This window comes from Delphinus delphis, chromosome 5 (genome assembly GCF_949987515.2).
Source record: "Delphinus delphis chromosome 5, mDelDel1.2, whole genome shotgun sequence".
NCBI classification, from domain to species: domain Eukaryota; kingdom Metazoa; phylum Chordata; class Mammalia; order Artiodactyla; family Delphinidae; genus Delphinus; species Delphinus delphis.
This window is the reverse complement of record NC_082687.1, coordinates 38,385,095-38,505,717: the sequence shown is the minus strand read 5'-3', so window position 1 is coordinate 38,505,717 and position 120,623 is coordinate 38,385,095. Positions and strand designations below refer to the sequence as shown.

The 120,623-nt window shown below is 39.0% G+C and overlaps 1 protein-coding gene across 1 annotated transcript; it reads left to right on the top strand.

Annotated features, from left to right (window-relative positions):
• The first annotated feature begins 40,172 nt into the window (after window positions 1-40,172).
• On the top strand, window positions 40,173-109,287 carry CDS1 (CDP-diacylglycerol synthase 1). Its single transcript, XM_060011662.1, has 13 exons — window positions 40,173-40,737; window positions 64,068-64,195; window positions 69,953-70,049; window positions 74,973-75,070; window positions 77,493-77,632; window positions 87,396-87,454; window positions 89,168-89,250; window positions 91,017-91,104; window positions 93,716-93,784; window positions 96,557-96,709; window positions 98,290-98,409; window positions 100,480-100,583; window positions 106,072-109,287. Exons 1-13 carry the CDS (start codon window positions 40,621-40,623, stop codon window positions 106,199-106,201), a joined length of 1,386 nt encoding a protein of 461 aa, XP_059867645.1. The 5' UTR covers window positions 40,173-40,620; the 3' UTR covers window positions 106,202-109,287.
• The last annotated feature ends 11,336 nt before the right edge of the window (window positions 109,288-120,623 follow it).

Genomic DNA, 120,623 nt, shown 5'->3' with positions numbered 1-120,623 from the left:
GAGCCTAAGAAGGAAGAGATGACTCACTAAGCAGCTTAAGTATCTGTAATGAGTTGGGCAACCACACAGACCAGCTGAGGCACCTCCTGGCTGTGACACATGCTTTATATTCAGAACAAACCACTCACTTACCATACAGCCAGCACACTTTAAGAGGGAGCTCAGGGTGACTCAGCCTGTTTACAACAGAGGTTTGAACCCTCCCATATTGTTCCTGCTTTATTTCTTGCATGTATTCAATTTCAGGGGAGGAAAAATAATTTTCCCTCTACCCTTCTAGGTTCTTGGCTGAGACCCTTCTCTAGTAAAAAGATTAATAGAAGAAAAACTAATGACTATGTATGGCAGCTCCACAAAGGTATGAAATTCAAAGAAGTGACCAGGGCAGGAAGCTTTTACGCCTTTTAGACAAAGAAACAATACATTTGTGAAGAATTAACAAGACAAAGGAGTTTGAGCTGGGGTAGTAAAATGGTGAAGAGGTAACAAAATTTGTTATATAAGCCTTCTTGGCCCTGAATTTCCTATCTGTTTCACCCTCTTGGTACCTTTCATGTGGAAGATTTATTTCTTCTTTTAGGGAGACCAAGAAGACTCAGAGGTCCTTCCTGCACTGGCTGTTTCTCAGCACTTTTTAATTCAAAATAATCAATATATCATAGTGGCATGTTTTGGGGTGACATTCTGAACCCTACACAAGTCAGATCTGGTTCCATCCCTGCCTGTCACTTCATCTCTCATCATCACCAACATCCTTACTACCTGATGATAGAATTGGTTTCTTCAGCTTCACCCTTGGCGATCTTTCATGGATGTGATGTGACATGTCTCCTCTAGCTTTATCCATTTGTGACATTTCTCCAAACAGGTCCCAATCTCTAGCCCCATCCCGATGTTGACCATTTATTAAGGAGAGACTCATACCTGCTTAATCTTAGCAGCAGAGTCTTTCTTCATTTTAGGCTGGTGAGGCCCTCTCAGTCCTGGGCTCTCATTTTTTTTTTTTTTTTAAATAATATGTGTAGAGGGACTTCCCTGGAGGTCCAGTGGTTAAGACTCCGTGTTTCCAATGCAGGGTGTGTGGGTTCAATCCCTGGTCAGGGAACAAAGATCCTCCCACATGCCATGCAGTGTGGCCAAAAGATAAAAATAAATAAATAAAAATATGTGTAGAGACTTTTATAAAGGAAATAAAGATATTACTTGTAGACAGCTAAACCAACAAGAGGATATTAATAAAATACAACTTACTAGATAGTTCACTAAAGTATTTATATGTGTATAAACTAACAGTATAACAGAGATGACTATAGTTTATCCCCATTTTATGGATGATAATACTGAGGCTCAGAGTTTTCTCCAAGAGATTTGCTCACAGCTGGGTCTAATTCTGTACTGGGTATCATATTCCAGAGCTGAGATTCTTAACCACTACTGAAAACTGTTTCCTAAGACTCTATGGAAGGATAGGATACAAAAACAAACAACTCCAGTGAGTTGAAGGGAATTTGACATTCCTATGAATCTTTATGAATGATTCATGGAAGATGTGTTTCATTGTTCAGAATGTATAAGATATTTATGAGTAACTGAGAAGACCAGAAAAGCAAAAGTGAGCACTTCCCTACGAGGAACTGTAATGGTTAAGTCTGATAAATGTGCTCAGAGTCATGTGATGGTTACATGATTTAGTGCAATTACTTCCCAAAGTAGGTTCTCAGGAACAGTAATCCTGAGAGATTCCCCTTTCCAACAGGATTCTCTGGCTAAATACAGTTCGAAAATGTTTAATATTCTTGGATATTCACCATGCACTTCAGCATGCAACTGATTTTAAGAAGTGGTAAGGATAGATATGTCTGTTAGCCCAACATATCCCAAATTTATGTAATCATGGAACACTTTTATAACATTTGTTAACAACCTTTAGGATTCATGTCCTTGAAACACATTTTGGAAAATGTTATTTTATAATAATGAAGGAAACAAAAGTAACACTTATTGAGCACTGTTACTCATGTTATGTAATCCTCATAACAACCCCATGGCTGGTATTACTGGACTTTGGCCACTCATTTCTGTTTGAGATTTCATTAAACAATCCTAAAATTCTCAACTCAGGTAATACCTTCACCACTTGAGTGTTACACATAGCACTATAAATAGCTGTTTATGAAAATATTTAACTACAGTTCTGGTCATTGAATTATCAAAAGGTTTGGAGACTCAAGGCAATTCAAATAAATTTTACAATGTCTTCAAACAAAGCTAAAGAACAACAAGTGGAAGACTCAGCCTTGAGGCTGATGTTGATGACTTTTCTGGGTCATAACAAGTAGATATTTTTTCTTTATTTTATAGAGAACCTTTGGCTCTCTCATTCTAACAACCCCACATTAACATTTTCTCCCCTTGAAGCTTCTGCTTTCTCTCCTTTCCTTCAAAATCAAATTTCTGAAAAAAATAATCTCCACTCCCTGTCCTCATTTGTTATCTTTTCTTCTCAACTCACTGTAGCCTGGCTTCTGCTCTGAAACTCTAATAAATTCACCCTGACGAAAGTCACCCATAATCTCCTAAAGCAATTTTATAGACATTTTAAAACTTTTTAATGTGAGAAATTTCAAACATAAATAAAACAGACCAACTACTACAATATACTATTTGTCCCATGTACCCATCCCCCAGTTTCAACAATTATCAGTTCATGGTCAAGCATGCTTCATCTATACTACCGTTTCCTATCCTCTTATAGTATTTTGAAGCAAATCCCAGAAATTGTCATATCATCCTTTAACTATGTCAGTATCTATTTCTAAACTATTTTAAAAATACTTTCAGAAAGGCATAACCAAACATTAATGGCCCTTTTCTGTTTCTTCTCTCACTCAGCCTCACTGCATCATTTGATAATACTGACATTCGCTTTCTTCTTGAAACTTCCTCCTTTATTTTCCTTGTCAGTTCTTTCTCCTGATGTTGTTTAATTTCTCCTGATGTCCCTCCTCCCTTGCTAGCAACTCCTCCTCTGCCACTGTCACTTCTTTTTCTCTGCCCAACTTTTAACCCTCCCCCCCTCCCATACTTACTGTCCTGGGCTATCTTATCTTTTTTTAACTCTGTACTAGGACTTCTCAAACTTAACGTGCATACAAATCACCAGGGGCTCTGTTAAAATGCATATTCTAGTCCAATAGGTCCTGTGTAGAGACTGAGATCCTGCATTTCAACAAGCTTTCAGGTTACAGCTTTGATGCTGATTGTATTAGTTATCTATTGCTGTATATAAATTATTCCAAAATGTAGGAGCTTAACACAGCAAATGTATTATTTCACATAATTTCTTAAAGGTCAGGAAACCTGGGAGCTGGATTGTTCTGGCTCAGGATCTCTTGTGAGGCTGTAGACAAAATGCCGGCAAGGGCTGTAGTCATCTGAAGTTCAAGTGGGGGATCATCTGATTCAAGTATAGCTCACCCATGTGACTGTTGGAAGGAGTTCCTAATTATTTGGTTATTTCATTGTCCTCAGGACTTGGCAGTTGACTTCCCATAGAGCCAGTGATTCAGGAGAGCAAAAGAAAACCACAGTGTCCTTTATGACGCAGCCTCAGAAGTCGCACTGTCATTTATACGACATCCTGCTAGTTATACAAGTCAGCCTTTTTCAGTGTGGGAGGAGACCACAAAAGGTCATGAATACCTGGAGGTGGGGACCATCTTGGATGCTGGCTTTCACACTGGTCCATGGGCCATGCTCAGAAGAGCAAGACTTTACACAATATCCTTGGAGGATTTTGTTGTTGTTACTCCCATAGCATCAGATTTCACTTATATATGAATAAGCCCTAAATGTTTTTATCACCCTCATTTTTATTCCTGAGTTCCATACCTATATATCTAACTGCCAAATGGAACATATACTGCCATCTGAGAAGTATCTCAAAACTCAGCATGCTACAAAATGAACTAATTTCTGCTGTCACATATGCTCCTCCTTCTAAGTTCTCATCCTCTCAGGATGGGATATAGTATCAGTACCTACACACGTGTTCAAGGAAAGAATGTGAGAATCAACGACTCCTTCTGTGTCACTTTCATATATCTAATCTGTTCCCAAGTCCTGCATTTTTGCCTTCTAAATATCACCCTTCCTCACCAACCTTATTGTTCTTGCCTTAGAAACAGACCAATTGACCTTAAAACAACTTCCCTTAATCTAATTCAACAAATATTCAAATTCTTGACATAGTCACCTAAAATTTATTTGAAGCATTCCATATGTGATAGGCAAACATCAACCCCTTTTAAGTATTTTCCCATACTTTCTGTGGTCTTACTTTCTATTTCACCTACTATTTAACCTTAAGAATTTTTTAAAAATATGTTTGCCTAAGGACATTTCCAATGAATGACATTCTTCTACTATGATTTTATATCATATTAATGCATTTTATATGCAATATGATGTTAATCTCATTCTGAATATGAAACCAAGCCCCCTAAAACTGAGTTACTCTGCAGAGTTTATGATTAACCTCTCTATCCAAAACATTATTCCCTTTCTTGTACGACACCTGTTCCCCTTAAGATTGAGATGCATCAAAGAAAAGGGGGGATTGAATCCACATACAAGCCCCTGTGTACCTGTCTTTTGAAGTAAAAGACTTTTGCTTTAGCCTCCCAGGCCTCTGAATCTCAGAAGTCTGCTGCAAGAGTTAATGATTAGGAAATGTGAAGATGGAAAAAGAAAGAATACTTGTTGGGCCAGGAAACTGGTGCTAATTTAGACTATAAACCAGCCACATAGCAGAGTCACTAAACTCCCAGTTCCCTGAGATATATATATATATATATATATATAATATATATATATATATAATATATATATATTACATATACATAAATATAATATATATAATATATATAAAGGTCTGACTCACATTCCTAAGTCATTTTTACAGGAACCAGACTACTACCAGATTAAAACTGCTGACCATAAACATGTAGACCACAGATAGTTTGAAACCAGAAGACTGGTGGTGCTTGGAACTTCACCTTGATGCCAACCAATCCAAGAATTGGTTGTGTGAGCATGAGCTGCTCACACACCCTGCAGCTCCCCTCCCTCACACTGCCAATCAGGAAATACTGGTATGATAAACAGTTCACAGTTGCTTGCTTCTTAGTTTTTGCTACGGATTAAGCTGTTTTAAGGGTTAAGAATTATAATATACATGTAATTAAAAGCTACTAGAAATAATAAGGGAAATATTTCAATGTTCAAGGAAAGCAGGATGTATGTTTTTAGAAGAATGGAAATGCATTTATTGTGGAAAAAAAGGGTGATTTTATCCTAGAGTTGGTTGTTTCTTCATAGAAAAATAAGGGACAAACTAATATGGATATAGAAATTGATGGTAGGTTTGTGGAAAAGAAACCTTGAGAAAAGGGTTTTGTGCATGATGAAGAGTGACTAAGATTAGATTGAATTTAAGTAAATTTTGTTATTAAAAGTAAACCGGGGGCTTCCCTGGTGGCGCAGTGGTTGAGAGTCCGCCTGCCGATGCAGGGGACACAGGTTCGTGCCCCGGTCCGGGAAGATCCCACATGCCGCGGAGCGGCTGGGCCCGTGAGCCATGGCCGCTGAGCCTGTGCGTCCGGAGCCTGTGCTCCGCAACGGGAGAGGCAACAACAGTGAGAGGCCCACATACCGCAAAAAAAAAAAAAAAAAGTAAACCGGGACTTCCCTGGCAGTCCAATGATTAAGACTCCACCCTTCCACTGCAGGGGGTGTGGGTTCGATCCCTGGTTGGGGAACTCAGATCCTACATGCCACAGGAGGCGCGGCCAAAAAAAAAAAGTAAACTCCTACAAGACTGGGGTTTGGTTTTCTCTCTCTCTGCTGGGAAAACAAAGTATTCTTGGAATGCCCCTTCTGATAACAGAATATGTGAGTTCCTTTACCTTTAAGTGATCTGTATTTGCTTTTGCCATTTTTTTCTGATTGTGCCTATTTGTGCTCACAAAATGGATTTATTTCATAAATTAGCACATGCTCAATGTGCATTCCTAATTATTTCAGCCTAATATTCTGAAAGTAAGAGTAAAAAATTATTATGGATATATCCAATGCAAGTTCACTGTACTCTACTTCATTTTTCATACTATGTAAATCGTAAAGTGATAATGCTAGATTTTAAAATATTTATCAATATAAACAACATCTTTTAACCTAGCTTTTAAACAAAGATCTTTAAAAAATAAAAGTAATAGAGCTCATTTTTTAAAATAAATTTATTTATTTATTTATTTATTTTTGGCTGCGTTGGGTCTTCATTGCTGCACATGGGCTTTTTCTAATTGCAGCAAGTGGGGACCTACTCTTTGTTGCAGTGCGTGGGCTTCTCATTGCAGTGGCTTCTCTTGTTGTGGAGCACGGGCTCTAGGTGCATGGGCTTCAGTAGTTGTGGCATGCAGGCTCAGCAGTTGCAGCTTGCAGGCTCCAGATAGCAGGCTCAGTAGTTGTGGCACACAGGCTTAGGTGCTCCATGGCATGTGGGATCTTCCCAGACCAGGGCTCGAACCCGTGTCCCCTGCATTGGCAGGCAGATTCTTAACCCCTGTGCCACTAGGGAAGTCTACAGCTCATTTTTTAATTTGAAAAATACTTATAAGTTTTTAAAAATCAGCTGTAATTAGAGCCAGATTATGAACATTAGAAGCTCTAATGTCGAAAAAATTGCTTGTCAACTCTCAGCATAATTCTTTTTTAATCACAAAACTCAAAACTTACATATATGTTGGTATTGAATAGGTTATTTCTAGATTTTTCTGAAACTCTAATTTGAAGCTGAACTTTTCTCTCTCCTTCTCTGTCTCTCTGTTTTTGTTTATGTGTTCTCTTTTGCTGCTGTCTTAGTTGCAGTTTTCATTTACGTATTGCAAAATCTATCATTTTCCTGGCCCCACTCTTTCACTTAACAAATACATATTGAGCATGTGATATGAGCCAGGTGTTGTATTAGGTGTTAAGAATACAATGGTGAGCAGAAGAAAAACAGTACCTGTGCTCCTGAAGTTTATAGTCAGGCATGGGGGTTAGTTGTTTAAAAAAATGATCTGTAAATAGAGAATTTCATACTGTGATCAGTGCCTTGAAGAGGCAAGCTAGGGTGGAGTGAGAGTTGATCTCCCTAATTTAACTGGCCAGAAGTCTGTTCTCTCGTGAGAAGGAGACATTTTTGAGCAGAGATCTTAATCCTATGAAGGAGTTAACCAGGCAAAGGGAGGAACTGAGAGCAGTGCAGCCAAAAGGAACCATATTTGGGAAAGCCCGAAGGCATGAAGGAGCTTGCTGTACTAAATGATAAGAAAGGAGGCTGGTGTGGTTGGAGAACAATGAGGAAGGAGAGCTGGAAAGGCAGGTGAGGCAGGATCATGCACAGCTTTTATGTCTCCAGAAGCATCTTGGTCTTTAACTTCAATTAACCATTGAGAAACCACTGAAAGAGTTTAAGTAAGGGAATGACAATATTTGTGTTTTTAAAATATGTATTGGGCTTCAGTGTCATACATGAGTTCGACAGGAGCAAGAAAGAAGCAGAGGGACTGTTGAAGCCAAAGTCGACCAGATGAAGTTAGCACAGGCTAGGATGGTAGCCCTGAAAGGAAGGTGTGGGACACTTGCTGCATTTTCAGGAGGTATAGTAACACTGGAGGGTGACTGACTGCATATAGAGGTAATGAGGAGGAGGGAGGTGTCAAAGCATAGAGTCATAGTGTGGTCAACTGGAGAACAGAATCTGGCAAAGAGTCTATGTATGTAAATATAGCAATTATTTGAGTGTCAAATATTTGTGAAGCATTTTCTCAAATTTTTTACAACTTTGAAATGTAGGTATCTTCTCTATTTCTTAAGAGAAGAAACTAAGGCTTAGGAATTTTTGTGCTATCTAGTATGGTAGCCACTAGCCACATGTGGCTATTTGTTTTTAAATTAAATAGGACTAAAAATCAAGTTCTTCATTCATACTAGTCCCACTGCAAGTGCTCAATAAGCATACGTGATTAGTAGCTACTCTATTTGACAGTGCCAAATTATAGAACATTTCCATTATTGCAGAAGTGCCATTGGACAACCTAATCTAAGTTACCCTACCTGATCCCACTGCTGGTAAGTCATGGAGTGGTGTTTGAGAGCAGATTTGTTTGACTGCAAATCCTGCTCTTTCTACCAGCAGGAGAATGGACAACAAGAATCTGCTTGATTCTGAGCTAAATGTGTCCTAGACAAGGACTCACTGAGGATGGCCTGACCTGGCCAGAATCGACCCAAGAATGCAGATGGATGAGCCTTAAGGGGCCAAGCAGGTTGCTCTGGTTGAAATAGAAACTGATGTTGTAGGAGACAAGCAATGACTAATTCATTGACTTAGTCATCATATAGTTCATAGTCCACTTTTGAGTGTGAAAGGGAGCACTACTAATAATTACACCAGACAACAGGCAAAAAGCAGGATTGTGCTGAGCATACTGGGTCACCCTGCTAATCAAGCCCCATGTGTGGTATAAGTACACAAAATTCATTTTAAATTTACCTTAATGTTTTGCAGTTTTTATGTAATTATTCTTTTAGAATAAAGGCTGTAAGAAAATTGAAAACATATCAGTCCTTCATTGTTCAACAAACAATGTAACTTTATAAGTTAAAGGTATAACAAGTCTTTTTTATACCATTTTTATATCATATACCCCAAAAAAGTTCCTTCATAAAGTGACCAAGAAAATGTGCCCCTGATAAATGATGTTAAAATGAGAAGGAAACACAATTATGAACTTTACTCAGCAATACCACTTGCTGGCTGAGTATTTTTGGATAACACACTCAACTTTTCAGTGCATCAGTTTCCTCATCTGTAAAATTAATTTCCTATTGCTGCATAACAAATTACCCTAAAACTTAGATGCAGTTTAACTGGGCAGACCTGAGGCTCAGGGTCTCTCATGAGGTTGCAGTCAAGGTGTTAGCTGCTGCCGTCATCTCAAGCTTGTCTGGGCTGGAGGATCTCCTTCAACCAGGAGCCTTCAGTTCTTCCCTCCCTGAGCCTCTCAGTACAGTTACTCCTGACATGGCAGCTGGCTTCCCCCAGAACAAATGATCCAAGAGAAAAACAGAGGGAGCCACCAAGATAGAAGCCACTGTGGCTTTTATAATCCAATCTTGGAAGTGATAAATACGACTTCTGCCATCTACCTTTGGTCACACAGACCAACTGGCACAATGTGGAAAGGAACCATATGTGTGTGAATACCAAGAGGCAAGGATGGGGGCCACCTTGGTGGATGGCTACCACAGGTGCAAATTGTTTTGTTTGGGCTTTTGTTTCACCTCAAAAGTATAACAAAAGCAGGGGAATTACCAAATAGTTGACAAGAGGATTCTAGGTAAAGATTTGCATTAAGAACAAAGAGTCCTGGGGACTTCCCTGGTGGCACAGTGGATAAGACTCCATGCTCCCAATGCAGGGGGCCTGGGTTTGATCCCTGGTCAGGGAACTAGATCCCACATGTATGCTGCAACTAAGAGTTTGCAACCGCAACTAAGGAGCAGGTGAGCCGCAGCTAAGGATCCCTGGAGCCAAAAATAAGGAGCCCACGTGCTGCAACTAAGGAGCCCGCAAGCCACAACTAAGACCCGATGCAAACAAATAAATAAATAAATATTAAAAAAAGAAAAAGAGAAAAAGAACAGAGTCCTAATGAATTACATTGAGCTTTTGAAATCCTAGAGAAAGAAGACATTACATGAGAACAAACTGCCCATGCCACTCAATTATGAATCATACTTTGAGGAACCATTTGGGGATGCAAGAATGAAAGAAGAGGTAAAGCAATATGTACTACTTGGACACATTCCATTTAGCTGAAAAGTTGACAAAACTCAATACTCCAGAAGAGATTTATTGAAGGCTGGACATGTCTCCTTTTGAGGTGCCTCCTTTTGTGTGAACACCACACAGAGAATCACAAATCTGAACAGGATCCAGAAGATAATCTAGTGCTAGTCCAACCCCATGCCTACAGACCGAGTTTATGAGGCTATTTCAAGTTACATAACTGGTTTATAGCAGAGGCAGGAGGAGAACATCATCTCCTAATTCCCAGCCCAGAGTTTACACACCTCTTACCAACAGGGCAAACTTGACCCACTTACTTTCTGTTGCATCACTGTCTGTATCTATAAAATGGAGATAATATTAAAACCTATCTTGTTAAGGCTGTTCTGAGGATAAAAATAGTCAAGTCATATAAGTTAACATTTTAAAAAATGATACTTCTTATTATATTATCCACCATTGCAAATGCAAAAAAAGAGCAAACAAGGTCCTTCTTTAACAAGGAAGTATATGACCTGGCTTCTTTCTTTACTTTTTTTTTAAATTTTATAGTTGATTTAGAATGTTGTATTAGTTTCAGATGTACAGCAAAGCGATTCAGTTATACATATACATATGTTAATTCTTTTTCAGATTCTTTACCCATATAGGCTATTGCAGATTATTGAGTAGAGTTCCCTGTGCTATACAGTAGGTCCTTGTTGGTCATCTATTTTATATATAGTGGTGTGTGTATGTTAATCCCAAGCTCCTAATTTATTCCTCCCTGCCCAAGTTTCTCCTTTGGTAACCGTGCATTTGTTTTCGAAATCTGTGAGTTTGTTTCTGTTTTGTAAATAAGTTCATTTGTATTATTTTTTAAAATTAGATTCCACATATGAGTGATATTATATGACATTTGTTTTTCTCTATCTGACTTCTTCCCTTAGTATGATAATCTCTAGGTCCATCCATGTTGCTGCAAATGGCATTATTTCATTCTTTTTTATGGCTGAGTGATATTCCATTGTATATGTGTGTACCACACCTTCTTTATCCATTCCTCTGTCAATGGACATTTAGGTTGCTTCCATGTCTTGGCTATTGTAGTAGAGCTGCAATGAATATTGGAGTTGCATGTATCTTTATGAACTATGGTTTTCTCCCAATATATGCCCAGTAGTGGGATTGCTGGGTAATATGGTAGTTTTATTTTTAGTTTTTTAAGGAACCTCCATACTGTTCTCCATAGTGGTTGTACCAATTTACATTCCCACCAACAGTGTAGGAGGGTTCCCTTTTCTCCACACCCTCTCCAGCATTTATTTTTTGTGGCCTGGCTTATTTCTAAGCCTGGTATTTGCTCCTCTGTAGGGACAGCTGAGCAAGGACCTTACCTGGGTCAATCACGTTGAGTGGAGGCTTAAGAAGAGGGTTAGGTCAAGCCAGAAAAGCAAGTCCAATGCAAGTCTCCAGTTGAAAGGAGACAAAGAGAATATCAGGGGGCATCCTGGGAGATGAAGAGAAGAGAAGCAGATTCAAGTGGGCAAATACAAGATCGATTTTTATTTGTCCCTGAGGTGGGGTATTACTCTCTGGGATGGTTGTTGCATGTTCCTCATTCATGGTTTTGTGGGAAAGCCAGGTTTTAAAATTTTTTTAATGTTTATTCTATTTGAATTCTTTTTATTTTTACATAAATAAATGTTATGTGGCAAGATATTGATTTTAATTTTGAGTCATGATTTGAAAAAGTGATTTCTGATTTTGCCTATATGACTTTCTGGAAACAGCAAAAGTACAAAGATGGTAAAAGTGATTGTCAGAGGTTAGTGGAGAGAGAGGCATGAATTGTCAGAGCACAGAGGATTTTTAGAACAATGAAATTATTCTGTATGTTATAATTGTGGGTATGTGGTGTTATACATTTGTTCAAATTTGTAGAATGTACATCAAGAGTGAACCCTAATCTAAGCTATGAACTTTGGACGATAATGATCTGTCAATGTGGGTTCATTGATTGCAACCACTCTGATGTGGGATGTTGATTGTGGGGGAGGCTGGGGGAGGGGTGGACAAGGGGTATATGAAAACTCTCTGTACTTTCTGCTCAATTTTATTGTGCTTCAAAGATGCTCTAAAAAATTAGGTTTATTTTTAAGTGATTTTTCTCCTTTTAAGGTTTTATAAATTTTTTCAAAAATACAAAAGTAGAAAGAATAGAATGAACGCATCAAGCCAGCTTCAGTAATTACCAACACACAGCCAATCTTGTTTAATCTATACACCCATTCATTTCCCTCCACTCACTCCACTGGGTTATTTTGAAACAAATCCCAGACATCAAACCATCTCATCAAGCCAGGTTAATTACAAGGAGCTGAGAAAGACTTAACCAAACATAGCAGAGACTCACTGTAACATAAAATTTCAAAAGTCCTCACCATTTTCCTCTTTATGCAATAATAGCTAAAAATGGAAATTTCAGAATAACTTCATATTCAGTCATGTAAGCTAATCATGTGAATTAGTTTGACATGAATTATTTTCTTATATTTTGCCTTTTTAAAAATTAAAGTATACAGTTGATTTACAATATTATATTATTTTCAAGTATACAGCATAGTGACTCAATATTTTTATAGATTATACTCCATTATAACTTATTACAAAACAATGGCTATAATTCCCTGTGCTATACAGTGTATTCTTGTTGTTTATCTATGTTAGATAGTAATTTGTATATGTTAATCCCAAAGTCTGAATTTGTCCCTCCTTTCTTCCCTTTCTGCTTTGGTAACCACAAGTTTGTTTTCTGTATCTGTGAGTGTTCTTCTGTTTTGCATATACATTCATTTGTATTATTATTTATTATTATATTTTATTATTATTTTTTAGATTCCACATATAAGTGTTACCATACAGTATTTGACTTATTTCACTAAGCATAATATTCCTTAGGTCCATCGACATCACTGCAAACGGCAGAATTTTACTCTTTTTTTTTTTTTTACAGCTGAGTACTATTCCATTATATATATATATATACACACCACATCTTCTTTATCCATTCACCTGTTGATGGACACTTGGGTTGCTTCCATGTCTTGGCTATTACAAAGAGTGTCACTATGAACATTGGGGTGCATGTATCTTTTTGAATTAGTGTTTTTGTTTTCTTCCAGTATATATCCAGGAGTGGAATTGCTGAATCATATGGTAGTTCTACTCTTAGTTTGAAACCTCCATACTGTTTCCACAGTGGCTGTACCAATTAACATTCCCACCAACAGTGTACAAGGGTTCCCTTTTCTCCACACCATCACCAACATTTGTTATTTTGTAGGCTTTTTGACAATAGCCATTCTGACAGGTATGAGGTGATATCTCATTTTTTTGATTTGCATTTTTCTAATAATTAGTGATGTTGAACTGAGCATCATGTGCCTATTAGCCATCCATATGTCTTCCTCAGAAAAATGTCTATACAGGTCTTCTGCCCATTTTTTGATTGAGTTTGAATTTTTTGGTTTTGGTTGTTTTTTTTTATATTGAGTTGTATGAGCTATTTATAGATTTTGGATATTAATCCCTTATTGGTCATATCATTTGCAAATATTTTCTCTCATCCAGTAGGTTTTTTTTTTTGTCAATCATTTCCTTCGCTGTGCAAAATATTTTAAGTTTAATTAAGTCCTTTTTGTTTATTTTTGCTTTATTTATTTCTTTTGCCTTAGGAGACAGATCCAAAAAAAAATATTGATACAACTTATGTCAAGGAGTGTTCTACCTATATTCTCTTCTAGGAGTTTTATGGTTTCAGGTCTTACATTTAGGTCTTTAAACCATTTTGAGTTTATTTTTGTATATGATGTGAGGGAGTGTTCTAATTTCATTCTTTTACATGTAGCTATCCAGTTTTCCCAGCAGTACTTGTTGAAGAAACTCTTTTCTCCATTGTATATTCTTGCCTTCTTTGTCATAGATTAATTGACCATAAGTGCGTGGGTTTACTTCTGGTCTCTCTATTATGTTTCATTTATCTACTTGACTGTTTTTCTGCCAGTGCTTTATTTATTTATTTAACACCTTTACTGGAGTATAACTGCTTTACAATATTGTGTTAGTTTCTGCTGTATAACAAAGTGAATCAGCTATATGTATACATATATCCCCATATCCCCTCCCTCTTGCATCTCCCTCCAACCCTCCCTATCCCACCCCACTAGGTGGCCACAAAGCACTGAGCTGATCTCCCTGTGCTATGCAGCTGCTTCCCACTAGCTATCTGTTTTACATTTGGTAGTGTATATATGTAATGCTACTCTCTCTCACTTCGTCCCAGCTTACCCTTCCCTCTCCCTATGTCCTCAAGTCCATTCTCTACGTCTGTGTCTTTATTCCCGTCCTGCCCGTAGGTTTATCAGAACCATTTTTTTCTTTTTCTTTTTCTTTTTTAGATTCCATATATATGTGTTAGCATATGGTATTTGTTTTTATCTGTTTTTCTCTTTCTGACTTACTTCACTCTGTATGACAGATTCTGGGTCCATCCACCTCACTACAAATAACTCAATTTCATTTCTTTTTATGGCTGAGTAATATTCCATTGTATATATGTGCCACATCTTCTTTATACATTCATCTAATGATGGACACCTAGGTTGGTTCCATGTCCTAGTTATTGTAAATAGTGTTTCAATGAACATTGTGGGACATGACTCTTTTTGAATTATGGCTTTCTCAGGGTATATGCCCAGTAGTGGAATTTCTGGGTCATATGGTAGTTCTATTTTTAGTTTTTTAAGGAATCTCCGTACTGTTCTCCATAGTGGCTGTATCAATTTACATTCCCACCAACAGTGCAAGAGGGTTCCCTTTTCTCCACACCCTCTCCAGCATTTATTGTTTCTAGATTTTTTAATGATGGCCATTCTGACCGGTGTGAGGTGATACCTCATTGTAGTTTTGATTTGCATTTCTCTAATGATTAGTGATGTTGAGCATCCTTTCATGTGTTTGTTGGCAGTCTATATATCTTCTTTGGAGAAATGTGTATTTGGGTCTTCTGCCCATTTTTGGATTGGGTTGTTTATTTTTTGATATTGAGCTGCATGAGCTGCTTGTATATTTTGGAGATTAGTCTTTGTCAGTTGTTTTGTTTGCAAGTCTTTTCTCCCATTCTGAGGGTTGTCTTTTCATCTTGTTTATGGTTTCCTTTGCTGTGCAAAAGCTTTTAAGTTTCATTAGGTATCATTTGTTTATTTTTTTTATTTCCATTTCTCTAGGAGGTGGGTCAAAAAAGGATCTTTCTGTGATTTATGTCAAAGAGTGTTCTTCCTATGTTTCCCTCTAAGAGTTTTATAGTGTTTGGCCTTACATTTAGGTCTTTAATCCATTTTGAGTTTATTTTTGTATATGATGTGAGGGAGTGTTCTAATTTCATTCTTTTACATGTAGCTATCCGGTTTTCCCAGCAGTACTTGTTGAAGAAACTCTTTTCTCCATTGTATATTCTTGCCTTCTTTGTCATAGATTAGCTGACCATAAGTGCATGGGTTTATTTCTGGGCTCTCTATTATGTTTCATTTATCTACTTGTCTGTTTTTGTTTCAGTACTTTAGATTTCTTTCTTTTATGTCTAAAATTTTTGGATAGTTCTTCCCTAAATCCACAGTATCTCCATCTTTCCCAACCTCCAAATTTAATTTTTTCTATACTCTCAAAACAAAATCTCTCTGTAAAAATTGGGAAATGTCATGACCATAGTAATGACAAAGTGAATAATTTACAAAAATTCTAAAAAAGAAAAAAACTCTATAAAATAGTGTCTTCTTATGACCCTTAAATATGTTTTAAGAAGTAAGTAAAACCCATGCTTTTATTATCATATTTTCTTTGGTACCAGGATGTCTCTTTATGGGCAGGGTTCTCATTTATCACTTAAGTAAGCTATTATGAGGCACAGCTTGGCCAAAAGTCCTAGAATGCTGAAGTCAGTGACCCGAGCTTCCTGAGGGACTAGTTAAGTAACTTCATATGATATGCCTAGAAACGCTAACAACAATATTACTTGATAAATCAGGGCAGGGCTGGAGATCCTCTTTTTGATAAGTATTACTGTAGGTCATATTGCAATAAGGATCTCCATTTAAATATGGTGTATTTAATACCATGTTTATCTCTACTATCTACCAAGACTCACTAAAGCTAGAGTAAGGAAATTTAAAAGATATGAAGCCAGAAGAATAAAGAAAAATGGAGATAAGAAAAAGAAAAGAAAGAGGAAATGAGAAAAAAGCAGGTAAAATGTCAACATTTTGGAAACTAGAAAGTAGACAGATGAATAATAACTGATGTATAAAGCTGAACTTGAATTGTTACCAGGAGAAAAGCCAATAAAAAGTAAGGTATTTCCTACTACAGTGCACCGCCTCCTCTTACTGCTGCCACTGAAAAGTTGTGGAAGCACCAGGCCCACCTGCAGGTGGATGTTAGGAGCAGGGCTAAAAACTGGAGGATTGACTGAAATTTGATATAAGGAACAAATATACTAATTATAAAGAGTTCAAGATACCCATGCGCACCCTATGTAGCCAGGCTAGTTCCTCACTCTGGCAGAAGACAGTTGATTCGCTTGGGACCATGCAGTCCATGGAGCTAGAGACATTGTAACAGAGAAGAGCAAACCTGACTCCATATTGAATCTATTCCTTTAGCTCTAACCTTTGTGCTCTGTTGCCTATGCTTAGTCAGCTATCTCTGCACCTCTGTAAAAGAGTGTTGCCTGTAGCCTGAAATGTACATAATAGCCCTTTCTCAAGGCTCTGCCTCCCATGCTTGACCCTTAAAAGTATAACACTTTAAAGCTAAAAAGTTGCAGAATAGAAAATTTGAGGTTTAGAGGAACACGGTGACCAGACCTACCTGGGCAGCTGCAAGAATAAAGGATTATCACATCTGCTCTGTGCAACAACCAGCCACACCCCCTTACCTTTTAGTATAAAAGGAGGCTGAATTCTAACATGGATAAGATTGTTCTTTGGGACACTAGTCAACCATCTTCGCAGTCTACTCGCTTTTCAAATAAAGTTGCTCTTCCTTGCCCCAACATTTGTGTTTCAATTTATTGACCTGTCATGCAGCGAGCAGTATGAGCTGGGATTCAGTAACAACATTACATACAGCTGAAAGTGGTGGTACGGGACTGAATTGAAGGCAAGTATAGAAATCTACATTCTCAAAAGTGAGACTTCTAAATCTACACCTGTCCACCACTAACCTCCATACGGCTTCCAAAACATGAGTGATAAATCCATAGGCAGAAGACTGGAGAATTTCTCTCTGAGGAAACTGACTAAATCAAGAAAAAAAGAGAAAAATAATATTGATATTCAGGGGCCTCCACTTGATCATGAAGTGATGAAGACCACCAGTTGGCAAGGCCTACAATACACAGGAATTCCTAGCAGCTTTTTAGGGGTCCTGTTGCTGGCTGCAGAGCTCCAGACAATTGCTCTCTGATTGTCCCTGAGATTTCTTAAACTGCTCTCGTCTGTTTAAATCATCCAGAGGAAATTCTGGTGTGCACGACTAAGAATCATGAAAATTACCATACAATGAAAAATAGAATGCTACCCAGACATTAAAATTATGAAGTTCACTGATGTGTCCTCATATACAAAGAGTTCCAAGGTATATTGTTAAACAACAAAAAAGAAAAGATGCAGAACAATGTGCAGTATTCAAAATAAATAAATATAAGAAGGGCCCTTAGGGTCACTGAAATATATTAACTTGATAGAATGCTGAAATATCGCCATATATGGGTAGTCAGATCGTCATTGTGGAAAGAACAAAACCTTAATATAAAGCAGACCTATGTTCAAACCCTAGTTTTGGCAGTGAATGACCATTAGGTCTTTGACAAATCTCTATCCTTACCTTCTCTGAACCTCAGTTTAGAAACATGTAAAATAATGGCAATATCTGGTGCCATCATTGTAAAAATCTAAAAAGATTGTGGTAAAGCTCTGAGTATAGTGCCTGGCCACTTTCAGGCTCTTAATAAGTGGTACCCACTTACCTAGTGATGCTCCCCTCAGCTTACCACGTGGATGGGAAACCCTAAACCCTGCTTTGGTTCACATCGTGGGGTGTCCGAGGGAAGTGGAGGAAAGCTGGAACAGACAACGGACTGGTTGTCTATCCTGCATTAAAGCAGAGTGTGGATCATTGGCAATTACACTTTGGGCTGAGGAATCTTAGCATTATGAGAAAAGAAACTTGGCTGGCATCCCTTTTCTCCCATTTCCCTCATCCCCAAGGTCTGGCTCTAGAAATGGACACCCTAACCAGTGGAGTGGGTAGGCATGTGTGACTGGGAGAATGAGGACTGAATAGCTAAGCCATCAAGGCTTGAGGTTGTGAGAGGCTAGGTGCCACTTAGGATGGCAATGTAGTGGATACACTGGGAAACCAGCAAGGAGTAGGCACCACCAAACCCCTCCCAGCCCCGTCACAGGTGTAGCACTGCCACATCAAGCCAACTGTTTGAGGCTCTACTTCACAGAGAGGTAGAATTAGGAGGAAAAATTCCTGTGAAATCCAGGCCTTAAAAGTTGTGCTTGGGAAAATGCTTTATACTATTAAGCGAAGGGGAAAAAAAAAAAAAGACTAAAATGCAGCGTGTGCAGATGCTTGTGTGTGTGTATGTGTGTATATGGCCATCCCTCAGTATCCCTGGGGGATGGATTCCAAGACCCTCTGTGGATACCAAAGTCCACAGAAGCTCAAATTCCTTCTATAGGATGATGTAGTATTTGCGTATAACCTATGCACATCCTCCTGTATACTTTAAATCATCTCTAGATTTCTTATAATATGTAGTATGATGTAAATGCTATATAAATAGTTGTCAGGCATGCAGCAAATTCAAGTTTTGCTTTTTGGAACTTTCTGGAATTTTAAAAAATATTTTCAATCGACCGTTGTTGGAATCTGTGTATATAAAACCTGCAGATAAGGAGAACTGACTGTGTGTGTGTGTTTGTGTCTGTAACTAAAGAAGACTAGAAGGGACTATACCAAAACGTCAGCAATAATTTACAGTTTAAAGGAAGATTTCAGAGAAATCCAAATCCTGGAAAAACAATATAACCATTTTAAAGGGTAAGAGTTAATAAACAAACCAACCCAAACCTCATATAATTCACTTCAGTTTTGGCCAGAAAAAAAAAAAAATCAAAGTGAGCATCCTATCAACATGAAATAAATAATCCTTAGGCTGTTAGTGTTCTTTTCATCTCCTTGCTCTAGAGGCATGCTGATTTGTGGGCTTTGGTTCTTTGTTTAGATAATGATCTTTAAGATTGTTTCTGGGTGTGGCCGAAGAAGCCAGCAGGGTAGTGAAAGCTGGAACTCCACAGCCCTGCAATTCTTATTTTAGTTTCTCCTTTGCACAGAAACCTGATATTCTGGGTTCAGTCTTTTCCTTTGAGTTGCAGGGCTCAAGTAGAAGAAAACAAAGAAATCTTTTCCTGATTAACATATTGAAATACACTTGGAGAAGTTAGGCTGTCATTATCTGCTTTTAACTTCCTCCTGGAAAGAGATACTGTTTGTGCTTAAGGATATTTCAGAGCAGCAAATAATTTTCAGTGTTATAAGCAGCATGTGGAAACAGGAATAACATCTTTAAGCGGTAACATCCTACTAGCTATAATTAAAATAACACTCCTTGAGCAAAATATAAAATAAAACGACACTCTTTTTGTGGGAGTTCCCTGGTGGTCCAGTGGTTAGGACTCAGTGCTTTCACTGCTGTGGTTCCGGGTTCAATCCCTGGTAGGGGAACTAAAATCCCACAAGTTATGCTGCATGGCCAAACAAAAACAAAAACAACCTCTTTTTTCCTTGCCCAGCTGAGCCAATGGTTTTCAATAACTGGAATGCCTGAATAAAACTGCTAATTAGAATGATAACAAGTCTTAAAAACTAATGTAAGTAGAAAGTATTTCTTGTTTTATAAATTTCACGTCAACCCTATGAGGTTTATAGTATCATTTGTTCAGTTTTACAGATGAGGAAACAGGCTTATGGAGATTAAATAGCTTGCCTAAAGCTATTCACATGTCAGGAAGTAAAAGAGCCAGAATGACAAATTAGGGCAGCCTGCCTGGGAAGCCCAGGCTCTTACCCAATGGATGACATGGCCTTGCTACAGCCAACCACACAAAACGGCTTAAAGTGTCAGGTCACCTCTCCTTCCCAACTCTCAGTCTCCCAATCCCCTCCCTCCACTGTCTCCACTACTGCCTACTACACACTGACACTGATTTGCCAGGGCAAATCTAGAACTATTGAAAAGTTTGACTCTCCTGAGGTCAGAAGGACTGAGGTCAGAAAGAATGTGTACTTTAGAACAAGATTTTAAACAAGCCAGGAAGAACTTGCTCTTTAAAGTAATACCGTAAATAAATCATTTCCAAGGCAATAGTTGTGTTTGTGTGTTTTTTTGTGTGTGTGCATGCATGCATATGCATGTTTATTTGGGCAAATTTGGATTTCTTTTTTTTTAAATTAATTATTTTTCTCTGTGTTGGGTCTTCTTTGCTGCCCGTGGGCTTTGTCTAGTTGCAATAAGTGGGGGCTACTCTTTGTTGAAGTGCGCAGGCTCTAGAGCATAGGCTCAGTAGTTGTGGCACCTGGACTTAGCTGCTCTGTGGTATGGGGGATCTTCGTGGACCAGGGATCAAACCCATGTCCCCTGCATTGGCAGGTGGATTCTTAACCACTGCGCCACCAGGGAAGTCCCAAATTTGGATTTCTTTTTTTTTTTTTTTTTGTGCTGTACGCAGGCCTCTCACTGTTGTGGCCTCTCCCGTTGCGGAGCACAGGCTCCGGACGCGCAGGCTCAGCGGCCATGGCTCATGGGCCCAGCCGCTCCGTGGCATGTGGGATCCTCCCGGACCGGGGCACGAACCCGTGTCCCCTGTGGACTCTCAACCACTGCGCCACCAGGGAAACCCCAAATTTGGATTTCTTGATATTCAGTTCGGATGTGTAGGTAGAACACACTCCTACAAAATACATTTCAGAATTGAGCAGTCAGGAAACATAGAATGAAAACAAGATTAAAGAACCATATTGGATTTATTATGAAATAGAGGTCATTTTATTTAAAAAGAGTAAGTAGATACTGAGGAACCCAACTGCGTATATGGAGGGTCAACTATAAATTATGCTTGGATTTTGACTCTGTGGAGGGTGGGCGTCCCTAACTCCTGTGTTGTTCAAGGAGCAACTACATTTGCCTTTTATTAATCAGTGTTGGGGTTTGCACATATTTTATATATTAAAGGAAATAGCATCTGAGAGTATTTTCAGCTCCATCAGGGCAGACATCAATGCAGGTCTGTTTCACAGACAAAACTATAATTCAAAACATTCATTCACCCCTATGATGATGAGCATCTTTTCATGTGCCTATTGGCCATCTGTATGTCTTCTTTGGGGAAATGTCTATTTAGATCATCTGCCCATTTTTTGATTGGGTTGTTTGTTTTTTTTTTCTATTGAGTTGAATGAGCTGTATTTTGGAAATTAAGTCCTGTCCGTTGCATCATTTGCAAATATTTTCTCCCAGTCTGTAGGTTGTCTTTTCATTTTGTTTATGGTTTCCTTTGCTATACAGAAGCTTGTAAGTGTGATTAGGTCCCCTTTGTTTGTTTTTGCTTTTATTTGTATTTCCTTGGGAGACTGACCTAATAAAACATTCGTTCAATTTATGTCAGAGAATGTTTTGCCTATGTTCTCTTCTAGGAGCTTTATGGTGTTATGTCTTATATTTAAGTCTTTAAGCCATTTTGAGTTTATTTTTGTGTATGGTGTGAGGGTGTGCTCTAACTTCATTGGTTTACATGTGGCTGTTCAACTTTTCCAACACCACTTGTTGAAGAGACTGTCTTTTCCCTTTTGTTGAAGATTAATTGTCCATAGGTGTGTGGGTTTAATTCTGGGCTCTCTATTCTGTTCCATTGATCCATATGTCTGTTTTTGTGCTGATATATGCTGTTTTGATTACTGTAGCTTTGTAGTATTATCTGAAGTCTGGGAGGGTTATTCCTCCTGCTTTCTTCCTTCTTTTTCCTAAGGATTGCTTTGGCAATTCTGAGTCTTTTATGGTTCCATATAAATTTTAGGATTATTTGTTCTAGTTCTGTGAAAAATGCCATGGGTAATTTGATAAGGATCACATTAAATCTGTAGATTGCTTTGGGTAGTATGGCCATTCTAACAATATTAATTCTTCCAATCCAAGAGCATGGGAATATATCTTTTTACATTAATGTTTTTATTTTCTTCAGATATATACCCAGGAGTGGAATTGCTGGATCTTATGGTAGTTCTATTTTTAGTTTTTTGAGGACACTCCATACTGTTTCCACAGTGCCTACACCAATTTATATTCCTACCAACAGTTACAAGGGTTCCCTCTTCTCCACATCCTTGTCAACATTTGTTATTTGAGGTCTTTTTGATGATAGCCATCTGACAGGTGTGAAGTGATATATCACTGTGGTTTTGATTTGCATTTCTGTGATAATTACTGATGTTGAGCACATTTTCATGTGTCTGCTGGCCATTTATATGTCTTCTTTGGAAAAATGTCTACTCAGGTCTTCTGCCCATTTTTAAATCAGGTTTTCTTTTATATATATTGAGCTGTATGAGCTGTTTATATATTTTGGGTATGAATCCCTTATTGGTCATAACATTTGCAAATATTTTCTCCCATTCAGTAAGTTGTCTTTTCATTTTGTCAGTGGTTTCCATTGCTGTGCAAAAGCTTTTAAGTTTAATTAGGTCCCATTTGTTTATTTTTGCTTTTGTTTCTTTTGCCTTAGGAAACAGATCGAAAAAATATCGCTATGGTTTATGGCAAAGAGTGCTCTGCCAATGTTTTCTTCTAGGATTATGATTTCCAGTCTCACATTTAGATTTTTAATCCATCTTGAGTTTATTTTTGTGTATAGTGTGAGAAAATGTTCTAACATTACATGTAGCTGTCCAGTTTTCCCAGCACCACTTATTGAAGAGACTGTCTTTTCTCCATTGTATATTCTTGCCTCCTTTGTCATAGATTAATTGACCATGAGTGTATGGGTGTATTTCTGGGCTCTCTATTATGTTCCATTAATCTATGTGCCTATTTCTGTGCTAGTACCATACTGTTTTGATGACTGTAGTGTTGTAGTATAGTCTGAAGTCTGGGAGCATTACACCTCCGGCTCTGTTCTTTTTCTCAAGGTTGTTTTGGCTATTTGGGTTTTTTTTTTTTTTTTCAGTTTCCATAAAAAATTTTAAATTATTTGTTCTAGTTCTGTGAAAAATGCTATTGGTATTTTAATAGAGATTGCATTGACTGTAGATTGCCTTGGATAGTATGACCACTTTAACAATATTAATCAATATTAATTCTTCCAATCAATGAACATGGTATATTTTTCCATTTGCTTATGTCATCTTCAATTTCTTTCATCAGTGCCTTATAGTTTCTCAGGTACAGGTCTTTTACCTCCTTAGGAAAGTTTATTCCTAGGTATTTTATTCTATTTGATGCAGTTGTAAATGGGATAATTTTCTTAATTTCTCTTTCTGGTAGTTCATTGCAAATGTGTAGACATGCAACGGATTCCTCTTTATTAATTTTGTATCCTGCAACTTTACCGAATTCATTGATAAGCTCAAGTAGCTTTTATTAGCATCTTCAGAATTGTCTATGTAAAATATCAGGTCATCTGCAAACAGTGACAGTTTTACTTCTGCCTTTCCAATTTGGATTCCTTTTATTTATTTATTTCTTTTCTGATGTCTATGGCTAGGACTTCCAATACTGTGTTGAATAAAAGTGGCAAGGAAGGACATCTTGTCTTATTCCTGATCTTAGATGAAATGCTTTCAGCTTTTCACTGTTGAGTATGTTGTTAGCTGCAGCTTATCATATATGGCCTGTATTGTGTTGAGATATATTCTCTCTATACTCACTTTGTGGAGAATTTTTATCATATATGGATGTTGAATGTTGTCAGAAGCTTTTTCTGCATCTATTGAGATGATCATATGATTGTTATTCTTTAATTTGTTAATGTGATGTATCACATTGATTGATTTGTGGATGTTTAATCATCCTTGAATCCCTGGGATAAATCCCACTTGATCATGGTGTATGATCCTTTTAATGTATGGTTGAATTCAGTTTGCTGATACTTTATTGAGGATTTTTGCATCTATGTTCATCACTGATATTGGCCTATGATTTTCTTTTTTGTGTGATATCTTTGTCTGATTTTGGTATCCCAGTGATGCTGGCCTTGTGAAATGAGTTTGGAAGTGTTCCTTCCTCTGCAATTTTTTGGAATAGTTTGGGAAGGATAAGTGTTAATTCTTCTCCAATTGTTTGGTAGAAATCACCTGTGACACCATCTGGTCCTGGAATTTGGTTCATCAGGAGTTTTTTAAAACTACTGATTCAATTTCATTACTGGTAACTGGGCTGTTCATATTTTATATTTCTTCCTGGTTCAGTCTTGGGAGTTTGTACACTTTTAGGAATTTGTCCATTTCTAAGTTGTCCACTTTATTGGCATAGAGTAGTTCATAGTAGTCTCTTATGATCTTTTGTATTTCTGTGGTATCGGTGTAACTTCTTTTTCATGTCTGATTTTATTGACTTGGATCCTCTCTCTTTTGTTTCTTGATGAGTCTGGCTAAAGGTTTATCAATTTTGTTTATCTTTTCAAAGAACCAGCTCTTAGTTTCATTGATCTTTTCTGTTGATTTTTTTAGTCTCTATTTCATTTGTTTCTGCTCTGACCTTTATGATTTCTTTCCTTCTACTAACTTTGGGCTTTGTTCTCCTTTTTCTAGTTCCTTTAGGTGTAAAGTTAGGTTGTTTATTTGAGATTTTTCTTGTTTCCTGAAGTCAGCTTGTACTGCTCTAAACTTCCCTCTTAGAATTGCTTTTTCTGTGTCACGTAGCTTTTGCATCATTGTGTTTTCAGTTTCATTTGTCTCCAGGTATTTATTTACTTCCTTTTTGATTTTTTCAGTGATCCATTGGTTGTTTAGTGGCATATTGTTTAGCTTTCATGTGTTTGTATTTTCTGAATTTTTTCTTCTAATTGATTTCTGGTTTCATAGTGTTGTGGTTGGAAAAAATGCTTGATATGATTTCAAGTTTCTTAAATTTACTGAGGTTTGTTTTGTGGCATAGCATGTATAGCATGTGATCTATCCTGGTGAATGATCCATGTGCACTTGAGAAGAATGTATATTCTGCTGCTTTTGGATGGAATGTTTTATATATATATATCTATCTGTTAATCCATTTGGCCTAATGTGTCATTTAAGACCAGTGTATTCTTATTGATTTTCTGTCTGGGTGATCTGTCCATTGATGTAAGTTGGGTTATTATTATTAACACACTACTATTATTGTGTTACTGTCAGTTTCTCCCTTTATGTCTGTTAATATTTGCTTTGTGTATTTAGGTGTTTCTATGTTGGGTGCATATGTATTTACAATTGTTATATCTTCTTCTTGGATTGATCCCTTGATTATATCATTATGTAATGTCACACTTTTTCTCTTGTAATGGTCTTAAAGTCTATTTTGTCTGATTCAAGTATTGCTACCCTGGCTTTCTTTTGATTTCCATTTGCATTGAATACCTTTTTCCATCCCTTCACTTTCAGTCTGTGTGTGTCTTTAGATTTAAAGTGAGTCTCTTATAAGCAGCATATATACAGGCCTTGTTTTTGTATCCATTCAGTCACTCTATGTCTTTTGGTTGGAACATTTAGTCTATTTACACTGAAAGTACCTATTGATACATATGTTCTTATTGCTATTTTGTTAATTGTTTGGGGGTTGTTTTTGTAGTTCGTTTTTGTTCTCTTTTTCTTCTGTTCTTGTATGATTTGATGACTATCTTTAGTGTTATGCCTGGATTCTTTTCTTGTTTTTGTGTGTGTATCTATTATTGATTTTTGGCTTGTGTTTACCATGAGATTTATACACAGATATAAAAAAATCACAGATATTTATATCTATCTGTCTATCTATCCATCTAGCTATCTATCTACATATGTATGATTGTTATAACAATCATATCTATATATAGCTCTGTGATTTTTTTAAGTTGATAAACTTTTAATTTCAAACGCATTTTATGAAAACTGTGTTTATACTCTCCTCTCCTCACAATTACTGTTTTTGACAATATATTTTACATCTAATTGTTTTGTGTATCCCTTATCTGCTTATCCTGGATATAGATGATTTTACTACTTTTGTCTGCTAACCTTCCTACTACCTTTGTATGTGGTTGATTTTCTAACTTTACTGTATATTTGCCTTTACTGATGAGCTTTTTCATTTGTAATTTTCATGTTTCTCATGGCCTTTACTTTTTGCTTAGAGAAATCCCTTTAACATTGCTCATAAACTCATTTGGTGGTGCCAAACTCTTTTAGATTTCATTTGTTTGTTGCTCTCTCCATGAAATCTGAACAAGAGACTTGCTGTGTAGAATATTCTTTGTTGTAGGTTTTTCTCTTCCATCACTTTATGTATATTGTGACACTCCCTTCTGGACTTCAGAGTTTCTGCTGAAAAGTCAGCTAATAGCCTTGTGGGAATTCCTTTTTATACAACTTACTGCTTCTCCTTGTTGTTTTTAATAATCTCTCTTCATCTTTAATTTTTGCCATTTTAGTTGCAATGTATCTTGGCATGTTCCTCTTTGGGTTGATCCTGTATGGGACTCTGTACTTTCTGAACTTGGAAATCTGTTTCCTTTCCCAGGTTTGGGAAGTTTTCAGCCCTTATGTCTAATATGTTCTCTGCCCCTTTCTCTCTTTCTTCTGGGACTCTTATAATGTGAATGTTAGTATGCTTGATGTTGTCGCAGAGTTCTCTTAAACTGTCCTCATTTGTTTTTATTCTTTTTTCGTTTTTCTGTTCACCTTCAGTGATTTCCACTGTCTTCCAGCTTGCGGATCCATTCCTCTGTATCATTTAATCTACTGTTGATTGCTTCTAGTGTATTTTTCATTTCAATTACTGTATTCTTCATCTCTGTTTGGTTCTTCTTTATATTTTCCAACTATTTGTTTAAAACTTCTAACTTCTTGCTCTGTGTATCCTCTGGAGTTCTTTGATCATCTTTACCCTGAACTCTTTCTTGGGTAGATTGTCTATCTCCACTTCACTTAGTTCCCTTCATTTGGAATATTCCTTTGTTGACTCATTTTGCCTAACTTACTGTTATTTTCTTTTCTATATATGCGGTAGGTTGGTTATATTGTCCTGCCTTGGAGAAGTGGCCTTTTGTAGGAGATGTCCTGTGCATCTCAGCAGTGCACTGCCCTCTGGTCATCAGAGTTATATGTTATAGGTGCCCCCTCTTTGGGCTGTGTGGATCCTTCTGTTGTGGTGGACTGACAATTGTGTTTGGTTTGGTAGGCTTGGTTGGCCCCTGGTCTGGTTGGTTGCCAGGGCATGCCTCATGTGGAGCCTTCCAGCTGCTGGCTGATGTGCCAATTTGGGGTCCAGGAGATCCCAGGGCTGGTGTCTGCCCACCAGAATGTAAAATCAGACCTGCGTCTAGTGCCAGCCCACTGGCAGAGCCAGGTCCTGGGGTCTGGTTGCAGGGCCCAGGGGTCCTAGAGCTGGTGTTGGACCACTGATGGGGGGGTGTCAGCTCCTGATGCAGCTGGCTGTAGGGTCCAGGGTATCCTGAAACTTGTTTTGGCCTTCTTGTAGGTGGGGTCAGGGCCCAGCCAGTCCCGGGGCAGGTGTTGGCCTGCTGACTGGTGGGCTGGGTCTGTGGGCTGTGGAGCTGTTGTTGTCCTGGAGCTGGTGTCTGCCTGCTGGTGGGTTAGGCTGGTCCCAAGTCTAGGCATGCTTCATGGTGGTTGGGGCTTGGTATTTTGGGGTTGATACCTGCCCACTGGTGGATGGAGCTGGGTCATAGGGTTTCTGGCTGCAGGGCCCTAGGGGTCCGGAGTCTAGTGCCTGCACACTAGTGTGTGGGACCAGGTCCTGGACTCTCTGGTGGGCAGGGCTGTGCCCAGGGGAAGCTGTGGGCTGAGGGAGTTTTAAGGCAGGCTCTCTTCTGGTGGATGGGGCTGTGTGCCTGCCCAGTTAGTTGCTTGGCCTGAGGTGCCCCAGTACTGGTGCCTACAGGTGGTAGGCAGGGGAGTGGGGCTGGGTCCCAAGGTCAGTACGCTAAAGGGAGGATTCCAGAATGGTGCTTGCCAGCCCCAGTGTCCATGTGGTAGAACAAACTCCCAATAATGGCTTCTACCAGTGTCTGTGTCCCCAGGTTAAGCTCCAGTTGCCTCCTGCTGCTCTTAGAGACTCACCAAGATTAGCATGTAGGTCTGACCCAGGCTGTTATCAAATTACTGCTTCTGCCCTGGGTCCCAGAGCATGAGATTTTGTGCGTGCCCTTAAGAGTGGAGTTTCTATGTCCCACAGCCCTCTGGGTCTTTCAAAAGTAAGCCCCGCTGGCCTTCAAAGCCAAGCGTTCTGAGGTTCATCTACTTGGCACAGGACCCTTGGGCTCGGTAACCTGATGTGGAGTTAGACCCATCACTCCTTAGAAGGAACCTCTGCAGTTGTAGTCATTCTCCTGTTTGTGGGTCACCCACCTGGCAGTATGGGACTTGACTATACCTCAACTCTGCCCATCCCACTTGTCTTGGGGTTCCTTCTTTTTTTTTTTTTTGCAGTACGCGGGCCTCTCACTGCTGTGGCCTCTCCCGTTGCGGAGCACAGGCTCCGGATGCGCAGGCTCAGCGGCCATGGCTCACGGGCCCAGCCACTCCGCGGCATGTGGGATCTTCCCGGACCGGGGCACGAACCCGTGTCCCCTGCATCGGCAGGCGGACTCTCAACCACTGCGCCACCAGGGAAGCCCTGGGGTTCCTTCTTTATATCTTTAGTTGTAGACAGTCTTTTCTGGCAGGTTCCAATCTTCTTCACTGATGATTGTTCTGTGAATAGTTGTAATTTTGCTGTGCCCATGAGAAGAGGTGCACTTAGGGTCTTTCTATGCTGCCATCTTGGCTGATCCTCTGCAATCACATTTCTTTCTGATTAGATTTTTAAAATAGTTTTATAGATAAGGAAAAGGGTCTGAAATTAGTATAGTATATAGAGAGTGAGAAAGTGGGTAACCCAGTAGACAATTAGGTTACCTCAAGACTTAAACCGGATGCTTAAAACTAAAAATGAAAGGCTCTGGAGGGACTTCAAATAGTTATTTACTTGATTTAAATAAATTCGAAAATGTCAGAAATGACCGTAATTTTCAATTAGATAGATTTAGCCAGTGAATACTCAAATTCACTATGAAACCAGACAGCTGCAAGTCACCCAGATTCAAATTACAGCACAAATAAAATTTCATTCTATGTTAGCTGCATCTCCATGCTCCTTTGCCTGGGGAATGTGGGCGTCCTTGCACATAGCATCAGAGTACTCAGGAAATGTGGTTTATAAATATCTCCAGGTGAGTTCAAATGGAACAGCCTTTCAGATGCACCATTTTGCACCATTTCTCATTTTGTACCATGAATTACTGGGTTGTATTAATTTGAATTGCCAACTCCAAAAAAAATGACCTGAATTCATAGTCTGGTATAGTTGCCAGATAAAATACAGGATGCCTAGTTAAATTTCAATTTCAGATAAACAGTGAATATTTATTTTTAGTATAAGTATGTTCCAAATACTGCATGGGACATACTTATACTAAAAAAAATTATTTTTTAACTGAAATTCAAATGGGCATCCTTTATTTTTATTTGCTAAATCTGGCCACCCTACCTTCTGCTCATAATAAAAACATAAAATTTCCCTTTAACCACTGCTCCCGTATCCATTCATGGATGAGGGGAGGAGAGAATACTAGTTTAAGAGGTGATGGAAAATATTTACTATTTGTCCTGGCTTTGAGCAGACAGAAAAGAAATAGAGAAGGAAAAAAGTAAAGAATACCTACATGACTGACAGTTTTGCCACATTAGGACAGTCAGCTATTTTCTAGTATTAACTAAAATCTGCTCAACGAAGACTATTGGGCCCTTCAGAAACTTTAACTTCCCTGCAATGGTTGAGAAGAACAAAAATGAGAAAAGGCAGCAGGAGACCATGGAATGGATAAGATGTTAGGATTTTCTGAGAGGCTGAGCCTGCAAGGTGGACACAGTGTAAGGAGACAGCTGACACAGGTTAAGACGTTGGCTTTCAAAGTTTCATCCCGTGGAATATATTGCAGAGTGAGAAAGGGCTCGATGTTTCTTAACTGCTGAAATGGAATAATGGCTTCCCTCCACCCCCTTAACCTTTTTTTATATAAACTCTGGAACAGACTGACAGAGTTCAAATCTCAGCTCCATTACTTAACCATGTAGTTTTGGGTGAGTTACATAACACTTCTCTATATTTTATTTGGGGATAGTAGACCTTCAGAGTGTGGAAAATTCAGTAAGTATATAAAAGACACGTAACAGAGCCTGGTATGCAATGAGGATTAAATAATTGCACAGAAACTCTGGATTCTCAAATGCATCCTGTAGAGTAGTGTGAAGGAACTTGGATTTTTAGGGTCCTAGTAGTCTTGATTTGACTACCAGCTCTATGACTTCAGACAAAATTCTGTAAGCTTCCTAAGTCAGTTTCCTCATTAGTGAGAAGAGGTATAATAACAGTACTTCAATCATATAGTTATTGAGAATTTCAACTGAAATAATGCATGCTATTATTAAAAGCTCATAAATGTTAGCTACTGTTTTTGTTGAATGTTTTTCTTGTTTGGCTTCCATATTGCTGTAACATTCTGATTCTCTTCTTACCTCTCCGTCCTTTCTTTGCTTGTTGTTGTCTTGGATTCTTTCTCTTTGCCCTGCCTCACTCAATCAACATTTTGCATGTATTCTCTGAGGGAGTCTTTCCAGTCTCTCTGCTCCAGCCCACACCTATATGCTGTCAATTCCTAAGTCTTTTATCTTCAATCTTTTTCCCTCCACTTATACCACACTCATATACAATTTCTACTACCCTAATGTTTTACTTCAGAGTATTACTATCATCTCAAAATGTGCATGTCCAAAATAAAATTCTCAGTTCCCACCCACCACTAATTTCCATTGGGATTAGGGAGGAAGTAGCAGCTTTTTCCAATTTCCCTGTTTTTGGTGAACATGACCATTCTCTTGTCGTCCCCAATGTCAAGACCTTGTAGTCATCCTTGACACATCCATTCCTATCATCCTTCATATCCAGTCAATCACCAAAGCACTAAGCAACCTCCCAAATACCAGGAAAAGAGAAGTAAAAATCCTTGAAAAACAAAAACAAAACTAACTTACAAAGACACATCTTATAGGAAAACAAAATTAGTTATTATTTAAAATTACCCTCCTGCTCCATACACACACTTCCAACCACCCTTCCCAGGAGGATGAATATTGGTTGGTAATTGAAATATCTTTTGCTTGTCATCTTCAGGATAAATGTTTTTGCATATTTGAAATAGTAGGAGTAGGAAGGACAACTGAGACAGCTGGGACAGAGCTAAGTTGTACTGTATGAAAAGGAGGAGAGATGAGGGGGTCAAGAAGGTGATGATGGGGAGGTAGAGACGCTGCAAGGGAAGGCTAAGGAGACCACTTCAGCAGCACGTAGCTGAAGATGAACTGCAGGAGAAAACAGAAGTAGTGCTGACAAACTCTTCCATTAAGCGTGGGACCTGGTTTGGTCCCGGCTGTACCACTGTGATGGTTAATTTTATGTGTCAGCTTGACTGGGATAAGGAATGCCCAGACAACTGGTAAAACATTATTTCTTGGTGTGTTTGTGAGGGTGTTTCCAGAAGAGATTAGCATTTGAATCTGTAGACTGAGTAAAGGTTGCCCTCACCAATGTGGGTAGCATCATTCAATCCTTTGAAGGCCTAATAGAAAGAAGTAGTGGAGGACGAGTGAATTTGTTCTCTTGCTTGAGCTAGGGCATCCATCTTCTCCTACTCTTGGACATCCACACTCCTGGTTCTTGGGCCTACAGACTCAGATGGGGATTTACACCATTGGCTTCCCTGGTTCTCAGGCCTTTGGGTTTGTACTGGAACTACATCACCCAGCTTCCCTAAGCTTCCAGCTTGCAGACAGCAAATAGACAGTAGGACTTCTCTATCAGACAAAATTCACTTACATTGCCATGAACAAGAACCATATGCATGGTTATCAGTTTTCCACAGATTAACTTTCATCCCTACAGAGTTGTAAAATAGCCTAATTAGATCAAAGGCAATTGCTATAGACTGAATGTTTGTGTCCCCCCCCACCACCCAACAAATTCAAATACTGAACCCCTACCTCCCATGTGATGGTATTAGGCAGTGGGGCCTTTGGGAGGTAATTAGGATGAGATGAGGGTGGAGTCTTTATGAATTGGATTAGTGACATTACAAGAGTCATGTGAGAGCTGGTTTTCTCTCTCTGCTCTCTATTATGTGAGAATACAAGGAGAAGTCAGCAGTCTACAACATGAAAGAGGGCCCTCACAAGAACTCAACCATGCTGGCACCCTGATCTTGGATGTCCAGCCTCCAAAACTACAAGAAGTAAACTTCTGTTTATAAGTCACCTGGTCTATGGTATTTTTGTCATGGCGGCCTGATCTAAGACAACAAAGGTGCATCCCTCTTTAGTATCAGATAATCCTCAGCAGGACTGCTAGGTAATGCCTAATGCCTACTGCAAGGACAGCCAGGGACCCTTTGCTCATTACTGAAGCTTTGTCAATTTTTCCTGACATTGCTATATTAACAATTTTCTTGGTGTTTTGAAGCACTTATAAACCTCTTTTCTAGTATATGTCAATGATTGCATAGTTTTGAGTAATTTCTTTAATCTGTATTTATGCAGAGTGATACTATTCATGCATTCTCTTGACTGGATTGCCAAATGACAAGGTTGTCTAAATTTGCTCCGCAAGTAAGCTAATTGAAAGTCTTGCCTTATAAAAAACTCAGTGTCCTTGCACTGGATTTTTAAATCAATAAAATGTTTTCATTGCACCACTAATTCCTCCTCAAACATACTGGAAATAACTTGGCAGAACCAGTTAGTAAGTCATTTTGGCATTTGTTCCCTGAACACAGCAGTACAGTATTTACCGTCTGAGTGGTATGTTGCTGAAGCCAGGTTTGTTGAGAAAAAAACACACACTGCAGTATTAGGTCCTTCTTAAGCATATTAGGTTAACAACCTCTTCTGGTCCACCCAAAGATACTCTAATCGATTTCCTGCTTTAGGCTCTTCCCAACTTCCTGGGGGGCACAGTGAAGGCCACAGCCCCTTCCCACTCCCATACATCAACCCATACCAGTTAAATGCAGAAAATGCATCAGATACTAAATGATCAAGGCACAAATTATTGTTATTAAGAAGATGGATGAGATTGATTTATGTCCATGATAATTTAGGATATTAATATTAATTCGGGGAGCAAATCAATTAAATCTCTTAATATATGATAAATATATTTTTTCTAAATCAAACTGTGAGAAAAGAGGAGCAACAGACAATAGGCATTACTAGAAATACATCTAATTTTAAAAGCCTTTTGTAATATGCGGGAATAAAATAGATTCACTACTGAAATAATCTTTTTTTTTTTTTTTTTTTGGGGTGGGGTACGCGGGCCTCTCACTGTTGTGGCCTCTCCCGTCGCAGAACACAGGCTCTGGACGCGCAGGCTCAGCAGCCATGGCTCACAGGCCTAGCCGCTCTGAGGCATGTGGGATCTTCCCGGACCGGGGCACGAACCTGTGTCCTCTGCATCGGCAGGCGGACTCTCAACCCCTGCGCCACCAGGGAAGCCCTGAAATAATCTTTTAAGCATGCTTGCTGACGATATTTTCCAAACCAAAAATTAGGCTTCATAAAGTCTAGCAAAATGTATCTTTTGTTTTTGTTTTTTGCTATGAGAATATAAAGACATGGGAAAGTTTTGTAGATTTTTTAAAACCATTGTCATACATGGTTATATATTTAATAAATACACTTACTGAAAAAAATACATATAATTGGGACGATCTGGAAAAATCCAAGATGTGTAATCTTCCTGACCAACAATAGTCAATCTTTAAAGTGCTGTATTTCATTGACTCAATTAAACCATCATCTAAAAATCTCACCATTATTTTATGTACTGCTAAGAAAAATAAAATGGCCAATTAAAATATAAAACAATGTTTTCTTATTACTTATTATTCTTATCAACTGTAAGACACACTATGATTTCAGAGAGGTTAAAATGTAAATTAAAAAGGGTGTCTTAGAAGAGATATGGTATTTGATATGGCTTCAACAGACATGAATCGTTTAGCTTTTATTTCTCTGATCAGTAAGGCTTTTTTCACAAAGAGATCTTATGGCTATTATTGCGTCTTATAAGGAAATGATTCCATTGTAAAAGTATAAGTATACAAGAGTTTGTAAAATAAAACATAAGTGGGAAAGGTGAGCTATGGCAACGGTGGCACCCAGTGGCTGGCGCCCTCACAGTGATGGTGCAAGCTGTGGTGGTCTGTGCCAGTGGGTCTAGCAATGTGGGCCCTAGTTGGCTGGTATGGGTATGGCTTTGACTATGGTCCTTGCTGCTGCTGGGCATCCTTTGTTTCTGCCAGTTTTCTATGCTGGGTCCTCCAGCTTTCCAAAGAGTTCTGTGAGCTTCTTATTAACCTTTCAATAAATTCTTTGCCTAAGTCAGCCAGACTTGCATCTAAGGACCTTGACTGATACTTCTGGATTTCAGTCATTTGTTGAACAGAGATAATTGATATAATTTGAAGCAAATCAGTGATTTACTCTTCTAAGGACAGTTACCAATCTCTTCCACTTCTCTAAATGACCATCTCCAAAAAAGATATAAATCCAGCTATATTCAACATTTAAAAAATAGTTGAATCATGCAGTATCAAAAGCACACATACACCCATTCTTTTAGAATATAACTTACAAAGTCCTAGAAGGAATAGGGACTTCCCTGGTGGTGCAGTGGTTAAGAAACCACCTGCCAATGCAGGGGACACGGGTTCAAGCCCTGGTCTGGGAAGATCCCACATGCCGCAGAGCAGCTAAGCCCAACTAAGTCCACAACTACTGAGCCTGTGCTCTAGAGCCCAGAAGCCACAACTACTGAGTCTGCATGCCTAGAGACTGTGCTCTGCAACAAGAGAAGCCACCGCAATGAGAAGCCCACACACCGCAACGAAGAGTAGCCCCCGCTCACCGCAACTAGAGAAAGCCCGCACGCAGCAACAGAGACCCAATGCAGCCAAAAATAAATAAATAAGGAATATACTACCTGTTTTACAAAGGAATTAAATCACCAAAATATAATTTGCTCAGATTTACTATGATTCAGTGGAGAAGCTAGAAATGGAAGGAATTCTGCAGTCATCATAAATATGCAAACTACATGGTAGTAAATTGATTCTAGTTCTTACTACTGCTGAAGGATAAAGCAAAAATTAATTAATTTGATAGGCTGATGATTTCTTTGCAATTATTTGCAAAGTTTCCCTACCTCATTTCATAATTTCTATGCACTTTACCAAAGCAATGTCAGCATGTCCCTTTTTCTTCAAAGTCTTCTGGGGTGTTGCAGCTTTAGTGAGTTTAGAAGCTGAATATTGCTCTCCTTGAGACATGCAGCTTTTAATAATATATTGATAAATGGTAATAATAGGTAACACCTGTATAGTGCTTCATTAGGCCCAAGCATTGTTCTAAGTACTTTACGTATATTAACCAATTCAATCTTCATAAGAATTCTGGGAGGAAAATAGTATCTCCCTTATCCTCATTTTTTTTTTTTTTTTTGCGGTACGCGGGCCTCCCACTGCCACGGCCCCTCCTGCCGCTCCGCGGCATGCGGGACCCTCCCGTACCGGGGCACGAACCCACATCCCTCCCCCGCCTCGGCAGGCAGACCCGCAACCACTGCGCCACCAGGGAAGCCCACCTTTATCCTCATTTTATGCATGAGGACACTGAGGCACAGAGGGGTTAAGTTACCTGACTGGTGACACGGGCCAGTAGGTGGCAGAGCTGGGACTTGAATTCAGGCAGGTTTGCTGATGAATTCCTGTGCTTAATTGTTATAACAAGTTGTCTTCTCTTAGAATTTACTTGTTTTTGCTACTACTTACTTGCAGTACATAGTGAACCTGACAGAATTTAAAATACAAAAAACCTGGGTTTCAATTCCAAATTTCCTTGGCAAACCTGGGTAGTTTACAGGCTGAACCTCATATTTTTTTCCATGTAAAATAAGAATAGGGCTTCCCTGGTGGCGCAGTGGTTGAGAGTCCGCCTTCCGATGCAGGGGACACGGGTTCGTGCCCCGGTCCGGGAGGATCCCACATGCCGCGGAGCGGCTGGGCCCGTGAGCCATGGCCGCTGAGCCTGTGCGTCTGGAGCCTGTGCTCTGCAATGGGAGAGGCCACAGCAGTGAGAGGCCCACGTACCGCAAAAAAAAAAAAAAAAAAAAAAAAGAATAATAATATTTGTCTTGCCTACTTCATAGGTTGTTGACTAGAATAAATAAAATCATGTGAAAATGCTTTTTAAAGTGTTACATAAAGAGTTATTACTTAAACTTTGGGCACGTCAGTTAGGATGTACCTTCAGCTGTGTGTGATCAAATGTTCTATAAATTTAATTGGGTCACACCTAGAAGATGGCGGAGCTATGACTTGAAACCAGGGTCGCCCGTATATAAAACCGTGCTTCTTACTATATCACTGTACTTGCTCCTCTGATAGTCAGATGTAATTGATGGTACACTGTTGTTTTCCTGTGCAGTTTCATTGAAAATAAGAATGTAAACATAAATTGTCCTTCAATAATTTACCACAAAATGTTTCTCTGGTTGGCCTAAATCATAAATTTCTATCTCTGACTTACAGATGGAACTGGACGGAGGGCAACAGAGGAAGATAGGTCAAGCGACAAAAACTATAATGCGGGTGTCCAAGCAACCAGAAACGCTTGGCTGAGGAAGATTTCTTCTTTCCCTGGCAGGCTGGGGACATTCCAGTTGAGCGCCTTTGAGCCTCTGATGTGGAAAGCAGCTCAAATCCCCACACAAGAGGGGAATGTTTATCACTCTGGGAACATTTTGAGGGTACTCAGGGAAGAGGGTGATAAGGGGTCTCTCCATCTCATAAGCTTACTACTTCGGGCAAGGTCCCTCCATCTTTGGGCAAAAGCGGAGGTAAAAAAAAAATCTAATAAAAATCATATAAATAGTTAGGACTTTCTCTTTCCTCTTTAGCAAATGCCTTGCTAAGAGTTACAAATCATTTCAATATCACTAAAGTAGAAAATCTATAAATCAACCAAGAAATGTTGGCCGAGTGTCTCCTGTGATTAGCCTATGCATGTGCTTTGAGTTTACATGGTGCCCTTTAGCAGATTAAATTCTTTTTTTTTTAAAATTATTTATTTATTTATGGCTGTGTTGGCTCTTCATTTCTGTGCGAGGCTTTCTCCAGTTGCGGCAAGTGGGGGCCACTTCTCATCGCGGTGCGCGGGCCTCTCACTATCGCGGCCTCTCTTGTTGCGGAGCACAGGCTCCAGATGCGCAGGCTCAGTAATTATGGCTCACGGGGCTAGTTGCTGCACGGTATGTGGGATCTTCCCAGACCAGGGCTCGAACCCGTGTTCCCTGCATTGGCAGGCAGATTCTCAACCACTGCGCCACCAGGGAAGCCCTAGCAGATTAAATTCTTATAAACCTAACAGGTGAGGCCTTAGAAACCATTACGTGCCAGATTTTGTGTCATCGAACATAAATGTAATAAACTTTGAGAACGTAAGCTCTCTGAATGAAGAAAAATGAAAGATAAAAATGAAAAAGAAAAGAAGACGTTAAAAAAGTTTGAGACTATAGGGCTCAGTAAGGCCAGTTCTGGTTGACTATATCATAATATACCTTAAGTAAACTGCACCAGTCATTACTGTAACCCCGTTTTAATACATCTTAAAATCAATCTTTCTCCTTTTCACATAAAGTGAAAACAAAGACACGTGAGTACCTTTCTAAGACTAATATAGACCTTTCTAGTTAAAAAAAATACAAATACTATATATCTTTCCCTGGTTATGCTATACCTCTGCCATTCATTCATTCCTTCGTTCATTTTTTTCAACAAAAGTGTTGACTGTATGAGAGTGGGGACCAGCCCTGTGGCAAGGGATTGGGCTGTGAAGATGAATAAACAGTGGTTCCATCTGTCTGGGTTCAGTGTAATCACTCAACGAGTGGCAATAACTATAATGAAGGCAGAAAGAAATGACCATTTCCACTGAAATACAGAGCTTAAAGAAGGGTGAGATAAAGTAGTAAACCACTCTAGTCTGGCAGTCTCTGCCCTGGTCCCACATTTCCTGGGTCAGGGAATACTATTTCGCGTGGCGTGCATTCCTGTCCTCTGTTGTTCCCTCCTGCCACTTTTCTCATTACCACTTTTTCTCCTGCAGCAAAGGGCGGAGAAAGTCAATGGAGCTATTGGGTTTACTAGGGGAAGGGGAAGGAGGAAATCATTCAGGTGCAATGCTAGGTCCCCTTTTCTTGAGGCATGGGAGAAAGGAAGGTCTGGGTTCTGATAGAGAGAGGCTTTAGTTGCAGAATCGTGTGTAAGCTGGAAGGGACCACAGAGGCCATCCTCCTTACTATCCACTTCATAGTTGGTGACATTGAGGCTTAATGACTTATCCAAGGCCACACCCAGTTAGTGGCATTGGTGGAACTAGGACTCAGGTGGGAAACTCCACCACTGCCTTCAGCAGTCTCTTCAACCTTATGTTCCTGACCATCAGGCAGTGTTTCATCTCTGGTCCTCCAAAGAAATGAAGAACAATTGATTAAACTAGTCACCCCATAGTCTTCTGTTCCTTAAGGAAAACCGCACCATGACTGTGACTCAAAGGACTTATTTGCATATCTTTTGTCATTTTTGTTACTCTTCCCATAAGACTGACTGATTCTTCTCTCTATCCCTTTGATAATATGGTGACCTAATCTGAGCTCAGAGCTTTAAAGATTTGTTTGATGAAGTAAAATAATGTCTTTGTGCTCTGCTTTTCAATGCCTCCTACTTTGACTTTCTGTTTTTGCTTGTTATTCAATTTTCGGAACAACCTTACTTATTTTCAGGGTGTCAGTAATGACCTGAAGAAATTTCTATTGTTGATTTATTTCTATAAGGGTGCTTTCCTGAACGTTGTCCTGTTTGTATGACGGCCTGTCTCCTCCCCCCGCCTCCCATTTGTCAGCTTGTCAGTAATGACCAGGTGGTACATACATGTCAAGAAAACTAATCACCTTCTAACAGGATTTGGAACGGAATTAATGCGGATCTTGTGCCCTTCCTGTTCCAACTTTAGCAGCCCAAGGTCTATGACTGCTTAGAGATTAGCTGGTTGGCAACTGCATCCCCTGGCACCTCAGGGTCTTGGTTCTCTCTTCAGGCCCTAGGCAGTGAATTTTGAGAGATTCAATACTCGAGTTCCTTGGAGACAGAGTTTGGGTATGTGGTTGAAACTGGCCAACCCGGGACGCCCAGTGAGGCAAAGGCATCTCCTATTTTGCAAGCGATGCCACTGGGTCACAATGCCGCGAAGTCATCGAGTTCCTCCTGCCAGACAAGTTTCTGCTTCTGGTCGCCTCTGAACCTCCGACACTCCGCGGTGTATCAAGCTGCGGCGGCCGCGGAGCCGTTCGAAGGGGTAGTGCTGAGTGCTGTCAGTATTGACCAGGCGTCTTCGAGTAGTTCTTTCAGCCCAGTTGCTCCGTGACGAGTCCACAAGTTCTCACGCCTCACTTCTAAGCAAGCTGCTCATCCCTCCTCCACCTCCCTGCTCCTCACCTTTGTTCCAGCCCGCACATTTTCTCAGCGCCGCCACCTGTGTGCTCGCAGAGACCCGGGCGGAGCCTCGGTCCGGACCCATGACGTCACCCCTCCGCGATGGAGGCGGGGCTGTGGGAACCGCAGTGCAGCGCAGAGGGGCGGGGTGGGGCGGGGCTTGCGGCGCGTGACCTGGCTGCGGGAGGCAGCAACCCAGAGAAAGGTGTAGGGGGGCCGGGACCTGCCGACTCCTGAGTCTGGGGGCGGGGCGGGGAGTGGCAGGGCCCGGGCGGCCGGAGCCCGGTGAAGCGCTAAAACGGGTCACGCTTCCTCCTTCCCTCCCCGTCCTTTCTTCTCCTCCCACCTGGGCCTCTGCGTGGGGACGCGCACCTGGCAACCAGCGGCCGTGCTCCGCCGCGCCCCCACCTTCTCCGCTCGGGCCGGGCGCCCCGAGCCTGCCCCGCACTCCGAGCTCGCCCCCGGCTCCCGCCCCTCTTCTCTCTACCGGCCCCGCGCTCGCAGGGGGCGGCCTCGAGCGCTCGCTCGTTGATGCCGTTTTGGGGGTGACCCGGCGCGGCAGGAGGCGGCGGCGGCGCCTCCACGGTGGGGGCGTGTTAGTGGCCGTGGCTTTGCGGGACGTCGGGTGTGTAGCTGCGGGGTGGCAGGGCGGCCAGCCGGCGAGTCCGCGCGTGCAGCTCGGGTTTCGGGACGCTGGAGGAGAGCGCCACGGCCGCGCGGGAGCGGGACATGTGGGAGCTCAGGCACCGGGGAGGCTGCCCCGGCCCCGTGGGAGCGGTGGCGCCGCCACCCCGCGAGGGAGAGGCGGCCGGCGGCGACCACGAAACCGAGAGCACCAGTGACAAAGTAAGTAGAGCCGCGAGAGGCGCACACCCGCGCCCCGGCTGGGTCCTGGCTGGGGCCGAGACACCTGGGAGGGAGGGTGGGGCCCCACTGAATGTCAGGTGAAGTTGCGGGCTGCGCCGCCCTCCCGGCCTGGCTTTGTTTCCTTCTCCCTCAAGTGGGACCCGGACCCTAGCGATGGTGCGTTTCCCAGTATGACCTCGACCGCTGCCAGGGTAGCTGGATAATTCAACTTGACTCTAATTTAGTTTCTGCCCATTCCAGTCGCCCTTCCCGGGATCTGGGGCCGACGCTAGAATCGGGATGGAGCCTGCCACCCTGAGAGCTGCAGCTTTCTAGTAGCTGCCACTTCACACCTCTTCTCGGGAGAGGAACACAGTTAGTAAGAACTAAACTTAAGTCATGCACCTTCGCTTCTAACATGTCATTGGATCCTGACGCTGGAGGCTTGGCTTCTCGCGCTCCCCCATCAGCACTTTCGTTTCCTCTATCCTTTTTCAGTATAATAGATTTTGGACGTTTGAGAGGCTCCTACACGTGACCCAGTTGTGACCCTCCACGGCCGACAGTGCAGCAGTAGATTTCATTTTACCTGACACGTTAATTCATGAGGACTTTTAAAATTCCCATTTCTGTAGATTGCCTTTGTAAGCAGATGTAATGCCACTATTCTTTTTAAAGGTAGAAGAAAGTCAAAGTGCAGCTTATTTGGTAATAAGTTTAGGAAATTGGGCCAGGCAATAGATTGTTTTATGAAATCTTCTGTTTATAAAATTCCATTTTATCTTAGAAACTCAAAGCACTTAAGCTATTCCTAGAAGCATTCTTTTTTGGAAGCAGGTATTGCAGTTTGAATTACAGAAGTGAAGTAGATTGCTCAAGGTCAAGTCGGTGGCCTTTTGGAACTAGAAACTGTTTCCTGATTCCCTTTTTTCTGGTTTGCACTGTTGCTGAGACTCACTCACTCATCAGAACTCAGAAGTTCTAATTTGGGGGAGGTTCCACCTGAAACTTGCTGTTGATGAACTTGAGGTCACCCCTTATAAAGCTCTGGCAGGAACATATCCCACAATATCATGAAATAATAAATTTAACAGTGATTTTAGGCATGAAACTTTAGAATCAATGGGAAGACAGATCCTATTTTTCCCCCTACCCTTGATAGGCAGGTGGAATACAATGAGTCTGTGATAGAACATATGTATCAAGGAATTATACAAAGTGTAACAGTTTCTAGCTTCTGAAGGTTGATGTTACAAAGCTAAAAAGAGTGGGCAAAGAATAGTTTTTGTGAAAACTGCCTTGGAAACTAGAACAAAAATAGAATTAATTAGGTTGGGGTTTGTTTTGTTTTAGCACTGATACAGTTTAGAATCAAGGAAATACCAGCTTCCCCATGTTCACTTCCTTAACTGGAACAAGCTTTTAATAAGAAAAAACATGTTCAAGGAAGCCATCCATAAAATAACTTTTGAATTAATTAGTTTCTTAACACCCTAATATATTTAAAATGGAAACTACTTCTCTGGTTTGATTTGACTCATTAGAACTGTTGTCTCTAGCTATCTGTGAGTGGGTTACCTCACTGCATATTTATTTATTTATTTATAGATGCCACACTATTGGTTTTCATTAATACATACCCAGCGGGATTTTTTTCCTGAGAGTAGGTGTTGCCATGTGTAACCTGTTCTGTTAAGATTTCTTAGACAAGGATGAGCATTTTCTAAACCATATCTAAAATATTGCATACTTTTAGAGTTTATTGCAAGGAACTTTTGACTTGGCAAGCTTTGTGTCACTGAACTCTATCCTCTGTATGTCCTTTCTTATCAGGGTGTATATTTGAATGCACCTGTATTTCCAGGTCAAGGACCATTATAAAATCAGTTTGCACATCGGAGGCTGGTTAATATTTGGTCCATTGAAATTCTTTTAAGTGCCTTCTCCATTCAAGTTGCAGTAAAGGCAAAACTCTTATGGAATTAATGAAAGAAGTGCAGGAAGTGTGTTATATTCTGCTGTTATGGTATACTCCTGTGCCATTTTGTAGTCTTTTCTTATAACGGCATTATTAACATGACCTTCTCATTGTTTAGGACCTGGAGACATACTGAGAGAAAGTTCTGTGGTCCAGAGAATTGCTTAGAGGATATTCTCACTAGTATTTAGAAATGAGGAAGGGGCAGAGAACATGGAATTTAGCAAAAGATCTTTTATATTTTTATAATACTCATTCATTTAATTTCCCTCTCAATTTCTTTCTTTATTTTTATTTATGGCTGCATTGGGTCTTCGTTGCTGTGCACAGGCTTTCTCTAGTTGCGGCAAGTGGGGGCTACTCTTCGTTGTGGTGCACGAGGTTCTCATTGCAGTGGCTTCTTTTGTTGCGGAGCACGGGCTCTAGGCGCGTGGGCTTCAGTAGTTGCAGCACACGGGCTCAGTAGTTGTGGTACACGGGCTTGGTTGCTCTGTGGCATGTGGGGTCTTCCCGGACCAGGGCTCGAACCCGTGTCCCCTGCATTGGCAGACGGATTCTTAACCACTGTGCCATCAGGGAAGTCCCAGCAAAAGATCTTAAGAGAAGCCACGTTTTAGGCCGAGGAATGTGAGATGTATTGGTAGTAATTGTAGGAAGTGCCGGTGGAAGGGAGTACAGGATAGCAGCTAGAGAGGACTTGGAGGATCAAGTGAAAATATCCTTTTTCAAAGAAGGGAAGATAGGTATTCATATAAAGAAGTCAGTGGACTTCTGGTGGTGCAGTGGTTAAGAATCCGCCTGCCGATGCAGGGGATACGGGTTCAAGCCCTGGTCCGGGAAGAACCCACATGCCCCAGAGCATCTAAGCCCGCGCGCCACAACTACTGAGCCTGCGCTCTAGAGCCTGCAAGCCACAACTACTGAAGCCTGCGTGCTGCAACTACTGAAGCCCACGTGTCTAGAGCCTGTGCCCCACAACATAGGCAAGCCACCGCAATGAGAAGCTCGTGCACCTCAACTAGAGAAGGCCCGTGTGCAGCAAAGAAGACCCAACGCAGCCAAAGATAAAGAAAGAAAGAGAGAGAGAGAGGGAGGGAGGGAGAAAGAAAGAGAGGAAGGGAGGGAGAGAGGGAGGAAGAAAGGAGGAAGGAAGGAAGGAAGGAAGGAGGAAAGAAGTGGGAGTGCAGATGCTGATATGAGGGTGGGCAGTCCCTAGGAAAAAGAAAGTAGACATGGTGTGGAGAGTACAGGTGGTTGGAGTATTCAAGGAAAGGAAAGAAGGAATCGAGGTTAGATACAGAAACATTTTGAAAAGCAGAAGAGGAGAGATCAGTGTTTGATGCTTTAAATTTTCCCAGTAAAGTAGGGTCTGAGAAACACAGAGCTTCAAGAGATCTTAGAAACAATTTAGTTCAACCATACATATATACATATATATGTGTGTGAGTGTGTATATATATGTGTGTGTGTGTGTGTATTTTTAAATAATAAACTTGCCCTAGACTGTGTTTGTTATTGCCCGAAATGACCTTAAATGGGTAGCAGAGCTGGAACTAGAGCTCATCTCTGACTGGGACACCTTTGGAATGTCATTTTAGAGAGTGTGATGTAAGATGACCAAGAGGCAACTGGCAGAATTATCAAACTCAGTGAAGCTTCAGTTGAACTAAAATAACACAAATTTGTTACGTATTGAATTAGCATGGTTCTTAACTCAGTAGCAGTAGTAGTCATAATAGTTGATGCTTGTAGAGTGATTTAGAGAAAACAGTAATTTCACATCTTTCTTTTTTTGTTCCTCAGCTATATGGGTTAGGAATATTTCCCATTTAATAACTGAGAATAAGAAAGGCACTGGGAGTGATTGTGGTTGGGAATGCCAGGACAAGGATGCCAGAGAGGAGTGAGTGAGCCAGGGGGGCCAGGATTGAACACAGTTAGGGTAGGCAAGAAAGTGGACGGAAGCTCAAAGAGGGCTGTTGAAGCCCTGGATGGATTGAGAGAGATTGAGCAATTGAAGTGAAGCTAAGACCTAACTGACTGGACCGGAAGTGGGAGAGAAGGGGGTGCACAGGGAATCCGTGGCCAGTACAGGGAGCACAGGTGGAATAGTGCACTGGTCAGACGAGGACCCCATGTACTCATATGTGGGGATGCTACTCTGATACAGATTTGGGTTTGCGAAGTTGAGGGTGAAACAGTCTGGAGGTCAATTAACTTCTGTCCTTCCTCATTTGAGATGGGTGTAGTTTCTTTCAAAAATATTCTAATATTTAAAAAATAAATTTTTAATTTTGGAACTTGTATTTCCATAAATTCTTCACTTTGGTACACTTCACTGTGAGTTGTCTTGGTGTCACTTGAAGGTGTACTAAACATTTTCTATATTTTTTCCATCTAAATATAGGCCATTAATAAAATATGAATATGTAGATCTAGATGTCCAGAATAAAATGTAAGTTGGTATTCCCCAATTGTTCATCAATTGTTAGTCACTGTTATCACCCAAATAAGTTTCCATGTTGTCATTTGCAGCATATTCATTTTATTTAACAACAGTTTTTGAATGCTGGCTCCCCAGATATCACCAACCCACCAGCTGATAAGACAAAGTTGAGTTTATTGCTTCCTGTGGTGAGGAAAAACACCACCTCAATACTAAGCTTTGGCAGAGCTTGGAGGGGGAAACGCAAGGTTGGATTTTATTGAGAATTGGAAGTTTGGTTTAAGGCAGGTCTTTCAATGCAGGGTCTTGATCAGGACTGGGTAAGGATCACAATGTAACAGTTTGGGATTGGTGGCAATTGCCAGGCAAGGATTTTGAGGCAAGGGATCAAAGAGTTTTAGGAGGAAACTTGTTCGTTGGTGCTTCCTATTAAAGGATTGATGTTTTTCAGAAGTTCTTGTGATGAACAGTTAGCTCCAGAGCAAGCATCTGGGAATAGTAAAGCTATGGTAATGAAGATGATTGGATTCTAAAGTCATGTTCATGGAGGCAGTAAGCTTTGTGGGGTGAAGGCATGTAGTTTCTTTCTCACATCTTTAAAATACATGGAAACAATGAAGAGACTGAGAGAAAATGCTGAAATGAGTAGTATAACCTACCATTCTTTCAAGTAAGACCTGTTTAGCTTCAAGATTTTTAAAAGGCCCCCTCCTTTTAGGCACAGAGCTCTGTGTCATTTGAGGGTTTCCTTTTGCTTGTTTGCAATTTTAATGCTGTACTAGGTACAGCATGGGATCAGTGTGAACCTCAAGGGACCTAGAGTGGAGAAGCTGACCCTGATTGACTCACTTTTTATGGGACCAGGTGTAAAAGGGGTGGAAATTGTGATTGATTTAGTACGTTATCCTTTGTTTCATTCTAAACTGCTGCTTACCTTCATTAGTTTAGAGACTTTGGAGCCATCATCTTGAATGGTCTGGAATCCCATGCCCTTGTTCTTCCTGCTTTCCATTCTCCAGTATTGAGAAGCACCTCAGTCCTCTTTCCTTGTCCGCTGGCTCCTGCGCACTCTTCAGGAGTCACCATAGCTACAAGTGACAAACACTAAAGTGACCATACTTACACTGTGCAGTTGGACATGTGCAACACTGATGAGTTCATCACTGCAGTAAAGATGAACAAACCCTGTCACCACTAAAAGTCTGCTCCTGCCCTTCTGTAATTCCCCTTCTACACCTTGATAACCACTGATCTGCTTTTTGGCACTATAGATGAGTATGTATTTTCTAGAATGTTATATAAGTGGAATTCTAAACATACGTGTATGCATATACGCATATGTATATGTATGTTTACATATACGTACTATATGTACATTTTGTCTGGCTTCTTTTATTTGTTTATTTTTAATTTATTTTTTGGCTGCATTGGGTCTTCATTGCTGTGCGCAGGCTTTCTCTAGTTGCAGTGAGCAGGGGCTACTCTTCATTGCAGTGTGGGGGCTTCTCATTGCGGTGGCTTCTCTTGTTGCGGAGCACGAGCTCTAGGCGCATGGGCTTCAGTAGTTGTGGCTTGTGGGCTCAGTAGTTGTGACTCGTGAGCTCTAGAGCACAGGCTCAGTAGTTGTGGTGCACGGGCTTTGCTGCTCCGTGGCATGTGGGATCTTCCTGGACCAGGGCTCGAACCTGTGTCCCCCGCGTTGGCAGGCGGATTCTTAACCACTGCCCCACCAGGTAAGTCCATGTCTGGCTTCTTTTTACTGAGCATAATTTTGAAATTCATCCATATTGTTGCATACTTCAATAGTTCATTTTTGTTGCCGAGTAGTATTCCACTGTATGGATGTAGCCCAATTCGTTTTTTTCAACATTTGAGTTGTTTCCAGTTTGGAGCTATTACAAATATAGCTGCCATGAACATTGTGTACAGTCTTTGTGTGGATATATACTTTCATTTATTTGGGGCAGATACCTAGGAATGAAATGACTATGTCATAGGGTGGATGTATTACTTAACTTTTTAAGAAACTGCCAAACTGCTTTCCAAAGTGGTTGTACCATTTCACACTTCCACCAGCAGTGTGTGAGAGGTCCAGTTTCAACACATCTTCTCTGAGACTTGGTATGTTCAGTTTTAAATTTTAGCTATGCTAGAAGATGTGTCATAGTATCTTACTGCGGTTTTGATTTGCATTTCCCTAGTAACTAAGATGTTGAACATTTCTTCATATGCTAATTTGCCATCTGTGTATTGCCTTTGGTGAGATGTCTGTTCAAATATTTTGCCCATGTATTTTAATTGAGTTGATTGTTTCCTTATTGAATTTTGAGAATTCTTTATGTGTTCTGGACACAAGACCTTTATTTGACATGTGATTTGCAAATATCTTTTCCCAGTCTATAGCTGTTTTTTCATTCTCTTAACACTGTCTTTTTTTTTTTAATAATGATTTTGGAAATCTTCTAGGATTTACTATTTATTTATTTTTAAAATTTTATTTACTTATTTTTGGCTGTGTTGGGTCTTCATTGCTGCATGCGGGCTTTCTCTAGTTGCAGAGAGCGGGGGGCTACTCTTCGTTGCAGTGCACGGGCTTCTCATTGCGGTGGCTTCCCTTGTTGTGGAGCACGGGCTCTAGGCGTGCAGGCTTCAATAGTTGTGGCTCGCGGGCTCTAGAGCACAGGCTCAGTAGTTGTGGCACACGGGCCTAGTTGGTCTGCAGCATGTGGGATCTTCCCGGACCAGGGCTTGAACCCGTGTCCCCCGTGTTGGCAGGTGGATTCTTAACCACTGTGCCACCAGGGAAGCCCAACACTTTCTTTTGAAAAGCAGAAAATTTTAATTTTGAAGTACTTTTATTTATCAGTTTTTCTTATATAAATCATACTTGTTGTCATATTTAAGAAATCTTTGCCTAACCCTAGGTCCCAAAGATTTTATGGAATTTTTATATCTTTATGTAAATGTCTATGATTTGTTTTGAATTAATTTTTGTAAATGGTGTGAAGTACAGATCAAGGTTTTTTCTTCTTCCTTCCTTCCTTTCACATATGGATATTTAATTATTCCAGCATCATGTATTGAATTTACCTTTCAACTTTGTTGAAATCAGTTGGCCATAGAAATGTGGATTTATTTCTGGACTCTGTCTTCTGTTCCATTGACATTTTTTTTTCTTTTATGCCAGTACCGCAGTAACAACTTTATAATAACTTTTGAAAACAGGTAGTGTAAGTCCTTCAGTTTTAGTTCTTTTCCCCAGGTGGTTTTCGCTCTTCTAGGTCCTTTGCATTTTCATATAAATTTTAGAATCAGTCTGTACATTTCCACACACAAAAAAAGCCTAATGAGATGATTGCGGTTGCATTGAATTTGTAGATCACTTTGGAGGAAAATTGTCATTTTAATTTCCTTTCTGCATCCTGGCTACATTGCTTAGAGCTGTGTAAACTTGGGCACTTTACTTAACCTTTCTGAGCCTAAATTTTTTCAGTTACAAAAAGGATGTGATTACTTATCTGTAAGGTAATGTGAGGTATAAATAAATCAATATTTGTAAAGTACTTTTGCTCTTATTTTCTAAGTACATTTCACTGTAGGAATTAGATTTACAGGGTAATAAAGAAAATTTAATTTTTTCAACTTTCATCCACCATTTACCAGAAATACTTTCATTATCATTTTACATTTGGAAAAGAGTAGTCTTTCATAGTCAGAAGCCCTCATTTTATGTAAGTGCTACTGAGCTCCCAAGCAAGGTGACTTGGCCAAAATTACTCACCTAGCAAGAACAGTTGAGAACTATTTTAATCTTAAATGTTAGCATGAGCTGACAGACTCAGTTCATTCAACACATATTTACATAGTGCCTAATAAATGCCAGCCACTGCGCAAGATCGTCTGCCAGCCTCTTGTGAGTCAAAAGTGAGGCCAATAGTATTTCTTCTTCTCACAAAGCTTATGAACTACTGGGGAGGGTTGTGGCACATCACCATTATTGCCAAGTGGACTTTGAGGTGGTGTGCTGAAAGTCCAATGGCTTTATTTTTTAAGGAAACCAAGGGCTGAGTTTCTTTAGGGTTAAGTGTTTTGCCTTTTGTCATAGTGCTAGTTAGAGGTGGAATCAGTACTGTCAGCCCTCATATCCGTGGGTTGCAAATCTGTGGATTCAACCAACTGTGGATCAAGATATTTGGAAAAAAAAAAAAATCCTAGACGGTTCCAACAAGCAAAACTTGAATTTTCTGCATACTCACAACTGTTTACATTGTACTTACAACTATTTACATTGTATTGGGTTTTATAAGTAATCTAGAGATGATTTAAAGTGTATGAGAGGATTGTGTAGGTTATATTCTCTGATTTTTGTATCTGAGGGTGTCCAGGAACTATTCCCCACCCCCCTTCCCCTACTCCCACCAGGTACTGAGTGATCACTGTACTTGCAACTCCTGACTCCTAGTCTGGTGCTCTTTCTGCAACCTGGTCATGTGCCCTTATGGAGCCATTTCCATTAGTCACTGTCTCGACTACCACTCACACTAAGTCTGCAACGCTCTGGGTTACTGAAGGTGAAAAAAAAGAGAGCAAAGCAAAGAAAAAAATGTGATGTGTTCCATCATTCTAGATGTCAAAAACCTGCTAGCACATCCGACTAACAGCAGGTTCCCTGATGTTTTCAGGAGATGTCCTGTCTGGTGGTTTACTAGTCAACATCTCTCTTTGTTTAAGTTGCTGTGGGGCCAACTGACTCAGTGTCACAGTGGAAATGTGACATTTGTTTCATTTGTCATTTTTGGTATAATGTCACATTTAATTTTATAATTGTTTAGTAAGAAAGTTGTAGTTAGTAAACAAAAGTTTATTATTGCTTTATGAAAACTGATAATACAGCCTCAAGGCTAACATTTTATTTGTTAAGCCACTTAATGAGGAATTGGATTCGATAGTAATAATAGCTTACTATTTCATTGACTTAACTGAGTCCTTGGCATTATATTAAATGTTTCCATTTTATGGATAAAGGATCAGTTAGAAGGGGTGATGAAATTTGCCAAAACCTTGGTGCTAATAAAGCCTGAGTTCGGTTTGAGATTCCTAAACGTTTTGAATCCCTAGGCGCTTTCATTCCTAGTATCACTTCTGGCCCAAGATTCTGCTCAATGCTCCTTCTGCCTGTATTCACCTCCTGTGAATATTCTCTTCCCTCTGACCCAGTTCAGTCCCCTCCCCCCAATTCCCCCCTCAGTAAACCACTCTCCCAAAGCATTTGTGTGTGTAGCACTCTTTAATGAAGGTTGCTGCTAGGGGTGGGTATAGGAGACGGGAGGACATAGGAGTGGAGGCTGTTCCTTACAGCAGAATGAACAACTTCAAAACTGAGCATGAGGCAACTCTTTTCTTAAAATTCCTTAGCCACTCTATCCCTGGAGGTTCTACAGTGACCATCTGTGTGTAACGGCCCCAGCATACACACATAGTTCTTGTCCATGCACTCTTAGAAGTCAGTTTGGGTTTTAAATAACTTTATAAAAAATCACACCACCAGAGCAAATGCTTTTGATCACAGTTTACCTATAAGTAAAACAGCAATGATAGTGTCTGTTTGACCTGTTTCATTAGGATTGTCTCCTTTTTTGAAAAAACATATTTTTTTTCTGTACCTTATATCCTTGTAGTTATTTACTTTATACACAGTAATTGGTACCTTTTATCCCCTACCCCTATCACGCCTGTCTCCCCTTCCCTCTCCCCCCTGGTAACCAGTAGTCTGTTCTCTATATCTGTGAGTCTGTTTCTGTTTTGTTCGCTTCGTGTTTTTTGTTTTGTTTTGTTTTTGTTTGTTTGTTTTAGAGTCCGCAGGTAATTGATAAGATGCACTGTTTGTCTTTCTCTGTTTGACTTATTTCACTAAGCATAATACACTCCAGGTCCATCCACGTTGTTACAAATGGCAAAATTTATTCTTTTTATGGTTGAGTAGCATTCCATTGTATATATATATATATACACCACATCTTCTTTATCCATTCATTGGTTGATGACACCTAGCTTGCTTCCATATGTTGGCTATTGTAAATAATGCTGCTTTGAACATTGGGGTGCATGTATCTTTTTTAATTAGTGTTTTTGATTTTTTCAGATATATACCCAGAAGTGGAATTGCTGGATCATATGGTAGTTCTATTTTTAGTTTTTTCAGAAACCTCTGTACTGTTTCCACAGTGCCTACACCGATTTACAATCCCACCAACAGTGCACAGAGTTCCTTTTTCTCCATATCCTTGACAACATTTGTTATTTGTGGTCTTTTTGACGATAGTCATTCTGACAGGTGTGAGATGATATATCATTGTGGTTTTGATTTGCATTTCTATGATAATTAGTAATGTTGAGCACCTTTTCATGTGCCTTTTGGCCATTCCTATCTCTTCTTTGGAAAAATGTCTATACAGGTCTTCTGCCTATTTTTTGATTGAGTTGTTTAGATTTTTTGATATTGAGTTGTATGAGCTGTTTATATATTTTGGATATTAATCCCTTATCAGTCACAACATTTGCATATATTTTCTCTCATTCAGTAGGTTGTCTTTTTGTTTTGTTGATGGTTTTCACTGCTGTGCAAAAGTCTTTAAGTTTAATTAGGTCTCATTTATTTATTTTTGCTTTTATTTCCTTGCTTTAGGAAACTGATCCAAAGAAATACTGCTACAATTTATGTCAAAGAGTGTTCTGCCAGTGTTTTCTTATAGGATTTTTATGATTTCCAGTCTTACATTTAGGTCTTTAATCCATTTTGAGTTTATTTTTGTATATGGTATGAGAAAACGTTATAATTGCACTCTTTCACATGTAGCTGCCCAGTTTCCAGCACCAGTTATTGAAGAGACTGTTTTTTCTCCATTGTATATTCTTGCCTCCTTTGTCATAGATTAATTGACCATAAGTGCCTGGGTTTACTTCTAGGCTCTCTATTCTGTTCCATTGATCTATGTGTCTGTTCTTGTGCCAGTACTATACTGTTTTGATGACTGTGGCTTTGTAGTATAGTATGAAGTCAGGGAATGTGATGCTTCCAGCTCCATTCTTCTTTCTCAAGATTGTTTTGACTATTTGGGGTCTTTTGTGATTCCATACAAATTTTAAAATTATTTGTTCTACTTTTGTGAAAAATGCCATTGGTATTTTGTTAGGGATTGCATTGAATCTGTAGATTGCCTTGGGTAGTATGGTCATTTTAACAATATTAGTCTTCCAAATTCATGAACATGGTATATCTTTCCATCTGTTTGTGTCGTCTTCAATTTCTTTCATCAGTGTCTTATGGTTTCCTGAGTACAGGTCTTTTATTTCCTTAGGAAAGTTTATTCCTAGGTATTTTATTCTTTTTGATGTGATTGTAAATGGGATAGTTTCCTCAATTTCTCTTTCTGGTAGTTCACTGTTAGTGTACAGAAATGCAATAGGTTTTTGTATATTAATTTTGTATTCTCCAACTTTATCATCATTGATGAGCCCTAGTAGTTTTTTAGTGGCATCCTTAGGGTTTTCTGTGTATAATATGTCAACTGCAAACAGTAACAGTTTTACTTCTTCCTTTCCAGTTTGGATTCCTTTTATTTCTTTTTCTTGTTTGATTGCTATGGCTAGGACTTCCAATACTGTGTTGAATAAAAGTGGCAAGAGTGGGCATCCTCACCCTGTTCCTGATCTTAGAGGAAACGCTTTCAGCTTTTCACTGTTAGGTATGATGTTAGCTGTGGGCTTATCATATATGGCCTATATTATGTTGAGGTATGCTCCCTGTATACTTACTTTGTTGACAGTTTTTGTCATAAATGGGTGTTTTACATAAAAATTTTTGTCAAAAACTTTTTCTGCATCTATTGAGACAATCATATGATTTTTATTATTCAGTCTATTAATTTGTTGTTGTATCATGTTGATTGATTTGTGGATATTGAAAAATCCTTGCATCTGAGACAGATCCCACTTGATCATGGTGTATGATCTTTTAAATATATTGTTGGATTCAGTTTGCTAATATTTTGTTGAGGATTTCTGCATCTATGTTTATCAGTGATATTGACCTGTAATTTTCATTTTTTGTGATATCTTTCTCTGGATTTGGTATCAGGGTGATGCTGGTACCATAGAATGAGTTTGGAAGCATTCCTTCTTCTGCAAATTTTTGGAATAGTTTGAGAAAAATAGATGGTAACTCTTCCCTAAATGTTTGGTTAGAATTCACTTGTGAAGCCATCTGGTCCTGGACATTTTTGTTGGAGTTTTTTTCAAATAAATTTATTTATTTATTTATTTATTTTTGGCTGCATTGATTTCTTCAGTGAGCCATTGGTTGTTTAGTAGCATATTGTTTAGCCTTTTGTGTTTAGCCACGTGTTTGTGGTTTTTTGCATTTTTTTCTTGTAATTGAAATAGTGTTGTAGTCAGAAATGATGCTTGATATGATTTCAGTTTCCTTAAATTTATCAAGGCTTGTTTTGTGCCCTAACACGTGCAGCTTGTGATCTATCCTGGAGAATGTATTCTACGTGCACTTGAAAAGAATGTGTATTCTGCTGCTTTTGGATGGTATGTTCTATATATATCTATTAAATTCATTTGGCTTAATGTGTCATTTAAGGCCAGTGTTTCCTTATTGACTTTCTGTCTGAATGATCTGTCCATTAATATAAGTGGGGTGTTAAGGTCCCCTACTATTTTTGTGTTACTGTCAATTTCTCCCTTTATGTCTGTTAATATTTGCCTTATTTATTTAGGTGTTCCTATGTTGGGTGCATATGTATTTGCAATTGTTATATCTTCTTGAATTGATCACTTGATAATATCATTATGTAATATTCTTTGTCTCTTATAACAGTCTTTGTCTTAAAGTCTATTTTTGTCTGATATAATTATTACTTCCCTGGCTTTCTTTTGATTTCCATTTGCATGGAATACCTTTTTCCCTCTCCTCACTTTTAGTCTTGTGTGTGTCTTTAGATCTGAAGTGAGTCTCTTATAGGCAGCATATATACAGGCCTTGTTTTTATATGCATTCTGTCACTTTGTGACTTTTGATTGGAGCATTTGGTCCATTTACATTGAAAGTAGTTATTGATATGTATGTTCTTGGTGCCATTTTTTAAATTGTTTTTGCAGTTCTTTTTTGTTCCTTTCTTCTTTTGTTGTCTCTTATGATTTGATGATTATCTTTAGTGTTATGTTTGGATTATTTCCTCTTTTTTTTGTGTGTGTCTATTTTTGATTTTTGGTTTCTAGTTATCATCAGGTTTATACATAGCAATCTGTATACATACATGATTGTCTTAAGTTGCGGATTTCTTAATTTCAAATACATTTTAACAACAGTGCATTTGTTCTCACCAACCCTTACAATGACTGTTTTCAACATTATATTTTACATCTTTTTGTTTTGTGTATTCCTTGACTCCTTATTACAGACATAGATGATTTTACTAGTTTTGTCTTTTAGCCTTCCTACTAGCTTTGTATGTAGTTGATTTACTACCTTTACTATATATTTGCCTTTACCAATGAGCTTTTTCCTTTGTAGTTTTCATGTTTCTAGTTGTGGCCTTTTCTTTTTCTCTTAGAGAAGTCCTTGTGACTTTTCTTGTAAAGATGATTTGGTGGTGTTGAACTCTTCTAGCTTTTGCTTGTCTGCAAAACTTTTCATCTCTTCATCAAATCTGAATGAAAGCCTTCCCAGGTAGAGTATTCCTGGTGCTAGGTTTTCCCCTTTCAACACTTTAAGTATATCGTGCCACTCCCTTCTGGCCTGCAGAGTTTGTGCTGAAAAGTCAGTTGATAAACTTATGGGAGTTCCTTTTTATATAACTTGTTGATTTTTACCTTGCTGCTTTTAATATTCTCTCTTTATCTTTAATTTTTGCCATTTTAATTATGATGTGTCTTGGTGTGTTCCTCTTTGGGTTGATCCTGTATGGGATGCCCTGTGCTTCCTGGACCTGTATGTTTGCTTCCTATTCCAGGTTAGGGAACTTTTCAGCTATTATGTCTGCCAATATGTTCTCTGCCCCTTTCTATTTCTCTTCTCCTTCTGGGACCTCTGTGATGCAAATATTAGTATGCCTGATGTTGAAGTGGAGCTCTCTTAAACTGTTCTCATTTCTTTTTGTTTGTTTTTCTTTTTTCTGTTCAGCTTCAGTGGTATCCACTATTCTGTCTTCCAGTTCACTGATCTGTTCCCTTGTATCATTTAATCTACTGTTGATTCCTTCTAGTGTATTTTTCATTACAGTTATTGTGTTCTTCATCTCTTTTTGGTTCTCCTTTATATCTTCTAACTCTTTGTTATGAACTTCTAACTTCTCACTCATCCATTCTTCTTCCAAGTTCTTTGATAGTCTTATGATCATTACCCTGAACTCTTTCTTGGGTAGATTGCCTATCTCCACTTCACTTAGCCTTCTTCCAGGGTTTTATCTTGTTTCTTCATTTGGAACATGTTCCTCTGTTGCCTCATTTTGCCTAATTTGCTGTTATTATTTCTGTGTATCTGGTAGACACATTTGACCTTGGAGAAGTGGCTCTTTGTAGGAGATGTCCTATCAGCACATTCCCCTCTGATCATCAGAGCTATATACTATAAGCATGCCCCCTATGTGGACTGCATGGCACCTTCTCTCATGGAGGGCTGTCTAATGGGGGTGGTCTGGTTGGCATGGCTGGCCCCTCGTCCAGTTGGTTGCTGGACCCTGCCATGTGCACAGGCTGCCAGCTGCTGTTTGGCAGGGCTGGGTCACAAGGTCACTGGGTGCAGAACCCCAGGGGGTCCCAGGGCTAGTGCTGGCTCACTGATGAGCAGAGCGAGATTCTGGGGTGGGAGGTTGTGGGGCCTAGGCATCAGAACTGGTGTCAGACTGCTATTGGGTGGGACTGGTTCCTGACATAGCTGGTGTGGAACCCAGGGTGTCCAGAAGCTTGTGTCAGCCCCCTGGTTAGTGGGGCCAGATCCAGGAGTGACTGGCTGAGGGGTGTCTCAGAGCTGGTGTTGTCCTGCTGGTGGGTGTGGCTGGCTTGTCCTGAGGCTAGAGGTGGCTCACTGGTGGGCAGGGCCTAAACCCATAGCATTTGGGGGCCAGTGCCTGCTCACTGGTGTGTGGAGCTGGGTTCCAGGGTCTCTGGCTGTAGGGCCATGGGGGTTCTGAGTCTAGTGCCTGGGCACCGGTGTATGGCGCCAGGTCCTGGGCCCTCTGGTGGACAGGGATGTGTCCAGGGGTGGCTGTGGGCTCAGAGGGGCTGCAAGTAACATGCTCAGCTACTTACTAGGCTTGACGTATCCCAGTACTGGTGCCTGTAGCCTGGTGGGTGGGGGTGGGGTGGGGTGGCAGACGGGGTCCCAAGGCTAGTAAGCTAGAAGGAGAATTCCAGATGGACATTTGCCAGCATCCAGCATCACTCGACAGCATCAGAATTCTAGATGGACACTTCTACATGGTAGAAGGAGCTCCCTAAGATGGCTGCCACCAGTGTCTGTTTCCCTGGGGCAAACTCCAGTTGTCTCCTGCCTCTACTTGAGACTTGCCAACATTAGCAGATGGATCTGATCCAGGCTCCCTTCAAATTACTGCCTCTGTCCTGGGTCCCAGAGTGTGAGAAGTTTTCTGTGCACTCTTTAAGAATGGAGTTTCTATTTCCCACAGCCTCTGGGTCTCCCAAAAGTAAGTCCACCGGCCTTCAAAGCCAAGTGTTCTGAGGGCTCGTTTTCCCCGTGTAAAACCCCCAGGCTGGGGAGCCTAATGTGTGGGGCTCAGACCCTTCACTCCTAGGGGAGAACCTCTGCAATTGTAATTATTCTTCTGTTTGTGGGTTGCCCACCTAGTGGTATGGCTCTTGACTATACCACAACACTGCCCCTCCTACCCATCTCCTGTGGTTCCTTCTTTGGATCTTTAGTTGTAGAAGATCTTTTCTGGTAGATTCTATCACTCTCATCAGTAGTTGTTCTGTTAATAGTTGTAAAGTTGGTGTGCCCATGAAAGGAGGTGAGCTCAAGGTTTTTGTACTCCACCGTCTTGGCCGTGATTGTCTCTTGAGGGTCTAATAAAATGATGGAAGTTTAAACACTTAAAAAAACTATATATGTGTGTGTGTGTATATATATATATATATTCATACATATATATATGTGTGTATATCTATATATCTACATATCTATACCTATCTATCGATTGATACAGAGCAGGGCCCTGTGGGGCTCTTGGGCACAAAGACTTTCTGAGTCCCCCATTTCTTTGATTACAGGAAATAGCCTTCATTCAGCCTCCATGACTTTCCCTGAGTTCCAGTGAGCAGATTCAAGCAGTTGTTAATTAGGGAAGGGAAGGGATGTGAGACAAGAGAGAAACAGTCAAGAGACACAATAGTGCAGGCTTGGGGCAAGGTCCTGGTTCCCCATCAATGGATACACACAACCATACCTTTGAGCTGTTTTGCAGATACTGAAATCCCCTCCAGGTGGGAAGTGCTAACAAGTAATGATGGTATGCTTCCCACAAGCATGTAGACCCCAGACCAGTTGGAACCTGAAGGTTGATGATGCTGACTCCTACTTAGCTCACTGCCAACCAACCAATCAGAAGAATGTCCACAAGCTGATCACACCCCATTACTGTAAAACTTCTCACTACCCTCTCCAAGTTGGGACACACGGTTTTGAGGGCATTAGCCTGCTGTGGCCCCCTTTGCCTGGCAAAGCAATAAAGCTATTCTTTTCTACTTCACCCAAAACTCTGTCTCCAAGATTTAACTTGGTGTCGGGGTACAGAGGCCGGATTTGGCTTCAATTTTGGTGTGCAGCGTGGGACTGACTTAGGGACAGTCCCAGGTCGGGGTGGGGGGTCCCTTGGCTTGATTGGACGCTCCGAGGTTTTCTCCATGCCAGCCTCTTTAAAGAGAGCAGAAGGTTGGAGAATTCCTTTAGAGGCCAGATCGCCTGGGACTCTTGCCTGGAAAGGCGAAGCCCCAGTTTATCCTGTCCGCCATCCTGGCAGCTGGAACTCCAAGGCTGGAGTAGGGCAGAAGAGGGACCACCCTAGCAGCTGCCAAGGCCATCTCTGCCTTGAGGACATTCCTCTCTTCCTCCCCCCTCACTGCCCTGGACTTCCTACTCCAAGGAATTGTTTTGGGGAAGCAGAAAAGTAGCGTTTGGGATGTTACGACACCTCTGCCAGTGTTTTGGTAAGCCCCCTCAGCTTGCATGCTGAGGCCACTTGGTTTGGTCTGTTTGGCGAACCTCTGGTTCCCGTTTGGGGATTTTTCCATTAGGAAGATCCAAGGCCACCGGGTTAGTGGGAGTTGGAAGCCAGTTTGAGCCTTGGGCTGTTTGTTTCTTTTTGTGTGTGTGTGGCTTCTGTTTGGCGCGAGGATTCTGGTTTTGCTTTCCATTTTGTGTGCGAGGCTGTTTAATTTGACTCAACATGGGAAGCGCTTCTTCTTGTATTCCATCTGATAGCCCCCCGGGAAAATGTTGGCAGATTGGTCGACCTATAACTATGAATCTATGACTAAAAAGAATAAGGTTCTATTGTAATTCTGTTTGGCCAAAGTATATTCTTAAAAGTGAGGAGAGGTGGCCTTTGCATGGTGGCCTAAATTATTATACTATTCTTCAGGTAGAATTGTTTTGTCACAGGAATGGAAAGGCTGGGAATTCTCTCCACTCCATCTGGGCTAGCCACTCTGGGCTCCCTGAGAGCCACCTCCGGGTTTGTTCTCTTTCAAGAACTGACCCAATCTATTTGCAAGCCTTTCTCTGGGAATGGAAGTGGAATTTTTAAACTATACCTCCTCTGATATTCTGTCTGTGTGGCCGTAGTTTATCTGTTGTTTGTGTTTTTGTGGATATTGTTTTGGGGTAAGCCACTCAGGCTTGCACAGGATGGGAAAATTCTACCCAATCATTGCAAGCCATTTTGAGTTCTCAGTCTGGGAGTGGAAATGGAATCTTTGGGCTACACCTTGTCTGATCTTTTGTTTGTGGGACCGTGTTTGTTGTTTGTATGTATGTGTGTCAGTACTTATATTGACTGGTCGAGATGTCTTTGCTAAATAACAGGGCTCACATGAGACAATACCAGGGAATCCTTCCCTGTAGTGTCAGGCTTTGCCTGTGGCAGAATGCTGGTTGGGATTTTCCCTTTGGGACAAGCCTTGTTATGGGTAACCAGAGTTCTGTTCCATCTTGTAACCGCCCCCCGCCCCCCAGGGTATTGTTACAAAACTTTGAGAGACCACTGTGCCCAGACCCTCAGGAATACTTATCTTATCTAGACTATCTGTAGAAAAAAAAAAAAAAAGATGGGGGGCAGAGGGGGGAAGCCTTTTTAAAATCAAGTGGAAAAACTGAGATTCTGGTTGTCTTTATGTAAAAGTTAACTTGTAAATGAGCTCTATTTAATTCACTTAAAATTGAGCACTTACAAATTAAATCTAAATGTGTAGAAAATGGCCAAGATAAATTTTGGGACCACATGATCTGGGGATTATTCAGTACTGAACTGATATTTGCTATTGAAGGTGGTTTAAGCTTGTTGGTTTGATTAATATAGACATTTCTTTAGAGTTATCAATGTTAAGTAATGCAAGTGAGATAAGAGCTTTTGGGTAAAACTCTTTAGAAATAATTGTTTTAGGAATGTGTACTTAAGAATAATCTTTTCAGCTGCTTGGTAGCTTAATAATTTAGAGTTAAGTTAAATGATGGAAGTTTATTGAATAGGTAGATCATTTCCAAATAAAATATTAAGATACTGAAACATTAATTAGTGAATGTTGGCTTCCCTTGGCAGAGAGGAGACTAAAGGTATTTAGGAATCTAAAGGTATTTGGTGCCACCCTGGGATATTCTCCATAAGAAAGCACATGTTTTGAGAATTGTGCGCCGTCAGGATTTTCTAAGATTGGATTATTAAATCTAGTTAGGTAGATGGATTTTGTTGGGAGTGGGCTAGAGCAAGACCAGATTCAGATTCGGTTTCTCCCTTCAAAGTTTTCTTAGAATACTGCTTTTGACGACAGCTCGTGAGTTTCTTTGCCTTTAAGCGATCTATATTTGCTTTTGAAGTCTCTTCACTTTGGTTAAATGAAATAAGTATTGTGTGACAGATTCTAAAAGTTCTTTCAACCTCCAACTAACGTTAAGATGCTTTAGAAGGCCGAGGCATCTCAGAGAGAAATATTTAATTAGTATGTTAAATTACATGGCATTCCTAAAAATCTAGTATGTCCTTGTAAAATGTTATCAGTCGTAATTCTAGTTATTTAAAAATGTTGCACGTTACAGCAATAACTAAGTTTCTTTTTGTCAATCCCATTGTGATCAAATGTTTAACCATGACTTTTTAAGTCTATGATTTGTAGACAGTTATTATTTTGTATTTTGATAAATCTCAGGTTGTACTGGGAAACTGGGTAAGAAATTAAAAAAAAAAATCCTAAGGGAAAGCTTGATGGTTTCATAAAAAGTTAACAAGAGGATTGGTTACTAAATGAACTGGTGAATATGGTTATAATTTTTATGGGTTTTGTCTGAAATGTTACTGGCTTTGATCTGTGTTTTCCAGATATAGGAAAAAAACTTCCCCTCAAGTTGGTTATGATTTGCAACAATTTGGTAAATTACACCTCTGTGAGTAAAATTGAGATATTTTTCTTTTCCCTCTGCCTGTTCCCTTCAAAAATTGGAGACTCTTGGGTTCTGAGCAGCCTTATCAGGCGAATGAGAAAAACTGTCTCCTGGCATGTGCAGAAATCTTGATATTTTGGGGACCTCTAAAAGAGAGAAATCAACCTAGGCAAAATCTGATGGCAGGCCTTTGATATGGCTTTCTTGGCCTTGAGAGGCCTTTTGGAAATTTAGTCTGAGACTTCTTCTGAGGAATTACACCAGAGTCAATGTGGAAGAACCTATGTGGTCAATGGACCAATCTTATTTTAGAAACAAATTAGTCTTGGCTATACTTGATGAACATGGGGGCAATTTTAGAAAAAAATTATGTTTCACTGAATATTAAATTCTAGTTTTGTTAATTAATGTCTGTGCTTACCAAGACTTACTTCCCAGATAGTTCCTTGTGGTTATGTTATATTGTTCCAAAATTTAATTAAATTGTCAGAAGAACACTCTAAGTTTGTTTCTGAAGCCTAACTTTGTAATCAGTCTTTGGATAAAGATCAGATGCTCCATGATCTAGGAGATTAACACCAGGAGATTAACACCAGGTTATGTTCATTCAAATTTAAAGGGTCACTTATGTTGGGGACAATTAAACCCATACTAGGGATAACCAGACTAGTAACACTAGGAAACTGGGCTGGGTGCCTTATGGATAATGCCAATATATAATTTCCCTTAAAGATGAGGATTGGTACAGAACAGACTAAGTCAGAAGACCTGGGATATACTGGGCTGCACCTAATGGAAGTTCTTAACTTATATTCTGAATTATGACCTTACTAATCTGCTAGCTATATTGTTTTTTATATTGCCTGTTTTGCAAAATTGTTGTTTCTTGCATTACCAAATGTGTGACTGAGCCTCTGATAAAATGATGATGTATAGTTCCATATGAGATCAATGATTGTAATAGTGTAACTAGATGTGGGAAGAAGCAACAAGAGGGAATAGTTTCCTGGACCATAAGAGACTAGTAAGACAGGTGGCCCAGAGACTTTTGGTTACTAGTAAGGCCTAGTCCAGTAAGTAAGAGCACATTGAGTGGCCTATCAGCAAAATCTTTGCCAGACCTGGGAATGAGCATTCCTAGCACTGTGGGACAAAATGGTCATGAAATGCCCCCCAAACCATGGTCAAGTTTATGATCCTGAAGGGGCTCTGCCAACTGCAAATTGCCATCTGCCTCTGCAAGGATTAGACCAATGGCCACTGTGGCCACTGACCTTCAACACCCCCTGAAAGGAATTCAGGGTGGAGATCAGGAATGAGTCACTCTGCTCTGAGAAAAACTGGCAGAACAGGGCTTTAGATAGTTAGATATTTTCAGAAGATTTTATGAGCCCAAATTCTTGCATCTTCTCATATCTAGAAAAGCACTGAAATCATTAACGGTGACATCTGCTTTGGCCATTAAGAAGAGAAATGCAATTGGAAGTCAAAATGGAGGAGCTGTTGGTTCAGACATATGGATGTGATTTCAGACATGTTCCTGTATTGCTGAGAGCTTGAATTTTCTGAGCTGTGTCAGACCTAGGGGATGGCACCAGCCAATCTCAAAACAGTGTCCACTGGTACCTGCAACCTTATGGTTTCAAGGTATCCCCTTGTAACTATTAAACTTTTTAGACAATAAAATTGCTTTAGATCAGATATTAACAACAAAAGAGGAGACATATTTAATGGCCAATGGCTCCTGTTATATATATCTGAATACCATATCAGAAGTTAAAACCTAGTTAGATAAAATTAGACAACTGGCTACCTGGCTACAAGTCTCCCTTAAAGAGCCAGGTCCAGACTGGGTTTCAGGCTTAAATTCCCAGGGGATTGAGACCTTAATCATACTAAACTCAGATCCAGGACTTGGAACTCAGTAATATTTCCAACTCGGTGTCCCAAATTGAGGCAGGACTATGCCCCATTTCAGCTGGAAGTAGTCAGAGCGGTTGTCACCCTATTCCCTAAAAGATTCAGGGAAAGTTAAAAAAGGGAGACTAAAACCAAGTCCCCTGAAACCAAGTTCCTCTGCTGAGTTTATGATTAATGTCTCTATCCAAAACAGTTATTCCCTTCCTTGTCCAACATCTGTTCTCAAGATTGAGGAATATCAAAGAAAAGGGGGGATTGATACTGAGTAGGGCCCTGTGGGGCTCTTGGGCACAAAGACTTTCTGTGTCCCCCCATTTCTCTGATTGCAGAAAATAGCCTTCATTCAGCCTCCATGACCTTCTCTGAGTTCCAATGGGCAGATTCAAGCAGTTGTTAATTAGGGAATGGAGGGGATGTGAGACAAGGGAGAAACAGTCAAGAGAAACAATAGTGCAGCCTTGGGGCAGGGTCCTGGTTCCCCATCAATGGATACACACAACAGTATCTTGAGCTGTTTTGCAGATACTGAAACCCCCTCCAAGTGGGAAGAGTTAACAATTAATGACAGTATGCTTCCCACAAGCACGTAGACCCCAGACCAGTTGGAACCTTAAGGTTGATGATGCTGACTTCTACTTACCACATCAACCAACCAATCAGAAGAATGTCCACAAGCTGATCACACCCCATTACTGTAAAACTTCTCTCTACCCTCTCCAAGTTGGGACACATGGGTTTTGAGGGCATTAGCCCACTGTGGCCCCCTTTGCCTGGCAAAGCAATAAAGCTATTCTTTTCTACTTCACCCAGAACTGTCTGAGATTTAACTCAGGGTCGGGGTACAGAGGCTGGATTCGGCTTCTCTATCTATCTATCTATCTAAAATGCTATGCCAGTGTAAGACATTTCTCTTGTTGTTGATGCTTTGATTGTAATCAAATAAAAAAAGAGACTATGTACAGTTGATCAGAATCTATGTGGCGTTAACACCATATTCTTTGTTAAGTAGAAAAACAATGAATGTTTGATTCTGTGGAAAATTTCTGATTTAGATAATATAAGAGTTTCTTTTTGTGTCTTTTGTTTAAATTAATCCTTTATATTGATAGACTTTAGCAAAGATAATCAAACTTTCCTAACTAGGATGTACAACAGTGCTTGGATATTCAAGGTAAGTTAATAGTTATTTTTTTGTTTTAAGTTATGTAAATGAGAGTTGGCACACTGAGCAATAAATAAATGCATTGGCAAGCATGTGCTTTTTCTTCCTTTTATTTTGCAAAGTGATTTTCTTTTTTCTTTAATTTCAGGAAACAGATATTGATGACAGATATGGAGATTTGGATTCCAGAACAGATTCTGATATTCCAGAAATTCCACCATCCTCAGATAGAACCCCTGAGATCCTCAAGAAAGCTCTATCTGGTTTGTCTTCAAGGTATGGTTGGTTGAAGATGAATCTAATGGGTACACAGGATAAACTGTGAGGTTATCCTGGACCATGTCCAATGTAATAAATTTCACTTTTGGTGAGTTTTAGAGCCATGAGAGGAGGCTTTACACTTTTTCACCATATATGAGCATAGTATTAGAGGCTTGATGTACATCCTTTCGTTCATCCTTAAAATCTTGTTAAGTGTGAGAAAACCAAGTCTGAGAGGTTAACTGGTGAAGGTTACAGAGCTAGCAAGTTGTGGACCTGGCATTTCTGCCCTTGTCTGACAGGTTTCTGAAGCCAGTGACCCATTTACCAAATCAGGTTGCCTTTTCTGGTATTGGAACATCTAAAAAAGAAAATTCTATATTCTCTGTTCCCTGTTTTTCAAATGCCAGATGGAAATAGGTATTTTTTTTCCTTTTAACAGAGTTTAAAATCATTGTCCAAAACTCTACAACCCTTTACCACTTTATATTTGTGCTATACTTTTAAATGTTTAATAACCACCCAATTTCAGCTAATTTTATATTGCCCTTCATTGTAGTCTTTGTAATATGAATTATAAAATTTATAAAAGCAAAATAAATACAATATCCAGATTAACATATGAAACCTGAAATATTGGTACAGAACACTCTTTTTTCAAGTTTTTAATACTGTTACACACGGTAAGAGGTCCATTTTACACCATGCCCCAAGAGACACACAAATGTATATTTTAACTGCTGTAAAAATGTTATAAAGCAATTCTTGCCATTGCTATGTGTGATGCGCTCTGATTTCTTTTATTTTTGATAGCTGTTCTATGTTATTGAACAAAAATACGCTGGATTACTAAATTGATTTTACTACCCATGGGTCATAAATTGGAGTTTGAAAAATACTGATTTAGTCATATCTAGTGAATATAATGTGAGCTTTTCTGATTTTTAATTTCCTAGAGGATGATCATAGTAGAATAAATTGGTTCAAAACAAAGTTTTCATATTTTTTAGCCAATAGATATATAGTTTTTTGCTGTCCATTATTAAAAGCATGGTTATCATTTTAGTAGTTCTTGTTCCCAGTTGTTTTCATGACCTAGTTCACAGATGTACCTTTTTTTAAAAATCTCACCTGGTCTTTCTCAGATCTGGATTTTTTTTCATATTGATGTTATATAAGAATAATGCTGGATTCCTTTGTGTCACTCATAACAAGATTTTCCTTAATAATTTTTTTTTCCTGGCATAAAGCAACAATGGCAAGTAGTAGTAGCTGGTATTTATTGAGCATGTATATTTGCTAGGTGCTGCTCCAAGCACTTTATATGTGTTGACTAATTTATTCTCACAACAACCCTGTAACTGTATAAATGGAGAAACTGAAGCACAGAAATGTTTTATATCAAGGGTCGTGTAGCTAGCAAGTGATAGAGCCACATTCTGAACCTAGGCATTGTGCTCTATTTATGAAAGAATTGGTTTTAACAGCAGATAATATATGACTAGTTTCAATCTTTTCGAGAAACTTCTCTGTAAAGATTAAATAAATGTTTTAAAATCTACATTTTACACATTTTAGCCTCTTTTTAATACCCCAAATAGTCTGCCTTACAAAGATTTAGAAATTGTAGATGCATAGGATTAAAAATACTAATTATATAAGGAATGTACATGGTTTGTCGAAGAAAACCCTATAATCCTCCTACCAAGACATTAATATTTAAAATACTGTGATGTTTATCTTTGAAACTTTTTTGTTTTTTACATTGTGTGCATGTGTGTGCCTGTGTGTGTAATGTAAAAATAGCACTGTACTGTTTTCTGCCTTGTTATTTTCATTTTCATTCCATGGTATTAGGAACAACATCCTGAAATATGTGTAAATATTTTAATGACTGTATGATATATTTCTTTGTAGAGCTATAGTTCAACTTACTTAACTTAAACAGCAACTGCTAGACATTTAGCCAATTTCTAAATTTTCACAAAACCAACTCTGCTTTAAATATATTTCTTTATAGCTAACTTTTATTTAGAATCAATAATTATTTTCTTAGTATAAAACTTTAAAAGTGAAATTCCTTGGTCAAAATTTATGTTCATTTTTTAAGGCTCTAATATATAATGCCAGAAAGAGCATAAGCCATTGAAATTGGAAAGAGCGTGAAAGGTCTTCAGTCACTTGGCAGTTGTCCCAGTCTGTTTCTTGACCCGTGTATGGGTCTGTGGAAATGAATATTCATTAGCTAGTGAAGTCTGGCTGTCTCCTTTAGTAAAGAGCTTCTTCAGCAATGAGTCTAACTTAGTAGTTCTCTCTGGAAGGGGCAATGCCTTGGATTTTGTACCTTCCCCCAACCAGTGAACATTTGGCAGTGTCTGGAGACATTTTAGGTTGTCACAATAAGAGATGGTGCTGCTGGGGCTTCCCTGGTAGCGCAGTGGTTGAGAGTCCGCCTGCTGATGCAGGGGACACGGGTTCGTGCCCCAGTCCGGGAAGATCCCACATGCCGTGGAGCGGCTGGGCCCATGAGCCATGGCCGCTGAGCCTGTGCGTCCGGAGCCTGTGCTCCACAACGGGAGAGGCCACAGCCGTGAGAGGCCCGCATACTGCAAAAAAAAAAAAAAAAGAGATGGTGCTGCTGGCACTTAGTAGGTAGAGGCCAGGGAAGATCCTACAGTACACAGAACAACTCTTCACAACAAAGAATGATCTGGCTCAAATGTTACTAGTGAAGGTTGAGAAACCGTGGAAATACCCAGGCATAGTCTTGCTGGTGCTCTTGTACTCTATAATGCCATCTTCTTTGTCCCTGGGAACCTGCACACATCTCGTTAACTTCCTTCTAAGGCTGGTAGATAAACTTTCTCAAAACCCCTGCTCTTTGCTAGATGGCCCACCAAGTTCTTGTTTGTTCTTGAAGAGTGCTTCTGTGCCCTAATTCTTGGCTCAGGTGAACTGCCTTGCCAACCTAGGTCTTTCTCATTATGCTTGTACCACTAGGAAAATTTTTAAAAAAATTTTATTACTTTTGGGACTTCCCCAGCGGTCCAGTGGTTAAAACTCCGCATTTCCACTGCAAGGGGCATGGGTTCGATCCCTGGTCGAGGAACTAGGATCCCACATGCTGTGTGGCATGGCCAAAAAAAAAAAGCCAATAAATTTTTATTACTTTTTTTGTTTTTGCGGTACGCAGGCCTCTCACTGTTGTGGCCTCTCCTGTCGCGGAGCACAGGCTCCGGACGCGCAGGCTCAGCGGCCATGGCTTATGGGCCCGCCGCTCCGCGGTATGTGGGATCTTCCCGGACCAGGGCATGAACCCGTGTCCCCTGCATCGGCAGGCGGACTATCAACCACTGCGCCACCAGGGAAGCCCAAATTTTTATTACTTTTGAAATAAAAACCCCTTAAGAGTTGTAGTAACAGTAAGACATTGTGCATCACATAACTGATTTGAGCAATAAATGTGTAACCACTTTAGATAATCACTTAAAAGGACGCTGCTTAATTATATACTTTTTAGAAATTTCATTTCTAGCTCATATAGGTCCTGGAAACATGAGACTTGAATGGATTTCTCTACTGATTCTGAGTTCCTTTACCTAAAACAATCTGTGAGGTGATGACTTGGACTCAAAATTAAGGCTTACTCTAATGTGATCATGGTGGCATGGTAAAGGAAATCAAGAATTTTGAATTCGGAACCAGACTTTCCTCTGGATTTTAGTTACAATGGTACATATTCTTTTACATATCAGTGCTCTGTTTTGAACTCAGTGCTTCTCCCCTGAGAGATAACTTTGGGTTACTGTATCAATGGATATATATATTAAGTTTAAGTGTGTGCTTTTATGTGCTTAACTTTGTGTTAGGTATTCTTGGGAGATTTGGGGAGTCATTTAAATTAAAATAAGGCAATTAAGTCTTGTTGGGGAGGGGAATTTTTCTGCCTGGAGTAACATCTGTATAATAAAAGAGAGTAGGTCTTTGTTTAAATCTCTGGTTCTCAGAAGCTACCGTTCTCTGCTGGTCAGAGCCACCCCTTTAACATTAGAGGTACACTTGGCCCTTTCAACTCCCACCAGAGTCTGATTTCTGACACTTGGGTAGTATCCTCTTTTCTAGAAGAGGTTCTCAGTAATTCTGAGTCTGAGAATCAGTTATGAAGGAGGGCTAAGTACATTTCTGAGGTTCGTGCAAGGAAGACAGGATTATTATCAGGAGACTGGCTTATGGTCTTTTATTTACCTCTGACTAGCTGTGCGACCTAGCCCAGTTTCCTAATCCATTCATTCATCCTCAAAGAGTTCGTTCTATTAAGTCAAATAGAACCTTTCAGCTGTAGCATTTTTGATTCTGCATTCATTTCAGTTCAGCCCCAAAGCTTACAGTCTCATGAAAAATGTATGAGTCTACATACTTATAACAGTAGAGGGAAATAAAGTTGGGTAAGTACAATTTGACCACCATGTGAAAAACCTTGGAAACTATATAAAAGAGTTTGGACTTACTGTTGGCATTTTAGGTCTTGTGTGGACATGATCAAAGGGATATTTGAGGAAGAGTAGTTAGGGGTATCTAGGCTATATAGGAGAGTGATTGAAAGCAGGGAGTGTAATCAGTATTCGATAAATGGATGAAATCAGCTAATATTTCTGTTACAGAGAGGAGAACGAGGGCTTGTGCTTAGAATACAGTGCATATATGCTACTATACGTTGGGTCAAAATCTCTTGTGATATAATTTAAATGTTAGCATTTGAATTAGTAGAAATCAGAAAATTATTTAAAAACTTTACTGTGAGTATAATGTAAAATGAGTGTAGAATGAATAAACTCAGAGGGCAGCAGTTTTAGATTCAGAAAGCATCATGCTTCTATAGGTGTTGTTAGAACGATCTGAGGTGTTTCATACAGTGGCTGCTGACATTTCTTATGACGTAGCCACATAAAGAGTGAAAATATTTGTAAGGTACACTGGGGGTGAAGTGTGAGGCTCCTGCGATGATGGAGGGCAGGCAGATGGGCTCCCCAGGCTCTTACTGACAGCAGAGGGTCGAGGAGGTCAATTCTCAGTCTACCGGGGACCAGCCAGGTGTGCCTCAGGGAAGCTGTGCTCTAAGCACCAGCAGAGGCCCAAGGAGAAGAGAATACCTTTCTACGAAAGGCTCTGTCCTCGCAGGAAAGCAGGCAGCACACGCTGAGCAACAGAAAGAACTGACCTTCAGTCTGGCCTTGCCCTCAATGACGGACCTCCCCACACCTTCCTCATTTCCTTGAAATCATGGTGCTTTCCAGTTTCAGTTCCGCATTTTCCTTTCTTTACTTTTTCTCACTGCAAGGCCGTGCTCTCTGTTCTACACCACCTTAAAATCCGTACTCTTTTTATCCACCACACAGAAGGACAGACACCCTTTGGGAGGGCTGTGCACCTGGCCCCTCCTTCCCACCTGAGTGGCCCCGGGCAGACACGTGCGCACACCTGCGTTGGCCACCTCACCTCCCAGCCTCGCGATTCATCCTGTTCACATGGAGCAAAAACTAGTTCTTTTCTTCGGCTAACAGGATTTTTACATTTCCTTTAGCTCTCAGTGAGTGAGCGAATGCTATTGGTTTGTTTGGTTGGTTTGCGTTGTTGTTATTGTATAAGGTAAAGTATAGGGGATTCCTAAAATATAGTTAAGGGAAACCTGTAAGTCTGGCAACTCATTACTATAACAACACACAGAAATTTAAGAACACGTTAATGCTAACTCTACAAATATTTCCTTTTTAGGTGGAAAAACTGGTGGATTCGTGGAATCCTTACTCTAACTATGATTTCATTGTTTTTCCTGATCATCTATATGGGATCCTTTATGCTGATGCTTCTTGTAAGTGTTTGCCCAAGTGTCTCTTGCTTTGTTTTTCAGCACTGATATTGAAGTAAATTTGAGCATGTCATGAAAAAGAAGGTGGTCCAAGACTTGACAGCAACAAATTTAGTTCCTTTAAGCATCTTCTAGTTCATGAAATGACCTGGACTAATCTTTTCCATTTGCAAATTGGCCATTCAGTGTGTATCAAGTATACGTGATATTCAGTAGATACACAACTTTGTGTCAGACATTGCACCAAGCATTAGGTAGAACAGAAACACACGACTTCAACGTATATGACTGTTAGCTAGATCCCTGACTTCAGGGGACTCATTCTAATGGCAGAGACATGTAAGTAACCATATGAATAAATGGTGTAGTAAATGAGTGGAATAAACCCCATGATAGATCTTGTTGGAAGAGCACAGCAAAAAAATGACCTCATCCAGTGTGAGAGAGAGATGAGGGAAGACTTCCAGAGGAGGTGATGTGAAAGCTGAGTCATAAAGAAGCACTGGATGGGGGAGGGCATTCCAAGTTGGGGATATCAGGGGCAGGGGTGTAGTAAGGAGAGATTGTGGTCCGTTGGGGGGTTTGTGAGTTATACATGTGGAGAGTGTCTAGGGATGAGACTAGAGAGGCAAGCAAAAGCCATTCTGGGAGTTGGATTTTGTTGTATATGGGAAGCCCAACAAGTTATGAAGTCAGACACATTTTTTCAGCTTTTTAATTCATTCATTTAACACATGCTTCAGGATGCCTGCTACATGCCAGGCAGTTCTGGGGAATGATGCAGTCATGCTGAGAAAAATGCACCTGTGTCTGCCCTCATGGAGCTTACTGTCTACATATTAAAGAACTGATCAGATATGTAATCATAAACTGCAGTAAGCATTTGAAAACAAGAATTGGATGCTATGAGAGCAAAGGGGGGGAGCCAGGAGACTTTCCAGACTTTATCCAGTGCCCAGCATCTGCACTGCGGTCTTGAAAGTTGAGTAGGATTCACTGGGGTGAAGGGAGACCTTGGAGGAAGGATTTTGCTTTTTGCGGTACGCGGGCCTCTCACTGTTGTGGCCTCTCCCGTTGCGGAGCACAGGCTCCGGATGCGCAGGCTCAGCGGCCATGGCTCATGGGCCCAGCCACTCCGCGGCATGTGGGATCTTCCCGGACCAGGGCACGAACCCATGTCCCCTGCATTGGCAGGCAGACTCTCAACCACTGCGCCACCAGGGAAGCCCCTGGAGGAAGGATTTTCACAGCAAACGATTCCCTGTGTATAAAAGCCTTTATATCTAAAGAAGTATGAAACACTTGAAGCCCAAAGTGATAGAAGTAAGAAGGAGAAATACATTCATGACAAACATCACGCATTTCCTGGGTGCTGAACATGGTTTAGCAGTGAACAGCGAGGGCCTGCTCTCGGGGATATGTACAGTGTCCCTCCTTTTTATTACTTGTCTTCATCCATCGCAATTGTATTTATGATGTTTATGTTAAGGGAATATGAATGGATATACACACACTTGGTGCTCAATTGATACTACCTTTATGTGTTTTAAGGTATTATTTACATTCACAACCCTGACTAGGTCATTTATATTTTGAGAAGTACATTTTGTACCTAGCTTGCATTTGCCTTATAATATCAGCACTCAAAAATGACGAATTCAAGAGAGTTTTATTAAAAACTTACTTCTAGCAAATGATAGTTACTATTTTAAGATGGAACTCATACTCATATTCCTTAAAATAAAAGGAGTTTTTTCCCTCCAACCTTCTATTTATAGTGCTTTAATTGTTGCAGTCACAGCTTGGAATCACACTTTCTAAGTGATGGAGTTGCTAAAGCGTATTTTGATTTAAAGGTAGATGTGAACATATAAAAGATATGAGGTTCCCCCACCCCTTCCTGGAACTCCTATAATAACTGTTTTAATTCACATTATTTAACTTATTTTTAAATAGTGCATTAGTTTTTTTCCCATTGTGAGAGTTATAAAAGTATATTGAAATTACTTTGGAGAAGAGATAATTAAAAAAAAAATCACCCCAACCCTATCATCAGCCACCACAACTCAATTAATACTGCCATTTGATTTATTTCCTTTCATCTTTTTTTTCTTTTAAAAACCATGATTGTAATTATAGTGTGACTAAAATTTTGTATCCTTTTTAAACTAAATATTGAATGTTTTGTGTTGCTCCACGGTCTTTATAGCCATCAACTTTAATACCTTCATCTACTCAATGAAATGTAGTACATCATAAGTTATTTAGAGCAGCGTGTTATTTTTAGACATTCAGGTTATAGTCTGGTTTTTATTTATTGTGAATGACATTATCCTAAACATATTAGAATATAAAGCTTTTTCATATGCAGGATTATTTTCTTCAAATAGATTCCTAGAGTGAAAATAGGCACTTTTATTTGGATAACACATAGTTCCAGCTCAACATATCTAAATCTGAACTTCTGTTCTATCGCCAGCCATTCTGCATAACTCTATCTACTTTTCCAAGCCTTCCCTGGTGTTGTCCTGCATTTCCCTCTCTCCCTTAGCTCCCCAGTTTCCTCAAGCACCAAATCCAGTCAGTTCTACCTCCTTGATGTCTCTCATTCCTTATACTCCACCCTCTTCTGGCACTTATCCATACTCACCTGGATGGTGGTATCTTGCCTGCCTTACTGTCTCTTCTCTTGCTGCTTCTCCAGTCAGTTCTTTCTACCTCTGTTATCCCCAGAAATTCACGTCTGATCACGTCCTTTCATGATCGGCACCAACTCCTTTGTGCAGCCTTTCATGCTGTTTCCTGTGGTGCTGTGACCAGACTCATCTCTCTCTACTTCTCACCCCAGCTTTGTGTTCCAGCAGCTCTGGACTACTTGTAGTTCCCTTAACATCCTCCTCCTCTCCTATGTACATGACTCTGTACATCCTTCTCCTTCACCCCAACTGGGCCCATCCCCACCCTTACCACAGGTTTTTTGTCTGCCTGTGCTTATATCCATGTGGCTGTTTCCATGTAGCTGGTAAGCTATAAGTGACAACCATATACATGGATGTGTGTGATATTAAAAATTCTTTTTTTCTTCTTTCAGTGAAACACCATATATAGTGCTAATGGTTGCTCTTGAACAAGTGTATTCATAGAAGTAGCATCAGTTCATTTGATATTCTAAAAGCCCTTGGTTCTATAAATAACATGACTTTGCCATTTTATCTTAACATCTAGCATTGTCCCCATTCTCGGATTATTATTGTTAAAAAAATGACTTGATGTTATACACAAAGGCTATTTGAAGGACAGTATTTAAATTTCCTCTTGTGTTTATAATATAACACATCTATGAGTTTTTCTTAAAAGAACTATTTGTAATAGTTAGGCATAATATTTTCTTACTGTATGGCTGAGGGGACACAACTACTTCTTTTAAGTATGTCATTGGACATGTACTAGGTATAGTGGGAAAAAATAGCTTAAGAATATCCTGGGTAGTAGGATTGGGAAAGCTGGTTTGTGGCGATGTCAAAAAGAAATCCCAAAGTATATTCTTTGGCAGACTTTGGTTAGCTCTTTCTGTAAAGGACCAGATTGTTGTATTTTAGGCTTTAAGGAGCCACATATGTGTCTGTCATATAATCTTTGTTTTTTATTTTTAACTCTTTAAAAATATAAAATCCAGGGTCTTCCTTGGTGGCGCAGTGGTTGAGAGTCCGCCTGCCGATGCAGGGGACACGGGTTCGTGCCCCGGTCCGGGAAGATCCCACATGCCGCAGAGTGGCTGGGCCCATGAGCCATGGCCGTTGAGCCTGTGCGTCCGGAGCCTGTGCTCCGCAACGGAAGAGGTCACAACAGTGAGAGGCCCGCGTACCGCAAAAAAAAAAAAAAAAAAAAAAAAAAAAAAAAAAAAAAAATATATATATATATATATATATATATATATATATATATATATAAAATCCATTCTTAACTCCAGGGTTGTACAAAAACAAGCCCTTGGGTATATTCTCTAGAGGTTGAAAAAGTCTGCTATATTCACAAAGCTGTTAGTTTATGGTGATGAGTGTTCAGCTTGCCATTTGCTCTTTGAGTCTTGGAATTGTCTTAAGCCAAACACTGGATATGATGCTACAGTCTCAGAAATTACCTTTACCCAGATTGGTGGATTTAGCAGTTTGAAGGACAGCTACATAGACCATCAAAAAGGGATTCTTGAATATAAACCCATTTACTAGGCATGTGTATTGGACACTATTCAGAGAGAACCGCATGGACTCACTTGACTGGCCAGTGGGGCTGCAGATGTAGAAGGCTGCTTATAATTTGTCAAGGAAGCACTGCTTGGGTTGATCAGAGATGTGTGTAGCTGGCTATGGGAGAGTTGGCATGGAGGGAAGAATGAAAAGCTCATGCCCAAACCCCTGGGTGACTGGGTAAAGATATTTTAGCCATTTGTCCTGATAGTATCTTTATCCTTGGCAAGAATACCAGGTTGAACGGTTAAAAATATATACAAGCAAACTTTCACTTATGATCATTTTCCTAGGATAACTCAAGAAACAAATGGACAGAAAGACCATCCATCTTGAGATGGACAACCACAAGAAATGAAGCAGTAATTAGGGATAAAGCCTAGTCAGCTGTGATCCCAATCAGACTACACCCCTCAAACTCTAAACTACAATGCCACCTCCTACCCCGGGAAGGATCTCTCAAACTTTTTGAATAAAACATTGTTTTGCTTGCCTCTTTGGGATATCACTTGATTATAGAGAAGTTGAATATTGAATTTTTGCTGCTGATATTTAGACTAACTAAAAGTGGGTAGGCTGAAGATTTTTAAAATACATGTGACAACAAGCTACTTATTAAATAACTAACCATAAATGTAAATATTGAGAAATGTATGTTAATGTTTTCTCTTGGTTTCAGGTTCTAGGCATCCAAGTGAAATGCTTCCATGAAATTATCACTATAGGTTACAGAGTCTATCGTTCTTATGACCTACCTTGGTTTAGAACACTAAGCTGGTAAGTGACTTAAAACTGTTTCAGATATGAAAATCTGATTCTTTTCTGAAGTTTGTAAGGAAGCATCCTGATCAATCAGTATCTACATGGTTGACCTTATAGATTGATTTTAAATAAATATAAAAAAGAATGAAATTGAATTTTGAAAGAAGGAAATTACCTTTAACTCTCCCATTTCAACACAACTATTTTCATATCTCATCTTTCACTCTTTGTAGAGATACCTGATTTAAATTGAATATAAACATTATTCTTGTGCCCTTTTTAAAAACCTCAGCATTATATTCGACACATTTTTATATCCTTTATAATTACAATTTTAACAGAAAGTTTCATTTTGTAAAATGTTATGAATATGTGTAATCTTTTGCCTTATTTCCCCTCAGTTGATATGAGACCACACACAAAATTTGATATTTCTACAAAGACTTGAAGATGAGATATGAAAATAGTTTGGGGTTTTTTTGTTTTGTTTTGTCTTTTTTTTTTTTTTTTTTGAGTGATCAGTGGTTTATTCAGAATGGGAAAGCCCAAGCTGAATGTCTGTCTCCCTCCTCCCCTCCCATCCACCCCTGCAGGCTGGCCCACCTTCTCCAAAGCCCCCATAGGCCCCAGGATGCCGTTGGGGGGTGGGGGGCAGGGCAGTGAGAGGAGGGATGACCTCACCTTTGCTGCTTCTGGTTTGGTCTCCTCCAGGCCCTGGGCCCTGTGACATGCAACAAGGAGGGTAGTCAGAGGGATGAGGAAGACTCTGGGGTCAGTGCGTAAGGCACCCTGCTAAATATTTCAGGGCAGTTACCAGCCTCTGAAATATTGTATATGTACAGATGCATGTAAAATTAGTAAATAAAAATCACCAAATAATTTTAATATTTAAAGCTTTATATATTTTTAAAACTTTCTAGGTTTCTTAGTTATCAGGACCTTGACCATGAAACATGATAATATGATAGTTCATAATTAACCTAACAGGCCATGTCTTTGAATATAGTTGTTTGATTAGTATCAGCCAGAGGGGCCAGTGTCTTATTATAACAAACGTATCACTTTTTGGGTTTACAGTAGTCAAAAACAGTTTCTTGGTTTTGTTAACACTTAATTTTTCCTTCTGGAAAGTTTCTTCATGAGTGGCAGTGTGTACAGGGAGTGTTAGGTAGATTAAGTAGTCGGAGAGTAATTAAAAGCTAAACTGTGCAGGATTGATTTTAAGTGTAGGGGGAAGAAAAAGGTAGGTCAAGATGGGCTCCAGTGATTGTAGAGGCTTCTTGGAGAAGGTGAGAGAGAAACTGTTACTTGAAATAAAGACAGGCTTTGGCTAGAGAAGAGTGTTCTGGGTTGGGGAAGCAGCATCCATCAGGTTTCAGATGCGGGACAGAGGAGGCATGTGCCACAGATGGTGAGATCTTCCTGGCCCTCCTGAGCAGAAGGTGTATATTTATTAGGAAGTAGTGGCCAAAAAGTTGGATTGGTGGCTGGAGTAGGCTTTGACAGCCTTACAGAGGCGACACAGACAGTTTCCATTGTAGGAGAGAGAAAAATGGTAATACAGCTGATAAAAATTAAAATACTTCCCTTTGGGAACAGTAGGGTATAATTCCATTCATGAGAACCAGAGGGAAACCACCCCTTTCGTCTTCTACTGCCCTCCTGGCTGCCTAGGACTCTGCCCTTCTAAGGAGGATTCCGGGAGGAACCCTAAGGCAGTGTTTCTCAGCCTTTTTTTCTGGCTCACACATGCTCCCATCAGCAAAATCTCATGGGTTCAACTTCTCCCCGGGGACAAAGATATACCAGAACTGGGAGAAGGGATAGGCCATTTATCAAGTTTTTAAAGTTTTTCCAGAGATTTTTACCCGCTGCTAGCTCCGTTCCCCACAGCTACCCTTTTTGAGTCACTGCTCAACTAGAGTGCATCTGGAGCATTGAGAAGAGGGGGCAAGACCCCAGTATGTGCAGGGCAGGAGGGTGAGGTTAGAGGTCAAATTACCTCTACCTTCTTTTCCTGTTGATCTTCCCTAGGGCAGGTGGGAATTTGGCTTAGGATCTTTACAAAGCATTAGACCTGTGAGTAGCTGGGAGTGAATTTTCATTATAAACTTAATGCTGTGTGTGTGTGTGTCTGAGAGTGTATGAGAGTGAGTGTATGTCTAGTATTTTCTACAGTGTTTCCTAATTATCTGTTTCTGGCATTTAGATATTGAGCTAAATAAAGGCATGAACTATTCAGTAAGTTTTTATTGACTGATAAGTTTGAAATTAAGTTTAAAACAGGAAAAAAAGCATTTGGTGGAATATATCATGAACTGGTCTTCTCGACTTGGTTCTGAACTTTTTGTCATCATCAAACTGTAGAAAATAGTTTTGTTGAGTTTGAGGGGGAAAAAATTCAAATCTAAAGAAGCTAATTGTTTTAAAATTATAGGTACTTTCTACTGTGTGTAAACTACTTTTTCTATGGAGAGACTGTAGCTGATTATTTTGCTACATTTGTTCAAAGAGAAGAGCAACTTCAGTTCCTCATTCGCTACCACAGATTTATATCATTTGCCCTCTATCTGGCAGGTAAGTTAAGGAAAAGTCTTTATTGATATGTAGCCAATATATGTTACATGCTTATTTTTATTTAAATTTATAACATCCTTTATTTGTTACATTTTAATCCAGCTTCTCTTTGTAAAAAGTCTCATATATAAAGCTATTTCTTTCATCACAGTCTTAAGCAGTAGTCACTCCCTAATGGTGGTTTAAAAAAAAGTACTTGCTTAATAGTCACTCCATATATTTGAAAATTTTCTTCACAAATTATAGTAAAGGCACTTTTAAATATATGGGTTATTTACCAAGTATAATTTACAAAGAAACTTTCACATATGTATTGCTTTATTTGTTCCTAGGAAATAGAGTTTTCATATAGAATTATTCGGGGTACTTAGTTTTCCTGACATGGTTTATTATATGTTCATTTATATATATATATATATATAAAATATACATATTTGTTTATAGTAGGCTATGCCACATGTTTTTATGATTTTAGATTAAGAATCAGATAGTTAGGATAACATTAGAATTAATAGATTTGTTTTCCATTAAAGTTTACCAATCATAAAAGAAATTTCTGAGAAATTGATTTAGATATGTACCGTTTAAAAATCAGATTGCCAGTATGAATCCTGGTTCCACCCTTTACTAGCTGAATAAACCTTGGGAAATTTAATTAATTTACCTGTGCCTCAGTTTCTTTGTCAAGCACTTAGAACAGTACCTGGTACTATTTAAGTATTTATCATTATCATTATTTCCACTTTTAAAGGAGGAAATGAAATTTATTTGTGAGTTTTCACTTTAGCTTTTAATAGTTACTGTTTTAGCTCTTAGGAGTTTCTCATAAATAAATTCTTCTCCAGTTAATACAATTCTGGAAACTGAATACAATATGGATGACTTCCATTTCTCATTAAACAAAAAATATACAGAATATGTGGGGAAGAATGTCCAGTCCTTTAAAAGTATGTCATTTATATTCAGTAATTATGATCTTTTTCATGGTGTTCAATTTTAATAAACATCCCTGCAGATCTTGGTCTCTATTTTATTTCTGATTCTAGGAAGCCAGAGCATGAAATACAATCTGAAATGATAATGGTAATTTTCAGAGAATCATTTTTGGGGCAGGGGAACCTACATTTTCCAAAGAAATTGCCTGTTTTACATTCAGGTTTTTTGTTAAGTCCAGTTTTCTCAGTCCATTACTTAATTTTTTAAAATTATAAATGATATGTCTAACATACATTCTTGGAAATAGATATTGAATGTAGGTATCTTCATTCTTGGAAATAGATATTGAAAAGTATTTTTGTTCTTTCAAGGGCAAAAGAAGTTATTCATTCTAAGGTAGCTATTTCATTTTAAATTCTAATCAGTTTAGAAGAATCATGATTATTAGAGAGATTAATTATGACTGCTAACAGCTAAAATTTTGGAGAATAATATGCTTGACTCTGATTTTATGTTCATTAAACATCATCTGTGACATTTTTTTTCATGGTAGAAAGAAATTTTGCATAGTTTCTCTTATCAAACAAACACGTTTGATTCATTTTGTTAAATGTAAGGTAAATTCTGGGATGGATTCTTTACTATTACAGGAGAGAAGCATACTGTACCTTCTTAGTCTATATTTTTACAGGCAAGACTTCTTATTAGCAAGAAAAGTGTCTGTAATAACAATAACTTTATTTCATATATAATTCTTATAATTAATAGTAAAATTGTGATTAATTAAAATATAAATCATTAACATATGTGCATTAGTTAAAAAATCTGATATGTCAAAAGAATCTGATAATGTTATTGTTAATGTAAACAATAACCCTGCACCCCAACACTTGCAGATTGTTTTCATTTTTCTAAGTAATATGCCTATTTCTTAATTTATTTAGGCATTATCTATTGACTTCCTGTAATAACCTCTGTCTCTTCTCCATACTCAGTTTTTTATTGTCATTATTTATATTATTAAATAGGTACCTAAAATATCACTTTCTATAGAGCCAGATAGTATCTTTGATTACATTTCCATTCTTTTACGATTTTTTGCTTTTCCTGCCCTTAATAGCTGCTCTTTACCTTTTCTTTTCCACCTTCATAAATTTCTGTGTAGGAATCCTTAATTTTCCTTTTGAGTCTGTCCCACGTCTGTTGGTCATTTTTTCAGATGTTCACAGAAATCAGAGAGTTCATTAGTTCCCGTTTTTCCTGGTGACCTTTATCCCAGGGACGTCTGGGCTCCTGTTCCTGTTTGGACTGGCTGCTTGTAGGCCTGCTGTCAGCTGTCCCCTCATGATTTGGCTTTTCCTGTGTCTTCCAATTTCTAGGATAACACCCTCATTCTGCTGCAGCATAGCCTCTAATAGTTTCCTATGAAATGTGCTTAGAAGGTAAATATTTTATGTTCATACATTTCTAATAATATCTTTGTTCTGTTCTCACAATTGACTGCTTTGGCTAGGGTTCCACTTACTAGTAGTAGACTTGTACTTAGTCCTCTAGTTTAGAAGCCCAAGCCTTAACCTTGCCTTCCAGTGAGCCTTTCCTGTTCAGTTTACTCTAGAAAATACTTCTACTTGTCCCTGATTTCTCAGATCTGCTGAAAGTCATCCAGTTGGTTTTCCAGCTTCCAAACTTTGTAGCCATTTTTCTTCTTTTTTCCTTGACATTTCTTCAATTCTCTTTGCTCTGTAGGTTTTTGCCTTAATTTCTTTTAACATGATTTAGTGGGCTACCAGGACGGAAGAGAAAGAAATGTAATACATGAACAATCAACCATTTAAAAACAGAAATCCTTGATTAGTATTTTATTTTTCCCTTGGCTTAAAACAACAACTAATTTTTTTCTCCTGGTCCTGTGGATTGACTGGGCTTCACTGGGCAGTTCTAACTTAAGACCTCCCCTACAGTTGCAGTCAGATGGCGGTAGTGCTGGTCATGTGTGTCCTAAGTGGGCTAGACGTCCAAGGTGGCTCACTCTCACGGGCACGGTTAGTTCTGGCTGGTGACCCGTAGTGCTGGCTGGTGACCCGTAGTGCTGGCTGGTGACCCGGGCACCCGAGTGTGGGCTCTCCATGGGGCTTGGCTCTCTCAGCACCACGCCTGAGTTCTGAATAGGGAGGGCACCAAAAGCCAAGCATCTCAAGAGTCCTTACCTAGGATGTTTTGTTTTGTTTTGTTTTGTTTTTGCGGTACACGGGCCTCTCACTGTTGTGGCCTCTCCCATTGCGGAGCACAGGCTCCGGACGCGCAGGCTCAGCGGCCATGGCTTATGGGCCCGCCGCTCCACGGTATGTGGGATCTTCCCGGACCGGGGCACGAATCCGTGTCCCCTGCATCGGCAGGCGGACTCTCAACCACTGCGCCACCAGGGAAGCCCCCTAGGATGGTTTTTTAACACTAGTTTTTAAAAATGAAAACATAATACGTTCCCACAGTAAAAATTCGGGCTGAAAAGGAGTATTCCATGATATCTCCCTCCCCGCTCAGAGCCTTACTTACTCTTTCCAGGGGCTTCCTACCACTATTCAGACATTATCTGAGTATTCAAGCTTATATGTTTATATCCTCCTTCCCTCATTTTTGTACACAAATGAGAGCAGACCATCCTGTACCTGTTTTTTCCCACTTAATGTAGCTTATTTTTGGTTTTATATTGGCACATCTAAACTTATCTCACTTTTTCCGTATCTGCAGTTACATCTGATGTGCATACAGCAAAATTTGATGGGTAGCATGTCAGAAAATAAGGCAACTACTATTTCCTTGCTTTGCATTTGCTCTAACTTATACTTGAAAATAACTTCTCAATTGAGAGGGTAAAGACAATATAATTTATTTTCTTTCTTGTTTCTTTTTATAACATTGTATACATGATAGCCTCCCAACCAACCCTTTTCAGTCATTGTTTCTTCATTCCCTGAAATTTCTGACTCTACTTTTATAAAACAAAATCAGTATTTCTTCTTTTTTCTAACTGATTTCCACCATGGACATAGCTTACCACTTGCTCTTTTATAGAATCATGGAAGCTTATTGAAAATCATCAGTGTTGTTCCTTCAACAAACATTTGAGTGCCTTCCAAGTGCCAGTACTGTACATGGTGTTGAGGATACCAAGGGAAATAGGCTGGTAGCGTGCCTTCCAGGGTATTGCAACTGCTGAGACACATGTCCCCTAGTTCATTGCTGGAATGTGAACAAGGACCTCTAAGAGCATAAAGAAGGGGAAGGAGGGCCTTGCTTTGCAGGGGTGGGAAGGCCATAGAACACCTTGAAGAAGAGATGACAGGTGTCGTGAGAAGCAAAGAACAATCAGGTGTTTGCCAGGTGGACAGAAGGAAAGGGCATTCCAGGAGGAGGGAACAGCTGTACAGTCTTGAGAACGAGAGAGGGTGGCGTGTTCAGGACCAGTGAGAGGCAGTGCAGGTTGCAGAGGTAAGCAGGAGCCCCGTCTTGAGAAGCTTTGTGTATTCTGGGAAGAGTTTGGGCTTTATCCCAGGAAAACTACTGGAGGATTTTAAGCTAAGAGATGATATAACCAGATCTGTAATTAAATGAAGGATGAGTTGGATAACGTTAATAGAGTGACAAGATAGGAACCTGTTGCTCTAATTCATACTAAATATAATGTAGGCTTGGCCTGAGGTTTATATTTAATAGTAAGAGGGTTATAAATTTTAAAAAATTATGGGACTTCCCTGGCGGTCCAGTGGTTAAGACTCCGAGCTCCCACTGCAGGGTGCGGGTGTTCATTCCCTGGTTGGGGAACTAAGATCCCACATGCTGCGTGGCACAGCCAAAAAATTTAAAAAAAAAAAACCTAAAATACTGTGGGCTGATCTTAGAAACCAACTGCTATTTATGATAGTCTATGAAAAATTGCTTTTGTATCCCAAATTATTGGCTTGAAATGTACTTTTTGTTGAGATAATTATGTATTTCCATGTAGTTTTAAGAAATAATAGAGAGTCCTTTATGCACTTTGCCTAGTTTCCACTAATGGTAATATTTTGAAAAATTACAGTGTAAGATAACACCAGGATATTGACATTATTACAGTCTTACAGAAGTATTTTTAAAGCAAAACTTTTTTTTGTTTTAAAGTGTAGTTGATTTACAATGTTGTGTTAGTTTCTGGTGTAGATCAAAGTGATTCATATATAAATTCTTTTTCATGTTCTTTTCCATTTTGGTTTGTTATAGGGTATTGAATATAGTTCCCTGTGTTATACAGTTGGCCCTTGTTGTTTATCTATTTTATATATATTTTATAGATTGCATCTGCTAACCCCCAAATCCTAATTTATCCCTTCCCCACCCCTTTTCCTCTTTGGTAACTGTAAGTTTGTTTTTTATGTCTGTGAGTCTGTTTCTGTAAAACACAACTTTGTAGTAAGCTAGGAGCTACTGGGATAAGAGATGAAACTTCCAATATAAATTATTCATAGTATTCTATATCTGTTATCATTTTACACGTGTCCTAAATATGGTCCTATTAAATGACCATAAGCACTCACTTTATGTTTCTCTTGTTTTTTTAATTTCCAGTGCCTAGCACAGGGTCTGGCATTTAGGTTCCCAATACACATTTACTAGATGAATGATCAGAGGCTGAGAACATGCACATCCACACACAGTGCTTTTTAGAGAGATTTTTTTTCAGCATCAGTGTTTTGGTTGCTGGGTCTTGAGGCCTTACTGGTGATTCTTGAAGTGATTAGCAACATTCATGAGCTTAGTCTAGCAAATGAAGGTAGACTTTAAAACAGGAGTAAGGAAATAGAAAGTGTGCTCTGTTGAGAGATTTGTACCTTTCTCTCAAATTATGCTGATAAAAATCTCTGGAATTCTTCTCGTTAAACAGCATTCCAAGGGTCCTGCCCAAATTTTAGTTCTGCAGTGGTCAAATGACTTTTATAGGTCTTAGCAGATTTAAAAACCAGAGACAACACAAGCTCTTTCATTGACGTTGAATTTTATTAAAATAAAATGTATGTATATCCAGGTCTGACCCACTCACCAAGGCCCACCACATTAAATGACGTGTTTAATATTATACCAGATGACTCACTGACTAGGACCTGGAAATCATCCTGACACTTAGATAATTTTGTTGTAAAATGAATTTGAGTGATAGCAAAAAGAAAATTATAGGAACAACATTTTCTCTAGAGTCTGGATATATTTTAAAAAGATCTTGGGGCCTTGGATTTGGGGCTCTTTAGAAACCAGAGCAACTATGTGATTACATGTCTAGTAATGATGGGTGAATAAGCTTAAGATGTTGGACCCTTAATATCATCACCTTAAGATCTCTTTATCCAACCAGTGATAGGCATATTAAAGGCGTATTAAGTTCAGTGGTTTGGTTGTTTTGTTTTGTTTTGTTTTTGCTTGTATTTGTGCATGGCTAACTGTTTTGACTTCTTTTTAAAAACCCTTAAGGGTAAGTTATAACTTGAATATAATACTTTGAATTCAAGAAAAATCAATGGACTTATAAGATTAAATTATAGCTAAAATTAATGCATGATTAAGAATGTTTTTCCAAATATCCTGAATATGTTTTATCTCAAAGGATGGTGATGAAATCTTTGAAAGATGTCACAAACAACTGTTCATAAAGGACTGTATCTTCAAAACCACTTACAGTTTTTAAATTCAGATGATTAGAATCTATACACATATCAGTCTTGTTCTATACCTTAAACTCACCGTGCAGATTAAGAGAAAACTTTTCTCTATCTTAGCCAATATAATGGTTGGTTTGTGTGAATTTCTACAGTGCACGTTCAAACTTTTTTAAAACAACTCAGTTGTATTCTAGTGGCTGAATATGGGCACACATAATGCAGTGTGCTTCTGAATTTGTTGAACATGATGTTTGAAATGTTTTGGAGTTAGATTAGCTAGGGAAGTGTAATGAAAAATACAGCCATGTGAAAGTAAAGGATGAGTCAGTAAGCTCCAGTATTTAATCCTGGGTCCATCTTTGTTTTTTGAGTTAAGGACTGCATGTGTTTACTGAATTGGTTAATCACCAATAAGAAATTTTAAAAATAACTTGATTATTTCTTTATATTTTCCTGTCTCTTCAACTAGATTATGAGCTCCTTGAGTGGAATGCCTATCTTATCCATTTTTTTGTATCTTGTGTCTAGTGCTCCATAAATATTTTTTGATTGTCCATTTTTTCGGAAATTTCCTCTATCCCATCTTTTGGACTTTTCAGTGTCTTTTTTTTTCCCTTCACTTCTCCTGACTGCTTTAGAAATCTCATTCTTTTTTGTTCTTTTTGAATATAATTGTCTGTAATCTGTTGGGTAACTGGCTCTCCCTAACCACCTGGGAACTCCTTGATACTGGGCAACAGGATATACACATCTTTGCATGGACAGCACAGTGCTGTTTATATAAATGGTGATCAGTAAGTGTAACTAAACATAATTATATATCAAGAACTGTATGTTAGGAAACTTTTTCAATGAATACTTTTGTTTACAATACTGTAACAAATCCTATGATATTAATTGGAAATATAACCGTACAAATGTTCTTTGTTAATTGGGGAAAAAGTAAAACTATGGATCTAAATGTATAAAGTTATGCTTTCCATAGATTTATTGAAATATAGCATGTATGTATTTTTACACGGTTAAACATAAAATATACACATAGCTAGATGGTTGTGAATGAAAAAGTAAACTTATGTTTCTTTTTTGGATTCTTTTTCTTTGAAAATAATATTTAACCTTAGTTATGCTAGGAAAACACTTTACATCCTCCTCTTCCACATTCAGAGAACTGTATTATTTTAATGTATCTAGGAGTCAGATAATTATATCCTTTATTAGAGTACCCTAAACAGCTGCATTGCTACTGGTTGATTTAACAGTGAAATTGGATCAGGTAAAAGTGAGTTGCCAAGACTGTCCTGGATAAAAATCATCATTAGGAAAGTACTGAATAAGTCTGCTGGTAATTTTATTTGAAGAAGTGCTTAAGGGTGAACGGTATTATATAATTTCAAGAAAGAGACCAACCAAACGTGTTGTACTAGTATTTGTGAAGAGGTAATTCATAGTTAATGATGTTGAGAGGTTCCCGAGGCTGTGCAGGGAGAGCCAGAGAGGTCCGTTTGGACAGAAGGGGAGGGTCCAGAGGCATCTGTCTTGCCTCTGCTTTGCTTTTACCCTATTAGCCTCTGAACCAAGTCCAATCTACCTTTAACCATGGACCAATGGCATAAAGCAGCATAGAAATTTCATTATTCCTTAAGCAAAAAAATAAATCTACCTGCTATTGAAGAGAAATTTAAAAGCAATGATTTTTAAAGAGGTCTTTTATGCTACTGGTGATTTCAGTGCCATGAATTCCATGTTTTAATCTCCCCCTGCCCCACCTTGCTTTCTTTTTCTCAAGAAAGTGACATATGGCTGTCAGTTTGCCTCTACTCAGAGAATGTTTCCATATTTCTTTTGCAGTTCAATCAGTTAGATTCTATAGGTGACAAATAGGAGGTGAGGTAGGATCTGGGAGCCAGTGTGCATTCTCTTCCTTTATCATTATCCTTTACACTGACATTACAAATCGGTCATCAAAAAATAGCTGCCGGCAGCTGCTGTTTGATTCTTTGCTCTGGTCAGAGTAGTATCAACCTTGCTTACTCCAGTGGGTAGAATTGCCTTGGTAAGTATAACTTAGATATACAAAGTCTAGTACTTTATTTCATATGGGATAGATTAGGTGACAGTTCGTTTTCTATCTTAGAGAACTCTCTAAAGATATTGCAGAATAGAATGCATGAGTAGCTGTTTAGCTGAAATTAAACTTGGCTTATGCATTTCCAGTATCTACTTCTGTAAAAAAATAATTATCTTTAAAACTTCACAGATATATTGGGCAAAAAGTGCTTCATATTGCCTCCCATTACTTAGTATATAACTATTAGATTTCATTTCATTAGGTAGAATTTTTATTTAGTAAAATTTTATGGTAATAAATTTGTAGGATATAAACAGAAACACAAATACTGTTTGTACATCATGAAATTATTAAGAGTATTATGTTTTACTGTAATTATTATAACATGGGTCTGAGAAATTTCAAATCACTCTTAACTGATGAATCTTGCTGATGATAGTTTATGGAACCACAAGACTCTTGAGAGTCATTAGGATCTAAGGGTTTAACTCTTTTCTAGCGCTGTGATCCCCAGTAAATTAATGAAGTCCTTTGTGTATTTTTCTTCATCTGTAAATTGGAGATGATAATGGGTACTTACATCATAGGAAGGTTGGAAGGGTTAAATGAGTTAATGCTTCTCAAATGCTTATACAAGAGCCTGGAACATAGTAAGTGTTCAGTAGATGTCAGCTGCCATAATAATTATTATTAATTTTTATATTATATAGAGATTGAAACATTCTACACAGACATTTGATGGATTGACTAGCAAATAAATTTTAGTGAACTGAAATTCAGGATCTGTTTTTCCATGTCCACACATTAGCAAGGGACTAATTCACTTAATTAATGTAGAAGATGTTTATTGAATTTATGCCATGGACTATATTAGGCATTTTGAAGAATACAGGGTCATTTCCCTCTAGAAGCTTTTACTTAAAATGCTTAATAGAAGAGCAGGAGAGCGTATGAGTGAGTAGCTAAAGCATAGCTAGATGTGGTATAGAAATTTGGCTTATATGAGCTCAGTGAATCTTAAACTTTGTAACAAATTATACAATAAGCCATGTTTTTTGTTCTTGAACAGGTTTCTGCATGTTTGTGCTGAGCTTGGTGAAGAAACATTATCGTCTGCAGTTTTATATGGTGTGTATTAACCATTATTCTGTAGTCACTGTATGTAATAAAAACCTTTACCTTTATTTTTTTCTGTGGTGAGAAGATATAATCTAATCTTCTAGTTGCCTAAATGTGAGGAATATTTGAATTTTGGATTACTATTATATATAAAAAGTTGAAGTTGAAAATTTTTTGAGGATTTAAAAATTTTAACTGTTTCCAAAGTTTTCCTAAAAACTTTTTCTTTGAATATTTTCAAAGGCTATAAAATTAAATTCAAGTATTTGGGTTCCCTAAATTTGTAGAAATTTGAGGTGTTTCCACAGTCTCCTGGACAGTTAGTAAGTCTTGGAAACATCTACCATCTTTTTGTATGGAAAGTAGCTATGTTTACTTGCCCTTAGCCTGGGCATAAGGGGAACAGAGCTTACATTTTCTTGGCAGCTATAGTTAGTTATACAGTCACATGATTCTTCGTGGCCAAAGATACTTCATTCAGTGTATCATTGAACAGTGTTCAGTGTTTTATGAAGTTTATCATTGTACATGATGACCTTCTCTTATTTCCTTAAAAGGTAGCTAATTATAAGACTGTAAAACGCAAAATGTAGTATTTAGATCTGTGAATTCATGTATTAGTAAGGCTTGTTTTGGATTTGGGGTATATTTCCTATTTTTCATGCTGTGCTTTTTCCCATTAAGACATCCTGCTGAGCACCATAGCTGGGAAATTGTAGTATTTCTTACATTTCTAATTTCTGGGGGTCTTGAGAGGAAAGAGTAGAATTCTCAGTGAAAATCTAGAAACCATCAAGACAATTAGAAATACTAGAATCTGCTATGAAAATATAAATGGTTCCTACTGGAAAAAATCATTTATGCATTTGGAAGCAATCAGGGTAGAAGAGAATTGGATTGTATAAGCAGATGAAAATTAAAAAAAAAAACCCAACCAATATAATATATTTTTTGCTGAAATGGAAAATAGGTTTATTTTGAATAAATCAAAATCCTAAGAATTTTGAAAAGTCATAACTTCCAATAAAAATTATGAGACTAGTACATAGAAATGTTAGCGCTTTTTGTTCACAATTTGCTTATACTAATGATGCTAAAAGTGGTTAAAGTGGCCATCTCTCAGGCTAGATGGAATTGATGAAACACAGAGGACTTTGAAATTTGAAATGGAGTACTGTCATTGCACAGAGCTGTGAAGATCAACTTTCAAGTATGAAAAGATTGAGTTTAAGGGCAATTGATTCCTGCTGGTTTGAATCATTTGAAGTTAGAAATAACTCTTTATTGGAAAATGGTACCATAGTGAACTCAGAGAAAAATCGTTTTTAGCACTTCTAATAACTAGAGAATGCAGCCAGAGTAGAGTTTTAGCTCCTATCTAAATGCCATAGCAACAGCATAAACTTATCATTATCATTTTAATCTCATGATTCAAGATTATGTTTTTTTTAATATGTCTTTTTTAAACTTAGTAGTGTATCTCAATATTATTAGCATTCGATTTGTGTATAAATTAAGGTTACTTTGTTAAATGTGTTCATGGTTTTCAGATCTCAGTAGGCACTAAAATTAATATAATTTACTAACGGCATTTATTTTGTATGACCTTATCTTATGAAATGTGACCAACAGTCATGCTAGAAATTTGTGTTTCAGAATTGCTTCGTGGGCTGCACTGATCCGTTGTGTTCACTAATTGTTGTATTGTTGTGCTATTAACAGTTCGCATGGACTCATGTCACTTTACTGATAACAGTTACTCAGTCACATCTTGTCATCCAAAATCTGTTTGAAGGCATGATATGGTAAGGGGACAGTATTATGCTGCTTTATATTTAAGTCATAGCACTTTTAAAGCTCTTTTACATTCGACAATGTCTTACAGATTTCTACTAAAATGTACTATTTGTTGTTGCTCTATTCCATTAAAATAGCTTACTGAGTTTTGCTTACTGTTTGACAACTGAAGACAAATGCTTTGTTAACAACTGGAAAGCTTCCTTATTCAGGTTTCAAATAAAATGCAGGAAGTCCTCATAAAAGCACCGAACAATTAATTACATTTTCAGGTGTTACTACACCTTAATATGACTTTTTTTAAAAAAACAAAGAATTGTGTTTAAAAAGAGTGTATTGTTTATGTGGGATGCAAAAAAAAAAAAAAAAAGAAAAAAGGGAAAGTTTGCTTTTCGGCAAACAATGTGAAAGTTGGGTAAGTTCTACTCTGCCTTTATAATAGGAGTTGGTGTCCAGATTTCGGGTATTTGGAGTTACTTGCTATATAAGCAGTGGGTTGCAGATTCAGAAAGCATTTTTATCAGTTAAAAATTAACTTAAATTATAACAATTATTATAAATTAAAAATAAGAGTGGAGAAAAACTTAAGATTTTAAGAAATCTGGCTATATTTTCTCCACATTCTTTTAAAATACAGTAATTAAAATCTTCTATAATTGATGGGTTTATTCAAGATAAATTTGTTCCCTTGACAGGTTTGTGTTTTTTTAACCAAGATATGTATGTGTGTGTAAACAATTGGAATCATTTTAAGATTGTCTTCCATATACAAACTTTTAGTTGATGGGAGGCAGTTACTGAAATTAGTAGGTTCTGTACAGTTAGTAGGGTTTTAATGCAACTACAGGCTAAGATAGTATTAAAATAATTTTTCCTGAAGGAGTTTGTATTAAGAGCTTGGTGTAAGTTTATCAGATTATACTGTCTGAACAATTGACTCATTTCTCTTTTGAAAGGCTGTTTTTAAAAAATTATACCATTGTAACTTGTTCCTGTCAGCTGAAAAAAATGCACAACGTGAACGTTGTGAGTTAAGTTTTATTTGGAGCCAAATGAGGACTATAGCCTGGGAGAACAGCCTCTCAGATAGCTCTGAGGACCTGCTGCGAAGAGGTCGGAGGGGAGGTCAGTAATACTTGGTTTTAGTGAAGGGGGCACGTGCCAGCAAGCACACATTTTGGCAGAAGGTTGCTGCTGGTCATGGGGAGCAGACGCTTCCGTTAATGATTTTAGTGCTTTTCTAGATATGAGAAGATGTAAGAAATGGGGCTTATAAAATCTTCTCCTAAAAAATATCTAACTCTCTGAAGGACTGTTCTGCCAGTGTTTCCCAGAGCACACAAGTGCCTCATTCCTGATCTCAGTGCTGAACTCCTTTCAGGGTGTGTTGGAGGTCAGCGACTGCAGTGGCTAGTGACCTAATCCTTGTAGAGCCAGATGGCGAGTGACAGTTTTTAGTTGGCATTCCTCATAAAACTGAAATTTGAAAGTCCATAGCTATAGAAATTGATTGTTTAATTTTAAAGTTAAGTTGATTATTTAATATTTTCATTAGCAATATTCTTCTCGTATGTTTATAGATTTTGCTCTGCTTAATTGCTAAATGGGCAAATTTGGTTGGTATTTATTGTGTCTGTTAATTAATCTTTTAGTACGTGCTGTGTTCTGGGCTAGGCTGCAATGTAATCCAAAGGATTATTGCATTGGTTCATTATGAGTCATAAGCTGTAGAAATAGTTGCCACTTAATCATACGGACTTTTTTTTTTTTTAAGGTTCCTTGTTCCAATATCAAGTGTTATTTGCAATGACATAACTGCTTACCTTTTTGGATTTTTTTTTGGAAGAACTCCATTAATTAAGGTAATGGAAAAATACCACAAGCAAACCCTGACCATAACTTAAAAGATTAGCCACTGGAGAAATTCCCAGCCATTTGGTGCTGTTGCACATTTTTGATTTCTGAGGTGCTTTGATTTTCCTTAGTTGCCCTCAGCAGCCACAGTGCAGAGGCAGTGATCTGTATTTCCCAATGATTCCGTCTGGTTCTTCATCAGATACTCTCTTGGCTCCTTGGTCATTTCCCCTCTCTCGTGAAGGCTCATGTCATCTTTTTGCTGGTTTCTTTCCCTTGGCTGTTGTGCGGTTCTTTATTCTGCTTCCCAACAACCCTCTAAACAGGCCTGTCCTTGACTCTGCTTTCCTCTCAAGCCATCTCATTTGTCTCCTCCTTCACCAGATTGTTTGAAAGTGTATATTATACCATTGTCACATACTCATGTCCATTTGAAAGACTTTTATACCCAAATTTGTTTTAAGAAAAAATTTGAGGTCCTACAATAAAACACTGATGAATGATGCAAGTGATAAGGAAAAGTGAAGATAAGGGACAGGAAAGTACACATGAGGAGACCATGTAGTTTTGCCTTAGATTTGGTTCTGTTTACAGTCAGTGGAGGCAAAGAAGAAAATGAAGTAATTTATACAGTTCCCATCTTGGGAAAGAAAGAAAGAAACCAACTCCTCATGGAAAAACAGACCTTTTTCTAGAACTGATTTCTTTTAAAAATAAAAATAAAAAAGCTTTTCACGCTGGGGCTACATAGAGGATTCACTCAGTTCAGATATTGGGCAAAGTCTTTTATAACATTCTGACAAATGCATTAATTGGCTATTTTGATGTAATCACATGAAGGCATTTATGGAGGGACTGAGACAATTGTTGAGATAGAAAACCTGTTTTGTTCAGAGTGATGTAAGGATAGTTTATCATTCCTAGAGGAGTGCGTGGACGGCCTGTCCTTCAAAAACACCTTCCTTAAATTCTTCCCCTCATAGGAGTCCAGCACACAGCATTAAGCTGAGCTGTGGGGATACTGGCCAGTAAGCTATATACATTTTTAAAGTCTCTAAATCTTATTTCAGTACAAGAGCAAGTGGTGAAGTAGTCAAGGATTTTATACCAGCTGAGAAGTTGTTGGCTTAGGAGCCCTCAGAGGCTGTAGAAGAATCTCACTGTCTGATTTTGAACATCAATTTCTAGTGAATTACCAGGCTGGATTAGTTGTATAATATACGCAGATGTAATTAAGCAAGTTAACCCCTAAATCAGTATGATATGGGGGGCTTCCCTGGTGGCGCAGTGGTTGAGAGTCCGCCTGCCGATGCAGGGGACACGGGTTCGTGCCCTGGTCCGGGAAGATCCCACATGCCGTGGAGTGGCTAGGCCCATGAGCCATGGCCGCTGAGCCTGTGCATCCAGAGCCTGTGCTCCGCAACGGGAGAGGCCACAACAGTGAGAGGCCCACGTACCACAAAAAGAAAAAAATTAAAAAAAAAAAAAATATATATATATGATATGGATCAATTTAATTCGATGAGCTATCTTTAAAATAATCAGCAGGCACTTCTGAATTTGAGTCAACTCCTACTTCATGACAATAATATTGAATTATCCTAGGAGACATTGTATATCAGTCACTTCTCTATGGCGGAATTGTTGTCAGATTGGTCAAGAAAGCCTTGGTACTTTATAAACTTCAGGACAAGCGCTCATGTAGTTTAGCATATCACCCATTTCTATCTCAGAAACTTCCCTCCGATATTTATTTGGCTTCTGTTCCCATTGATCCACTGAAAGGAACATCACAGAGGCCGTCACTGATCTCCTGACAATCATAGCCCTGTACTGAGTCCTTATCTTACAGAGCACCTCAGCCAGTTAGCACTGTCTACTCCTAAATCTTTTTCTCCTGCCCCTGCTTCACCAAGTTCTAGACTTTCCTCCAGATTTCTCTCCCTGAATGCTCCATGGACTAATAAACAATAGCCGGAATTTGAAACAAACAGTATTCTCAGAAGCCCAATATGTTTCTTCATGGAGAAAGACATATATAGTGACTAAAGGAGGGAGGATATGTGCATACTTGTGAGGCAAATACTGTACCTAGGGCTGTGGAGCTTTTTGCCATTTCAGAAAGAGGACTGTTGTAAGCTTGGCATTTGGGAATATATGAAAATCTGGGGTGCTGCAGAATCCATGTTTTGTTATACTCATTCTATTTTTGATCAGTAGTAGGTCAACACAGACCATGTATACTTAGAATGAATGAATATGTCTCATCCTTATTACATTATTCTGGGGGTTTATATAAGCATGAACATTATGGGACAATTATTTCAGCATAGAGTTTATAGTCCTTTGAGTGAAAAAAGCAAATTGAGGCTATTTACAGAAACAAACATATTCACAGTATGTAGGATGTCTGAAGGCCTAATATGTGTTCGACTCTACTAGAGAGATTTGCACAAATAAATCACCATCATGGACTGAAGGAAAAAGGGTTGCAAAGCCTTTCCAATATGAAAAAAAGAAGGAGAGAGGTACAAGGTATTATGGGAATTTATTGAACATATGTATCTGTGTGTTTTGTGAGTGCAGTAACTCTTTCTAATTCTATTTGGCCTTTTTCAGTTGTCTCCTAAAAAGACTTGGGAAGGATTCATTGGCGGTTTCTTTTCCACAGTCATCTTTGGATTCATTGTGAGTTTCACTAAGATTTTTATTTTATTTATATTTTGAAAAGTGGTAGCAAGTTTATTAGTCTATTCTGAACCTAAAAGAATTAAATCAGAAAATGCTAATAATGTATTAACTGAAGCCCACTAGACGGAATCCACAGGCATACCTCAGAGATATTGCAGCTTCAGTTCCAGGCCACCACAATAAAGCAAGTATTGCTATAACGCAAGTCACGTGAATGTTTTGGTTTCCCAATGCATATAAAAGTTACAGTTACATTATACTGTAGTCTATTAAGTGTGTACTAGATTAAGTCTAAAAAAAACAGTGTATATGCCTTAATTTTAAATACTTTATGGCTAAAAAATGCTAAGCATCATCTGTGCCTTCGTTGAGTCATAATCTTTTTGCTGGCGGGGGGTCTTGCCCGGATGTTGATGCTGCTGACTGATCAGGGTGGTGGTTGCTGAAGGTGGGTGGCTGAGGCAGTCTCTTGAATAAGACAGCAAGGAGGTCTGCCACATCGATCGTCTCTTCTTTCATGAAGGATTTCTCTGTAGCATGCAAGGCTGTTTGATAGCACTTTACCCTGCTCAGTAGAACTTCTTTCAGAATTGGAGTCAAGCCTCTCAAACTCTGCAACTGCTTTACCAACTACATTTATGTAATATTCTAAATCCTTTGTTGTCATTTCAACAGTCTTCACAGCATCTTCACCAGGAATAGAGTTCATCTCAAGAAACCACTTTGTTTACTCATTCATAAGTAATTCCTCATCCGTGAACGTTTTATAATGAGATTGCAGCAATTCATTCCCCTCTTCAGGCTCCACTTCTAATTCTCTTGCTATTTTACCACATCTGTAGTTACTTCCTCCACTGAAGTCTTGCAGTTGGAAGAATGGTGCCATTAGACTTGTTTGAGGCAGGGTTGCCATAGACCTTCAATTTGTGAAAAACACAGTACCTGTGAAGCACAATAAAGTGAGTGCAATAAAATGAGGTATGCCTGCATTCTATAGCTCAGTAACTCTCATCGTGGCCTCATAACAGAACCACCTGGGGAGCTTACACAACACCTATGTCCCAGCCCTCTTCCAGGTCAATTAACTCCCTCAGCTGATTCTCATATAAAGCTAGGCTTGAGACCTGCCATTGTGTTTTGGTAGTTTCTAACAGCTGTTCTGCCTTGTGGGTGCACAGGTGCTGGGACGGGTGGTGGCTTTGAATAAAAGCAGAGAATGCAAATGATATTGAAGAGTTCTGTCTCTTTAACACGTACCAGCTGCTTGGCCTAGTGGGTGCTTACTGCTGTGAGTCCAGTTTACAGAAAAAGCTTGTTAAAAATAATTGATGTTTACTTTTAGCTATGAATAATGGATATTGTTAATGTTTTAAAAATTAGTGTACAGTTATGGAATTTATGCTTTTATTCAAAGGTGTCTTGTGAGAAATCAAAAAAGGTACAGAAAAATGGCTGGATATAAGATAAATATACCAAAAAAAATTACTGTCAGGAAGTTTAATTTTTTAAGAGTCTTGTCCCTAACAGTTCTAGAATATATTCTATAGCCAAATATAGAGTGACTAATAACAACATGGAGCTTTGAGAGGGAGCAAATATACGAATAAATGGAAATGGGCCAGGCTGGAGGGGAAAACCACCATAATTCCTGTTTATCAGTGTAGTTCATTCTCAATGAAAATTGCAATAGAATTAAAAAAATTATTCCAGTGTTTATTTGTTAGAATATCAATGAGGTAATAACTGATGAACAGAATAATGAAAAGGGATCTGGTCCTGTCCAATGATTATACATTACGAAGAAGGGATTATTAAGTTAAATACTACTACAAGAATCTAGTATCATTAAAGACAATTTAGAAATACTACAAGAACAGCCATATCATTGGAAGAAAATAAAGAGCTATCCTATAAGAATGTAATGCATGATGAAATAAGGAGGAGGGAGCTTATATATTTTTTAATAAGTAATTTTGAGGAAACTGGTTGTTTGGAAGCAAAATCAACTTATATCCATTTCTAGTGTCATATTTGCACTTCTATCAACCATTTTTGAGCAGTATAATGGTGTGAATGTCTGTAAAAGAAAGAAAATGAACTATTGTATAGCAATTTAAATTTGTAATAAGATATTTTGTTTTTATGTATCTTCTTCCATGGCTGAGGACAGCTAGTTTTAAAAATTGCAGTGATGTGTCCAGGGAAAGAATAATTTAGTCAACATTGTCTGGGTTGGTTAAGAACAATGGTGTTTTTCACCTGTGCTGTTTTCTTAGTAATTTTGAATCACTGTTTATTTTTTTAATTGATGAAATTAATATAACCTTTATGCAAGAAACTTTAGTCCTGTACTCTCCCATACCTTTATAATTGTTAGCTTCTGCTGACATTAAATGTGTTCTTAAAAAAAGTAAAACCTTGCTATAATTCTTGTCTAAATGTTCAAATCGGCTTCTTTTTCTAACTTTCCCCTTCCCTCTTTTCCTATACTGAGATTATAATCATACGGATTTTCAAAAAGTTTTGTTTTCTAATGGCTTTTTAAAGTTTTTTATTCCATCAGTTATGGTCAGTTAACTTTGAAAATACATGGCAAGATGTGAATGCGAGGAAAATTTGGCATTCTGTTTCTGGCCTTTCTGACACATAACATATATACGTTTAAAAAATTTTATATATATACACACACGCGCACACACACACACACACACACATACACATACATATATTTTCATGCAATGTTTTACAAACGCTTGCTTTGTTATTTAGGCCGCTTACGTGTTATCCAAATACCAGTACTTTGTCTGCCCAGTGGAATACCGAAGTGATGTAAACTCCTTCGTTACAGAATGTGAACCCTCAGAACTTTTCCAGCTTCAGAGTTATTCACTTCCTCCCTTTTTGAAGGCATTGTTGAGACGGGTAAGATAAACATGGTGGGGATCCTCCCTCCCAAAAATTAAGCTTCATTTATTGCAAGAGATCGATTTCTGCAGAATTTTTAACTCTGTAATACAGATCACTGTCTGCTTGACATCAATCATATATTCTATCCCCTTGTGATTTCCCTTTTTTATATATAAAGTGAATATTACTGTCACAAACCAGTTGTCTGTTAGAAACTTACTTGCCTAATGGTTTGAATACTGGTGGTAATTTATCTTGAAAACATTTTTAAATGTCTCTTAGATTTCTACAAATCAAACGAGTTATAATGAGTTTCACGTGTAACTGGTATAAATTGACTCAATTTAAAACTTAATTAAAATTCACCAGCTCAAAAATTACTTGATTTTTAGGGGACTTTTACTAGTACAGAAAGCTGCTGTTTCTAAAAATCACTTTCCCTTCCAAAAACACTGCTGCCATTTAAAGGTAACCTTGAAGGATGTTGACATGCTGTCCAGTAGATCCCTGCTGATCTATGCTACCAGGACTAGTGGGTGGTTGGTTAAAGTGGGGAATCAAATAATTGTGTGTGTGTACACATGAATGCATCTGAAACATTTATTATTTATTTATTTATTTGGCCGTGCTACACAGCTTGCGGGATCTTAGTTCCCTGACCAGGAATTGAACCCTGGGCTCTGGCAGTGAAAGCACCAAGTCCTAATCACTGGACCTCCAGGGAATTCCCTGAAATATTTAACTTTTAACTAAAGTTACTTTTTAAGAAGAAGGTTAACCAACAAATTATTTCTCTACTTGAGGGCTCAATACATTGATTCCAAGAATTTTTTCAGTGTCCAAGCCATCTATTATCTGCTGTAAAACTCTTTGATACTGCTAATCTTTGATTGGGGCAAGGCCGTTCCTTTGCGAACAGGTCCAAAGATTGGAGTTCTTAGTGATCTTTCTTAAACCACACCCATTATGCACTCTCTACAATTTGTAGTTTCAGTTTATTTAAAGTGGAATAAGAACTAAGAATTTACAAAATAATTTGGCTGCAGAATTCTTCTCAACTTTTCATAATTGTCTTGCTGATGTTAATTTTGGTAGAAAATAAAGCATTTTATTTTCAGGTGTTTCCACAGCATTTAACTTAATTTTAAGAGAAAGACCAACTTTCCCATCATTTGTCATATAAAATTAAAGTGAAATAAAATACAAGTACAAAATACATTATATAATTACAAAAACAAAGTGCTACTGGTAAAAAACAATGTCAGAAATTAACTGATTCTTGGTAAGCCTATGACCCAAGTGATGTAGAAGTTTCTAGACAAATTAGAAAAGTAGCCTATCAGATTTTAGCACACCAGGCGCTTTCAGTACGCTTACACAGGGAATAGGGAGTGCTGGCTGAATAAGCAGAGTGGTAACGAGAGCTTACACATTTATTTTTTCCTATGATCTTGAAAGTTTGTGAAATTAACAAAAATATGGCATGTGCTTTGACTTAGTGTTTATATATAATGGCTCTGAGTTTAGGTGGCGTGCTCGAATACATTTTTCATGCAGTTAGCCCCAACCCCTCTCCTTTTTTCTTCCCTCTTTAGGAAACAATAAGCTTGTATCCTTTCCAGATACACAGCATTGCTCTTTCCACATTTGCATCTTTGATTGGCCCATTCGGAGGATTCTTTGCCAGCGGATTCAAAAGAGCTTTCAAAATCAAGGTGTGTGTTTTAGATTCTTTGTTACAGTGTTACAGAATATAATTAGAGAATGTAATATAGTTGGAATTTGGTTCTCTTTTGGTCTCCCGCATTAAGCCCCTGGGCAAAAACTTTTCCACCCTATTTGTGTCAGCCTCACAGAGTATATATTCTTTCTTGTTAGGTTTTGGTCATGCCGTGTTAATACATTTTAAAGTGGTATATCACCCTTTTTTCTAGAAATGGCATGTGTCACTTGATGCTGGGACAGACACAGAATCTTGGTCCTTCAAGTGTTCATCCAAGAATCCAGCTATGAATTGTCTAAGTTTAGTGTCCTGTCACAGTCTCAAGTGAAGGGAAGTGCAAGAGTGCCTTTGGATATGTAACTCTCCATTCTGCTGGACCAGGGGTCAGCAAACTCTTTCTGTAAAGGGCCAAATCATACGCTAATAGCAGCAATATCGCAAACTACTCAGTTCTGAAGTCTTCCACCATAGTGTGAGAGCCCCATGGACAATACATCAATGAGTGAGTGTGGCTGGGTTCTAATAAAACTTTACTTACAAGAAACAGGCAGCGGGCTGGAATTGGTCTGTGGGACATAGTTTGCTGATCCCTGTTCCAGATACTTAAAATTAGCCCTATGTTTTGTTTACCTTAAATTCTCGTAAAGTGAGATATATTTGGCCTATTATCTCAACTCTCCTCACATGGCTTCACTAAGTTAAGACTGAATGTGTGCCATTGGGAGTTAGAGAGTGTCTACTGAAGGTGGGGTGCTCAGGGCAAGCTTCTCTGAGGAGGTGGCGTTTAAGCAGGGATACCAGGAAAGGAAGAGAATGAGTCCTGCAGAGAAATTGAAGGAAGGGAGTTCCAGCAAGTGCAAAGGAGTAGAGGAGATCAGCTGCTGGAAGGGGAAGAGGAACACTGTGGCCATGGTAGGGAGTAGGTGGTCAGACTACAGAGAGTGGTGGCCAGATCCCAGAGGCCAGGGAAATAAATACGCGAACTCAGCGAGCACTTGCAATGGGGAAGATACTACCTTAGGTGGAATGCAATATGCAAAAGTGTACAAGATGTTGTCCCTGTTCTCATGATGCTCACCACCGACTAGGGGAGATAATACACATCCACAAAGAATCGTAGCAATAGCTATGCAAGACGAGAAGCCTGTAAAGGCTGCAAACAGCCAAGTGGGATGGAGTTACCACGGCTCTATTGTGCTTGGGTTAGTAGGGAAGAGAAGGAAGGAAATGTGTTGGCAAAAATTAACCAAAGAGTTTTTCAATAGTTGTTTTAAACAGAGAAATGTTATGTTTAGAATGGTCTTTAATGGTCTCCAATCCAAGGTTTCTTGGTGAATGGTGAGGTTTCTTTTCATGTCTGAAATGAAGGTAGAATCGCTGTTGCATTTTAGAGGTTTTTAGGCTGCTTGAGTAAACGAGAAGGACAATTAGTCATTTACATTTCCTGGGCCCTGACACGTGTAGATGGATCTATACAGGGTCAATCTGCAGAGGCTTACTAACCATTCCCTTAATTTGGCCATTTAATGGACTAACGTGTCCCAAATGAACTATCTATTTTGATTTCCTTTTTACCCCAACACATAAAAAAAAGAAATATTTATCACAGTAGTAAAATATTTATTTCAGAGTAAGAACCATTAGGATAAACATGAGCTAGAACCAGTTGTATATCTGTCAACAACACTAAAATAGCTCCCCAAATAGTTTCTGATTAAACAGAAGAGCCAGCTATAAGATTAGATTAGTAATAGCTGATAGCATTTTTGATTTAGAAAATGTTTTATTAACTAAAAAAAGTTAGTGCTAGATTTAATTAATATTTAATTAGTGTTATTTGAAAGCTGTGTGTCAATTCAATAGTCATTCTAACATAGGCACATATTCCAACATGCAGTTTTAATCTGTTGGACATGTTCTAATAAGTTTGTATTTAGTGGGAAAATCCAATAGTAAAGTATTTTCCTTCAAGTCCATGATGTCAAGGAGACATTTACAGGTAGGAATTTTAGAGCAGGTGATTTTTTTGAAAAGTTACTAATATGTTTGTTTTTTTCTGAAGGATTTTGCAAACACCATTCCTGGACATGGAGGGATAATGGACAGATTTGATTGTCAGTATTTGATGGCAACTTTTGTGCATGTGTACATCACAAGTTTTATAAGGTACTTCTAGATTTTTAAAAAATGTTTTATTAGATGATTTCTTGGAGTTCTCATTTCGATAGGCATTAGTTTGAATTCGTTACTTTTTTTGTCATTGGTAATCTATAATAGCGAAGGGAACGGTGGCTCCTGGAACCGTGTCACACTGTAGCCTTGGGCAGTATGATTAAATTATAATTATTTCCCTTACATTTGAACAAGTTAAAAAAATAGTATATGTCATAGTCTAATAGGGCTGAGTTAAGATTCAGTTAGAGTGGGTGAATGGTACTAGATTTGGAACAGCAGGAGATTTAATTTCTCAACTGTGGACATTGTGGTGACAGTGAACCCTAAGAGTTACTTAAAAAGGAGGAGGACATAATGATTCATCCAGTCCACCAGTTATTGCTTGAGTGCCTGTTATGTGTTGGGGCATGTTCTGGGCATGGATATAGCAGAGAACAAAACAAACCAAGTTCCTGTCCTCAGGGCTTATTTTCTTCCTGGGGAGTTGGAGGGAGAAGGGGCAGAAGTGGAGAACAAACAAATGTAGCTTGTCTGGTGGTTATAAGAGCCATGGAGAAAAACAGAGCAGTCCGCAGGATTATGGGTGTGTATGTGGTGGGGGTGGGGGGTGGAGAGGCGGGGAGGGGTAGGTGGAGGGTGTTGCTGTTTTATATGGGGTGCTTTATTCTCATTACTAAACTTTAATGTTTTGGATCTGCCCTGAAATGCCAGTTTGAGGTGTGAAAGCTAACCACATCAACCACATGTTTACTTTATATGCCATGGCCTCTACTGGTGTCTGAGCCTAGAAAACCTGTATTTCCTTTAGAGTTATGTGGATTGAAACTCATATTTATAGGTCTCTAAATATGCATTTTAAATATATACTCATAGTAGTGTGAGCATTTTTGTATTAACTTTTATTTTCCTTGAGCCGTCTTGTTAGGAGTTTATCTATTTCATTAATCTTTTCAAAGAATCAAATTCTGACTTCACCTTTCTCTGTTGTGTATTTGTTTTCTATTTCATGGATGTCTACTCTCATCTTTCATTCCTTTATTTTTTTTAAAAACTGTATTGCCGTATAGCTGATTTACAATGCTGTGCTAGTTTCAGGTGTAGAGCAAAGTGATTCAGTTTTACAAATATTCATTCTTTTTCAGACTATTTACCCATATAGGTTATTATAGAATATTGAGTAGAGTTCCCTGTGCTATACAGTAGGTCCTTGTTGGTTATCTATTTTATATATAGTAGTGTGTGTATGTTAATCACAAGCTCCTAATTTATCGGCCCCCCACACCATGTTTCGCCTTTGGTAACCATAAGTTTGTTTTCGAAATCTGTGAGTCTGTTTCTGTTTTGTAAATAAGTTCATTTGTAAAAATTAGATTCCATATATGAGTGATATCATATGGTATTTGTCCTTGTCTGACTTACTTCACTTACTTTACTTAGTATGATAATCTCTAGGTCCATCCGTGTTGCTGCAAATGGCATTATTTTGTTCTTTTTTATGGCTGAGTAATATTCCATTGTATATATGTACATCTTCTTTATCTACTCCTCTGTCAATGAACATGTAGGTTACTTCCATGTCTTGGCTATTGTACCATAGTGCTGCAGTGAATATTGGGGTTGCATGTATCTTTTTGAATTATGGTTTTCTCTGAATATATGCCCAGGAGTTGGATTGCTGGATCATATGGTAGTTCTATTTTTAATTTTTTAAGGAACCTCTGTAGTGTTCTCCACAGTGGGTTTACCAATTTACATTCCCACCAACAGTGTAGGAGGGTTCCCTTTTCTCCACACCCTCTTTAGCATTTATTGTTTGTGGACTTCTTGATGATGGGCATTCTGACTGGTGTGAGGTGATACTTCATTGTAGTTTTTTAATTTTTTAATTTTATTTTTTTATACAGTAGGTTCTTATTAGTTATCCATTTTATACATATTAGTGTATACATGTCAATCCCAATCTCTCCATTCATCGCACCACCACCACCACCACCCCACCAGTTTCCCCCCTTGGTGTCCATACGTTTGTTCTCTACATCTGTGTCTCTGTTTCTGCCCTGCAAACCGGTTCATCTGTACCATTTTTCTAGGTTCCACATATATGCATTAATATACGGTATTTGCTTTTCTCTTTCTGACTTACTTCACTCTGTATGACAGTCTCTAGATCCATCCACGTCTCTACAAATGACCCAGTTTTGTTCCTTTTTCTGGCTGTACCTCACTGTAGTTTTGATTTGCATTTCTCTGATAATTAATGATGTTGAGCATCTTTCCATGTGCTTCTTGGCCATCTGTATGTCTTCTTTGGAGAAATGTCTATTTAGATCTTCTGCCCATTTTTTGACTGGGTTGTGTTTTTTTGACATAGAGCTGCATGAGTTGTTTGTATATTTTGGAGATTAATCCCTTGTTAGTCTCTTCATTTGCAAATATTTTCTCCCATTCTGTGGGATGTCTTTTCGTTTTGTTTGTGGTTTCCTTTTTCTGTGGAAACGCTTTTAAGTTTAATTAGGTCTCATTTGTTTATTTATTTTTGTTTTTATTTTCAGTACTCTAGGAGGTGGATCCCAAAAGATATTGCTGCAATTTATGTCAAAGAGTGTTCTCCCTATGTTTTCCGCTCAGAGTTTTATAGTGTTCGGCCTTATATTTAGGTCTTTGATCCATTTTGAGTTTATTTTTGTGTATGTATAGTGTTAGAGAATGTTCTAATTTCATTCTTTTACATGTAGCTGTCCAGTTTTCCCAGCACCACTTATTGAAGAGACTGTCTTTTCTCCATTGTATATTCTTGCCTCCTTTGTCACAGATTAATTGACCATAGGTGTGTGGGTTTACTTCTGGGCTTTCTATCCTGTTCCATTGATCTATATTTCTGGTTTTGCATCCTTTATCTTTCTTTAGGTTCAATTTTCTGTTCCTTCTCAAGCTTCTTGAGATAAAGCTTAGATTACTGATTTTCAGCTTTCTTGTGTAATATATTTATCTAACATTATATATTTCCTCTTAACTACTGCTTTTTGAGTGCTCTTTTTAAGTACTTTCAAGTATTCTCATCCCACATGTTATATGTGTAGTTTCATTTTTCAGATACAAATATTTTCTGATTTCCAGTTCTATATCTTCTTTGACATGGGATTATTTAGAAGTATATTAGAAGTATATTGATTTGCTTCCAAACAAATGGAGATTTTCTCATTCTCCTTCCTTTTTTGATTTTTGCTTTAATTCCACTGTGGTCAGAAAACATACTCTTTATTACTTCAGTATTAATATTTGTCATGACTTCCTTTGTGCCCAGGCACATTGTCTACTCAGATATACATTGTATGTACACATGAATCAAATATGCATTGTGCAGTTTCAGGATTAGTGTTGTAAGTCAACTGGGTGAAGTTTAGCTAAATCTTCTGTACTGAATTTTTTGGTTTGTTTTTCCATCTGCTTGTTCTGTATCAGTTACGAAGAGAGCTTTGTCAGAATCTCCCAGTTTTTGCTTTATATACGTTGAGGTTGTATTAGGTGTCCACACATTTAGAACTCGTGTCTCACTGTTGAATCACTCTTAGTATCATTCTATAATGCCCATCTTTATATACTACTTGTTTAAAGCTTATTTTGTTGAATATAAGTATAGCTACATCAGCCTTCTTCTTAATTGTGTTTGCATAATATTTCTTTGTCTATCCTTTTATTTTTTGTGTGCCTTTTTCCTTATATTTAAAGTGTGTTTCACTCTTTTCTTCTCACAAGGATTTTCTTTTTTTTATAACCCAGCTGACAATCTTTGTCTTTTTAATTGGAGTATTTAATCCATTTGCATATGATTTATTTACTGATATATTTGAGTATTAGTAATTAGTGGCTTTAAATCCTTAGAACTCTTTATCTGCAGAAGATGGCAGCTTTTAGAGCATTAACTCATACTTTTTTTTTTTTTGATCTGCTGTTCTCTCAGTAGGGAAAAGTTGTGCTGAGCCATGTTGTCCTCCATTTGAAAGTACACATTTAGACGATTAGAAATACAGTGCTAGAGCCAGAGTGCAACTAGCTGGAAGCCCCTGCTGACAATTTTGCATTTAGCTGAAGTTGCTAGAATAGCATTCCTTTTCTCTGTGGGCCCTACTCTGGGTTTATGTTAGGAAGTTGCTGAATCTTTTGAAGAAACGTAAGGCAAGTTGTGTCCTGACTTGAGTAGACTGTAGCTGCGAGAGACATATGGCTTCAGTTTCTGGCAAATGAGTTGAGCCACGTGTACAAAGGTGACCCATGGGACAGCTAATCCGTGCTATTGTGCAATAAGTCATAAATTTAATTACCCATGTAGATGTCTTTCTCAGAATTCTGTGCCATTCTCCATCTTGCTTTTTCTCATTGGATTTCCCTAATCCCTCTCCACAAAATGTAAGCCCACTCTGCTTTTCCTATTCAAGTGGATTGTAGAAATTGCAAAGAACAATACATCTACATCACAGTTTGAATTAGGTTCATTCTGAATTTAACAAAATAGCACTTTAGCAGTGTAAGTGCAGAAACCCAAGTGATCTCCAGCTTATAAATGGGTTGAGTTCTAGTGTGCAAAGATAGGAAATTGCAATCCCCTTACTGTCATGGTGTCTCTGGAGGGTGGGAATCCTGGTTGGGGTCTTTTCTGACCCAGAGTGCACCATCAGAAGGTGCAGAGAGAAGGGCTGGCATGGGGATGTTGGAGGAGCTTCCCCAGAAGGAGCCGCCCAGGGAGAGGCCCCTGCACAGGCTGGTATGATACCTGTTGGAGAGCAGTGTCACTGCCCAGTGGATACTTTACTTAACACTGCCTGGGCTTATTTCCTCCCCAGTGGGGATGCTGGGCAAGATGGGCAGGGCTCTCCACCTGCTAAAGGAGATCCGCTTTTATTTTGTTTCCTATATTGGGGTTTACCTAAGACCTTCTTTGAAAAAAGGCTGTTGTTCCCATTGTAGATCCCAGGTGGGGGCTTCAGGGCTGGGCTCGGGAAGTGTTCCCCGGTGGTATTTCTTCAACAGGGTACCTTCCCTGTCTGACGTTTCTTTGAAGCTAAAGACTTAAATTATGTCTTCATGTTCTCTTTTAGTTTATCCTCATCAGGAATGGTCCTTTTTTTTACAGAATGGTTTCCGTGTCTTGTCCAATCTCAGGATTTGCCTTTTTGCAGATTTTTGTGGAACTTAGATCTGCACTCCCTAAATTGCCTCGTGTTCCTGTCTTCTGTGTTTGCACATTCTTCCCACATCTAGACTGTATGCCTCTCAATGCAGATAGTTCTAGGGTTTTTTTTTTCTCCCTTTGACACTAACGTTGGGCATTAAAGTGGGCTCTGATCAAGAGCTGTTCCGATTCTGTAAAGATTGATCCTCTGCACTTAAATGCATGGTTTATTTTAAATTACAAGTATATGCTTCCTTTAGCTCTCTTAAAATAATAGTGTGAACTTTGTCTTTTCTGCTCTGTTATCAGGGGTCCAAATCCCAGCAAAGTGCTACAGCAGTTGTTGGTGCTTCAACCAGAACAGCAGTTAAATATATACAAAACGCTGAAGACTCATCTCATTGAGAAGGGAATCCTACAGCCCACCTTGAAGGTATAACTGGATCTGGAGAGGGAAGGACTGACAGTAAAGAATTCTACAGGAAAGCACCGACAGATGACATTTTGTAATTGTACAGAAAAGTGTCGAAAATGCAATAGATTGAAGTTTTACAGACATGAATGTTTCTTCTCTGAAATTACTGTGAATATTTAACACTTACTTGATCTAAGTTATGAAATAAGTAGCAAATGCCAGGCAAAATATCCTGTACTTTTTCTAAGTGTATTTTCTGATGTTAACTTCCTTCCCATTACTTGCTAGGTTTCATCACTTAAAAGACTTGTGTTTTAAAGAGTCACAACACTATGAGTAAATTGAGGATGTCTTGAGATTGCACCTGGCAAAGTGCCCTTTGCACAAATATTTACTTTTGTAGTCGGAGTGGCTCTTCATTTCAGCAAAATGTTTTATGTAAGGCACGATAGGAAGTTAGTTCTCCTCTACTTCCTCCTCTTTCAGTCTGAAGTATTTTCTGAAGGGCTGAGTTGGATCCAAAAAAGAAAGACTGTCCACTTTTCAAAGAAGTAAGTAATCATTTGCCAGCGAAAAACATTCCACTTTTAGGTGAGTTTGAAATTCAAGAGAGAGGCTGAAATTTCTACCATTATTGGTTTGCCAGAAAGAGCAGACATCAGACTCTACTTTGATTGAATTGTCTGGAAAAACATAACCTTCTCAAAAACTTTCAAGAGAAACACAGGAGAATTCTGCTATGAAGAACATATGTTCCCATCCTCCACCCATGATCACAACAGACAGTAGCTCAGGAGGCAGCACTGGATGATGACACATGCATAGCCCACCTCTTGGTTGAGTTCTCCACTTTTGTTTCCCTGTGAACTGGTTTCCATAAGTTCTGTAGCCACGAGCATCAGTACATAGGGTAGTGAGTAGGGGTGGTGAATGAGGCAGAGAAGGGGGTGCTCAGCTGAGCCAGAGTGACCCGTCCCTGGATGCGGCTCAGCACACCTGGGTCCTAGGCACCTACCTCTTGGTTCCCGTGAAGCCCACTGGACCCTCACCTGGGAAGAAGCGAGATCTGCCTGGAAACCCATTCCCAGACTAACTCCATGGTAGCAGCTAATTTTTATCACATTCTTCTTTCACATCATGTCAGAAAATCTGAGGCCATCAGCTGATTTTTTTTTTTTCTTTCAACAATGAAAATCAAGCAGAAGTGATTTCCACCAAGAACAAAAAGCACACGAATGCCAAACCTTTCCTTTGGGGGACTGGACACTGTAACCAGATGAGAATAAATTTCTTCTCAGTGGATGTAAATAAGCTATTGTTGCTGTGTGCTCTCTACAGCTGTATTTATTGTATTGTACAGTCAGCACTGAAACCTTCAAAAATTGCCTAGTGCTCCTTGGCTAAATGTTCAGAGGAAAAATAGATATATTTTAAAGAATGTTTTGCTAATGAAAAGAGTAAATATTTTTGTTTAAATCAGAAACAAATTTTAATTCTTTTATATTTCTGTTCTATTACTCAAAAAAAAAAATTGCAGATATGCCTGGGTTCCACAGATGTCATCTATAACTAGCAGCCTCATCATGTGTACTACAGGATTATGGTGGATATAGTTAAAGTCAGTCCCAAGAGTCTCATTTCTTGGCGTGGCATGCACTCAGTCAATTCATCGCCACTGGATGTGTGCAGTCAGCATTATTTCACACTATTCCATAAAAATTTAGAATTGGCATTGGAGGTATTATTACAGAAGGAAGTGATTATTTTTAAAATCAGGCTACCTTTAAGTTAATTTTCAACATTGCTCATTTTTACTTGCTGCATTAAAAGCTCCAAATGTAGATCATAAAAGAATTGACTTACCAAAATTTAAAAAATAAAATTAAAATTTTGTAATAGGAACTTATGTTGAAAACATGGTGAATTGCACCGTAAGAACTTGGAGATATGCAGTTCCCTCTGCATTTTTCTTTAAAGTGATGAGTGAGGCACTGCAAAACAGAATTATGAGCACATTACTGAATACGTATTATAAAATCAATATTATGGTAAACAAAATATGAAGCTAGAAATATTTGGGGTCACAGTAATAGCTATCCTCAAATACATTTAGAGTTGGATGTATATTATTCTATATGTAAAAAAGTAAATTCTTAATTTTAACAACACTCTAAAGGTTGACGTTTTTAGTGTACTTTTATAGCATGTATATTAAAATAGAATATATTTTATCAAGAATATACTTTAGGGCTTCCCTGGTGGCGCAGTGGTTGAGAGTCCGCCTGCCGATGCAGGGGACACGGGTTCGTGCCCCGGTCCGGGAAGATCCCACATGCCGCGGAGCGGCTGGGCCCGTGAGCCATGGCCGCTGAGCCTGCGCGTCTGGAGCCTGTGCTCCGCAACGGAAGAGGCCACAACAGTGAGAGGCCCGTGTACCGCAAAAAAAAAAAGAAAAAAAGGAAATAAAAAAATATACTTTAGCTAAGATTGCCATAAAACCCTGACTTTGATCATTTTTATATTTGCACTCTGAAGAGGGTTTATATTCCAGTGTAGCAATGTGATGGCAGAAAAATGAAAGACTAGGAACTTCCTTTACAGTAATGGCTAATTGTTCCAAATTTGCTGTTTGGAGAGGTACTCTAATGGTACTAACTGCTTAGTACAAATGTTTCCTCAGTGCTTTTCCCCTTGTGGTGGTGGGTATACATTTTACTGTCTGAGAATAAAAAGACCACACCCACACACACGCACACACCACCGTTTTATTCTCTTTTATAGTATCTCTTCATTTGTAATTTGGTTTGAACAAAGATAGTACCACCTTGTTCAGGGGAAAAGAAAAAGTAGAAACAGTGTATACTGTATATGGGTGGGAGATAGCTTTTGATATGTGTCAATCAGTTCGCTGAACCTTTTACTGAAACTGAGATAGGAAAATAAAACTGAAACAAATCACATTTTGACTCTGTTGTGCCATTTTCTCTTTGGAGAGGAAACATTCATTCAACTAGTGTTTACAAAATGACAAATACAGAAATACTGTATGCTGTGTATATTTCATCACCGATACCTACAGTGACATCTTCAGGGCTGGGAATAAATAAGTTCTGGTGATCACTGAACATGTGTGTTTGTCTAGAGGTGATGTCCTCTTAATTGAAAGAGCACCGAATTTCTAGGGTACTTTTTAGTTTATAATTACGTATTTATTTTTGTGAATCTTTGATCCAGTCACCACTAGAGCTTTAAGCTACTTGGACAGTGAGAGGCGTCTGTTTTGATGGCCACTGTGTTCTGGCTCAATGCCGGCAACTCCCTAGGCCCTCAAGCTTCTGAACAAATGAAAGGTTTGGGGTCTGAAGACCCAACTGTGTACATTCCCATTTGTGTCTCTTGGACAGCCCCTCCACACTCATCCCAGTTTTCAATTTTGTGTGGTTCTAAGACAGGCTTCATTATTCTTAGTTCCTAGGGTTGTTTTAAGGGTTAAGTGAAAACTCATATGAATGTGCCTTTGTGTTCAACATAGAGGAGTTGATCCTGAGTTCCTTCCTTCTTCCTATCTGCTCCTTTCCTGTTGTCCGTCTCCACTGGGAAGAGACAGTTTGATAGGACCGAACAGAAAGGTAAGCACGTCTCTGGTCACATCTGATTTAGGTAGTGTTAATGTAAGTGTTCCTTGAATGGACACCATCATTCTGACCTCCATGGAGGAGCTGTCTGTCCTGCAGAAAGTCCACAGCCAGATCTTGCCACTGGCTCCTGAAACTTAAGAGCTTACAATTCACTCCTTGGGCGGAGGGGGGCTCTATTTGGGAATCTGCGTGTAGTGGCTGCAAATAAAAGCAGATCTAGACAATTTAACCAAAATCAAAAGCCTGTCCTACCTTAATTCCATTGTCTTCCTGCACAGAAGGGGAGAAGGTTTTAGAATCATCAGATAACAAGGAGAGTCATTTAGTAAGGGCCAATAAACGGAATGTTATCTGTTGATGGCAAATTGAGTTTCCAAAATGACCTGAGAGAATACAGTCTGGTCCTCTAATGTGTACAACGGACATGGGCGGTAAAGCAGCCTTGTTTCCCAGAGAGAGAAAATCATTGAGGGACAGCCTGCCCAAAGATGTCCTCTTGGGGAGAGAATGAAATGTCAAACTGCTCTGTCAAACTTACAGGACGACAGGTTATGGATTTGGGGTTTAAGCTCTTAGACTCTCCTTTTCCACTGTGTGTCCAGCTTGAGTTTAATGGATCCAGGTGGTTTTCAAGAAGGTTCATTGTCAAACTTTAGACAGGACTTAGAAAAGTGATAAGTTTGGAGAACATTCTTGAGTAATAAGTATATTTTTGATCAGTTTTAATAAATCTCAAAACTTTGTGAAGGAACCAGAAGCTTCAGCTAGTACAGGTAAGATAGACACATTTGAATCATTAGCAATTCTGTTTTTTTTCAATAGCTTTATTGAGATATAGTTTATGTACCATAACACTGTGCAACTATTACCACCTCTAATTTGAGAATATTTCCATCACTCCAAAAAATTCCCTGATGCCCATTTGCAGTTAATCGTCACTCCAACCCCCAGCTTTAGGCAACCACTGATTTGCTTTCTGTCTCTATAAATTTGCCTTTTCTGGACATTGCGTGTAAATAGAATCATACACTATGTAGTGTTCTGTGTCTGGCATAATATTTTTGCATGTATCAGTACTTTGTTCTGTTTTATTAATACCGTATTTTGATGACCCATTTTCCTGTTGATTATTTGGGTTATTTCCAATTTTTGGTTCTTATGAGAAATGCTGCTGTAAATACTTGTGGACATGTCGTGTGGGCATGTCTGCATTTCTGTCAGATTTCTAGGGTGGAATTCCTGGGTCGTATAGTAAGTTTATGTTTAACTTTTAAAGAAATGGCCAAACTGTCCAAAGTGGCTATACAATCTTACATTCCTACTGCAGTGTACAAGGTTCCAGTTTCCTTACATCCTCACCAAAACTCAGCTTTGTCTTTTTAAAGATAGCCTTTCTAGCTGGTGTCCAAGGTGGTTTTAGTTTGCATTTCCCCAATGGCTATTGGTATTGAGCATCTTTTCATGTGCCACTTGTATACCTTCTTTGATAAAATGTTCATATCTTTGCACATTTTTACATTTGATGTTTTTTCTTAAGTTGTAAGACATCGTTATATATCCTGGAATATAAATCCCTTATCAGATATATGACAACAAATATTTTCTCCAAGGCTGTGGCTTTTTTCTTTTTTCCTTCATTCTTAAGACAATTTAGAGCAGTTTAAGGTTCATGGGGAAACTGGGGGGAAGGTACAGAGATTGCCCATATACCCTCTGCTCTGCCCCACCCTCCAGCCCTGCCTACCACATGCAGAGCCTCTCCCACTGTCAGTATCCCCAACCAGAATGGTACGTTTGTTACAACTGATAAACCTACAGTGACACATCAAAGTCACCCAAAGTGCATAGTTCACATTATGGCTCATTCTTGGTAGTGTACATTCTTTGGATTTGGAGAAATGTATGACATGTACCCATCACTATCGTTCCATACAGAGGATTTTCACTGCCCTAAAAATCCTCTGTGCTTCCCCTATTCATTCCTCCTACACACCCCCAACCCCTGATCTTTTTACCGTCTCCATTGTTTTGCCTTTTCCAGAATGTCATACAGTTAGAATCATACAGTATGCAGCCTTTTCAGATTGGCTTCTTTCACTTAGTAATATGCATTTAAGATTCTTCCATGTCTTTTCATGGCTTTAACTCATTTCTTTTTAGTGCTAAATGATATTCCATTGTCTGGATGTACCATAGTTATTTACCCATTCACCTACTGAAGGAATCTTGCTTGCTTCCAAGTTTTGGCAAAAATGAATAACGCTGCTGTCAACATCAGTGTGCAGGTTTTATTTATTTATTTATTTATTTTTGCGGTACGCGTGTTTCTCACTGTTTTGGCCTCTCCCGTTGCGGAGCACAGGCTCCGGACGCGCAGGCTCAGCGGCCATGGCTCACGGCCCAGCCGCTCCGCGGCATGTGGGATCTTCCCGGACCAGGGCACAAACCCGTGTCCCCTGCATCGGCAGGCAGACTCTTGACCACTGCGCCACCAGGGAAGACCAGTGTGCAGGTTTTTTGACGGACATAATTTTTCAACTCCTTTGGGTAAATACCAAGAATTGTGGTTGCTTGATCACATGGTAAGAATATGTTCAGTTTTGTCAGAAACCACCAAACTGTCTTCCAAAGTGGCTGTACCATTTTGCATTCTCACCATCAATGAATGAGGGTTCCTATTGTTCCACACCCTTGTCAGCATTTGGTTCTGTCAGTGTTCTGGATTTTGGTCATTTTATACATAATGTAATGTTTTAACTTGCATTTCCCTGATGACATATGGTGTGGAGCATCTTTTCATATGCTTATTTGCTATCCGTATATCTTCTTTGGTGAGGTGTCTGTTAATGTCTTCAGCCCATTTTAAAATCAGGTTATTTTCTTACTGTTGAGTTTTAAGTGTTCATGGTATATTTTAGATAACAGTCCTTCATCACATTTGTCTTTTGCAAATATTTTCTACTAATCTGTGGCTTGTCTTCTCCTTCTCTTGACAGTATGTTTTGCAGGACAAAAGTTTTTACTTTTAATGAAGTCTGCTTTACCAATTCTTTCTTTCATGGATTGTGCCTTTGATGTTGTAACCATGATGTACCAACAATTTTAATGTTGTAAATCACTGCCATACCCAAGGTTATCTAGGTTTTCTGTTAAATTCTAGTTTTATAATTTTGCATTTTACATTTAGGTTTATGAACCATCTTGAGTTAATTTTTCTAAAAGGTGTAAGGTCTGTGACTAGATTCATTTTTTGCATGTGGATGACCAGTTGTTCCAGTACCATTTGTTAAAAGACTATCTTTGCTCCATTGTGTAGGCTTTGTTCCTTTGTCAAAGATCTGTTGACTGTATTTATGTGCTTCCATTTCTGGGCTCTGTATTCTGTTCCATCGATCTATTTCTCTGTTCTTTCACCAATACCACACTGTCTTGATGATTGTAGCTTTATGGTAAGTCTTGAGGTCAGGTAGTGTCGGTCCTCTAAGTTAGTTTTCCTACAGTATTGTCCTGGTATTCTAGGTCTTTTGCCTCTCCATATGAACTTTAGAATCAGTTCACTGATAGCCACAAAATAACTTGGGATTTTGATTGGGATTGCATTGAATCTACAGATCAAGTAGGGAAGAAGTGATATCTTGACAATATTGAGTTTTCCTATCCATGAACATGGAATCTCTCTCTCCATTTATTTATTCTTTGATTTCATATACAGACACACCTCATTTTATTGCACTTTGCAGATTTTGTGTTTTTTTTTTTTTTACAGATTGAGGTTTAGTGACAGCCCTGCATTGAGCAAGGGTTGGAGCTATTGGAGCGATTTTTCCAACAGCATTTGTTCACTTGGAGTCTCTGTATCACAAATTGGTAATTCTCGTGATATTTTAAACTTTTTCATTATTATATTTGTTATAAATATCAAACTAATGGATGAGGAGTTGCTTCTTATGGATGAGAAGTGGTTCCTTGAGATAGAATCTACTCCCGGTGAAGATGTGAAGACACAAAGGATTTAGAATGTTACATAAAGCGATTCATAAAGCAGCAGCAGGGTGTGAGAGGACTGACTCTAATTTTGAAAGAAATTCTACTAAGGGTAAAGTGCTATCAAACAGCATTGCATGCTACAGAGAAATCGATTATGAAAGGAAAAGTCAATCAATGGGGCAAAATCATCATTATTTTAAGAAATTGCCTCAGCCACCCCAACCTCAGCAACCACCACCCTGATCAGTCAGCAGCATCAACACTGAGGCAAGATCCTCCAGCAGCAAAAAGATTGCAGCTCACTGAAGGCTCAGGTGATGGTTAGCATTTTTAGCAATAAACTAGTTTTCTTTTGGCTGCACAGCATGCAGGATCTTAGTTCCCCAAACAGGGATCAAACCCCCTGTGGTGGAAGTGCAGTCTTAAGCACTGGACTGCCAGAGAAGTCCCTATACCTAAGTATTTTATTTTGGGGGTTGCTAATGTAAATGGAATTGTGTTTTTAATTTCAAATTTCACTTGTTCATTGCTGGTATATAGGAAAGTGATTGACTGTTTTATACTACCCTTATAATCTGCAAACTTCCTATAATTGCTTATTAGTTCTAGGAGTTTTTGATCAATTTTTTGGGGGGTTTTCTACATACGATCCTGTCATCTGCCAACAAAAACAGTCATGTTCCCTGCTGTATACTTATTTCTTTTTTGTGTCTTATTGCATTAGGTAGAACTTCCAGTATGATGTTGAGGAGCAGTGAAAGGAGACATCCTTGCTTTGTAGCTGATTTTAGTGATAAAGCTTTGAGTTTCTCACCATTGAGTACAATGTTAGCTGTAGTATTTTTAAAGACAGCCTTTATCAAGTTGAGGTGGTTCTCCTTCTATTCCTATTTTACTGAGAGTTTTTTTTTTTTTATCATGAATGAGTTGGATTTTGTCAAATGCTTTTTTATTTTTGCATATGATATGATCATGTGATTTTTCTTTTTCAGCTAAATGATGTGATGGATTACATTAATTGATTTTCAAATGGTGAACCAGTCTTGAACACTTGAAATAAATCTCACTTGGTTATGGTACATAATTCTTTTTATACATTGTTGGATTTGATTTGCTAATATTTTGTTGAGGATTTTGCACCTATGTTCATGAGAGATTGGTCTGTAGTTTTCTTATAATGTCTTTGTCTGGTTTTGGTACTAGGGTAATGCTAGCCTCATAGAATGAGTTAGGAAGTATTCCCTCTGCTTCTGTCCTCTGAATAAGATTGTAGAGAATTGGTGTAATTTCTCCTTGTTTGGTAGAATTCACCAGTGAACCCACCTGGGCCTGTTGTTTTCTGTTTTAGAAGGTTATTATTTCTTTGATAGATATACGCCTATTCAGACAATTTCTTCTTTGTGAGCTTTGGCAATTTGTGCCTTTCAAGGAATTGGTCCATTTCATCTAGGTTATCAAATTTGTGGGCATAGAGTTGTTCACAGTGTTGCTTTATTATCTTTTTAATTTCACAGGATCTGCAGTGATGGCCTCTATTTCTTTTCTAATATCAGTAATTGGTGTCTTCCCTCCTTCTTCCTCTCTTTCTCCTTTTTTTCTTTTAAGGTAGACTGGCTAGAGGCTTATTGATTTTTATTGGTATTTTCAAAGAGCCAGATTTTGGTTTCACTGATTTTTTGGTATTGATTTCCTATTTTCAATTTCACTAATTTCTGATCTAATTCATATCATTTCTCTTCTTCTGCTTACTTTGGATTTAATTTGCTCTTCTTTTCCTGGTTTCCTAAGGTGAAACCTTAGGTTATTGATTTTTTGTCTTTTCTAATACATGCATTCAATGGTATAAATCTCCCTCTATGCACTACTTTCACTTACAAATTTTGGTAAGTTGCGTTTTCATTTAGCTCAAAATATTTTAAAATTTCTTTTGAGATTTCTTCTTTGGCTGATGTGTTATTTAGAAGTGTGGTGTTTAATCTCCATATATTTGGGGATTTCTAGTTTAATTCCTTTGTGGTCTGAGAGCGGACATTATATGATTTCATTCCTTTTAAATTAAGATGTATTTTATGGCCCAGAATGTGGTCTATTTTGGTGAATTGCATGGGAGCTTGAGAAGAATGTGTATTCTGCTGTTGTTGGGTGTATATGGGTGTCAATTTTATCCAGTTGATTGACGGTGCTGTTGAGTTCAACTATGTCTGTACTGAATTTCTGTCTGCTGCCTCTGTCCATTTCTGATAGTGAGGTGTTGAGGTCTCCAACTATGATAGTGTATCCATCTGTTTCTCCTTGAAGTTCTATCTCATCATTCCCAGGGTGCTAGTGCAGGCTGTTGCTGTCAGCTACTTTCTTAACAGATACCTTCTTGAGAGTATATTCAAAAGTGGCCTGTCTCTAAATCAAAGAAACATTTTAAAGAGGGCTTGTAGGTGACCGAGAAAGGAGTGAGGGTTGGTTGGTGCTGTTCCCTGAGAATAAAAACCAGTTGGACGCATTGCTGGAGTGAATGTAAAACAGTTTGATGGTTCCTCAACATGCTAAAGATTTACCATATGATCCAGCAATTCCAGTCTTTGATATATACCCAAGAGAAATGAAAATGCCCATCCACACAAAAACCTGTACATGAATGTTTACAACAGCATTACCTACAATAGTAAGAAAGTAGAAGCAAACTAAATGTCCATCAAGTGGGAAATGGATAAATAAAATGTGGTATATCCACACAATGGACTAAAGTACTTGGCAATACAAAGGAAGGAAGTTCTGATACATGCTACAATATGAATGAATCTCCAAAATACTATGTTCACTGAAATGAGATAGTTCCTAAAGACCACATATTACACAATTCCATTATACAAAATGTCCAGAATAGGCAAATCTATAGACAGAGGGTAGATTAGTGGCTGCCAGGGGGTGGGGAAAGAGAGAATGGGGAGTGACGGCAAAAGGTGTGAGGTTTCCTTTGGTGTGATGAAAATGTTCTGAAATTAGACGATGGTGATAGTTGCACAACTGTAAAGATACTAAACCCATTAAGTTGCATACTTTGATGAATTTTACAGTATGTTAATTATATCTCAATATAGTTGTTTAAAAATCTGACTAGAGAATCTGTAATGGTAGGATCTACAGAGGAAGGTGTTTCGGGTCTGGGGAGGGGTGGGAAAGGGATGCCAGTTGACTCTGCCACTGGGGACCCCACAGCTTGTTCAGTCTCCCATCCTTGCTATCTGATGGGCAGCGCTGAGGGATGGGTGGCTCAATACTGCAGGGTGGTCAGGGAAGGCTTCCCTTAGAAGGTGACCATTGAGACATGACTGAAACGGGTGAGGGGTTGGGGGAGCAGAGCACAGCTGGGTTAGGAGCCACAAGGCAGAGGTTACGGTGGGGCGGGGGGGGGGGGGGCGGGTGCGGGCGCAGGTGTGGCAAGTATTCGAGCAGACTAGCAGAGTGAAAGAGGGGAGGAGGTGAGGAGACCTGCAGGGTTTTAAGCAGGGACTGACAGGATCAGGTATCTTAGTGGGCTTGCCTGGCTGCTGAGTTGAGAATGGACCATAGCGGCAAAGGCAGAGGTAGAAAAATATTCACTTTGCTGTACAGCAGAAACTAACACAACATTGTCAATCAACTATACTCCAATAAAGACTAATAAAAAAAAGAAGCCCACAGCCAGCCCCAAACTAAGGATGAATTCACTCACACTTTATGTCAGCAAATGCAAAGTCTGGGTTGGAGTATCCACATTTAAAAGGAGGAATATGCAAATTAATGCTATGACACCAACACAAAACAAAGGCAGGCAGGTAAGAAGGCAGGAAAGTATTCACACATGACCAAGAACCCAGTCTGGAGGGAAAACAACCCTAAAAGAAGAGAATTTTCTGGAAAGCCTTTGTATTATGTAACTTACTGAAAACATATATGAATTCAATAAAGGATCAAAGATGAGATGATATAAAAATACAATGATATGAAAATGAAGATCACAGAGCTAAGAAAACCAGTTGTGATGACAGTGTCCTTCTTACTGAATTAGACACGGTGAGAAATGTAATAGACTTGCTGAAAATTCAGTTACAGATACTATACCTACATGAAGGCAAGCCCCTGGTTTATAGGCTAGACAGTTCTTGAACAGGGTAGTTATGTCATTTTTATATTATCCTCAAGGCTCAGTGTAATATGTATCATCAAGGACATGTAAATTGCTACCTTAAGAGAAGGGAAAATAAATCTACGTGGGTGGATCCAAACTTGAGCCACAAGCATACTCGATAACATTGCTGGAGTATGTCTGTGTTCCTTCCTCTTAGCAGAATCAGCCCGCAGGGCCAGACTGTAATGATCCTTAAGTTTACAGCCAGGCTCCTTAGGTTGACCTTTGCTCCCTGGTTTATTTCTGTCTAAATCAGTTTGCAAAGGAGTGTCTGGCTTTTATGAACAGAAAGTGTTTTTAGGATATAACTTTTGTTTGAAATGGACAGCAGTGCTTCAGAGCAAGATCAAGAAGGATTTGTTTTCCTTTAATGGTCCTCTGTTCTGGAATGCAGCTTGCAACTTTCCTTTGTCTTTGTTGAGCAGGAAGTGTAATACTGCAGTTGAAGGCCAAGGTTGAAGTTCCAACCCTTTATCTTCATGATAAAGCAGGGCAGGATGGTAGGGAAATGATATCCTAAGTACATTTTCATTGTAGTCCCCACTCCTACAAAAAAAAAAAAAAAAGACCTGGAAGCTGTTTCTAAAGATCATTGGCCTGAGAGTCCGAAGTTTAGGGGTAGAGCAGGGAGTTAAACTTAACAAGCAACAGGGCTTTGGGAATGTCAAAACATCTGAGTCCCTTTCCTCTTGTGCTAAATGAGGGTTTGGGCGGCATGATTTCCCAGGGCTCTTTCCAGGCTAACATTCTGCCTGCTGTGTACCTGACTGAAGACAAACTCCCCATCAGTGGATTTAAATATTTAGGCTTTAAGAAATGTTCTAGTGCACCACTTCATGTTCATATTTCTAAATTAATGCTACAATATATTGAGAACATCTGGTCAAGCACTACATGTCCTACATATATTACCTGATTTAATCTTTGTAACAATTGTCTGGAGGCAGGTATCATAATACAAAATTTACTTATGAGGAAGCTCAGATGTGGAGAAGTGGCCTAATATCACACAGTAAGTGGTAGAACGAGAACTTAAATCCCAGACTGACTCTTGGTCATCAATCTCCTGATCAGTGCACCATATTAGGTAGAACAGTATCCAATATCAAAGGATTACAGTTTTTTTTTTTTACATTATCAAAAATTTGGAGTCTTGACTAGAAGAATGTTACTATAAAAAGACCTTCTTAGAAACTCCAGCACTTCAGAGATGCACTCTTGGTCCCTGTGTGCTTTGGGCTGGGGAGGCAGTATTCCAGCAGATGGCCATGGCCCCAGTGGCGAGCCCAGTGAGGCAGGGCCTGGTCTTGCACTTGGCAGGTTTCAACAGGAGCCCCGCTGAAAGCCCTGGGTCTATGATTAGGAACACTGTTCCCTGATGAGATTCAGACCTGCCGCTTTACAATTTAGGGATCATCTCACGTATCTTCTCCTTGGACCACTGCTTCTCAAAGTCTGGGAGTCCCAGACCCCTGGGAGTCCTGAAGACCCTTTCATGGGGTCTACAAGATGAAGACTATTTTCATAATAATATTGAAATGTTGTTTGCCTTTTTTACTGCATTGATATTTGTACAGAACTCAGGTGCAACAGCAACAGTGAGTAAAACTGCTGGAATCCAAGCATGAAATCAGGCAGTGGCACCAAACTACTACTAGTCATCATCAAGCACTCCCAGTAGAAAGAAGGCTCTGTTTCGCTTAAGCATGTCCTTGGAGAAGCAGTAAAATTACTACTTTTATTAAACCTTGAACCTTAAGTTATGTGACACAAAATGAGAGGTACCCACAAGGCGTCTGCATCCTTAAGTACAATGTTTGTCTCGAAGTACTTGTGCAATTGAGTTGCGGCTGGCCTGCTGCTTTTCTCACAGCACATCTTTTCGCCCTGAAAGAACAGCTGACAAACCACGGTTCTTTGACAGAAATATTCTTGAAATTAACAGAGTGAGACTATTGCTTCAAAGAAAACAGCAAACAGTGACTGGTGCCAATGAAAAAATGTTAGGTTTTAAGCAAAAATTCTAATTTTGAAAAACCTGTGATATCCACAACTGTTTGACTTAGAATTTTCTGAGACTGCTGGAGATATTCTGATATTATGTATGATGTGATTTTTTTGATGTATTACAGAATAAAACGTCTTGGAAGATGTACACACACTGTAGTAGTAGTAATGATGTAGTGCTAAATGGCCAATGGGTGCTATAAAATTACATATTGGTGGGGCTTCCCTGGTGGCGCAGTGGTTGAGAGTCCGCCTGCCGATGCAGGGGACGCGGGTTCGTGCCCCGGTCCGGGAAGATCCCACATGCCGCGGAGCGGCTGGGCCCGTGAGCCATGGCCGCTGAGCCTGCGCGTCCGGAGCCTGTGCTCCGCAACGGGAGAGGCCACAACAGTGAGAGGCCCGCGTACCGCAAAAAAAAAAAAAAAAAAAAAAAATTACATATTGGTAAAAGATAGATTCAATGTACCAGACAGACTAATGGAGTTTAAAGTAGTAGAGTATAAAAAGTTCACTGATGTAGTTTCAAATGCCACATAGTGATCAATCTTTAAGAAACTGAAAGCTATTCAGAAACAATGATCTGCATAAGGTATTAAAATATCCTTCTCCCCGCCCCCTTTTAACCACATACCTGTGTGAGACTGGATTT

What these genes read in the sequence shown, in the direction of transcription:
- CDS1 (XM_060011662.1), top strand. Translation starts at nt 40,621, where the DNA reads ATGTGGGAGCTCAGGCACCGGGGAGGCTGCCCCGGCCCCGTGGGAGCG. An exon ending in CTGTTTGAAGGCATGATATG is followed by an intron (nt 89,251 to 91,016) that starts GTAAGGGGACAG and finishes TTTTTTTTTAAG; the next exon opens with GTTCCTTGTTCCAATATCAA. An exon ending in TGAAGGCATTGTTGAGACGG is followed by an intron (nt 96,710 to 98,289) that starts GTAAGATAAACA and finishes TTCCCTCTTTAG; the next exon opens with GAAACAATAAGCTTGTATCC.